The sequence below is a fragment of the Bos javanicus genome, chromosome 3 (assembly GCF_032452875.1).
Source record: "Bos javanicus breed banteng chromosome 3, ARS-OSU_banteng_1.0, whole genome shotgun sequence".
Classification (NCBI taxonomy): domain Eukaryota; kingdom Metazoa; phylum Chordata; class Mammalia; order Artiodactyla; family Bovidae; genus Bos; species Bos javanicus.
The window spans coordinates 33,516,730-33,658,221 of NC_083870.1; the positions used below are offsets into that span (position 1 = coordinate 33,516,730).

General features: G+C 51.5%; 4 protein-coding genes across 8 annotated transcripts; all 4 read right to left on the reverse strand.

The window, feature by feature from the left end:
- Positions 1-12,436: 12,436 nt before the first annotated feature.
- Positions 12,437-35,309, reverse strand: KCNC4 (potassium voltage-gated channel subfamily C member 4). 3 transcript variants are annotated; one of them, XM_061410880.1, is made up of 4 exons: positions 33,815-35,309; positions 21,479-22,415; positions 19,336-19,539; positions 12,437-16,980 (listed from the first exon to the last, which is right to left on the reverse strand). In XM_061410880.1, the coding sequence occupies exons 1-4, from the start codon at positions 34,481-34,483 to the stop codon at positions 16,811-16,813; spliced, it is 1,980 nt and encodes a 659-aa protein (XP_061266864.1). In that variant the 5' UTR covers positions 34,484-35,309; the 3' UTR covers positions 12,437-16,810. The 3 variants fall into 3 exon arrangements, with proteins under 3 accessions (XP_061266864.1, XP_061266866.1, XP_061266865.1); XM_061410882.1 differs by having other exon boundaries at positions 12,437-13,617; positions 33,815-35,307; XM_061410881.1 differs by having other exon boundaries at positions 12,437-13,555; positions 33,815-35,301.
- Positions 35,310-43,864: 8,555 nt separating this feature from the next.
- SLC6A17 (solute carrier family 6 member 17) lies at positions 43,865-100,590 on the reverse strand. 3 transcript variants are annotated; one of them, XM_061410883.1, is made up of 12 exons: positions 100,158-100,590; positions 83,669-84,042; positions 78,538-78,695; positions 76,765-76,891; positions 75,635-75,816; positions 73,914-74,024; positions 52,871-53,112; positions 52,406-52,598; positions 50,355-50,547; positions 49,620-49,779; positions 48,256-48,418; positions 43,865-47,784 (listed from the first exon to the last, which is right to left on the reverse strand). In XM_061410883.1, exons 2-12 carry the CDS (start codon positions 83,952-83,954, stop codon positions 47,416-47,418), a joined length of 2,184 nt encoding a protein of 727 aa, XP_061266867.1. In that variant the 5' UTR covers positions 83,955-84,042; positions 100,158-100,590; the 3' UTR covers positions 43,865-47,415. The 3 variants fall into 3 exon arrangements, with proteins under 3 accessions (XP_061266867.1, XP_061266868.1, XP_061266869.1); XM_061410884.1 differs by lacking the exon at positions 100,158-100,590 and adding an exon at positions 99,870-100,003; XM_061410885.1 differs by lacking the exon at positions 100,158-100,590 and adding an exon at positions 98,503-98,588.
- LOC133245036 (elongation factor 1-alpha 1-like) lies at positions 63,746-65,509 on the reverse strand. The gene is made up of 2 exons (XM_061412965.1): positions 65,395-65,509; positions 63,746-64,728 (listed from the first exon to the last, which is right to left on the reverse strand). The coding sequence occupies exons 1-2, from the start codon at positions 65,507-65,509 to the stop codon at positions 63,890-63,892; spliced, it is 954 nt and encodes a 317-aa protein (XP_061268949.1). The 3' UTR covers positions 63,746-63,889.
- A 35,313-nt stretch (positions 100,591-135,903) lies between the features above and the next one.
- UBL4B (ubiquitin like 4B) lies at positions 135,904-136,625 on the reverse strand. Its single transcript, XM_061410886.1, has one exon. It carries the CDS (start codon positions 136,430-136,432, stop codon positions 135,935-135,937), a length of 498 nt encoding a protein of 165 aa, XP_061266870.1. The 5' UTR covers positions 136,433-136,625; the 3' UTR covers positions 135,904-135,934.
- Between the last annotated feature and the right edge of the window lie 4,867 nt (positions 136,626-141,492).

Sequence of the window (141,492 nt, forward strand, 5' to 3'; positions counted from 1 at the left end):
CGGGTCAGACAAGGATAGGGGCAGCTGGAACAGGCATGGAGAGTATGAAGAACCAAGAACTCCTGAATTTTCTGAAATTTCCTCCTTGGTATCCCACCTCATCAGTGTAAGAGAAGAGGGACCTCACTTCCCTGAATTCTAGTTCTACCTGAAATGCACAGAATGAGCTACTTAAGGCTGATAGTCTGTGGCCTCAGGAAGGGGAGAAGCAGTGTGGAGAAGGGGAGGGGATGGCTCTGGAATCAAACCATCTCTCTTGGTGTGTACCAGAGGCCAAGGGGTCTTAAATCAGCTTTTTTATAGTTGATGTGTTTCCAAGTGACCAGTCTGAGAAGGCAGACAACTCTTGGGTCCTATTTCCTCTGGGGGTTATATAATCACCATGTGCAGGACTAACCACCCAGTAGAAACAGGAAAATTCTAATCTCCTTGGAGATAAGACTTCCTCTGGCTTTTTGCCACGAATTGATCACCAGCTGGGGCTTCATGTGAATGTCTTCTGATGAAAACTGAAGCCCAGAGCAGCAGAGAGAACTGAATTGGAACTTAGGAAATCGACCTAACCCCAAACCTCATGTTTAGAAATGAGGTGGACAAAATGTCAAATATTCCTTTAAAGCCAAAATCCAGTCCAATAACCAGCTATGTTCCAAATATCAGATATGAGTTCGGTTGCCTCTCTACCACAAAGGGGACCTTTTGTTTACTCAGATCTCTCTCTCCCACCCTCCAGATCCAACCTTCCAGCCCCAGCCCCTCGTGGAAAGTGAAAGGGAAAGTCGCTCAGTTATGTCCGACTCTGCGACCCCATGGACTGCCAGGCTCCTCTGTCCATGGAATTCTCTAAGCAAGAAGAGCAGAGTGAGTTGCCATTCCCTTCTCCAGGGGATCTTCCCAACCCAGGGATCAAACCCAGGTCTCCAGCATTGCAGGCAAATTCTTTACCATTTGAGCCACTGGAGAGGCTATGTAATTGCCTGTGTTCTCTCTCTCCCCAGTGTAGGTCTCCTCAAAGGTCCTATAGTGGAGTCTACCTATCAAATTTGGAAAGAGCCTTAGAGTTCATCCAGGAAAGAAGGGAGAGACGAAGCAAGGACATTAAACTTTATGCAATGTTAGTTACTAAGCTAAGTTGTAGAGACACGGGATCTCACTTGAGCCTTGTGAGCACCAGCTGGATGTGTGCGTGCTAAGTCTCTTCAGTCATGTCCAACTCTTTTGTGACCTTATGGACTATAGCCTGTCAGGCTCCTCTGTCCATGGGATTCTTCAGGCAAGAAGATGGAGTGGGTTGCTATGCCCTCCTCCTGGGGATCTTCCTGACCCAGGGAAGGGTCTTTACCACTAGCGCCACCTGGGAAGCCTGTGAGAACCGGCTAAGGTGGGCAGTATTATCCCCAGTCCACAAAACAGAGAACTGCTGCTCAGCCAAGCTAAGCAAGCTGCCAAAGATTGCACAGCCAGAGGTGGACGTGAGGCTGGAGCTCTGGCCCTCTAATTCCTGTTCACATTGGGTCCCAGTGGAGCTGATCTGAACTCTAGAGAAAATGGCGGTGGAGCAAAAGTCCCAAAGTGAGAAGGACTCCTTGGGCCAGGCTAAAAAGCCAGGCCAGGGGCCACCTCACTCCAGCTACCTTCATGGTAGTGCTGGCCCGGCCTCAAGCTTCTCAACTAACCGTTCTTCGTCTTGGGGGTGGGGGTGGGGGTGGCGGTGGGAGGTGGGTGCAAACTCTTCTGAGAATCTGATGAAAGCTCTGAATCCTGTCTCTAGAAAACATACGTTTACCCACCCCCACACGTATAGTTTTGGCTGCAATTTCAGGCGGTCCATGGGCCCCCAAAGTAATCAATTCTCTCTGAAACCCAGGAGTCTCCATGGGGGCCTAGGTGGAGAAAGAGAAAACGGTTTGGAAGAGCAAAGGAAGATTGAAACAGCGTGCTCTTGGAGGGGAAGGGGAAGGAGCAAAGAGGTGGTGTGGAGGGCACTCAGGGAAGGAGGCGGCCCACGGCCAAGCCTCCGGTGCTTGGGCACCTCACAGAGTGAAGTTTGCTGGCATCAAGTGAGCTCCTCAAAGGGCATGATGGGGCTCTGGGAGGACTGAGAGAAGCAGAGCCCCCCACACCAGTCCTGACCCATCCTGGAAGTGGGCTCTGTTTTGATCAGGGGAGTGGTATTCCATGGCACAGCTCAAATTCCTAAATCCATTTGGAAAGTAGATTCAGAGCCCTTCCCCTGAAGCCAGCAGCATCCACGGTTAGAAATAAAAATCCAGAGTGGTCTCAGCCTCAGAGTAATCAAACTTTCCACCTGCCAAGGATGGGGTGGCATCAGGCTAATGCAGCCACCATGCCAGTCTGTTAAAAATAATGATTATATAAAGAAAACATCCTCAGAAAAGAACCCTATCTAATCTGGGCTGGGCTAGAATAAACGCCTCCTTTTCTGATCTACCTCTGAGGTGAAATGATCTATTTCTTCCTTGAATTGCTCCCCCAGTTCTGCACATTCACGTGCTTGCTTAGCAGACACCCAAACAGAGCGTTTTGGGGTTTGCCCAGCTGTTCTATTTCCAGCCTGTTCAGTTCATGTCAGGTCCCACCACATGGCTTGGTCCCTCCTTCTCCCTGTCCTCCCCACCCCCTCGTCTTCCCCTTCCTGCTTTTTCTTTCCCTCCTTCTTCCTCCCCCTCCTCCTCTGAGATCCCTGCTCTGCCTCCCCCGACATTTCCTCTCACCTCACTGCCTCACTGGCTCCCATCCCCAGGGGCCCACAGGTCTGTGTGGAAGTACCTTGGGGGTAGCTCTTGAACCCTGGGCTGTCGGGGCAAGAGGAGGAAGGGAAGAGGGCAGAGGCACGGCCAGCACAGGTGAACAGGCTTGGGAACAGGCTTCTCTCTGATTTCTCACTGCTCTGGGTAACAAGTGCACAGGTGTCACTGTGCCACCAAGAGGGAAATGACCATCCTAGAGGGCCATCTCACAGGGCCTGCATCAAACAGGACACGGCCTCATCCCATTGTCCCACAGTGAGTGGCCCTAGCAAGACATTTCTGGAAAAGTGTTTTTTGGTGTTTTCTGTTGCAGAAGGCAACCCCACCCCCACCTACCCCACTGACTGTTTCCCTATATATAAATGGGGAAGGACACTTGTTGAGTACCACACAGCTACCTGAGTCTGGCTAGCTGTTTCATGTGGTCATCTTCCAATGAGTCCTCTGGGTAAAATTTGCAAGAGATGTCGATGATCCCCATTCCAGGGATGAGAGGCCATGCTCAGAGAGGTTAAGTCATTTGCCCGAGGTTGCACAACTCACAAGTGGCAAAGCCCATGGTAGCATTCTGAGAGTGGATGATGAATCGATGGCAGTGGGAGTCTGGTGCTGAGGTGCCAGCCCCTCGCTGTGACTGTGTGGCCACGGCGCCAGGGTCAGGCTGAATGGGTTCAGGTCAAAACCAGGCTGTGAAATCCACTCTCTATGGGACCTCTGTGCCTTGATTTCTTCATCCATAAGTGGCAGTGATTGAAAGAGCCCTTACCTCCTGGATTTGTTCTGAGGATTAATCCACATATAGCATATAGGGCTTAGCAGTGCTTGGCCCACATAAACACTCAGGGTTGGCTATGACTAATCCCAGTGGCACTGACTCTGATTCTGGAAGACTATCCCAGTGCCTGAGAGGAGGTTGAAGGAATGGTAACTTTCACTTCTGGTATTGCTTTAGGGACCCAGAGGCCCCATCTACCCTCTTTCTCATTTAATCTTCATAACTCCCATGGGTGAGGGTCAGGGAGGTTTAATTCCTAAGTCACAGATGTGAAATTGAAGCCCAGCAATAACATCGGACTGGATTGGGCCCCTACAGAAACAACCCCTTCCAGCCTCTCTCTCCATGGCCTCTTAGGCAGCAGGACTTGTGCCAAGAATGCACCCCTGAGCAACCAGACTGGCACTCAGAGAACTGGGGAGAGCATGAGGCTCATAAAAGAACACGCTGATGAAGGTTGATGCAGAGAAAGATGGAGGAGAAGCCAGGACACGAGCCCCTGGCCCTTCCAAGTGGATTTCACTGCCAATCTAAGCCATTAACACCAGGAAGGAAAAGCCCAGCTGGTCACAACCAGGGAAGCCAAAGGGAATGGGGGGCAGTGGATGGGAGCAGTGCTGGTGGGGAAGGGTGGTGGAGAGACCTGGATGGCACACGGTAGTCTGTGGGTAAGGGGAAGGGCCCAACATTCCAGGGAATTGTTCTGGACGAATTTTGAAAACAGACGTTGGCTAGAATGACAGATGTGAAGGACAAGAGTCAACAGTGAGCAGCTAATTCATTCGCTTTCTCCTCCCTCCCTCCCTTCCTCCCTTCCTTCCTTCATCATTGAGCTCCTGGATGCTGAGCAGGATCTAAGAGATAAAACTGTTAAAAAGGTGGAGCATCCATAACTGAGTAAACAAGCAACAGGCTATACTGCGATTAGTACTGTAATGGAGGGGCAAGTAAGGTGCAGTGAGAGCTAAAGGAAGAATCCAAGAAGGGTTCTCAGAGGCGGTGACAGCTGTGTGGACCTTGAGGGATGAATAAGAGTCTGCCAGGAAGAGGACTCAATACTGGGAATGTGGAACGGGGCAAAAAAGACAGAGGATCTTTGGCTTAGAGGCAACTGCTATCGCTTATCACTTCGGATTTCCCTTTTGTTAATCAGAGCCAAGCCAGAATTCCTTGTAGAGTCCTGGCCTCTAATGTGACTCAAACAAGGAAGCCCCTGCTTTCTTTCTCCTCTGAACAAAAAAATTATTATCTGCACTGTTTGAAGCTCTCTTGTGCTAGGATGTCCTGTAACAGAGAACAAGGCTCTCACCCCTTAAGTTGAGGAGAGGTCTAGTAATCCTTTATTCTGAGAAATAAAATATACATGGACTTTAATTTATGCTAGAGTGTGAATGACTGACATAAGATACTTTCCTATGCAGAGATTAGAACATGAAGAGAGGATGAGAGAAGGACCCTGGAAGTATGTGAGTGTTTGAGGGGGTACTACAGGGGAGCCAGAAGTGAAAGCCCCTGACAAGGGTAGAGAAGAGTCCAGGGAGAGAGATGGAGAGTAGCAGATTGATTGTCATAGTGTAGCACACTGATGGGCTCTCAGGTGGTGCTCAACCTGCCTGCCAATGCAGAGACATGAGACTCGGATTCGATCCCGATTGGGAAGATCCCTTAGAGGAGGGCATGGCAACCCACTCCAGTGTTCTTGCCTGGAGAATCCCCATGGACCAAGGAGCCTGGAGGGCTACAGTCTATAGGGTCACAAAGAGCTGGACATGACTGAAGTGACCGAGAACACTGAGACTCACAGGGAGAGTGGTACTCTCCGGAGCCTTCTTACCTGCCGCCTACTCCCACCATTCTACCCCCAAAGTCTCTGGCCAATGGTTGCCACCTCCAGTGGGGTCCCGAGAGAAAGAAGGCCCCCAGTTGACTGCCATGAATACAGTGCTGTTCCCTCCGGGGAGGAGGTGGTCCCAAGGCATGAGGCTGGATGTAGGTGGGGCGCTGGGAAGACGACAGGTTCTGTCATGGTCCTTGGTGCTGTGAAGCCCTGGTGCACTGAGAGGAAGGCACAGGCTTGGCCCCAGGCCGACCAGCCAGCGGCCAAGGAAGGGTTAAGGATCCAGGCAGCTTCTACACGGTCTGCTGGTGGCGATGGCACAACTCTGCTCTCCATAGCGTCTCAGGAACCACCATCCTCCGGAGAGCCTCTATGACAACAGCTAGTGTGGGAAGAGGTCCTTTGGGTCTCCCCGCCTCCTGGGCTCACCCCCGGCCTCCCGGGGGGCGGCCGGTCGGGCCTGGGCCGTGATGGGGAAGCGGGCCACCTCCGCTCAGGTCCCCTCTGGGGCCTAGGGCTGAGGGCGTGGGGGAAGGTCTGGTTTTGTTTATTTTGCTTTGTTTGCTCTGAACCTTTGATCACGGATATCATGTTTGAGGTGACTGTCCTTGAACCTGGGGTCTAAAGATGAATTGAGGGGAGTGTGAAGGGGGAGTCTCTGGGGACATTAAGAATGAAGTCATGAGACAGGTGAGGAATCCCAGTCTCTAGTGCCTGCAGAGGCCTCCTCAGAGTGGTCCCCACCACCCCCACTATGGCCTTAGGCTCTGTCCCACCCAGAGGCCTGAGCAGGATCAGGAGGCTCAGAGTTCAGGATGGAGCACACGGGAGGTGAGGGGGCGCCGGCACGAGGGCCAAGCTGAGCCAGGCAACTCCGGCCTCAAGGTTTCCTTCCCTCTTTCCATGCCCCAACTTTACCTCCTTTATCATCTCTTTCCTCTGTTCATCAGCCCCCCACATCCTTCCCTCTTCCTCCTCTGGCCTTCTCCTCTCCCCCACTCCTCCTTTTTCATCACTTTCTTCATTCACTTGAATGTTTTCCTGAGCACCCACTGTGCAGAGAACCCTGGGCTAGGCCCTGAGAGGCTTTGGGATGAATCAGCTCCCTGGGGTCGCACACACGGTCAGGGGAGGGGAATTCTACAGCGTGTAGAACACCAGGTAGAAATGGCTACGTTCTGAAAGGAAGAGCTAAGGGAACTCTCCTCTTAATCCCTCACTTCTGGCCTGCTTCATTATTCTGACAGTTTCTCAGGCAGGAGATACATAATGTAAACAGGAGAGCTTTTTATTCCCCCCAAGGACTCCCAGGAAGGCCCTAGAAAGCGAGGTGCAAAAGCCGGCAGAGACAGCTTGAGAGGGATAAGACAGGTCAGAGTCCAGCATTTACTCATGCCAGGCCCACCTCTGCCCTTCATTCATTCATAAAACATTTATTTCACATGGTGCTAGAACCCAGGGACTTCCAGGAAGGCATGCAATAGACAAATAGAGTTGCAAGGAAGAAAGAGCGATGAAGAAAACAAGCAGCTGCAATGACAGAAAACAACACAGCGGTGGCGGGTGGGGCAGGGGGAGAGGGGCCACCAAGGAAGTGACATGTAAAGTCCAACCCGAAGAGCGAGAACTCGGCCAAGCGAAGGGCTGGAGTGAAGTGGGTCACACGGTCATGGGAGGAACAGCGCGAGGAAATCCCTGAAGGTGGAAGAGGCTGGTAGGTGTGAGGAAGGTCCTCGGGGGCAGAGGGAGGGGGCAGGAGCGGTCTGCGGAGGCAGGAAGAGGCCTGGGGTTCAGCAGAGCCTTGAGGGCCCGCCTTCCTTTGAATACGTTTGGATTTTATTCAAAATGCAGTGGGAATCCAGCCTCTGAGGATTTTACACAGGGATAGCACTTTCTGGTTTGTTTAAGAAGCACTCTGCTGTGATGGGTGGACAGTGGGACCCAGGGAGGTCCAGAGAGAGGACATGGAGCCCACCTCTGAAGTTGAAAGGGAGGAAGGAGATGGGAAACGTGTGAAGCATTTCGGAGCTGGGAATGGTAGAACTTACTTAGAACTTACTTGCTAACGGCTTGGAATGAGGCGGGGTGGTGGGGGTGGCAGGGAATGCAAGATATTATTAGGTATTTTAATCTACTGGTCCTTTAGTCTGTGTCGCCCATTAGAATGTAAGCTCCGTGAGAGCAGGGATTTCATTGGTGTGGCTCACTCTTGGTTCCCCAGGACACAATACAGGCATTTCATAAAGATTTACTAAACAGTCCAACCAGTCCATCCTAAAGGAGATCAGTCCTGGGTGTTCATTGGAAGGACTGATGCTGAAGCTGAAGCTCCAATACTTTGGCCAAGTCATGCAAAGAGTTGACTCATTGGAAAAGACCCTGATGCTGGGAGGGATTGGGGGCAGGAGGAGAAGGGGATGACAGAGGATGAAATGGCTGGATGGCATCACTGACTCAATGGACGTGAGTCTGAGTGAACTCCGGGAGTTGGTGATGGACAGGGAGGCCTGGCGTGCTGCGATTCATGGGGTCGCAAAGAATCGGACACGACTGAGCGACTGAACTGAACTGAAGTAAGCTGAACCAAGGGATAAGAGGGCGGGATTAACGATGACATCTCAGTTTCTGGCTCACCTAGGGGAGAATAATGGTAGCAAAGCAAGAGAGGAGGACCAGGGAGGCAGAGAGGTGAGCGGTGAAGGTGCCTGCGAGGGGCCAAGCAGGCAGTGTGAACGGGCATAGAGAGCATGGAGAGGAAGGGGGTGTGTGTTTGGGTCACCATTGTACACCAGCAAGGAGAGCAGTGCCTGGAATAACAGAAGAGGCTTGATGTGTGTGTGGAATGGATGAGTGAGTGAATGAAGTCACGAGGTGAGTTCTGGACTGGGACTCCAAATGTGGCTGTCACCGGTCCCTGGAGGGTTGAAGGCCATGGGCATGGATGAGGTCATTTAGGGAAGGGTGTCTGGAGAGAGAAAGGAAGGGAACCCGCTAACCCAGCCACCGTCTCTGCCCATGCCAGGTATTGCTGATTTAGGAAGCAGGGACCCTAACTCAGCAAACAGCAGAGACCTGCAGTTCCAGGAGACTCCTAGGGAGTAGCCATAGAGGCAGGCAAATCTGGTCGGAGGGGGCCCCACAGCGCTGTCGGGAAAGGAGAGGCTTCCAGCATTAACAGAAGAAGGTCCCTCTGACCTTGAGCCACAGCCATACTCCTGGCTCCCTCTCAGCCCTTGATGCTGTGGTCAAGCCCAACTGAGGTCTCCTAGGAGACAGCAGGTCTCAGGGTCCCTGGCAGCTATTGCTGGCCTCTGAAACAATACGGGCTGTTGGAGCACAGGTGTGCTTATCACAGCCCTGTGTGAATGAGCCCGCTCGTGGGCCACCTGCTGTGTGGGTACCAGGATGGGCACACACAAGGGCCTGGAGCTGGGAGATGAAGGCGGGTGCTCCCTGTGGTGATGTTGTCAGGGCCCTGGGAGGCTGCAAGGGGTGGACGCTGGGTACGTGTCGTCAACCCAAGCCCAGGGTATCCACCAAGTCACTCTGGACTGGATGCACCCCAAATATCACTCTCTGCCCCACCCTGTGCCTGTGATTGTCTGGGCAGAGGCTGACAGAAAGTCTAGCAGGGAATTCCACCCTAGAGTTGAGGACTTTGAGGAAAGTCATGCTAGGAAAAGGAGAAGGCGATGGCACCCCACTCCAGCACTCTTGCCTGGAAGATCCCATGGGCAGAGGAGCCTGGTGGGCTGCAGTCCACGGGGTCGCGAAGAGTCGGACACGACTGAGCAACTTCACTTTCACTTTTCACTTTCATGCATTGGAGAAGGAAATGGCAACCCACTCCAGTGTTCTTGCCTGGAGAATCCCAGGGATGGGGTAGCCTGGTGGCTGCTGTGTACGGGGTCCCACAGAGTCGGACATGACTGAAGTGACTTAGCAGCAGTAGCAGCAGCATGCTAGGAAAGGAGCTTATGAGTCCTGTTCAGAAGACTGGGTTCTGGACCTGCCTCCACGACTGATACCTGCGTGGTTCCACGTACGTCAGAACATCTTAGAACTAGAAGGGGTCTTCTAGTTCCACCTTCCAGGCTGAGCAGAAATTCCTCCCACCAACCCCCAGCCCATGATCATTCAGAATCTCTCTAAACTTCCAGGATGGGGATTTCACTTCCCACAGGACAACCCATTCCTTCAGGAGTTTGTTAGAAAGCCTCTCTTTATCCAAAGGCCAGAAGGACCCAACACCAGAGGTTAACAGTGTCACCTCCAGGGAGGACAGTGGGATTGAGAGAGGGAGAGAGACAGGGCTTCCCTGTTAATTTGGTTTGGGATGCTTTCAGCACTGTTTGTTAAACTTGTGATGGCAAGAAAGGCAAAGAAAAAGGCAGGTTTTTCTTGATTTAAAGCCATCCTGCCTTCCTAACATTTCTACCTACTAATCCTAGGTCTTCTCTCTGAGATCAGAGAATAATCTAAACCCATTTCCCCTCTGATGCCCTTCAAATACCTGAACTTGATCTCCATCAAGTTTCCACCAAGACTTCTTTAGGCTGAGCTCCAGACCAGTCTCCATCCCAGTACCCCCAGAAAATACAACTCACTGGGTTGCAGAAAGAAGGAACCAATCACTCCTTGAGTTGGGCGTTAGCTCATGCTGATTCATTAGTGAGGCCTGAGATTTTCTTCTCCGTTTTGTGTGTGTGTGTGTGCAGGGCGCAGGAGGCATAATCACATCACTTACTTCCTCCAGTCTTGGTTTTCTTATCATAAAAGGGGAAAACAATACCTTTGCTATGAGAATCAATACAGATGAAGGAAATGAAAAGCATAAAGCACAAATCTATACCCTGGGTGTGATGACCCAGAAGCCCCATTCCATTTAGGTAGCAGCTAAGTGTAGGGCTCACAGAGCCAGATGGCTTGGGTTCAAATCCCAGCTTTACTGCTTATTGGATGTGTGACCTTGGAGAAATGACCTGACATTACTGTGCTGCAGTTTTCTTCTCTGAAACAAGGGACGATGATAACACGAAGCTCAGGATGGGTGTTTAGGAGCATTAGATACATTGCCTAGCACTTTAAAAAGGTTAACTGTTGGGTATTACCACCCCAACTCTATTCCTTCACAGAGAGATAGGGGTTCACAGAAATGAGGCAAATTCATGGCACTTACTTGAAAGGTGAGGTCATTAAACCAAAGCAGTCATTGGAGTGAGTTGCCCCCTGACCCCAATATTTGTAAACCATGCACTGTGCTAAAGGTGTCTCAGGCCCTGCCTCACTGGATTCTCCCAGTGGTTTCATGACGTAGATACCATTATTTCTCCCATTTTACAGATAAGGAAATATAGGTTCACATAGGCTAATTAACTTGCCCAGAGTCACATAATCAGGAAGTGAAGGAGCCATGAGTCTGACTCCCAGGGTCAGTCTCCATCAATACAACATCTAGCTCTTCTCACCAGCTCCCTCGCTTTGGGTTCCACTCCAGTTTTGGGGACCAGAGCCCATTTGAGGGAGTCAGAGCCATTGCTTCCTTAACAGCATTGTCTGCTCTCCGTGAGGTGGGGAAGTGGGGTGGTCCCTGCTTCTAACTGAACTCTGCTCTCCTGTACACTGTCCCTCTCCCTTCAGGCGTCTGAGGGTGTTGCTGGGGACTCGAAAGGCATCTCCTTGGGTCCACTCAGGCTCTGTTGGCATTGGGTACCCTTGGGCTGCTTGCTGGATTCTCAGCCCCTGATCATGAAATGGTTCCACACTGATCAACCAAAAAAAAAAAAAAAACCAAACAACAACAATAAAAAACCAAACACCATTTTGGATGTGGGCCCTGATGCGTAATATCATTATGGAACCAGCAGCGCATCCCATTCCATTATCGCCCAGCCAAGCTTCTCTGAGGCGAGCCTGGCTGCAAATGGCTTTCTGCTGTCTGGGGGGGTGGGGGGGGGGGCAGTACAGCCCCGGCTTTTCCTCCACTGCTGGAGGAGAGGTTTTATCTTTAATTGACAACTGGCTGCCTGCCATTGCCTCACCTCTGCTGGCCCAGGCTCCCAGCCTGACTCTGCTTCAGGAACAGGCTTCCCTTTGCTTCTCCCCTTCCCTCCCCTCACCCTGCTCCCTCGTGAGCTCTTGTCCTTTCCTGGACAGATGACCCTGGGTCAGGCCTTCACATTCACTGGCTCTGAGATAGGTGCTATCATTACGCCCATTCTACAGGCAGGGAAACAGGTTCAGTGAATTGCCCCACCTTACCCAGCTGGGAAGTGGCAGCTGAACTGAGGTCCCCCATCTGCCCACTGACTCGAGTAAGGAGAGCAAACGCGTGCCCAGGCTACATAATTCAGAGCCCTGTGCAAAACAAAAACACTGGGCCCTTCTTCAGTAATTATCAGTAATTTCCAGAGGGTGACAGCTGAGCATTAGTTGGTTGTGGGCCTTCTGAGCGCCTCAGGGGGCACAGCCCTGAAGCCAAGCCCCTGTGTGACTGTAGGAGGGTCTAGGGTAGGGATGACATCTGAGCATTCCCTACCACCCCCACCTCCTATCTGGGCCCAGGACTGTTCACTTCCCAGCCCTCAGCAGTCTCAGTTGTGGCCCCAGGCCCTTGTCGGCCTCAGTTCATCAGCCATCCAGTCATTGCAACAACTCCGGCATCCCCTGGGCCTTGGCCCACACAGAATTGGTGCAATTTCAGGGAAGAGAGGAAGCCCCCTGCAAAACAAGGAGGAATACAGTGGAACCGCTGAAATGAACAAGTCTCTTCTTCCACGTTATGGTGGGGGGTGGGGGTGGGGGCAGCAGTGGAGATCACTGCCCAGGAGCCCAGGTCCCAGGTTAGTGCTCTCGGCGGGACCTCGGCCAGAATCACTCTTCATCTTAAGCATTCGTGTCTGGTTCTAAATGCAGCTGGGCTCCACTGGTGATTCCTGGTGGGGGTGGGGTTAGGAGTATGCATTTCTAAAATGCTGGGGTGGGGGGGCAGCCAGGGAGATCCCCACAGACACAGAAAGGAGAGACAGAGGCAGTCACACAGCAGGCACAGCAGAACGCTCCAGATGTCTTTATTGGGGCTTGAGCACGGCATGACAGTCACAGGCATGCAGACAGGGCGGTAGGGCCCAGCCTAGGCATGCCTCAGACGCACGAGGGGACAGCTTTAGAAAAGGACAACTAACATTAGGGAGGGGCAGGGCGGGCTGGGAGTGGGGAGGGAGGGCTGAGGCAGGGGCAGAGGCCAAGGTCGAAGGGGGGCACCTGGCCTCGGCTATTGCACGCATCCTCTGGCCACCAGCCAGGAAGTACAGTATTGCAACTGGTCTCCGCTCGCCTGCGGCTTCCCCTTCTCAGACCCCTGAGCCAGATGGGCAGACAGACCCCTTCCCTGCCCGTCTGCCCAGCAGCATCTTTGGAAAACAAACGGACGAAGGAGACAGAACAAAAAACCAGAAATAAAAAAAGACAAAACACCCCCTCAGTCAAGGACACAGGGAAGGTGGAGAAAGGAGTGGAAGAAGCTGCAGAAGAGCCCTGGGAAGTCCCCCAACAACTGGGGCGTGGGGTGGGAGGTAGAGCCCCAATCTGGGGTGGGGTGAGGCCAGTGGAGCAGTGACCCCAGGGAGCAATCTGGCCTTCCACCAGCCTCTGGCCCACAGGGGAAATGCTCCCAAGAGGGAGAGTCTAGCCTGGGACCACCCAGCTGGACTGGCAGTTCCCAGGTGTATTTTTCCTGGGATATTCCACATACACATTCGGCAGAAACAAAGAATCAGTGAAGGGAAAGGGGGTGGGGTCGGGCAAAGATTTGGGGAGACACAGCCTAACGAAGAAGACAGACCACCAAGAGCACGTGCACTACACACAATAGTATAGTATGTATGAATATAGATACTATATGTGCATATATATCTCTTCAATGTACAACAGAACAAGAACATCAGACCCGATGGCTCTGGGCCCGAGGGTCACGTGGGAGGTTTCCATCAGTCCTGTGCAATCAAGGATATGAGTCTTTCCCAGCGAAAGATTCTTGCCTGGGTTCCAGAGTTGCCCTAAGCCTCTGGCTTTCTGTCTGTCTGCCTGTCTCTCTCACGTTGGTGCCGCTTTAAGAGAGGGTGAGGACTTCGGCCTGGGCATAGTTGGACGAGAGGGCGTCTTGGCAGGTCTCTGTGTTTAAAGAGCACAGGTGTGAGACACTGGGACGCACGCTTTCGGCTCAACATTGCCTTCTTGAGAGGTAAGGAGTTCAGCAAAAGAAAGGGAGAAACGAAGAATGAGATATTAGAAGGAAGGCAGCTGCTGACCCACACGCTGTGGGCTGAGGAGTAGGCCAGAGATGCAAGGCATGGGGCCTGGAGTTAAGAAACCAGAAAGCAGGGACAGGAAGGAAAGGGTGAGCCCTTCATCGTCCTTCTGCCAACCCAGCGCTGGGCCACAGTGACCCATAGGTGATGTCACAGCTCAGCTCCATGCCTGTCGGGTAATGAGCTCCAGGAACCAGGAGCCCTCAGGTCCCCAAAGCTGCAGTGTGGTGGGGAGAGGGATCACAGCTCTGCAGCCTGGCATGGAGGCAGCAAGGGAAGTTCCTGCCGGGGCTCTCAGCCCACAGGCCATCGCCTGCCCAGCCTGTGCTCCGCCCCCCCAACACAGTTCCATCTGCTGTCACCACCTAGTCTAGTCCACTGTCCCAGGGGCTGGTGAGGAAGGCTCCTGAGTGTGCTGCCATGTCAGGCCCAGCTCCTTTCCTCAGTCTGCCAGGAAGAGAGTCCCAGCAGCTGCAGGGTGAGTGCTGAAGAGGAAGCTCAGGGAGGACGAATGTGCCCCACTCAGGAGAGGAGGCAGGAAACCCAACACCTCAGTGAGCCCTTCCAGACATCTCCTTCTCAGCCTTGGACAGCAGGGGCCTGTGCCTTGCCTTCCCCTGCCTTCCTAGTGCGATCACAGGTAGGGCAGGCAGGAGGCTGCAGTGGGGGCAGGGACTTGGGGAGGTGATACTCTCTGGCCAGGGCAGACAAGGCCCTGCCCCGAGGAAGCTCTGCGGAAAGGGAGCCAGGGCTGTTGCACAGCTTCTCCTCTGACTCCCATGCACCCTCCCCTCTGGCTCCAGCTCACAGCTTCCCCTCTCAGAAGCCCTGAGGGCTGAGGACTGGTCTCCACAGTTGTCAGCAGCAACTAGTACAAACAGGAAAGGTAGCAACTCCTGCCTGGCCTGCTTCCCCTGCTCTGCAGGGAGGGGCTGGGTCACAGATGAAGGGGAAGATGGTTAGAAGCCAAAGTAATGGGTACAAGCCCAGATCCAGAGGCAAGGGAAAGCAAACTGTGCTCTCAGACTGTGGGCGGAAGACAGAGCTTTCTCCTAAAACGGGGAGGCCCAGGGCCTGGGCAAGCCTGAGGCCTGTGAAGAGGGCCACCTTCCCAGGCAGGGCCTAGAGTACTGTGGGGCCCTGTATACTTGCTCTGTCCTTTCCCAGGACCCTGGGAGGGAGCTGGGGCGGGCAGCCTACTCAGCGTTACTGTTGGCTCAATCCTGTGTCAGCCCTACAGAAGCCAGAGAGCCAGGAGGGGTGTGTGGGAGCCCACCCAGCCCCCTCAAGGCACAAGGGGCCCCAGGCTGGCACTCCTGCATCATGTCGCCCAGGGACATCTGTGCCCACCATGGGGGTGCCATGAGCATGCCCGTTCCTGTGGGAGGGAAGAGGGAAGGAGGCGGTGGGTGCCGTGGAAACTTGGGCTCCTGACAACTTGAGGGCTGCCACAGAAATAGCCGCCTCAGTTCCCTGAACCAGAAAGGCAAGTGAGAGGAGGAAATAGCTATAGTGCCCATGCTACACCGGTCACCTCACTCACAGTGTCCATGTTGGAGTCAGGACCCCAGCACCGGGGAGCCCAGAGGGGGCAGGACCTAAACCATCCTACTGGAAGAGAAGCTGGGCTCTCAGACGGGACTGAAAGGGTAGAAGGTGCCCTGCTCTCTGTCCTGCTCCCCAGGGCTTGCCTGTCTGTGTCCCTTTCTGAGGAGCAGTGGCATGAATGGTCCTGTATCTTCTCAGCTCTTCTTCTCTTCCTCCCGAGAGCAAACAGAACGCCAGCCCCACAGACCACAGCAGGGCGGGGAGAGCCCAGGACCCACCTTGAAGAGAATTTCCTGTGTCTGTCCAAGGCTGAAGAAGGCACTGACTGAAATGGGAATGTTTCTAGAATATGCTCTTCTTCATTATCCCCTGCAATCCCATGAAACGGTCTGACCTTTGTGCCCAGTTCACCTTCTCGGGCGGCTTCCAGAGTCCCCCGCCTCCTGCCGAGTCCCTGAATGCTGTCTGGCGGTGCCTATCTCTGCCCATTCTGGAAGGGGCAGACATGGGCCTTACTTAGTCATTCCCTCCACAAAGTTGCATAATCTGGCTCTAAAAATTGCCAGGCACCCAGCTCTGCTGTCAGGTCTAATTCCCATCAGGTGAAACAGGAAATGTTTTGGCTGAAGTGTGGTCCCAGCGAGCCTGGCTGGTGTGCTGGGGGCCTGCCCTGAGGAGGGGCCCTGGGCGTGGCCGCATGCCCCTGCGGGAGGCAGTGGGTGGGGGCAGGATGGCTCCTGTCCCTGCACTTCCCCTCAGCTGCCCCTGCCCGGGGTGCACCCCTGCTCACTCTGTGACTCACAAACCTGTTGTGCTCCTGGGCTCGTTAAGTAAATGAATACACTTAATTATAGAAATTAGATGAGTCTCCGGTTCTGGCAGCGATATAGAGCGCAGAGGCTGGGTGGGAGTGGCAGGTGACTCAGAGGCAGGACTGGGAGCTGGAGGGAGCAGGAGAGGAAGGAGAACTGTAGAGGAAGCAGGGGAAGCCGCGTGGCCAGCGATGCCGCAGCTCGGGGGGGTGGGGCACAGATGGGAGGCTGGCTCCGAGGCTGGGGTCCACCGAGAGGGGGACATCCCTGCATCTAGGCCACCTATCCTGGGGCTCCAACTTGGGAACCCCTGCCTGCGCCCCACGCCCCAGGGGACAGCTTATTCCTGGTTGCTCTGGGTGTGGGATGGACAGACAGACAGACAGAGATGTTCAACTGCAAGCTGTTCGGTTACTTGTTGAAGGCCCTGAGGGATGGGGGTGCATTTGCTGTGATTTAGGTGGGAGCCTGAGAGGGAGGCAAGGCCCAGAGACACAGTTACAGAGTCCTAGGGGTGACGGCACCTTCAGCTGAGAATGGGAGTGAGTGGGGTAAGAGGCCTAGAAGTAATCTCCCCTCGCTCTCAGGCTCCAGGGCTGAACTTTTTAGGGAGCTGGGTGCTGTGGACGGGAGGCTCGGGGGCCTCAATTCTCCCTTATCCTGTTTGACTCCCGAAGACGCAGGAGGGACGAGGCTGGAGGCATGTGTGTGCCTGTTTGTGTGCGGGTGCCCAGGGTCAGGGAGAGCTGAGGGTGCAGCTACGAGGCCGAGTGTCCAGGGGGTGGGCTGGTGAGCGGGTGGAAGGGGTGGGCGAGCAGGGGTTTTCTCGGAGGGTAGGGTGAGCTGTATCGCGATGCCAGTGGAGACAGCCCCAGACTGGTTCCAGCCGCTCCCGCTATGTTGTTTAGGCTCCGGGACTTTCCACAGCCTTGGTGAAGAAAAGGCACATGGGTCAGGGGGGCGCAGCTCCTCGCCTAAGACGCTCCATGGGATCCGTGTTCCGGGGACTCAGCGGGGCAGGCAGCCCCAGGGCTGGCTGCAGAGGTCTGCTTCAGCTGGGAAAGGCTTCCTGGCTCTCTCTGGTCTCCAGATGGACCCCAGGGCCCCATCCTCGGCTGCCCTTTGCTTTGTCATCATCCCCAGGTAAGTTTCCCTCCAGCTGTACAAAGACCCTGCAGCCCTCAGGACCCTTCTTTCTCAACCCTAAGAAACCCTAATGATCACGCACCGCTTTCCTCCCAGGGAGTTCATACTCTGTCACATAGGTCTCATTGCTGTCTGTGCTGGTGGATGGAGGAGTCCTGGGCCTACTCCCTCCTGGACCTGAATGTAGCCCAAGCGCAGAGAAGTGCGGCGTGGTCTGGCATGGGTAAAGTTGCCGAATGCACACTGGGAGTTTGGCGATGCTAACTGCCACGCTTCCTTAGCAGGGCCTGTTTCCCAGCAACCCACCTGTTCCCTCTCGAAGGTCACTCTAATTGGCTGAGCTACATGCTTGTTGCCAAGAAGCAGTGTGGAGGCATCTTGAAACTAGAGCAGCCAGGCCCCACAAGCACCCAGAGAGATACGGTGGTGGGACACAGGCTCCCCAGCCCCACGCATGCTCACACGCGGGCTCCTTCTCAGACGGGACCTGCTCCCCAGGACCTCAGGGTCTCTCCTCTGACTTGCACCCTCACAGCCTCCTCCTCCACACCGAAACTTCCACTGAGTCTTTCACCACACTGGATGAACACAGGGGTGCTCAGGATTTGGTTCTGTTTGCTCAAGTCCTCCATGGGGGGTGGGGTCCCTGCCACCCCACCTTCCATGCTAACCACTTAGCATTCTCCAGCCAGAACAAGGCTCCAGGTCTGAACTAGGACACAGGAGAAGCCTCAGTGTGTTTGGGGTGTAGGGGGAGGGCAGGAGGGACAGGCACACCCAGAGCCCAAGGACTGGGCTAGGCAGAGGCCAAGGGTGACCAGAGGAGCACAGGAGAGTGTGTAAGTAGTCTGAGCACCATCCATTTAAAGCTCTAAATTTAGCTGGGCCACATCCAGGTTCCAGATTGCTGCTCCTGCTTCTGCCACCCAACAGGGCACATGTCCAGCAAAACTGGACACATAGCTCTCAGGGCTTGGTTAGGGTCAGGGTGCCCTGGGGACAGTGGTGATGAGCAGGCCAAGGAAAGGGCCTGGGGAGGTATCCCTGGACATTTCCTGGGCTGGGCAGGCCAAGGGACATCCTTGTGGGGACAGAGAAATCACAGGCTATTCCTACAGCAGCTACTGTCCCTGCCTCACTTGACCTTGTTTTGGTTTGGAATCTGGGGATGGTGGGAAGTAGCGGGGGGAAAGGGGTTGGACTGAAAGAAGACGAGTTAAGAAGCAGCCTATACCCAGCTGTTTTGGGGTGAGAATTGGGGTTTATCCCGAAACTAGGCAGGCTTTTAAGAGAGGTTAGATGACAAGGACAGGGCAGAAAAGACAAAAAAGTGATGGGGACTGGGTAGAAGGAACACTGGGGCTTGAGAGCCCTGGTCCTCAGCCATCATGGAGCTCCACCTTCCCTAATCATTTCAGTCCCACTTGGTCAGGCCAGGAATCCCCTAGCTCCACTGTGGATGGAATTTCAGCTTTCCCTTGAACTCTCTAAATCCTTCAGAACATGCCTCAGAACATACCCCCTCTCCCTGCCCACTCCCAGCCCCTGGTCACCTTCTGGCTCTACCTGGAAGGGACAGTCACATACCAGGGGCTTGCACAGCTGGGCTGCAGGACCCCCAGTGTAGGACAGAGGAGGTAGGGCCTATGCCAGGCTCTCTGAAGACCTCACACCAGAACTCCATTCTCACCCTGACTCCTGAGACTCCTGGGAGTCTCCTGGGACTACTTACTGAGGAAGCCTGAGCTGTGTTTAAGGGAGGCCTAGGGGAAGGCTAGCAATGACACTTTGGAGTCAGGCCTAAAGGTCACAGCAGGAACCAGAGGAAAGGAAAGTGATCAAACGGAAGGAGCAGGCAGGAGCCCTGATCTGTGGTCCCCTCACCCTCCAGCACTTGTCTTTCCGGAGGGCACCTGGCAGGTAGGGGGGCTCTGTGTACCTTCTGGGGATGTCACGGGCCTTTCTAATCCATGGACTAGAACATCAGGGGACCCATCCTAAAAGCAAGGGTGCGTCCAAGGCAGAGGAGATGGTGGCCACGGCCTCAGAGGAGGAGGGGACCTCAAGCTCTGTGGGGGACACTGGGGAGACTCAGCTCCATGGGGGCTCCCCCCCTGCCCGGCCTGGGGCGCCATACCTTTGCGGACACTACCATCGGCGCAGGCATAGTCCCCAGCGCTGAGCAGGAAGCAGGCAGCTGCCTTCTTGTTTCTGTCTCGGGTGCCGGAGCGGCGCAGGGCCCTGCGCTCCTCAGGGGTGGGGGCGGAGGCCAGGGGCTGGGTGAGGCCGGCTCCCTCCTCGTCCGACAGCACCGCATTGGCATCGCCATTCTGCTTGGAATCTAAAGGGGCAGACAAAAAGGAGGCTGCAGGAGGGCTGATCCCTGACCTAGAGCATCACTTACCCAACCCACAGGGAGAGTGCTGCCAGAACCAGGGGGTGGGCCTACTCCTGGGGACAAAGAGTGGGATGCTGGCTTTCCTCTCAGTCTTGGCTGGAGATGGAGCCACAGATACCCCAAAAGCAGAGACTCCCCAAGTTGGCCCTGTGAGATCAGCCCAAGGCAGGCAGTAGAGTCTGCTGCCTCCTTGGGTTTGGCTCAGGCTGACACTTGGATGAGTATGCATTCCCTGGGAGAGTGTCTGGCTTGATGGGGTTAAACTTACAGAGTGGCTTCCACAGCTGTCTTCCTGGGCCACCTGAAGGCACTTACTCTTAGTCACCAGGCATTCCAAGCCAGAGTTGATGCCCGAAGGATTCAGAGCCCTTTGTCTCACGGGCTAACTTGTGTCTGGGGGAAGACACTCCCACCCCCACCCTGAGGGGAAGAGGCTCCAATTCTGCTCCCACTGGTGTATGCTCTTAGTCCCGACCCCTGCTCCACTGGACAGGCAACATCACAGGCAAAGCTGAGTCCCTAGGTCTGGAGAAGGGGGGTGGCCAGTTGGTCTGAAGGCAGGGACCAGGAATGCCCTTACTGTGACCGAGGAGTTAGGGTCAGGCTAAGGCACAGGTCATGGTGCCACAGGTGAAGTGTGCATGGCAGAAGCCCAGGGACTTGTACATCGTGATACAACTTACCCTCTGAGCCCTGAATGGACCTCAGGGTAGAACTGAAATTCCCTGGGGTACTGTCTGGGAGATTTCTGTTCAGGAATCTGGGAAAAAGGTACCATTTTGGTGGGGGAGAGAAGGGGAGCCTAAAGGGTTCCATCAAGGTCTTTGAAAGACCCATGCCCTTGAATGACCCCGGCATGTAGGATGGGCCCCCACCAACAGGCCACAGGTGAATATTCTGAGCCAGGCACCTCCCCACAAGGACAAGTCCTACTTTATCCCCAGAGCCATGCCAGGAGGGAGCTGCTGTCTTATGAGCAGCTCCCCACTGGCCTGGCATCCAATGGACCCCCCATACTAGGAATCTCATACCTCTCTTAGGAGCTCATCCCATACCTAACAATTGGGTTCCCACTCTCCAACATAACTCTGTGTTGCTGTGGATGAAGCAAATTTCCTTTCACCTCTTGACTCAGGTAGAAGCAAGCTTTCAGACCCTCAGGTCTGGTTATTCCACCTTGCAGCTACCAGTTTTTTCCCTTTCCTTTCCTCTCTCCCAATATTGTCTGGGCTGCTCCCTCTTGGCTCCCTTGCATCCATGTTAAACCCCAGGCCCAGGATTCAATCTAGCTTGTGCCAAACAGAAGGCAGCCTCCCACAGCCATTACGTTATCACATTTATTAGGCCAAGAGACACCAGACTCGAACGTTTGGAAAGAAATGATTCATGTGTTGATGCTCCTCAGGAGAACAGCTGCCCTCCTCTCCAGCTAATAATGACAGTGCCTGATATTTGTAAAGTGGGTTTAACTTCTCAAAGTACTTTCATATCCGTCATTCATTTGGGGCTTGTCCAAGTCTTGGAAATAAGATACTGATAGCATTTCTGTTTTACAGGTGAGGCATTTATACCCAGAGAGGGTGAATGACTGGCCCGGGGGCACACAGCACACTGGCCAAGACAGGATTAGAAACCCAGGCTTCTCATTTACAGCCCCATGCACTGCCCATAACAACCTAAATTTCGTGGGATACGCATTCTACAGAGCCTGATGTTCAGGAAGCGATCAGAAAATGGAGATTCAGCCTCAATACTGTGCCCTCCTAAAGGCATGCCTTTTATATACGGTAGCCAGTGCAACCAGAGCACAACCCCAAACTCCAATGCCTGAGTTTCAGTCGGGAGCTCCCCTGGCCACTAGGGGAGAGGTGGCTTTCCTCACCTGCCCGTTTCCTCTCAACCACACCCTCTTCTGGGGCAGGGGGGCTGGCATCACTGTAGGTGCTGTCCCTGGGCGAGGTCTCCTGTGACTTGCAGTAAATGGGCGACTCCAGCTGGGGCGGCCGAGGTACATGCTTCTTCCGTTTCTTGGGCAGCTTCTGCTTGGCCATGGCCAGAGAGTAGTACATGCCAAAGTTGTTGACAATGACAGGTACGGGCATGGCAATGGTGAGCACGCCGGCCAGTGCACACAGCGCCCCCACCAGCATGCCGGACCATGTCTTGGGGTACATGTCCCCGTAGCCCAGTGTTGTCATGGTGACGACGGCCCACCAGAAGCCGATGGGGATGTTCTTGAAGTCGGTGTGGTCATTGCCCCGCGGGTCGGAGGGCCTAGCGCCGATGCGCTCCGCGTAGTAGATCATGGTGGCGAAGATAAGCACGCCCAGGGCCAGGAAGATGATGAGCAGCAGGAACTCGTTGGTGCTGGCGCGCAGGGTGTGGCCCAGCACGCGCAGCCCCACAAAGTGGCGCGTGAGCTTGAAGATGCGTAGGATGCGCACGAAGCGCACCACGCGCAAGAAGCCCAGCACGTCGCGGGCCGCCTTGGATGACAAGCCACTCAGTCCCACCTCCAGGTAGAAGGGCAGGATGGCCACGAAGTCGATGATGTTGAGCAGGTTCTTGACGAAGTCCAGCGTGTCCGGGCAGCACACGATGCGCACCAGGAATTCCAGCGTGAACCACAGCACGCACACGCCCTCGATGTAGGTCAGGATGGGCTCCGTCTCCACCTCCCGCCGGAAGCGCACGCTGGTAGTATTCCCCACCCGGTGAATCTCCGTCACGTTGCGGTCGATGTTGAAAGCCTCGTGGGTCTCCAGGCAGAAGGTGGTGATGGACACCAGGATGAAGAAGAGAGAGGCGAAGGCCACCACCTATGGGCGGGGAGGAGAGTGAGGGCAGCTGTGTCAGGAATGGATGCGCCCAGCGGGGACAGGGCCCTCTGCCCATGGAGGGAGGGGCCATAGGTCACCATGCAGTCTGTCAGGTGGTGAGAGGTGGGATTAAGGTGCACAGTGAGGGGCTGGAATTCCCTCCCTGGAGGGTCTTCATCCGTGTGTTGTGAGTTGCTCAGCCCTGTCCAACTCTGCAACCCCATGGACTATAGCCTGCCAGGATCCTCTGCCCATGGAATTCACCAGGCAAGAATAGCGGAGTGGGTAGCCATTCCCTCTCCAGGAGATCTTCCCAAGCCAGAGATCGAACCCGGGTCTCCTGCATTGCAGGCATATTCTTTACTGTCTGGGCCACCAGGGAAGCCCTTTATCCATGTGCTTGCTAAGGCAGTACTTCCCAGTCCTTGTTAGGTGCATAGAAGTTAGAGGCTGCTCTTGGCTGGAAGGAGCTGAACAGAGATCTATAGCTGCCCCATCCTGCCTACTGCCTACCTCTGCCCACCTCTAACCCTGTCGTGCTCTGAGCTTCTCAAATTGGAATGGCTATATACGCCATCTGGGAACCTTGTTAAAATGCCACTCTGATTCAGGAGGTCTGGGGCAGAGCCTGGGCTTCTGCATTTCTAACAGGCTCTCAGGTGAGGCTGCTTGTCCACAGACTGCAACTTGAGTAACTAGACTTTAAGGCAGTGGTCCTCAAAGTGAGGGCCTGGACCAGGAGCATCAGCATCAGCATCAATTGAAACCAGTCAGAGATGCCAAGTCTCAGGCCCCACTCAAACCTACTGAATGACAAATGCTGGGGGGAGGATCTAATAATGTTTCAACAATCCTTCCCAGTAATTCTGATACACACTAAGTTAAGAGAGCCACTGCATTAAGGAGTACCTAGAGGCAAGGAGCTGGCCTTCTACCTATTAAGCTCTGACTGTGACCCACATCTTCAAGCCCTGTCATAGCCCCTCTGGCCAGCCTCTCACCCTAGAATGTCCCAGCTGACTGCCCAGATGGTGAGAAGCATTTGAAGGAAGACAGCCTGCTCCAGGGCAGGAGACAGGGTAGTCTGTGCAGAATATCGACTCTGTCCCTTCTTAAGAGGCTTCCCTGGTGGCTCAACAGTAAAGAATCTGCCTGCAATGCAGAAGCCGCAAGAGATGCAGGTTAGATCCCTGAATTGGGAAGGTCCCCTGGAGGAGAGCATGGCAACCCCCTCCAGTATTCTTGCCTGGAGAATCCCATGGACGGAGTCTGGCGGGCTATGGTCCATAGGGTTGCAAACAGTTGGACACGATTGAGCACGCACGTATGCACGCACGCCCTTCTCAAGAACTGACATTTCCTGAGACACTAAGCGCCAATAAAAAATAAACTGCACCCACTGGGATCAGAGTGTAGCAACAGCCGATCTAGACAGCTGCCGAAATCGTAGCTAGAATGATGACAGCGGCACTCAGCAGAGGAACGGCTGGGTTTAAGTGTCCAATCATTATGAATGGAGATGAAATGCATGTGTAATAACACCAATTACGGAGACTTCATTTGTTATTCATGTGACATCATTCACCACTGTCAGGGTACTGGTTGCTGGGGTCCACGCCCCCTGCTGTAGCCTGTCCTGCTGGGAGGGTGGAGGTGGGTTTGGTCCCTGAGCAGAGGGCTGAGCTTAAATAAGATACATGAGGGAAGACTGTGCCCCATGACCACCTGGCAAACCCCAATGCCCACCCCACTCCGATTTCCACCTGGCCATGGCATTGCCCCCTATCTAATGATGCTCCCCAGAGATGCTTTCCTCCCTGAGAGTCTGCAGGTGTGGGCAGACATACCTTGTTCTTAGTACCGCAAAACACCAAGGGGGAATATAGGGGGAATGGCGCTCTCCAGGGGGCGCTAGTGGTAAAGAATCCTCCTGCCGATGCAGAAGATGTAAGAGACATGGGTTGGATCCTGGGTCGGGAAGATCCCCTGAAGTAGGAAATGACAACCTGCTCCAGGATTCTTGCCTGGAAAATTCCACAGAGGAGCCTGGTGGTCTACAGTCCATAGAGTCACAACGAGTTGGACACAACTGAGCACGTGTAAGCTCATGAGCTGGGAAAATGAAGCAAGAAATGGTGCCTCCAAGGATTTCTGGAGCAGAAGTGAGTCGGAGAAGGGAACTTTGGGGATGAACATTCATTAGTTCTCTATACTCTGTCTCACACACTTGGGCATTCTGTGTTATCACCTTCAGCCTTCCCTATGAGGTAGGCCCCATTATCCCATTTTCCAAAGGAGGAGCTGAGGATCAGAGAGGTTATATACTTGTCTAAGGTCACACAGCCTTAAAGGGATGGAAACCAGATTTGAACTCAGCACCATTTACTTTCTTTTCACAGCTTCCGGGCAGGGTCATTTCATAAACCCAGGAAAGTCATATCCGAATTATCAATACTTCTCCCAGCCAGCTCTCTGATGACTGATAATTTCACCCTTAGGAAAATATATCTTTGACTTGGGACAGACACCAGACACTAAACTAAGACTTATTTACACTTGAGCATGGACAGGTTGATCAGATACAGTAAGTTAGGAGAAGCAGATTAGCAGACTACAGACGTGCTTTCCCACTTGACAACTCTGTCTGTAGCTTCTTCTGCCTGCTTCTCTCCATGAAGGTGAATTTGAAGTTCCCTGTCTGGTTTCATTTTTCTTCCCATGAGGAATGGGCTGTCAAGACAATTCGGCTGACATGGGCATTAGGCAAATAGCTCCAGCCCATAGGTGTTCCAAGGCCGTCCAGAGATGAGCTGGTGGAGGCACATATCCAGTGGCCATGGTGATACCAGGAACCCCGAGCCCTGGCACTGCTCTCCCAAGCAGAGGAGGCTGGGGTGAGGGGTGGGGTCAGCATATCCCAGCTCTGCCAGGAAGTCTGGGAAGCAGAAGCTTGCACTCTCAGAAGGAAATGTTAGCCAGGAGAGTTGGCCCACCTGGGAGCCCAACATGAAGTTAATTAGCAATTTGGATAAACAAGTTCACGAAAAGCTGCCAAGGGACGGAGCAGAGGGTGCAGGGAGCAGGGTGGTGGGTGGGGGGGTGGGGAAGAAGGGTGCTGTGGCGCCGGGACACTCTCCCACCTGCAGAGCCAAGGTGCCTTCCTCAACTCTGTCCCATGGGCTCCTTCTGCAGCAGGCCCAGCGGGTGCCAGCCACCCTCAATTCCTGCACTGTGCACTCATTATTTTAAAAAAACACTGAACCATCCCATCTACTTACTTCCACCCCTCCCTGCTCCTCTCTCAGAATGAGGACAGAGAAAGGGGAACCACATGTGCCCACCTCTCAGGGCCAACAGAGGCACAAGACAGGGGAAAGGACTTGTTGAGGATTAAACTGAGGCTGGGTCCCCTGACTCACAGATCTTTCCTCTTGGCCCCTTTGACCAAAGGTGGGACAATCCTCCTTGATGAAACCTACATGGGGCCTCAGTCTCTCGTGTGGCCCCTCTAGGCTGGTCCCAGAAAGCACTCCCTCCCTGAGGAGACAGGCAGAGCTGAGGCCGAGCCCTGATGGATGCAGTGGCCTGTGCTCTGGCAGGTTGCCCCATATTGGGTCCCGGGGATACAGGTTCCCCTTCAGGGCCCAAATTATTCCTCTCTCCTCTAAATTATTCCCCAAGCCAAATTATGCTGTAAGTGGTGGCCCTACTTTCACCCAGCCTTTGCCCTTTGGTGGCAAGGATACAGCTGTCTTTCTCACAACTCTTTTTTTGGTCTGTGATTTTTCTGTTTTTCTTGCTCGCACTGCACAGCATGTGGGATCTTAGTTCCCAGACCAGGGATTGAACCCACTCCCCCTGCACTGGAAGCACAGAGTCTTAACCACTGGACCACCAGGGAAGTTCCATTCTCACAACTCGATTGGGACATTAAAGGGACCAGGGAGGAGGCAGCTGCACTACCCAACTTAGAGGTCAAGGCCTCACACTTGAGCCTCCTATCCAGCCTGGGCCGTTCTGCCAGCTGGCGGGGCTCCTCAGAGCACTGCCCATCGGCCTCTGCCCCACACAGGGCTGCATGGTCTCAGGGAGCTGAGACTGAAGGCAAAAAAGAGCCAAGGAGCCCCGGGTGCCCCATCCTGCCACGCCGCTCGGTCCCTCTCTGCACTATGGGATGGCGCTAGTTCCCTAGTGGTGTTCCTGCAGGACTGCGTGAGCCTCGACACAGTACGTGCCTGGCACACAGTGAGGCCTCAGTAAATGGCAACAGAGCTGAGGCGGGGCAGGGGGGCCTCTGCGGACACCCCCTTGCAGCTTCTGAGGACGAGCTGGATCTGGAACCCAAACTATCACAAAGTCTTTGCTTCTCAGAAGTGAGATTTAGAAGGTCACTGAGCTCAACGTCCTTTCTGCTGTTGTACAGATGACGAAACTTGAGGCCTGGGGACAAGCGACTTGCCTGGTTCCCATGGCCAAGTTGTCCCTTCTTTCCATTGCCTGGGGACAGAGGGCATGGATTTTGCTGGAAATTAAAACTGTCCAGGTGGAAAGCCACCCGTGTGAACTGGTCTGGCCAGCAGCAGCCCTTCTCCTGCAAGGTGGGAGGATGCAGGAGGTTCAATCCGCCCTGGACAGGAGGGTCCTAGCCTCTGTGAAGGAGCACCCTGCTCCTTCAAGCTTCCTGCTCTCCTGGGCCCCTCGCACTGGCCAGCTGTATCCTGTTGGGGACCCATCTGTTCCCTGACGCCCAACTGTTTCAGCTGGTGGGCCACCCCTGTGACCAGTGTCCTTCACCGAGCTCATTGCACAACTGTCCTTGGCAATGCAGGACACACACTATGTAAAGTCACACACTTTTGGGTGCAAGTTGGCTCTGCAGTTACAGCCCAGGAGGCCTTGGGCAAGCTTCTTGATCTCTCTGAGCCTTAGGATCTTTGTTCATAAAATGAAAAATTGAGTACCTACTATGTGCCAGACACTATTCTGGGTGCTGTGGAACAGCAGGAAGCAAAACACCTTGCCCTTCAGACTGTCAACAAATAAACAAGTAAAATATAGTATGTCAGATGGTATCAGTGTTAGGGAGAAAAATAAAGAGAAAGGAGGTTAAGAAGTGAGAGGGTGGGGTAGCTATTTCAAATAGGGTGGTCAGGCAAGGCCTCAGTGCCAAGGTGACATGGAAGCAGAGACCTGAAGAAGTGAGGGAGCAAGTTAGATGAAGACCCAGCAGAACTCCAGAGGCAGCAGGAACAGTAAGTGCAAAGGCCCTGAGGCTACAGCATACTGAATGGCTAAGAGAAGTACCTCTCTAATAGGGCTGTTTCGAGGATTAAAAGAAATGATATTTGTAAAACTTAGCACAGAGCCTAGAGTGGCTCAGAAATCTGGCACAGGCTGGGTTGGAGGGGGGTGGGGAGGAGGTGACAGACACCAGTCATTGGGAGCTGACTACAATCAGCAGGAGCAGGGGAGGGGAGCCCAAGAAGGAAGGGCCAAGGAGACAGATGGACAGATAAACATAAGAAGACTCATGCCCAAAAACCTATATTAAGGATGAAGTGTAGGAGAAGAGAATTTGAGAACACAGCCAAAGACACTTGCAGAGGAAGATCTGAGGGGATGGATGTGGAGCTGAGCCTTCTGGAGAAGCGAGATCCTGGTGCCCAGGCAGCACTGGAAAGGCTGTGAGCAGCCCTGGGGACTCAGAGGCAGGAATGGAGAGGGAGTCTGCCAGGCAAGGCGTCTTTGAGATGTCCCTGGGCTCCTGGGTGAGGGCCTGTACTGTGATGCCCAGGCCCCAGCCAAAGGCCCCCTGCTCCTCTCCCTTCATAGGCTGCCCTGGGCCTTCCTGTCCTGAGCCAGGGCCCTCTGGTTCCAGTGTCAGAACCCGCCTCTACCATGCCCACCCTCTGCCAAGTCAGCACTTGGGGGGCACTCAGGGCTACTGAGCTGCCCAGAGCTGGTAAGTCCCAGCACCAGAAGGAATTCAGTCCAGCTCAGATCACTGGCCAAGAACTTATTCAGACAAATGTGACTCCAGGCTCTTGCCCATCCACCAGAACGTCCCTGCCCCTGAAGACTTTCTGTCCCATGCTGCCCTATCTCTGCTCTGGCTGGTCTCCTGGCCAGGAAATTCCCTTCTTCCCTAACTCTGCATGCTTAAGCACTACCCGCATTGAATATTTATTTATATATTTATTTATAACCTGCTTCCTTCTAAAAATTATTTAAGGGAGCTAAGTCATTATCATGCAGGGCCTACCCGGTTTAACTTCTATTAATATTTCCTCGTTGAAACTTCCCTGCATACCAACCCCCCTCCTAAAGAAATAAATCCCACACAGTGGTGGGATGTGTGGCTTCTCCTATTGAACTTCATTTTTTACCTCACCTCCTATTGAACTTCATTTTTTAAGACTACTGTGGCCCCTCTCATGATATATGTGTATTATCTTTACCATTTCCTGTCACTCAATTTTCTCTAGCTGCCACCTACTCCACCTGACCTGGCTCTCTTCAGGAGTAGAGACCACCTTTAACTCGTCTCTATAAAAGCCACCCTGGTATCTGGGATGTAGTACACGCTCAATAAATGCTTTCTGAATGACTGAAGCCAAGGTGCCTGCCTGCTCCCTCTCCTGGTCCTAAGGAGCCTGTTATGAGGAGAGGTGACAAGGGGCACCCAGGAATCCCTCCTGGCACCTGGGCTCTCAGACCCTGTGGCTCTCCAAGGTGGGCCAAGCCTGCTGCCTGATGGGGATCCCTGCCAGGGGCAGGTAACCTCACCCAGCTGGAGGAATACCCCAACAGGGAGCTGGGTCAGGTTGAGGCAGGCTGGCTGCCCAGAAACAAAGGTGGCATGCATACCCCGGTGCCAGCATTCCAGGTCAACACTGACCATGGGCAGAGGTGAGGGGCCTGGGGGCTCCTGGTTCCTAAGGCCCGGCTGCCTGACTCTGTTCATGCCTGCTCCTCCCCCAACTCTCCAAAATAGCCCAAGTTTATTTTATCCCTTCCCCCACCTTACACCCCACCCCAAACGGTGACAAAGAGAAACACCTCATCATCCAGAGACAAGATGTTCAGAGACAAATGTTGGTCTGTTCAGAACAAGAGAGGAAAACAGAAAACAAGCCTGGGAGGAGCCTGGGAGGCTGCCTAAGGGCAGAGACAGGTGTGAGGGTGGGAGGCAGGCCCTGGCCTGACACAGCTCCTGCTCCTGGGAAGGAGGCAGAGGGGCTGCCCTGGGGCATGCTGGCACTGTCCTCCCAAGGGTGCTATGGAAGCCAGGGCACCCAGCCTCCTACTCAGGTTCCTAGCCCTTTCTCACCCAGAGGGCATGGGGAACTCAAGCCCTGGCCTCACTTAGAAGCCTGTCATGCCCACCAAGTGGCTGGTACCAGGCAATATCCAGGCAGGAGAAGCCAGGGCCTTCAGAAAAGGTGAGCAGGAAGCAAACTCTGCATTTCCTTCCTAGAAGGCCTTGGTTTCATTCCTCTGCCCAGGCCACGGAAAACCTGGTCTCCTCTCTCAACCAAGCCTTCTTTCTTTTTGTCCTATAAAAGCCCCACAGTGAGGGAAAGAAAGAGCAAGCAAGCTCAGGTGTGAGCAACTCTAGGGAGCAAGGAGATGGGGGCTTTAATTCAGAGGGATAAGTGAAGGAAGGGATGGGAGGACAGCAGAGAACCTCCTGAAGTCAGAGGTCCTCTCCAAGCAGAGCCCCAGGAGGTGGCAGAGGCAGCAGACAAGCACACACAGGGATGCCCAAGATCTGGGCTTAGATCCTAGTTCTACCCCCAGCTACGTGACCTTCAACAAGCCCCTGTGGTCTCCATTTCCTTCTCTGTAAGCTAAAGTTAATACTCCCTGCCTCACATGGGTCAGATATCAGAAAAAGGCCCAGGTGCCAGCACCTGACACATAGTGGATGCCTAGGCGATGTGAAACCCCAGCTCTGGCTGCAGTGGGATCCTGTGGGATAACCTCCTCTACTCAGAAGGGAAACATCATGAGAAAACTCAAAACAGGTACTGATTTACCCAAAGGAGGACTATCATCCTTAAGAGGGCCAATGACTGGACTTAAGCCAGATCAGCCCTGGGGACCTCTGGGAACAGGGATAAGGGAGGTGAGCAGCCCAGGGTCCCATCCATCAGGCCTCGTGTCAGCCGTTAGAAAAGGAGGAAGGCCCGATTCTAGAACTCTGGATGCTGCCCAAACCCTAACTGGTCCCCTGCAGTCTGGGAAACCACCCTCACCATTGCTGAGCCCTCCCTCTGCCTAGATCGCAGGCAGGGGGCAGATGGGGCTAAGACAAGCCCGCCCCTTGCGCTAGCTCCCAGGTCAGGCTATGGGAACAGAACCACAGCAGCAGCCACCCATGGGCCCAGACGCAGCGAAGAGAGTGGGGCGAGCCCAAAGGAGATGGCTCTGTGGGCCAGGCCAGTAGCTAGGCAACAGCCTCCCATAATCATCTCAGTTTATTTTCCGTTTGTATCTGTTTTGCTTCTGTCATAACGCGCTACTCAAATGACCAGCTGCTGTGTGCAGAGAGATGCCCGGGGTCAGTGGGAGGCTCCTCTACCCTTACTGGCCCTGGAAGCCCCCGTCCAGGGATGAGGGAGGCAGCAGAAGAGGCCTGAGGGAGGGAAGGTATGCACACAGACCCAGGGGACAGCACTGTGGGGTGGGGGGCGTGTTTCTGGCCTGGGGTAAATAGAGCTCACAGAAGAACACAGCCCCAGAAACCCTGTACCTCAGGCCTGGAAGCGTAACTGAGTCAGTGTCCCTTCTGACGTCCCCATCTGCCCCTGCGTTTTCTGATGTCATCCACAGCAGGTACAGAACCTTGGAACACCTCCCAGACCAGAGTACGAAATGAGCCACCTCAAAAGCATGATAACAAGAGCATGTGATCATCTGAGGAAGGGGGCCCTGACTTTGAGTCCCAGCCCACCGCTCTTGAGCTGCGTGACCCTAGAGAAGTTGTCTGCCCTCTCACAGCCTCAGTCTATTAAATAAGGATAATATTAATACCTCTGCTGGTAGTTTACTGGGAGGATTAATGCAAAGTACCTGCATGGAGTGCTCAATAAATGGCAGTTGCTATCAGTTAATTTTTTAAACTTTTGTACTCTCACTTGTGTGTCCCAGGAACAGCTGAAGGCTTGCCTTGGCTTGTGTTCCTCTGTAGGAAACGAGCCCCTTCTGGCATGAGCTCCATACAGCTCTGCACATCAGTGTTAACAATCAGAAGGCAGGCTGCGTGGGGTGGTTTGCTGGTTCTATTATTTATTAGTTAAGTGTCTGTGACAAAACACTTAACACCTCTGAATCCTGGTTTCTTTGTTAAGTGGGTTACCCAGCCCAGCCCCCAAATTTCCGACCTCAAGTGGACTGCCCTGGCTGCTGTGATTCTATTGATACATCAAAAGGGCCAAGCATTAATATCTTGGCCTCATGGAGGACTTCTAGAGGCTAACCAGGCTCTGAGCTTACTCACAGAGCCCCGGCTGGGCCACTTGGCAGTGAGTTAAGGACAAAATAAGTGCACTGATGGCACAGCCCCTTGGAATCCAAGGAAGAGGAAACCCAGTAGGCAAAAAGTCTTCAGAGACCCCAGAATGTTCAGAAACAGGGCCCCTAAGCATCTCATCTCATTCCTGCTTCCCTGGCACTCTCTCTTTCCCCAACTCCACCAACTTAAATCAGCCTCCTCCTCCCTCTATTGCCAACTTTGAAAGAACCAAAAGGATCTGCACTTGTCTCGGCCCCCTCCCCACCCCTCTCACCATGCACACAGCTGAAAGCGTTCATCAGCAGGGCTGGAGGACTGCATGAGAAGCCCATGGGGTTCATAGCCTGCCAGGGCCTCACTGAGCCCTCACCTTCTGAGCGGGTCTCAGGGCTGCAGGGGAAGAAGCAGAGGTGGCACCCTAACTTTGCTGTCAGTCCTGAAACCAGTCCCTGCCTTCCAGAGGTTGCCCGAGGACGTGTGCCTCAGCCGCTGACCCCTCTGCTCCTCCCTCCTCTTAGATACAGGAGATGCATGTGCCCTGGTAGAGCATTTATGCCAGCATGGCCCCTCCCTGCAGCCCCATTTCCCAATCTCCTGCTCTCCCCTGGGGGTGGGGGGAGTGGAACTTTTCCTTCCATGACTGGGTTGAGGCCCAGCACCAGAGGTGCTGAGGAAGGCAGCAGAGCTCTGAGACTCATTAATGTGACAACTTGGGATGCCAGAGGTAACTACCAGCTTCCGACGCAGGAGAGCGTCCCCACACCCAGATCCAATGCATCACGTTGGTCTTCAGTCTCCCAGATAGACCCCAGCCAGGCTTGAGATAAGACACTAAGGTACAGGGTTCTCTTTTTTAGAGCCATCCTTCAGGTTTTATTTTTTTTAAGATGCTTAAGCCTACCTCTCCACCACCCCATTCCACCTAAAAGGATTAAGGAAAAGTGGATTGACTTGAGGAGGGGGTGGTGGGAAGGGACCAGATCCTGCCTAAATCAATCTACACTTCCTCCTACCCCCCCATCCATCCCCGTCACCTATTTCAAGCAGTAACCTGAACCAGGGCTTTCTGGGAAGCCAATTTGTGCTGCAGCATGAAGAAAGCAGCAGCAACAAATCTGGGATCATCACCAGGCAGCCTGTGGCTGGCCACTGGCTGTAGGAGCCGAAGGGCCCAGAACCTTAGGCTCTTTCTGTCTGACTCTCCCTTCATCCCAGCAGAGGCCAGGACAACTCTGGTGTCCAGAAAGCCTCAGGGGCATAGCTTGGGGCAGGCATCTTGACTTATCTTGCTCTTCCTGCTTGCTTCTTCTTGGGAAAAAGAAGGACTCTCCCAAACCTGGTGTTCTGGTCCCAGTTCTGCCTATTATGGCTAAAGAGCTGAAGCCTGAGGCCCCTTCTCTAGAACTCACAGTTCTTAGCACACTGAGCTGCTGGGAGGGTTTCTATGAGATGGGACACAAGGAAGGAACAAACCCCACGACCTACCAGATCGGCCACTTACACCCTAGTTTCCCTCCCATCGCCCCAAATTCTGCCTGACCCCAGCTCAAGGCTTCATTCCAGCTCTTCAGGACTCTGTTCTTCAGAGGAATTGGGGGTAGATGTAGAGAGGCCGCCTGAGCAGGAAGGAGGGGGTGGAAAAGCAAGAGCGCAGCTATGGGTTGTCTACTCGCTGCGAGGGGGGATGCCTTAAAGTAGGAGCTGGATTAGGTCCAAGTAGTAAGTCAGGTGGGTGCACTCTCCTGAAGCGTGCAGGGGGCGCGATGTGGGGTAAAGGTATAATTTCCACAGGGCCCCATGTAAAGTAAGGTAATTTGGGAAGGAGGTGGTGGTCAAGTCAGTCAGTCTCTGTCGAGAGGAGACCCAGGCTCCTGCCACTCACCCTGGCCGCCCGTGAGGAGTAGGGATCCTCGAAGAGCGCCCACATGCGGGGCTGCCAGCCGCGGCAGCCCCCGGGCCCCGCGCCAGGGCCCGCGCCTCCTTCGTGGGGCCCCAGGCGCTGCAATGCCAGCTCCCGCTCGTCGTCGCCGGCCTCGTCGCCGGGTCCCGCACCCCCACCGCCTCCGTCCGGGCTCTCGAAGATGTCAAGCGCCTCCTCGGCGTCGCGGTGCTGCCGGTAGGTCATCCAGCAGCAGGGCTCCACGTCGGTCTCGTCGATGCCCCAGAAGGTGAGCTCCTCCTCAAAGAGGGGGCCGCATACGTCGGCGGGGCAGTGCAGCTTGCCCGTGCGGTAGTAGTTGAGCACGTAAGCAAAGACGCCCGGGTGCCGGTCGAAGAAGAACTCACAGCCCCCGCCGCAGCTGCTGCCTGCACCACCGCCATCGGACTCGGGCCGGCCCCCGCCGTCGGGATCGGCCAGCCAGGCGAGGCGGGTGCCCGGTAGGGTGCGCAGGGTGCTGCGGTAGGTCTCATGTCGCGTGCCGCCCACGTTGATGATGATCTTCTCCGACGCCTCGCCCTTGGCCATCTCCTCCTTCAGACATGTTTTGGACGGAGGCTTGTTCCCCGACTTGCGCCCGCGGTAGGAGGAGACACACACCGAGCTGATCATAAGAAGCGCTGCGGGGCTTCGGCTTGGGGCGGCCGCTGCCCTCCAAACACCCTTCCCGAGGAGGCAGCGTCAGACGGGGGAGGGGAAGGAGACGAGGAGGCAGGAGGCGGCGGCGGCCCCCTCTGCGGCGTGGCCCTGCCCCTGCCTGCCCCCCGGGGCACGGAGCGAGAGGAGTTGGATTTCTCGGGTGCACAGGTGGTTGGGGTTTGGGCTGGCAGCGCCGGGGAGGGAGTCAGGAGGGGAAAAGGAGAGCCGAGGACCCAAGCGAGGCGCCCGGGGAAGCAGGGCAAGCACACACACGTTCCCCCCGCTAGGACCCGAGGCACTCAGACGCTAGAGGCCCGGGACACGCCCCCCTTTCACCTCCCAAAAGACGGGGAAGTGCACTGTCCAGGCGCACTGCGAGGGTCCGGGCAGTGCGCGCGCTCACACCCACACGGGCCACCCTCCTGCTCCCAGTCCGCGCCGAGCCCCGGAGCAGCCGGCTTCCCCGCCGCAGCGGCGGCGGCAGCGCAGCAGCAACAAGTCCTGGGAGCGGCTGCCGGGGCCGGGCCGGCGCTCTCACGGTAGCCGGAGCTCCGCGGGCCCGGGCTGCGTGCGGTCAACAAGAGGCGGCGGCGGCGGCATGTGGCCTCTTCCCCCCATTCATAAATCCAGCGCAGGACACGGATGGCGGGCGGGGCGGAACGCGGCTTTCAGACAGGCGGGTGCTGCGCAGGGTGAGGCGGCAGAAGGAAAACAAGCGCGCCCGCTGGAGCGAGCCTCTGGTCCTGCGTCCGCGGCTCGACAGCGGCGGGGAGCTGCGCTGGGCTGGGCGCTGCGGGGGCCGTGCCGGGGCGGGGGGGGCCTCAGACGGGGCGTCCTGCGCGGCGCCGAGCTTGGGGGGCGGGGCAGCTCCAGGGAACAGGGCTCTGGGCACTGGTGAAGGAGTCTCCCGGGTGGCGGCCGAGCAGCCAAGGACACCTGCAGGCTTCCTGGGCTGCGCCGAGAGGGAGCCTCAGCGCAGCGCCCCGGCGCCGGGCTCCTGCGATCTGGCGGCGTTGGGAGCCACGCCATCCACGCGTTTACCCATCTCTGGGCGGGGCGCTGGCCTTGGCCCGCAGCAGGGGGCGAGCGAGAGGTGGCCTAGGGACGGGGGTTGCCTCCACGCCGGTGGGTTGCGGCTCCGAGGGTTCTCCGTCTCCCTCCGGCGTTGGCAGCAGACGCCACTCCGCTGGCGCCTTTTCCTCCCGGCCCCGCCTCGCTCGGGCGCGCCCTCCGCGGGGCGGGGTGGGCGGGGCGCGGCTCCGGGCCGACCGGGCTAGCTGCAGGGCCCAGGCGGCCGAGCTCTGCGTTCCTCCGCGGAGCCGAGCCGAGCCCAGCTCAGCCAGGCGCGCCGCTCTTGCGCGCCTCCGCCACCATCCTCTCCCGCCCCCTTAGGCCCCGCTCCCCGCCTTCCTAGAACCCGCAGCTCCTCCCACTGCAGTCCCGCGGCCACCGAAGCGCTCTCGACCTCTGACCTCTAACCTCCGCCTGTCCCTTCTGGCCATTCCCGTTTCCTCCTCCCGATCAAGCCGATCGCTTTGTTGCGGTTTAATTGTGGCCGACTGGAGGCCGGGGGCGGCGGGGGAGGGCGGAAGAGTGGAGAGACAGTGTCGCTAGGAAGAGGCTGCCCCCTCCTGCCCCAGACACTGTGTTAGGGCCTCCTGACGACTCCGCCCCAAACTGGGTCCAAGATCCCCGTCGTCCTGATGCTGGCTTCTGTCACAGTCACCGAAGCCCCCGCCGGGAATAAGGCACCGGCGACCTTGGCAGAAAAGCAGCTCCTGTTCTGGGTGGAAGAAAAGCGTAGTCCGGCGCTGTTACGGGTGTGGGGCAGGTGGCCCTGAAAGATCGTTAGGTTAAAGCCGTGGCTCATCGTTGTCCCAGGGGGCACATAGGAAGCGTCCATGCCACACCTTGTGACTCCCTCCAGGTTCTACTGTTTCACTCATTGCAAATTGACTTTGCCCTTTTTCTGTCACATCTCCGCTCTCCGACCCTGAGCTCTTACAGGCCACACTGCTTTTTCATCTTGATAGCTCCCACAGTGCCTGCCTCTGAGAACCTGTTTGCTAAGTGATTGAGAAGGTACCATATCCAAAATATTAGGCACTAGCCCGACTGCATTGGCTTCAATCCAAAAGCAATGTCCAGATTCATTTGTTTTTATTTAAGTCCAGAACTCTTCCACATCTTTAAATTAGTCCTCTTTTTTAATGATTTTTTTTTTTTTTTACAGTTTTAGGCAAGCCTTCTCCATATCTGTCCAGATTACTGTAAGAAGGATTTTAAAGCAGAAATGCAAGGTGATTGACACACCTCCCCAGACCCCTGTTCACCATCTGGCTATAGCTCTGAGGAAAGGTTAGAAGCCCAGTACAAATGTGGGGAATCCTTATAAGCAAAAGTCTCATTTTAATGAGGTCAGAAAAAGCAAAATAATGTGATGATGAACAGTAATCTCTACTAACACACAGACAAGTTAAACAGCATTCTGGACTGTTATCAGAAACCCAAATTTGCTGGCACTCATGTTGTGTCTAGTCTCCCTACCCCTTGGATATGATGTCTGCATTTCAGAGTTTAGCTGGCTTTGAGTTTGCTGCAGTGAAAAAGAAATCTCCCAAATGTGACTGGGAAGAGAAGACCCAGGACAAGCCAGAAGCTAGAATGAGGAAGAGTCACAACAAGGGTATTAAAGAATTGACTGTAATGAATAGCTTTAAAGCCCTAGCTGACTGTGTCCTGGCAAACTCCCTTGGGGTCTCTCCCCTACTTTCCATTCTTCAGGGTGGTTAAACTCAGTCATTCCAAGAAAAGAGAGAGGATGTTGAGGGTAGGTGGGAGAGGTGAAAAAAGTCTTGCCAGCATCCCACTCCTAAGTCACTTGTTCATTCAATAAATATTTCTTGAATATCTACTATGTCCCAGAAGCTATTCCAGGCACTGGAAAACAATGAACAAAACATGTCTCCAGCCTCGCCCTGGTAAATCTCTGCTCTCTTGGTGTTTCCACACTGCAGGGTGTGTAGATGGTGAGAAGCCTGTGGGGAGATGGGTGGAGGGAGAAGGCTACCAGGGAAAAAGGAGGCCTGGAGATCAGAAAACTGGGATGGAGATAGGGGAACCCAGAAGGAGTAACCGAAAACAGAGGGCCTAGCCTGGGAGAGGCAGTGGGGAGAAAGGGAACTGGATAGGAGGGCCTCTGACTCAGCACACTGCCCAGCTTCTGGAGTAGGGGACTCTGCCTCAGGCCAGAGGCCTCCAGAGAAGACCTCACCACTTGCTGAAGGTTTTATCCTAGAGCTCTGGGCTAATCTGTTACCTGAGCCTCTCTGAAATTTTCCGGAGAATTGAGCATGTGGCAGTTGGCCTCACAGGGCTTGTCTCCCTCTATTCTGTGTGTATGAGGACCTCCTATTTCCTCAGAGCTCAGAACCCAGGAAGGAGAGAGCCCCCTGCTCAGCCAACCATGTGACAGCCTACTGTAGATGGGTGGGTGCTGCCCCCTGGTGGTGCTAGGATACCATGCTCCAGACCTCACTTGGCTGTGGTCCTGGGAGAAAAAGGGTCCCTCAATTCCAGGACCTCAGATTATCTCTCCCATCTGGGACTCAGCTTGCTCTCTCCCTTTTCCGTTGTTCTAAGACCTTGATAACTGACAGTTTTAAGCAAGACCACAAAGCAGTCACAGTTGGAAATTCTGAATTCCACAAACTTCTTTCCCTTCATTATCACCTTTTCTCCACTTTCCTTCCCTGGACGCCCAAGTTTCTTCTGGCTGGCTGGAAATGACATCCATCTGGGAGCCAGTTCATGCTTAGGTGTCAGCCACAGTGCGCTTTCCTCAGTAGGAATAAAGGTATGGCAAATAAAAAGAAAAGAGAGTAGTGTTTGATCCCAGAGTGGCCTGGATGGGGGGTGTCGGCTATGGAATGGCCCCTATAAGGCCCTTTCTCTCCTAGAGCTGAGGCTGATACGGAAGGCTTGAAAGCCTGACACCAAAGTTATTTACACTTCCTGATTTCCTACCTGGTGCAGGGCTCGAGCACTTTGGGAGGACATGAGCCACCCAGTCTCCTCTCCCTTTTTTGCTTTGGACTCTGGTTGTTTTGGGGGGCTCCAGGCCTAGCAACAGGCCAGTAGGTTCCAAGCCAAGGGCCTAACCATTGCTGTTCATATACCCCTGTTTCGGTATTCCAGCTCCAGCCAAGGACTGACCTCTCTTCCCTCAGATACAGGTCAAGGAGCCAGCATCCTCTCCCAGCCTTCCCTGCTTCCCAGACTGGTTAATTGAATTGCTTTATCAGCCATCATCATGGAGGCAGAGGGTGATAGAGCTTTTCCCCTTGTGGAGGGAGAGTAGGGGGGATGAGTGGAGGCTGAAACCTCCTTTGTGCTTATCACTTCACTTTATCTTGACTCCCACCCTCACCCCCAAGCAGCCTGCAGAGACTTGCAGGCTCCAAATCAAATGCTGATAGCCTTCCAGGAGGGATCTGGGAAGAACCCAGACGTTAGGACAGCCCACCAGGCCTTGCAGAGGTCAGCCGGAAGGGCTCTGCACAAGACAGAGACAGGGCTGGGTTGCAGTGAAAATCCTAGTGAAGGTATATTTGGGGCCCCAGGGGAATTCCAAAGATGGCCTTTTGGTGGTCCAGCTCTTAAAGGAAAAGGACCAGAACGGTGTAGACTACAAGCTCAGGCCTAGCCAGGACTGAGAGTATCATAAACCATGAACTTGGAGTCAAAAGACTGGAAGGGACCTGGGTGTCAACTCACAGGCACATTCTCCTTGAGAGAGTCCAGGCCTGAGGAGCAGCAGTGATTGCTGGGAGACTGAGCTGGGCCTGGGGTTGCACCAAGGGTCAAGAAAGACCCAGGGTCCATGTGGCTTCTGCAGGTAGAACAGTATTCATGGGAATCACAGGATTGGGGCAGCTAAGTGGACCCCAGAGCCCTCCTGGCTCAAGGCTGCTGAGGTAGAGACCTAGCCTGGGGGTAGAGAGCCAGAGTGCCCGTGCACACACAGTAGCTCAGGGCCCAGCTGGTAAGACTCCTTGGCACTCAGTGCTTCTCCATCTAGAAGAGTACAGATTATTCCCACTTGGGCCTAATTCCAGCAAAACTGGTTTATTCCATTAGTGTATTCATTAGTCCCCATGGGCCCGGTCCCCTCTAGCAGGGTCTTGGAGAAAGGAAAGCGGTGTCTGGAGAGGCAGAAAGAACTTTGGGTTCTCTTGGATGCTCATGAAGCCTAAGGGTCCTCCCCTGCTTGGGTCAGCTCTGGGAAGAGCAGATAGACCTAGAAGGCAGCCAGCTCTAACCCAGGGAGCCAAGGGCGGAGCTCTTCTCTGTAGCTGGCACCATGGCTCACATGGAGTAATCCTAATAATGGCTGGGTAGTTGTTAAGTGGCAGACATTGTCTTCTCCCCATTTCCCAGGGTTTCTTCCCACTATGTAAGTAAATGCAGGAGAGTCCCTAGCACTGGGGAATATAACAGGGACAGGACATGCCAAGTCAGATTATTATTGCTTCTACAAAAGCAGGGACCCCTGCCGGATCCTTCTTTGTATATTCTCAGTGCTTAGCACAGTCCCAGGTGCTCAGAACATGTGGTTTATGTTTGATGGATGGAATTAATGAGGCAGTGGGATGAGGGTAGAAGAGGGCCGGAGCCCTCCCTGTCAGCATCTTGCTATACTGGAGGGTGCATTGGATTGGGAGAAACGCAGTCTTTGGCTCAGTTTTGCCCCCACTTGGTTGACACTCAGGTCCCTTTCAGCTCTTTGACTCTAACTCCATGGTTTATGAGGCTCTGATTTCCCTGACTGTTCTATGAGAACGTTGGGCCAGATCAGCACTAAGGTTCATATTCTGGTTACTATTGCTGTGAAACAAATTACCCAGATTTCATGGTGTAAATCCAACAAGCTTTGTATTTTGCTCATGATTTTATGGGTCAGGAGTTAGGAAAGACTATTAGACAGCCCTTGCTTAGAGTCCCTCATACAGCTGCAAGCAGATGTGTCAGCTGGGGCTGCAGACATCTGAAGCTCAGCTGGGCTGAATGTTCACCGTGGTGCATCCATGTGGCTGGCAGTTGATGCTGGTTGTTGGCTGGGAGCTTGGCTGAAGCTGTCAACAGAATACCTGCAAACACATGTCCTCTCTGGCACAGGCTGGTCTCTGGATAGTTGCACTTCTTAGAAGGTAGCTGGGTTTCCCCAGAACTCCCAGTGGGAGTGGCATAACCTATTCTAATCTAGACTCAGAAGTCATGTAGCATCACTTCTGCCATATACTATTGGTCAAAGGAAGCTTTTGCCCACCAGATTCCAGGGGTGGAGCATGGACTCTGCTCCCTTGAGTGTTAAAGAATTTGAGGCCTTAAAAAAAAAAAAAAAAAGCCACCACATGCCTATGATCTGTAGAAGCCTTCTCCTTCTGTCCAAGGCCCTCAGGGTGGGGCTGGGTGAGGCTGTTTGGCTGGTAATGGTTGTTGGGGGAGCAGGAAGGTGTGTGGGATTGGTGAGACCTCCACACTTTGATACTCCCTTTCCTTCAAATGATGCCTTCTCTCCCCTCCTTCCTTGATTTCATTGAGTTTTAGGCTGAGACTGACCTTTCTGAATAGCTCTTGGAGAATGACTCACTGCAAGGGTAACGGGGGCCCTGGAATGAAGCAGGTGCATGAATGTACTCTAGTCGCAAGAAGAAAGAAAGCTAATATTTAATGAACTCTTATTCTTTTCCAGTTTAGAAAGAATTCTATACTGTATTCCAGCAGGTTTACTACAAGGAGTTCATTTTTCCTTCCCAACGTCTCTGTGAGGAAGGGATTTTATTGTTATCCTCATTTTAGAAAGTGGAGGTTTAGAGGGTTCAGGGACTTGCCTCATGTGGCAGGGTTGACAATAGAGCCATGACTCAAACCTAGCTCATGCCACCTGCCTGGGCAAACATGCAGCGAAAGATGTTGTCTCCCATGTCCCCTGCCCACATGCCCTTCTCTTCCTCCCTGTCTGCTCCCAGGGCAGGGCCCAAGTTTAACAATTCACCTCCTGTGAGAACTTACTTGTTTGTGCCCAACTCAGGTGCCAATGACTGATGATCTCTGCATCCTCCAATACGCCACAATTCCTTTGGTCCCCTTCCCATCAATAGGCGAGGTCTGTATGCCCTTCCATTAACTCTGGGCTGGAGAAGGCAATGGCACCCCACTCCAGTGCTCTTGCCTGGAAAATTCCATGGATGGAGGAGCCTGGAGGGCTGCAGTCCATGGGATCGCTGAGGGTCGGACACGACTGAGCGACTTCACTTTCACTTTTCACTTTCATGCACTGGAGGAGGAAATGGCAACCCACTCCAGTGTTCTTGCCTGGAGAATCCCAGGGACGGGGGAGCCTGGTGGGCTGCCGTCTATGGGATCACACAGAGTCGGACATGACTGAAGTGACTTAGCATAACTCTGGGCAGATGCTGTGGCCCACAGAGTATGGCTGAAGTGACACTGCCATTTTCCAGGCCTGGGCCTTAAGAAATTGGCAGCTTCCACCTCCTGTCTCTTGAAATGGTCTCTCTGGGTAACCTGAGCCATCGCATACAAGTCTGGCCACCCAGATGTGAACTGAGCTGTGGAGTCTAGTTGTCTGGGGAGTGCGTGAGCTTAGCTTGCCAACTGTTCTCACTGAGGTGCCGGTCATTTGAATGAATGTGAGTAAGCCTGCCTTGGGCCCTCTGGACCAGCTTATCTGCTAGTTGAATACCACTGAGCAACCTCAGTTGCCACTAGAAGAGCCACACAGATAAGCCCTGCCTGAATTCCTCACCCAAAAAACCACGCGGTATAATAAAATGGGTGTTTCAAGCCGCTAAGCTTTGGAGTAAATTGATACATAACAACATGTTATCTCATTCAATCCATTCATTATACCTATCTTACAGACTAGAAAATTAAAGTTCAGAGGGCTTAAATAACTTTCTCTAATTATTCTCTCAGGAAGCAGAAGTCTAGTTGTCATTTGAACTTGAACTTGGGACATCTGACTCTTAACTCCCTCAAACTCAAGAATCTGTGATACTGCTTCTTAGTGAATCAATGTGTCCTTTAGGGCTGGCATTCCAACCCCAAACATTACCTCCAAACAAAGAACTGAATTAATTTTCAAGGAGTGATATTTTTAGTACCAAGACATTCCCCTGTTTGAGAGAGAGGAGATTTGGAGATGGTGGGTGGGAGAGGAGGGGCTCCTTTCTCCAAACTCAGGACAGTGGGTGCTGATTTATTTATCTTTGTATATCCATAGCTGGCACAGAGTCTGTTCATGGTGGACACTTAATAAATGATTGTTCAAGAATAAATTAGCCCACAAAGGAATAAGAGATGCAAACTGTTAAGTGGAATAGGAGCTGGAGCAAGAGGTTGTTATGCCATCTGGTGGCCATTCTTGGAACACCACTTTCTTTTCTGTGGCAGGAAAAGGAAATGCAAAGTTCCTTGGGGGACTTAGGCTGTGTCAGGGATCAGGCAGCCTCATTCTAGACTGGAGTGGGGTGCTGTGGGGTGGGGCCTCCCCCAGGAGCCAGACTTTTTGTTTCTTCCAATGTCTGTGCTCCTTGAGAGTGAGCAAAGTGGCGCTTCCCCTATCCCCCCGGTTCACTCTGTTCTTCAGAGCTGAGCATTCAGCAGATGCTCAATAAATACTTGAGATTGAACTTTGAGAAAACAAGCAATGTACAGTCTCATATTTCATCTCTACCTTCTAATGAAGTTTGCGAAAGAGATAGCTACCTTGAAGAGATGGGCCATTCCCTCAGAATTTACACCACGGCCTGCTCCTGGAGAACTGCCCCCTACCTGAGTCCCAGGCCTCTGGACACAGGCACCTTCCCACCCCCAGCCCTCCCCGCCTCCACCCTGGCAGAACTTACCGGCTTTCTTCCTGGCAGTAAAGCAGGACAAGAATTTCCCCTATGACATCTTGTACACAGACACCAAACACCATCAGATGGAGCCTCATTTCCCTCACTTGGAAAAACCTGGACAACGGTGCATTTCTGAGCTGTTCCTCTGTGATCACAGGAGATCAGACGTGTGAACTACTCGGAATCCATAAGGCCTGCTGCCAGCGTATGTGCTATCAACCATTCTGGACGATTCCTAGGGAAATAAATGCGTGCCCTTCTTCATGCCCCTCAGACTCCTCAACTGGACAGCCAGGCAGCTTCCAGACTCCCACAGCGGTCCTTGCCCACCCCCGCCAATCCGGGCATTCACCCCAAAGCTGTCCTCAGGATCTGTGACCTCCCCATCCCCTCTCCCTGATCCCGGAGCAGGTCAGAAAGGCAAGAGGCATTTGGTAAGAACAGATGCTTTATTGTACACCATGTGGGGAGTAGAGAGGAAGGAGGGGCTGCAGGGGTGACGGTGCCTCATCCCCTCCCCTGGCCGAGCGTCCTTGACCCAGGGTTCTGACCAGCGTGGGACACGTGGACTGGAATCGCTCTGAACTGAAGCCAGAACTGAAAGGGTTGCTGGCCGTGTATGCTTGGGTCTGTACAAAGCAGTACCTAAGAAGAGAAGGGAGTCTGGGCTCTCCTTCTCCACCCCCACTCACTAGGCCCCAGTGAAGGGGCAGCAAGCCCCAGTGAAGGGGCCAGGCGGGGGCTCAGGGTGTCAAGCGTGTCCCAACCTGTATTCTGGTGGCAAGGGGTGGGGGTAGTGCGGCTGAGAAGAAGGGCAGAGGGCAGCCCCCTGCCTGTAACACTGCAGGCCTACTCGGGCCCGGACTATGCAGGCTCTGACCCCTAGCCTCACGTCCTATAGGCTGACTCGAGGGGTCTCTTCCTGGCACTAGGAAAGCAGCAGTCCCCACGGACTTATTGCTCAAGGGCAAAAGTCAGTCTAGTGGGCATCAACCTGTGTGCCCACTTGTCCACCCAACATGGGTCTCACTCAGGTTTCAGGTTGCCTCAGCAGAGAGGGCTCCCTGAGCAAGAAGCTGGTGATGGGGGCTGGAGGCCAGGCAGAGGTGGGACCAGGGACCAGGGACTCCTTCAGGGACACCCCTGCCCCACCCTGCCCCGCCCCGCCCAGGAGTCTGCTCTGTTCCCTGTGGACACTGCATGGACAGCACCAAAGTGAGCCACCTGGGGACTCTGTGCAGGAACACAGGGGCCCAGCCCTCTCTGGCCACCTCCTGCTCCTCCAGAGAATTTGGGGCTGGCTCTTACCTGTCAGATGCCCCACTTACCCTTGACCCCACTGGCCCCGCCCACTCCCAGCTCTCCTGAGAGTGAGCAGAGAGGTGTGTGTGTCAGAAGCACAGAGGACGGGCAGCCTTCTCTAAGCAGTCAGGGATGTCTCAAGGGCAAATGCAGGACAGAGGCACTCTGAGATGAGGCCCTCTGGGGGCCTGAGCATCGTCAGAAACCCAGCACTCTCCCAGGGGATGAAGAGCTTGTGACGCCAGTGGGTACAGCCAGAAGTCTGGCTGGAAAATAAATGTGCAGACTTCTCCCACCCCTTAAGACCCCTGATTTCCTGTCTCTGGCAAGCCTGACAGTGTGAAGGCAGTAAGTCACCAGCAAGAGGCATATGCTTTTCTCACAGGCTTCCCACAAGACTTTACCCTGAGGCCTTGCCCAACGTAGCTGAGAGGAGGAGGCAGCATGGTCTTCAGGAACGTGCACACTAGGAGTCATAGATCAGCACCCTACGCACACCCACATATGTGCACACACACACACACACAAACACACACACACACACACAAAGCTCTGGGCCCTACGTCTAATGGCAGAGACACGACGGGATGGGCCCAGCCTGCAGCAGCAGCTCTAAGCACTACCAAGCCCACAGGATCAAGCAGACGGCCCCAGCTCAGCCACCCTGTCACAGGCTGGCACGATAGGGCCTGGTCCAGCCACACGCTACAAAATTAAAAATATATCAAATATACAATGAAAATAGATCTGTACAGCACTGAGGATGAAAATAGTCCACCAGCCACAGTATAATATTGGGTTTGTCATTTAACAGCATTTACACCCACATGTACAGATTGAATATACAATAGAAACAGAATATATAGAAGAGTATATATAGTAGTGTCTCTCCTAGGGCCTTGATTTTCCTGTTGCTATTTCTGCTCGGGATTAGGCATAGGGCCAGGTAGGAGGTGCTGTCAGGTGAACGGGTGCCTAAGGCGGGATGCTGTGCCCCAAAGCTCATGTCTTTGTGTAGATGTGGGCCGCCCCTCCCCTCATACACTCAGGAAGGATGGGTGGGGCTGAGAAGGCTGGTAATGGGAGCATGTGCGGGGGAGGGATGAGGAAGAGAGATGGCGAGTGGACCCCAAATGTGGGGGGGAAGCCAAGGGACTAAGAGGTGAGGAGAGGATCTGGGGCTATTGTGCCCCAGTGCTGAGAGCACTCAGAGGCACAAGAGTGACTCAGGACCCTCTGTGAAGGGAGTCAGGCCGAGCACCAGGGCCTGTCCCCGCCGTGCCCACCACAGCTCTCAAAGCTGGACGTCTGCTGTCCCAGCCAGTCTTGCTCCCTCCCTCCGTCCCTTCTCTCCTTCCTTCCATCCACCCATCCTTGCATCCTTTCATCAGTCCATTCATCGCTTCGCACACTTCTGACCTCCGATCAGAACCTAATCCTCTTAACCTACAACCCTATCCTGGGGGAGTGAATGTAAGCATGGGTGGGGATGCTTCAAGGCTGGGACGCAGGACAGAGTCTCGGCCCTTGCCCTGGGCAGCTTCGGTGTCCCCAGCACTGCATGTGGCCCTCCCTACCACTGGCCAGGCAGCCTGGGAAAGGTTTCTGAGGTGTCCACACATGCCGTGCACACCGGGTGGCTGTGCTTATCCAAGGAGAGTGGAGGTGGCCCAGAGGGGCAGTGAAATTATCACTTTCTCCAGGTGTGAGCCCCTGAACTCCAGGGCCCCCTGTTCCAGGAGAGAAGCTGCCACTAGCAAGAGAGGCAGGCCCTGGGCGAGAGGGGAGGGGGTGTGCTTCACAATTGTGCTCCAAATCACCTGAATTGTGCTGGGAACCATTAGGTGTGCTCTGGAAACCTCTCCTCTCCCAAGGCAGAGGCAGAGGCACCACTCTGGGCTCCAGGACAGGGGTGGGAGGAGGGCAGGCAGGCTCAGCCCTAAGGGAGGGGGAATGGTTCTGGGGCCAGTCATCGCCCTCTCAGGCAGGATGTGGGAGCACTCCCCACCCACCCCAGGCAAGGCCGAGGACACTGGAAGGTCCGTCTAGAGCTGGGTGCTAAGGTGCTTAGGAGCTCCCTCATTTCACCACCTCTGCTGCCGTAGCTCATGCTCAAACCAGCGGGAGCCATCTGCCTCACCAAGCCGAGCCTGGGGATTTCTGCAGACTCCATCCCCAAATCAGAGCCCTGAGTCCTGGCACCTCTGTCCCATCACTAACCTGCAGTTGGGCACCTCTGGGCCAGGACACCCTGCCTAACCCATCCCGATGCCCCTCACCACAGCCACCACCTGGCAGCACAGACCTAAGGGGCCCCAAGACCTAAGAACTGCAGGCACCAGCAAGAGAGGGAGGGACTCGAGAGCAGCCGCTTGGAGACTCCCCTGTGCCAGGAGTTGGGACTTCTGGGTGGTTCCAGCTACTCAGCTGCAATTTGGTAAGACGATCTCAGAAGGTTAGCTGGGGTGGGGGCTTAGTTCGGGGGACAGAGCTTCTCCCAGCCCCCACTCAGATCTAGGGAGCACAAGTCGGCTGGGACAGGGGTGGGGCATGAGGCAGGGCAGAGCCCCACTCCTTGGGCTGAGGGCCTGGCCTGAAGGCGAGGTTAGATGGGGACACGTGGGCTGGCTGGGTGTGTGTGTTGGGGGTGGGGGTGAGGCGGGCAGAGCAGGGCAGTGGTCACAGCTCTGACTCAGGGGTGCCGGCCAGGAGGTAGCCGCTTCCATAGCGTCCATTGGGGTTGCCGCTGGTCTCCAGGGGTGATGTACTGCCAGGCCCTAGATAGGAGCGGTGAGTGGGCATGGGGGAGGGCGCCTCGCTGGGCACCTTGCTGAGGATGAAGCGGGTCTCGTCGTTCTCCTCCAGGTTGGAGATGTCCTTCATCATGCGGCCCTTCTTGTAGGACACGGAAAGGGTGTTGGAGCCGTCAGAGAGCAGGTGGAAGTGCCGCAGGACGAACACCACAGGGATGGGCAGGACGGCCACGACAATGAGCGTGATCAGGATAGCCATTGCCCAGTTGGGGAAATACAGGTAGCGCTCGGCAGCCTAGGGGTGCACACGGGTGAGTGCTGCCGCCTGCCTCGCTCTGCAGCAGCCTCACCCTCTCAGACTCCTCCCCACTCCCACCCCTCCCGCACTGCCCAGGCACTGGCAGAGTTGGGGTCATCAGGCGCTGATCCTCGGGTCAGCTGGTCCCCTTGGCTAAGAGCCTCCCCAAGTTTCTAGACTTGTGTAAAGTTGGGCTGGTCACAGAGTCATCCACAGGGAGGGGAAACATGGGTTAGAAAGACTGGACAAGTGCATTCAGCTTTCTGCCTGTTTTCCCATGTGTGTGATAGCAATAAAACCACCTCTCTCTTTGGGTTGCTGAAAAGTTACAGATCAGATGTACAGAGCCCCTGGTGGGGCCCGGCATCGAGTAGTCGCCCTGTAAGGGTTTATCTCTGTTTCCTGTTGTATTAAAGGCCTGGGAAGATGCCACCCCAGATCCCTGGGGTTTCAGGCCCCCGCTCTCACCTCCTCCCTGATCCAGGCGCTGTAGCCTGGGGGCGTGACCCCAAGCTGGATGATGCTGGCTGTGGTGAGCACAGCCATGCACAGCGGAGACACGAACTTCCACATGTAGAAATAGAAGCGGTAGGGCTGGAAGCCCAGCATCTCCGTCAGCTCCTGCATGAACCTGCCAGGAGCAGCAGAGAGTCCAGAAGTTGGCACCCCCACTGCACTTGCCCAATACCCCCAGACTCCTCCTCCAAAGCCTTCACTCACCAACCAGTCCCTTCTCTCCAGGCTCTTCTACTCTTCACATTCAGTACATTATTCTGCGGCCCTGCTGGCCTCTGAAAAGCCTCTGCTGACCTCCTCTAACTTACTCTGACTATGTCACATCACATCTCACCCAGGGAAAGGGTACAGGCCACAGGACATGCCCTGGGCACGTGGATAGGCTCCAGAGGGCTTTCCTGGGCACCCAACCCCACTCACACCGACCTGGCTCTAGACTCCCCCTGCTGGAAGAGAGGTAGAAGTGCCTGTCCCTGGCGTCCAAAGGCAGAAGGCTGCCCCGACTCAGGTTTCTAACCATTGGGCCTATGGGTGGAATTCGGAAGACTGGCAGACTGTGTACATGAATAGCATTTAAAAAATCATCTTTACCTCAGTAACACCTAACTGAAATCTTGTGTTTCTTTCTATTACAAGAGCAAGCAATGACAGCAGTATTATCAGTACCCATGAGGCTGTAAAGAATTGCTTAAATCACAGATATTCTATCACATTACAATTGAGATACCTACAAATCTCATTCATGCTCATCACTACTTAGAAATTACCACTGTTATTAGACCCACAGCTAGATCTTGTAACTTAATGCAGTTAAGAATAAAGCACACGTGTAATCACAGATTTAAAACATTATTAAGGGCTTCCCTGGTGGCTCAGTGGTTAAGAATCCGCCTGCCAATGCAGGAGACATGAGTTCGGTCCCTGGTCCAGGAAGATCCCACATGCCTCAGGGCAACTAGGCCCATGCACTACAACCACTGAGCCTGTGCTCTGGAGCCAGAGAACCACAACCACTGAGCCTGCGTGCCTAGAGCCCATGCCCTGCAACAGAAGAAGCCACTGCAAGGAGAAGCCCACGCACTGCAACTAGAATGGCCTCACTCCAGCCAAGCAGCCTTGGGCAATTGCATCCTCTCTCTGAGACTTGGTTTCCCTAAATGATCTGTAGGGGGGCACTTTCTGGCTAACATTCTGACTCTGTGACCTCCTGCCTAAATCACAAGCAACCCTGGAAACACAGCACTCTCCAGGGAGTCATGAGGGGACGGACCTCTCCTCCTGTTCCCTACCTCTCCCCACGCACCCCCACCCCTTACTTCTTGGTCCCATAGATCCAGGCCACCGCGACATTCTCGAGGATGACGATGACGGTGAGCGGCAGGGTGGCCGAGTAGTCATCAAACATGGTGACGAAATAGTTTCCGGAGCGCTGGACGAACAACAGCCCCACGAAGAATGCAAAGACACAGCAGCCCACTACAGAGAGCCGGGAGGCCAGTGTGGGGGCAAAGGTGCAGGGTGGGTGGGGCCTGGGGTGTCTTCAGGGCCCCCAGGTTCCTCCCATCCCAGCCCTCCCCCCAGCAGGCCTGCAGCTCACCCTCCAGAAGGCCCAGCCCTATATGGAGTGGGGCAGGGGTCCAGATGCCCAGGTTCTGAGCTCCCACTCCACTAGGTGGGGAGCACCCTGGAGCTGGGAGTGATCAGGATGAAACAGGGTGCAGGGCTGGCAAGGAAGGAGGCCATCCTGCCCAGACACCCCAGCAGGCCCTTGGGGAGAGGGGCAAGTGAACCAAGAAAGAGGCCTAGTTCCCAGCCCAGGTTTGGCACAGATTCCCAAATAGCCTTCTCCCTTCTGGCTCTGAACTGCTCTTCTTGGGGTGGTTCCAGATGCATCCCGGGTTGGGTGGGGGTAGGGAAGCTTTCTAAGTATGGAGTCATGAATAACCCAGTGGGAACCAAATCTTTCTAAAGTCAAAACCACCACCTGATCACTTCCCCCCACCCTCCCGGGGCAGCCCACAAGGCCACTGGGGACCACTGGGAGGAGTTACCTGTGAACATCTCCTTGGGCACCTTGAAAGTGTCAATGATGGGTGTGGTGATGCCCGCCATGGTGCCGATCATACTGCCCAGGCCCAGGTTGATGAGCATCAGGAAGAACATAACAGACCAGAAGGGGGATGCAGGGAAGTGCGTCATGGCCTCGGTGAAAGCAATGAAGGCCAGGCCTGTGCCCTGCACAGACTGAGGGTGGGGGCAGAGGGTGGGGCTCAGTGGGGGCCATGCCCACCTGGGAGCCTCCTGCTTCCTTCTCTCTGCCCTTGGAGCTTTAGGAATAACCGTTCCCTCTTTCCCAGTGATCCCTGCCCCCACCTAAATTCTCTTGTTTCTGGCCAGTGGGTCTCAAACTTGAGTGGGCATCAGAATACACCCCAGGGAGTAAAACACTAATTCGGGACTTCACCTGTGAGACCTGGAATCTACGCATTGTCCAAGGACCCCCAGCGATTCACATGAAGATACTCTCTTTTAGAAACATAACCAGCTCAAGACTCTCCTCCTCTGAGTAGTGCAGCCGCCCCCAGCTCTGAATTCCAGACCTTACCGTAGTGGTCTCAGCCTCTGCTGCCCAATGGACTCACATTGGAGCCTTTAAAAAACACTGATGCCTGAGTCCCTCCCCAAGGACAATGATCTGCTTGGCTTAGGGGTAAAGCTGGATATTAAGGTTTTATAAAGCTCCCAGGGGAATCTGATGGGCAGCCAAGGTAGAGAACCACTGCTGCAATGTTGGGTCCCCCGCTCATGGGGATCTGACCACACACTGTCCACTGACGTCACTTCTGTGCTCTCCTTGTAGCGTCAGGGTCAGGGAACACCCACCCCAACTGTGTGAGAGTAGTTCTTGTTATTTGGTTGTTATCAAGATTGTATTATATTTTTAAAAAATCCTACTTCTATCCAGAGGACCAGGCCCCACCTGTGAGAATGGGGCAGGGTCTCAAGGAAGGGGGCCGTCCTTTATACTGTCAGGGGAAGAAACCAGGGCAGGGGAGCCCAGACAGGGCCTTTTAGCTCTTGATCACATGAGAGAGGTGACAGGGGACTCAGTCCCTGAGCATTAGGTCGGTGCCAGTAGAATGCAGCTAACTTTTCAACTATTCATGGGGTTCTTGATGTTTGAACAAACTCCTGGAGATAGCGAAGGACAGAGAAGCCTGGTGTGCTGCAGTCTACGGGGTTGCAAAGAGTCAGATGTGACTGAGCAACTGAACAATGACTTTTTAACAAGCAGGGAAAGCTTCACCATCCCTGGCTCCATGGAGGCTGGCAGAGGCTGACAGACGGGAGCTGGCGCAGCCCCCAGTGCGCCCTGGCATGAGCTGGATCCCAGGACCCCATGGGCATGTCTGTCTCCTGTTACCCCTTCTCACGGAACACTTTGAAAGTCTCTGGCTGTGCAAACGGGGACAGAAGCAGAGTGTCTAAGCTTGGGCCTGCTTGTTAACGAAGGGCAGCATATCCTTGCCTTCCCCAGGGGCTAAAGGTCATTGTGGCCATGCCAGTGGGGGAGGGGCAGAAGCATCAAGACTTGAACCCTGGCTCCCCAACTTCCTAGCTATGAGATCTCGAGCATGCTCCCAACTTAAAGGCTGCTTGCCTGTAAAACAGGAGACAACATTAACACTCAGCTCTCAGAGCTGCCATGAGGGCCCGGAGGGACAGGCAGCAAGGGGTAGACACTAATGCAAAGACTCGCATCCTGTATGCCGTGTCTAAGGCACAGGTCCCAGTGCATTCCACGTGGCAGTGATGGCTGCACAGGAAACCCGTTCAAGAAACGGGAGAGCTGTCCCGTTCCCTGGGATTTCTGGGATGTGTCTGTCTTGTCTTCTCAGTGAGAATCAGCCTACCTCAGGGCAGGGGTTTTGGCCAGTACCTTTCACTCTGGGCACATAGTAGATCCTTGCTTATCAAGCCAAAGAATGAGTCCCTGGTGGCTTTCTGCACCCAAGCTCCAGCCACCCATAGCCTGTCTCTGGGCCCTGCACTCCCACATCTGTCTTCCTGCCCGTCCATGGAAGGACAGCCTCCCCCATACCTTATCTAGCTCATCCTCCAGAAGGCAGGGATCGAGGCCCAGGGCTGAGAAATGGTCCTCCTTTACAGTCTTGATGACCTTGTACATCTCTGCATAGTCCTTGGTGGTGAGGTGGGAGAAATTGACGTGGGGAGGGATGAGGGCCCGGCTCAGGACGTCATTGTTGAGGTACCCCAGGATTTTCTCAGCATTTCTGCAGCACAAAAGAGACAGCAAAGTAAAAACATTAAAAAAAAAAAAAGTGCAGGTAAAAAGGCAGGACTGGGCACCATCCAGGGGCACCTCGCAGACACCCAGGAAGGTCACTGAAGACCATGGACACAGATATCTCTGAAGCTGGCCCTGTGGTCCAGGGCTGAGGACAGAGAGCTGCTCTGACCTCCATCCCCCAGCCCGGGTGGAGGGGGGCTCTCCCAGGGGAAGGTGGACTGGAGAAGAGAGGACAGGAGGAGAGGTGCCACCTACTCGACCACACACTTCTCGTTCATGATGTTGGCCTTGAAGCCCAGCACAGCGAACACCACGAGGGTGGCCAGCACCGAGGTGAAGAAGTTGATGAAGGACACCAGGGCGGCATCAAAGTGGCAGTTGTTGTCCTGCTTGTTGTAGCTGGAGAAGGCTATGACGCCCCCGAAGCCCAGCCCCAGGGCGAAGAAGACCTGTGTGGCTGCCTCCCGCCAGACCTGGGGGTCCAACATCTTGTCCAGCTACAGCCGGGGAGGGGGAGCCATGGCAGGGCGAAGAAAAGAGACACAGAGATAACGGCTTTAGCGAATTCCCTGGCAGTCCAGTGATTAGGACTCAGCACCTCCACTGCCGTGGCCTGGTTTCCATTCCTGATGGGGGGAACTAAGATCCCACAAGCCACGTGGGGCAGCCAAAAAAAAAAAAGAGCTTTATTCACCTGCAGTAGAATTTCCACCACACCCCCTTTCCTCAGCCTCACAGAGGCAGCGTGGCACAGTGGTAAAGAACTGTGGCTGTGTGACCTCGGGCAACTCCCCCAGCCCCCTGAGCCTCATGTTCCCCACAGGTGAAACGCAGAAAACAAGCGTATCAGGAATCTAAAGCATACAATGAACTAGTGAACATTACAAAAAAGAACCAGACTCACAGACACAGAGAACAAAGCAGTGGTTACCAGCTGGAGGAGGTGGGGAGGGGCAACATAGGAGTAGGGGTGAAGAGGCACAAACTATTAGGCTTCAAATAAACTGCAGGGATGTACTGTACCTCACAGGGAACACAGCCAATGTTTTATAATAACTATAAATGGAGTATAACCTTTAAACACTGTGAATCACTATATTGTACTCCTGTAACTTTAACAATATCGTACAAAAACTGTGTGTGTGCATGTGTGTGTATGTGCCCGTGTGTGTGTGTGCCAGTGTGTGTGTGCCCGTGTGTACGCCCATGCGTGCGCTCAGTCACGTCCAACTCTTTGTGACCCCATGGACGACTACTACTACAGCCTGCCAGGCTCCTCTGTCCATGGCATTTTCCAGGCAAGAATCCTGGAGCAGGTGGCCATGTCCTCCTCCAGGGGATCTTCCTGACCCAGGACTGAACTTGCACCTCTTGCATCTTCTGCATCGGCAGGCAAATTCCTAACCCCTGCGCCACCTGGGAAGTCTGTACATCAACTCTACTTTAATAAAAAAAAATAGTATCAACTTCAGATGATTGTTGTGGGCCCTAGGTAAGATAAAATCAATGCTGTGTGCTTAATAGTAAGTTCCAAGTTAATTTTAACTGCTATCACTGCTTACCATGGAGCTATCATATCAAGGAACATCTTCAAGGCTATCAGCAATGATGTGTAGGGCAAACTCTAGGGAGTGTCATTCACTCAGACTACAGTGTGAATGGTGCCTCCTGGAGTCATGCAGCGTACAGCCCACACAATAGTACAAGACAAGTAAGAACACCAATATCTCCCCGATACCTCCTCCACTTCCAACCATGAGAAAGACACCAACTTCTCCCTCTTGCTCACCCAAACTCCCTTTTCCAAAAAAGAAAAAGACCTAAAGTTCATTTGCACATGCCCTAGATCACAGAAGAACCACCCCCTCAGCTCACCCAACTCGAAGCATAGAACTCAGACACTTCTGAGAGAGGGGACCCCTTGCCAGACCCTCAGACGTGAGAGGAGCCAGGGCCTCCACAGCATCTAGAGGGCATGGAGTAACTTCCAAACATTTTCATGTCTGTTTTCCCTTTACTGTTTGCTCCTCAAGGCAGCGACTAGGGCTTGGGCCCGGCATAGGATTTTAGAGTCAGACAGACCCAGATCTAAGTCTGACTCCCTCTTGAAACCGTTGAGAAGGCTTAGGCAAGTGATGGTGCCTGTTTTATGAGCTTCTGTTTTCTCAGCTGAAAAATGGGAATAATAATAAAGTCTTTGTCCCAAAAGGCCAAAGAATGTTCTACCATACAATTGCACCCATTTCACATGCTACCAAGGTAATGCTCAAAATCCTTCAAGTTAGGCTTTAATAGTATATGAACCGGGAACTTCCAGATGTACAAACTGGATTTTAAAAAGGCAGAGGAACCAGAGACCAAATTGCCAGCATCTGTGGGATCATAGAAAAAGCAAGGGAATGCCACAAAAACATCTACTTCTGCTTCATTACTATGCTACAGCTTTTGACTGTGTTGATCACAACAAACTGTGGAAAGTTCTTAAAGAGATGAGAATACCAGATCACCTTACCTATCTCCTGAGAAATGTACACAGGTCACAAAGCAACAGTTAGAATGAGACATGAAACAACAGACTGGTTCAAAGTTGGGAAAGGAGTACATCAAGGCTATATACTGTCACCTGTTATTTAACTTATATGCAGAGTATATCATGTGAAATGCCGGGCTGGATGAATCATAAGTTGGAATCAAGATTGCTAGGAGAAATATCAACAACCTCAGATATGCAGATGATACCACTATTCTGGCAGAAAGCAAAGAGGAACTAAAGAGCCTCTTGATGAAGGTGAAAGAGGAGAGTGAAAAAGCTGGCTTAAAACTCAACATTCATAAAACAAAGGTCATGGCATCTGGTCCCATCACTGCACTGGAAATAGATGGGGGAAAAGTGGAAACAGTGGCAGATTTTATTTTCCTGGGCTCCAAAATCACTGTGGACAATGACTGCAGCCATGAAATTAAAACACACTTGCTCCTTGGAAGAAAAGCTGTGACAAACCTAGAAAGCATGTTAAAAAGCAGAGACATTACTTTGCTGACAAAGGTCCATATAGTCAAAGCTATGAGTTTTCCATTAGGCATGTACGGATTTGAGAGTTAGACCATAAAGAAGGCTGAGTGCCAAAGAATTGATGCTTTCAAACTGTGGTGCTGGAGAAGACTCTTGAGAGTCCCTTGGACGGCACAGCAAGGAGACCAAACCAGTCAATCCTAAAGAAAATCAAACCTGAATATTTGTTGGAAGGACTGATGCTGAAGCTGAAGCTCCAAGCTTCACTTTGGCCATCTGATGTGAAGAGATGACTCAATGGAAAAGACCCTGATGCTGGGAAAGAATGCAGGCAGGAGGAAAGGGGACGACAGAGGATGAGATGGTTGGATGGCATCACCGACTCAATGGACACGAGTCCGAGCAAACTTCAGGATGCAGTGAAAGACAGGGAAGCCTGGCCTGCTGCAGTCCATAGGGCTGCAGAGTTGGACACGACTTAGCGACTGAACAACTCCCTCCCAAAGTGATTGTGAAGATCAAATGTACAGTCTCAAGCAGTGCCTCGTGCACAGGATCATGTAATCCTGACAAAAGGCCTCTGACCAGGTCAAGCCAGGGGTGGGCTTTTGGTTTTTGCGGGTGTTTGGGGGAATTTTTTTGGTGGAGGGGAAGGAATTGTTATTCATATTTGGAAAGAGCAAACTAAGACCAAGGATGAAATAACTCACTCAAAGCACTGGAGCCAGCCCGCTGAGACTCAGGAGTTACTAAATACAGACTGTCCGACACTGGGCAGCGGCATCCTCCCAGCTCCAGCTCCTGACACAGCTGGCCTGCAGCTACACTCCTCTGACCACTTTCCCCTCAGACCTCTGCTGCTGAGGCTGACCAAAGTGACTTGACTCCACACAGATGAGGAAGGCAAGGAGTGAACTAGAAAATCTGCCTCCCCTGCGGGGACAGCCCCACATGGTCCCAGGCCGGCTGCCCCTTGCTGCATGCCTGTGAGGGAGTCTGTTCCTTGTGGGCACAGTAAAATTATGGGCTTGGGTTCTTCCAGCTCTGATATTTCAGCCCTAACACTGAGGGCAGAAGCTCAGCATCTCAGCAGCTTCCCAGTCATGTCTGAGCACCAGGAGTCACTCCCCAGCTGAGAAGGTGGTGGCATGCATGGAGGTTGGCAGAATGATGGGTTCAGGGAGGAGGAGGAGAAAAGGAAGGTGACAGCAGAGCCTTCTGGCTTCGGGTCCTGTACACAGGTGGAGGCCCGGGAGCACTGCCTGGCTGGCTAGTATTCGAATTCCAGGGAGATTACAGTCTCCCATCATGTGCTGAAGAGATAAAGCCATCTTTGGCCCACCAAGAAAGCCCAATGTGCAGACCTTAAGGAGCCAAGAGCCCCTTGCATCCTCCCACCCCCTCTCCCTCACCGTACTCTCAACAGCTATAATGTGCTGGGGGCTCCCTGTGGATACGACATCAGCCACTCGCTCAGCAAACCCTGTGGACCAGGCCTGGTCCACAGCAGGTAAGGTCCCAGCTCTCATGGAGCTGACGTTCTAGTTGGAGAGATGGACATTGGTCAGACGAGCCTATAAACAGATGCTAAGTTCCAAAAGTGACAAGGGCTGAGAAAGCCAGGTACCTAATTCTAGGAGAGCGTGTGATGGGGGATTTGAGTTGAGTCAGGTCAGGGAAAGCTTCCAGAGGAAGAGATCTTTTTTTTTTTGGTTGCACTGGGTCTTCATTGCTGCACTTGGGCTTTCTTGAATTGCAGCAAGTGGGGGGGCAGTTACTCTTTGTAGCAGTGCACAGGCTTTCTCACTGTGCTGGCTTCTCTGGTTGTGAAGCATGGGCTCTAGGTGCACAGGCCTTAGTAGCTGCAGCACGCAGGATCAGTAGCTGTGGCGCATGGTGGCACGTGGAATCTACCAGACCAGGGATTGAACCCGTGTCTCCTGCATTGGCAGACAGATTCTTATCCACTGTGCCACCAGGGAGTCCAGAAAGGGTTGTTAGAGCCCCTCACTAAAGGGAGGGAAGAGGACTCAGACAGAGGGAACAGTGTGTGCAGAGGCCCTGAGGGGGAAAAGGAAGGATACCCTTTTCACATGGGGTGTGTGGAAGAAGGGAAGTAGAGGAGGCCAGCCTGACTGGAGTGCTGAGGACAGGCCGGAGTGGAACAGGAGAGGCTGGGAGAGTCAGTGGAGCCTGAGCAGACGAGCGTGAGGATCCTGTCTTGATCCTAAAAAAGCACTGAACAGGGAAAGCAGTGAGGGGTGTGAAAGCGGTAGGAAACTGTCAGGTGGGCATTTCTAAAAGAAACCAGCGAATGCAGCAGACCTGCAAGGAAACACTTTCTGGGGCCCAGGTGGGAGATAATGGTGGCATTGTCTGGGGTTAGGGAGGTACAGATGGAGAGGCTATAGCGGGAAAACCCAAGCCTGCTTTAGTGATGGACTGCTGATGGGGGGCGCTGGAGGGAGAGATGCCAGGGTGACGGCCACATCTCTGGCCTGCAGACCCTAGTGGGTGGAGATGGAAACAGTGGAAGAGGGGCAAGACTCGATGGGGTTTGAACAGGGGAGGTCCAGACATCCCTTCTAGAAATATTGAGTTTAATGTGTCCTTGAGATCTCTACAAGGAGATATCAAGCCAGCAGTCAGACAAATGAGTTTGGAGCTTCGAGGGGAGCACAGAGCTTGAGGCATGATGTGTGAGAAGCAGATGGACCAGAAGGGACTGCAGCTGAGGCTGTGGGTAGAGCGAGAAGAGGCAAGAGCCGGGGCCAAGTCAAGGTCTCCGAGTTTAAAGCAGGAAGGAGGGGACTTTCCTGGTCCAGGAGTTAGGAATTTCCTACCAGTGCAGGGGACACGGGTTCAATCCCTGGTCTGGGAAGAGCCCACATGACACGGGGTAACTAAACCTGTGTGCCGCAACTACTGAGCCCATGTTCTAGAGCTTGTGCTCTGTAACAAGAGAAGCCACCGCCATGAGAAGCCCATGCACCGCAACTAGGGAGTAGCCCCTGCTCACTGCAACTAATGTAGCCAAAAAAGCCAGCAGGGAAGAAGCTCAAACAAGGGAGGGAGAGGAGCAGCAGCAGTGGAGGCAGGAGGAAAAGCGACAGAGGTCATGGAGGCCGTGGGAAAACAGCCTACCAGGGAGGAGGGGGACCCGTGTCACGGAGTGAAAGGTGCTACGAGAGCAGGGGTGAGCTCAGCTGGAGATGTTCAGGGAGTCCTGGGGCCAGAAGACAAGTAGGAAGGAGGAGAGGTGAGAAATGGGGAGAAAAGGTGGACACTCGGTGGGGAAGCTAGGCTGGGAGTGAAAGACAGGGCAGTGTCGGGGCAAGGCTAAGAAATCACTGGAGGGTCGCTTTTAGATCTGCTGTTTCGTTTTTGTTTTTAATGCAGTGACTTGACAGCTGATGGAGAGCAGGGGATCTAGAGGAGAGAAGGGGAGCTGTCATCCATAGGAGATGAGGGAAGCAGGACAGCATGGGGCAGCTGTGGATAAACTTGTATATCTCATTTCTGTCTCTGTCATCTAAGGGAGTTGCTGTCTTGGTGGCCCCTGTTTTTCCCATAAAGCAGGAGGCCAAATCATCTGTTAAGGGTGAGGTGTGCTGGGATGAGAGGTCAGAAGGTTCAGACAGTGGAAGCGGTTTAAAATGTTCACTATGGAACCCGGGAAAGAAAGATGGCCAGAGAAATGGCACAGAGTCATCCCACACTGCTGAGGGCCTGCTCTGCTTGCCGAGTCATCTTCTTTACAAAGGTAATACAGACCTGCATCTTCTCATCTAAAAACCTGAAGGCCAGACTGGTTTTGGAAAGCAGGCTTTGCTTCTAATTTTATTTTAGAAGGATAATATGGTGTGTATACCACATAATTGCATGACACCCCCTGTAGGGTCTGGGGCAGCACCCTTAATCAGATGCATTTGTATTTCTGAAGCAGAATATGAAAATTCACACCAAGTGAATAAAGACTATAAATAGCCTCACATCTGTTCAGGTCACTTACTGCCAAATGAGTTATGGGAGAAAGAATAAACATTTTTTCTGTATTTCAGGGCAATTCGGATTTTGGCATTGTGAGTAAAGTTTTAGGGACCTATACATGCTCCTAACAGAAATTTGGAGATTATTTTTAAAATAAAATAATCATAGTCTCAGTGGGAAAGAGCTTCAGTACCTCCCTTCTCCTGCATGGCTTTTTTTTTTTTTTTTTTAAATGATCCTCTCAGTCTGACTCTTTGCAATCCCATGGACTATAGTCTGCCAGGCTCCTCCATCCATGGGATTCTTCAGGCAAGGATACTGGAGTGGGTAGCCACTCCCTTCTCCAGGGGATCCTCCTGACCCAGCGTCTGAACCTGGGTCTCCTGCATCACAGGCAGATTCTTTACCATCTAAGCCACCAGGGAAGCCCAGTGGGTGGACTACCTACGCTTAGAAGGCATGCCATCTAAGTTCATGGATGTCAGTCATGACTGTCCTACCAAGCTGCTCGAACCTCAGGCTAGAAACCTAGACAGAGTGGGAGGGCTCTGGGTAGTTTGGAGAGTTCCAACCAGGAAGGAGCACAAAATTTTGTAAGACAGGACCAGTTGAAACAGACACAGCTCTGGTCATGTCATTTGCGTGTTGAAGTACCTTTGATGGCTCCCCACTATCTACTGGGGTTTTCCTGGTGGCTCATTGGGTAAAGAATCCACCTGCAATGCAGGAGATATGGGAGATGAGGGTTTGATCCCTGGATCAGGAAGATCCCTGGAAGAGGGCATGGCAACCCGCTCCAGTATTCTAGCCTGAAAAATCCCATGGACTGAAGAGCCTGGTGGGCTACAATCCATGGAGTCACAAAGAGTTGGACATGACTGAGCAACTGAGCAGCAGCACTGTCTGCTGGAAAATCTGTTTCCATCCTACGTTCTGAACATCCGAACTACCCCTCAAAAGCATCATGACCTTACAGTCTGGTCTTCGTCCAGGCTGTTTCCTCTGCCTGGAATTCCCTTGCACCCATTCACTTTCTGGTGAACACATATTTATTTCTCAAAACCCAGTACGAATACCACCTGCTCTTTAAGCTTTTCCTGACTGCCTCTGGCAGAGCCAGTCGTGGTCCCTGGGCTCTCACAGCTCTTGTCAACAGCCGCATGACAGGCTTATGTGTCTGTCTTTCTTTCCACACTCTGTGCTTCTTAGGGGTGGAGCCCATCTCCTGTTCATCTTTGTGTGAGCAGTGCCTGGCACACAGGAGAGAAGGGAAAAGTGATGGAGGGTAAAAAAGAGACAGACAGAGTCTGACCTGTGTCCTGGAGGTGAGCTGAGCAGGAAGGACCAGATCAGGGGCTATGAAGTGCCAGCCCTTTTGTGCTAAGATCCAGTCTTCTAGGACAAGAAGATCCTTAGAATTTAAATTTCTACTTTATAAAACAAGGCTATTTCCAAGCTGGCTTCCTTTCATTCTCTTTTCTCCCTCTCTCTTTCTAAAGTGATTTTTTTCCTTTTTGATCTAGGTCAGTCATTACCAGGCTTCCCTGGTGGCCCAGCAGTAAAGAATCTGCCTGCCAACTCAGGAGACTCGGGTTTGATTCCTGGGTTGGGAAGATCCCCTGGAGGAGGAAATAGCAACCCACTCCAGTATTCTTGCCTGGAGAGCCCTATGGACAGAGGAGCCTGAAGGGCTACAGTCCATGGGGTCGCAAAGAGATGGACAAGATTTAGCAACTGAACAACAGTCATTACTAAAGTTTTTACAAAAAGGTCAGGGCCATGTGTGAGACCTAAACACACATCATCATTAAGATTTTCACCATTCCCTAAGCCTAAAACTAAGATGTGGATAAATTCCTAGGCCACCATCAGGGCCAAATCTCAAAAAGGGAGGCAGCCACCTAAGGAAGGACACCATCATCCCAAACTACCAACAGAGCTGGCTCCATGGTGTGTGGGATTTCTTGGAGGAGGTATAGAGAAACTGTCTGCCAATGCAGGAGACACAAGAGGTACGGGTTCTATCCCTGGGTCGGGAAGATGCCCTGGAGGAGGAAATGGCAACCCACTCCAGTATTCTTGCCTGGAGAATCCCATGGACAGAGGAGCACAGCAGGCTGCAGTCTATTGAGTCGCAAAGAGTCAGACATGACCAAGCATGCATACACATGGGCTAGGACTGTCTTACATGCGAGGACTTTGGATAGAAACAAAAACTGGTTTGTGTTTGTTTGTATATTAAGATTATACCTAGTTGCTGTTCTTGTTCCATTTTTAAAACTATGAGACATTGATTGTGTAATGTACAAACGTGGAAAGGATAGTGTCATGAACCCCCATGTACCTATCGCCCAGCTTCAGCATATTATCAACACATGGCCACTCTTGCTTCCTCTGTATCCCAACTCTCTCTCCTCCCCCTCCCACCTCTAGATTCCTCTGAAGTACAGTAATGGATCCAAATCTGACATTAATAAGCCCCCAGGAAAGCAGCCGAGAGAGCCAAAGCTTGGCCTTTGGTGAGTGGTTCCTGGGCATCCCTGCTTCCAGCCTGCAGCATGGATGGGTACCCTTGCCAGTGGAAATGACCAGAAGCCCAGTGCTCATCTGGGGATAAACAGGCACCTTCACCATCGAATGCCTGTGTTCCTTAAATTTAAAGGTGCTCTTTCAGGATTTTAGGGATCATGGTGCCTGATTTCAACAAGGTCCTGATGATACTGTTCAGAGGATGAGCCCACAGCCAGACCTCAGAAAGCCCAGAGTCTTTTCCAGGCGTCAGGATGTGACTGCAAGAGGAGAGGTGGGAAATGGGCTTTCCTCACTGAAGTCGAGGCTCGAACCTGCTTCTGGGTGCCCTCCCTGGCACAGAGCAGCAGCTTCCTGCCATTTGCTAGGCATACAGCTGAGTCACTTCCTGACGCAGGGAGCAAGGTGTTCCACGGCTTTTGACTCAGCGGCATGAAGATGCTTTTTGAATCAACAAGAAGCTGATGAGTCCTCGCCTGGACTGGTGCAAAAAAGAAGCGCATGCCCTTGCTTCAGCACAGATGGGCCCATAGACACCAGATGGCACAGAGGCACCAGGTTCCCGCTGCCCAAGAACAGTGTCACCTTCACGATGGATGAGAAGAAATACTAGCTAACGCTCACCACACCGTCTCTGCACCCCAGGACAGTCCTACATGCTCTCCTGGTGGTGCTGTGAGCAAGCTGCCGTGGGTCCCCCTATCTTGCAGCTGAGGAAACTGAGGCCCCAAGGGGACAAGGAACTAGTCTTCCCATGACTGACTGATAAGCTGGGCTTGGAACTAGACCGTCCAACTCCAGAGCCTACCCCTGGGATCAAGGCTGCCTTACCATCCTGCTCAGAAGCCTGACTCTGATTGTGGGGATCACAAAGTTCCTCCACGAACTGCTATGCCTGGGCCTTTGCAGGGAACCCACTTCTCTTCTCTAGGGGTTACCATACACCTTTGACCCTGAGGCCCATCCTCATCAGGCAGAACCATTCACTCGTCTCATCCAGAGGCCACAAAGCGGATGCCCAAAGCTCCTGCCTGGTTCAGGTTGTGCTGGGCTACAGCCCTGAAAAAGTGTGGCTTCTATCACGACTGATTAATAGTAAAGGGGTTATGTGGCTTGAAACTGAAAAGGCACAAAAAGGTATTCACCCCTGTATTCCAGACACTCATTTCGTCTTCCCAAGATGTAACCAAGGTACCAGTATCTTGCCTACCCTTCCAGTGATATTTCATATGTATATCAATGATGTATATTGAGTTGGCCAAAAAGTTCATTCAGGGCTTTTTGGTAAAGATGTTATGGAAAAAACCAAATGAACTTTTGTCCAACTACTAAGGGGCGTCCCTGGTGGGTCAGCAGTAAAGAATCCACCTGTAATGCAGGAGACTCAGGTTCAATCCCTGGGTTGGGAAGATCCCCTGGAGAAGGAAATGGCAACCCACTATAGTATTCTTTTTTTTTTTTTCTCATTAAACTTTTTTTAATGGGTCTCAAATTCTGTGACAGATTTTTGGTCAAGTTTTCATTAAAAAGTACTGATTTTAAAAACTAATAACTTAAACTGCCACACACAAAACATATGGTCCACAAAAACATTCTCCTTTACTTCTGAAGGTTTTACGATGCATTGTTATCATTAACCAGTCTTTTACTATTAAACTTAAATGGCCAATTGAGACAAACAGTTCTGAGACCGTTCTTCCACCACTAATTAAGACTGGGGTGACAGGTATTGGGGATAATATTCATTTAGCCTTCTGAGCTTTCTGGGCAGACTTGGTGACCTTGCCAGCTCCAGCTGCCTTCTTGTCCACTGCTTTGATGACACCCACAGCGACTGTCTGTCTCATGTCACGCACAGCAAAACGGCCCAGGGGAGGATAATCAGAGAAGCTCTCGACACACATGGGCTTGCCAGGAAGCATATCAACGATGGCAGCGTCACCAGATTTCAAGAATTTAGGGCCATCTTCCAGCTTTTTCCCAGAATGACGATCAATCTTCTCCTTTAGCTCAGCAAACTTGCAAGCAATGTGAGCTGTGTGACAATCCAGCACAGGTGCATATCCAGCACTGATTTGGCCTGGATGGTTCAAAATAATCACCTGAGCTGTGAAGCCAGCAGCTTGCATGGGTGGATCATTTTTGCTGTCACCAGCCACATTGCCACGACGGACATCTTTGACAGACACGTTCTTGACATTAAAGCCCACATTGTCCCCAGGTAGGGCTTCACTCAATGCTTCATGGTGCATTTCTACAGACTTCACTTCAGTTGTTACATTGACTGGAGCAAAGGTGACCACCATGCCAGTCTCCACACGACCCACAGGGATAGTACCAATACCACCAATTTTATAGACATCCTGGAGAGGCAAACGCAAGGGTTTGTCAGTTGGGCGAGTTGGTGGCAGAATGCAATCCAGAGCTTCAAGCAGGGTGGTTCCACTGGCATTGCCGTCCTTACGGGTGACTTTCCATCCCTTGAACCATGGCATATTAGCACTTGGTTCTAGCATGTTGTCACCATTCCAGCCAGAAATTGGCACAAATGCTACCGTGTCGGGGTTGTGTTCTTGCTTGCCTGGAGAATCCCATGGACAGAGGAGCTTGACAAGTTACAGTCCCAAAGTGTCAGACACAACTTAATGACTACACTACCACCACCATAAATATTATACACACATACATCACACACACATCACACATCACACACACACACACACATCACACACACACATCACACACACAATCACACACATCACACAGACACACATCACATCACACACACACGCACAACACACACACATCACACACACACATCACACACACACACATCACACACACATCACACACGCATCACACACACACATCACACACACACCACACACACACACCACACACATGCATATTTATTGTTTTTCTCCTCATATTTTCCCTACTGTCCACTGGAGATGTCACCCCAAATTTCAACACTCTCCCATCCTACAAAGTTGGGAATCCACAGGGTTCCAGGGCTCCTGACAAGCTTCCCCCTCTACCCCTGCCCGCTCATACCCTCATCTCCACAGTCAGACTGAGAGACCACCAGGCCAGGTCCTTGGTCCCAGGGCCCAGTTTAGCTCGGCTGCTGCAAGATGCCCATGACTCCTGGGTCATTCTTCACAAGGACTTCAACCCCAGGATGGCCAGGTCTGTCCCCTGCTCTGACTAGAGCCTCCATGCACCTCTCCAACTGCCTGCACCCTACCACTGGGCTCTGTCATCAGCACAATCCCCCACTGCTGCAAACCATCTCTGGATGTTCTCTTTACCTTCTTGCTGTGACTCAGCAGCTCACCATCCTGGCTGCACAGTAGAATCATCCGGGGAGCTCTGACAATCTGCTTCCATCTGGACCCCACCCCCAGCGATCCTGATCAACGAGTCTGCTTGCTGGATTCTGGTTAGTCAGGGTGGGCCTGAGCACTGGTAGCTTTTCCTGGTTCTTGCAGCTCCCAGGGGAGCCTGATATGCAGGGAAGGGCTGAGCAAATGACCGTAAAGCCGAGGTGGCCCCGGCAGCCTCTCGGGTGAAGGCTGTTTTCTTGCACATTTGGGACCACTGGGCCTGGGTGGACAGGGTGCTGCCTGGTCTCCAGTCCACTCGCTCACCTTCCCCTGTGCACTGCCTCGCCTCCCAGCACTACTGCTGCCGTCATCTGAATGATGAGAATCGTCATCTGAGTGATGAGAATCGTCATCTGAGTGAGTTCCGTATCTCCATCAACGTCCCCTCCAACAATCTGCCTCTGGGTCCCTTTTCCTTCTCCCTTCTGAGACAGGAGGGAAGGGGGCAGGGCACAACCATTAAAAGAATGCCAGAGCTGTTGAGGATACGACAAAAGCTGGTTAGAGCCAGTTAGGCCCAAGATGGCAGGAGATTCCACTTTCAGTGGACCCTGAACCTCCTTATATGCCCACTGTAATATATTAGCTTCATGACAGATACACACAGACACCAGGACAGTTCCCAGATAGCACGAAAGACCAAAAAGTGGGTGATGGCCTAATTTCTGGAAATCCCCACCCTCTTCCCCGAAACAGTTGCCTATGAGATTACCCAGCCCAGAAAAACTAACCACCCTATATGTGGGGGCCACTTGAACTTTCCTTGGAAGGAAAGTTATGAGCAACCTAGATAGCATATTCAAAAGCAGAGACATTATTTGTCAACAAAGGTCCGTCTAGTCAAGGCTATGGTTTTTCCTGTGGTCATGTGTGGATGTGAGAGTTGGACTGTGAAGAAAGCTGAGTGCCGAAGAATTGATGCTTTTGAACTGTAGTGTTGGAGAAGACTCTTGAGAGTCCCTTGGACTGCAAGGAGACCCAACCAGTCCATTCTGAAGGAGATCAGCCCTGAGATTTCTTTGGAAGGAATGATGCTAAAGCTGAAACTTCAGTACTTTGGCCACCTCATGCGATGAGTTGACTCATTGGAAAAGACTCTGATGCTGGGAGGGATTGGGGGCAGGAGGAGAAGGGGACGACAGAGGATGAGATGGCTGGATGGCATCACTGACTCGATGGACGTGAGTCTGAGTGAACTCCGGGAGTTGGTGATGGACAGGGAGGCCTGGCGTGCTGCAATTCATGGGGTCGCAAAGAGTCGGAAACGACTGAGTGACTGAACTGAACTGAACTGAACTTTCCATTCCCTGGGACTCCTCTTGCCTGCTGAGACAGACTGCATTCTACCTTTGTGTACCTTAATAAACCTGCTTTCACTTATTCATTCATGGCTCATTCTTGAATTCTTCCTGAGGAAAGCCAAGAACCCTTACTTGGTAGCCCATCAGAAGGACTCATGAGATCCAGAACCTAACCATCCTCTGGCACCCCATTTTCCTGCAACCTTCCCCACTCTTCTCCTTCCCCCCACTTCTACAGTCACACCATGGCCTTTGTCATGACTAGTAGCTGTGCTCCAAGTAAACCTTAGTTTTAAAGATCCCATCTTCCAAAACACCCAACTTTCTAGCTCACCTCTAGTATCTAGACTCTACAACATTCTTCAGCCTTGCTGGGAACTCCAGCCCTTTGGCCTCCCTCCATTTCACTGCCCCTCACCCTGTTTGGATCCTAACTTCCCTTCATCACCGACTTAGTCAATACCCATCCTTTTCATACTCCTTCCTGACACTCTCATCTGCCCAGCAATCTCTCCATTGTCACCTTGATAAGCTCCTGACCCGGGTGATGTCCAGCCTCCCTCTCCTCTGGGCTGTCCCCAAGCAGCAGTGCTGGACACAATGTAAATCTTGGGCCCTGACACATGGGACCTCGGACTGATTATTTACCTCTCTGTGCTTCAGACTCCCCAGCTGCAAAATGGGAAGAATAATAATACTTTGGGACCTTGCTAGCAGTCCAGTGGTTAAAACGCTGCACTGCCAGTGCCGGGGGAGTGGGGCTGATGCCTGGTCAGGGAACTCAGATCTCACATTCTGTGTCGCGAGGCAAAAAGATTTTTTAAAAAATCTTTTTAACAATAACACTTCTAGAATCATTATGAATTTAAATGAGTTAATATACATAAGACGCCTCACATAGTAAATACTGTCTGCTGGAAAACATGATTGGTTTAACTGCTTCACTGTAGGAGCAGCCTGCCTTCAGAGCTGGTAAAGTGTGAATAGCTGTCCACCGTGGAACTGGAACCACACTTGCCGTCTTCACCGCGGCGCTTGACCCTTAACCTCCATTGTCCCCCACCCACCCTGTGTGAACACACTCCCCATCTCGTGTGCAATTACGTCACACTCATCCCTCCTTAGGCCTCCAACCCCATGCCCCCCCACCATCTCTACTCTCAGCTGATGACCTTGCTGCCCACTTCACATCGAAAAATGACCCAATGAGAAGAGAGTTCCCACAGTGAGAAGCTTCTGGCCAGCGCTTCTCAGCTGACAGCATTGTGCCATAGGCTGGCCGGCCCGTCGCTCCTGCTTCCGGGGGACAATGTCTGCTCTGAGCTAAGACCAACCCCTCCGCCCGGGCGCTGCGTCCCATCTCTCCTGCTTATTCAAGGACTTCGTTCCCTCCTCTCCCATAGCATCAATCCCCCCCCCCCCTTTTTTTTATTTTCAAAAAAGTGTGCAATACAATGGTTTTTAGTGTATCACAGGGCTGTACAACCATTCCCACAACCAATTTTAGAATATCGTCACTCTGAAAAGAAAGCCCATATTCATTAACCACTGCTCCCCACTTCCCCCCCAACCTCTCAGAAGCCCAGTCCTAAGTGACCACTTGTCTGTTTTCAGTCTCTACAGAGTCCCCTATTCTGGACATCTTATACAAACAGATTCACATAATAAGCGGTCTTTTGTGACTGGCTTCTTTTCCTCAGCATAACGTCTTCAAGGATGAAATCATCCATGTGTGGCACGTACTTCACTCCTTTGTATGGCCAGCCAATATTCCATTGTATGACTACACTACCTTTTATTTTTCCATTCATCAGTTGATGGACATTTGGGGGGTGTCTACTTCTGGCTATTATGAATAATGCTGCTAGGAACACTTGTGCACAAGTTTTTGAACATATGTTTTCAGTTCTCTTGGATATGTGCCTAGGAGTGGAATTGCTGGGTCACATGCTAACTCTGTCTAACCTTCTGAGGAACTGCCAGACTGTTTTCCAAAGTGGCTACACTATTTTACGTTCCCACTAGTAATATATGAGGGGTTATTTTTATCATCAGAATTCATAACATTCTGAAATAACACCTTTGATCTCACAGTTCTCTTCTGGTTACCACTGCATTTTCCATTCCTCTGCTCCCCTCACAGCAAAACTCCTGAAAATAAGTGGTCTTTGTTACTTGTCTCCAGTTCCTCCCCTCCTATTTTCCCTTGAACCCACTGCTCTTGTCAAAGCACCAGTGATCCTGCTGCGGCCAAATGCCTTGGCCCTTTCTCAGTCCCCATCATCTGACCTTTCAGCAGCCTCGGACTTGACCCTCCTTCTTAAAGCACTTTCTCCACTTGGATGGAATTCTCTCCACTTCTCTCTATCTCCCTCTCTTCTCCACCTCCCTCAATGACTATCTCTCCCCCAACCTCTACAAGCTGGGACCCACTGTTCAGTGTTCAGTCCTTTTCTCTATGTTGACTCTCCAAGTGACTATAACCAGTCACAACTTTAAACTCCCAAATGTATACTTCTGCCATGTTCCAAAAGTACTCTCAGAGTTCCCCATCAAACCATCTCTCCCCACCATCTTCCCCCATGTCTATAAATGTCAACCCCATCCTTCTAGTTGGTCAGGCAAAAGGCTTTGCCGCTGTCCTTGTCATCCCTCTCTCTCACACGTCACATCCAATCCAGCAGCAAATACTGACAACTCTACTTTCTAAATATATCCTCAATCTGACTACTTCTCATCACTTCCATTGATGTCACCTGGGCTCCGTCCATAGTCACCTCCCACCTGGATGAATTCTGGCACCTGGATGGAGCCTTCTAGCAGGTCTTCCTATTTTACCCTTGCCCCCTCAGACATCTATGGCAACCAGAGTGACTTTGGGAAGATGGAAGTCAGATCATGTCACTACTCCGCTCAGAACTTTCCAATAGGCCCCACGACACCCTGAGTGAACAGCAGAGTCCTCACCTGGCCTGGCTCCTCATTGCCCCCTTGACCGCAGGTCCTCTCTCTCTCCCCTCCCACTCCAGCCACAACAGCCTCCTTGAGAATGCCAGACTTGTCCAATCTCAAGGGCTTTTCATTTATTGTTTTATTTTGGAATGGAACGTGCTCCTTCCAAATATCCACATGCTCTGCTCCCTCACCTCCATCAGGTCTTCACTCAAATGTCACTTTCTCAGGGAGGCCTTCCTTGAGCACACTAGCTATGCAGCCCTCTCCCCAGTGCTCTGAATCTTTCTTTCTCTGCTTTTTCTTTTCCTCCTTAGCAACATCATCCAACAACTCCTTTATCTTATATTAGCCGTCTCCCTTCACTAAAATATAAGTTCCTTCAGGGCCAGAAAATTTATCTGCTTTGTTCACTGCTGGATTCCGGGATCCACAACAGTGCCCAGAACATAACAGGAATTCAGTGAACAGTTGTAGTTTTGATAAACATTCCCTGGAGGTTTTGGTGGCTAGATAATCTATTCTAATCCATTGTATATTGGGCAACTCACATCATTTAATGTATGGTACCCCATACTGACTTGGGTTTTTAACTGGATGGAGAGAAGCAGCCCAAAGAGTTCAAGAAGTTCATTAGCCACTAACATGAGGGACTCCCATCAAAGGTGCTAGTGGGTTATCAAGGTGTCCTGGCCACACTGCATTCATCACACCCAGTAACAGCTTGAAAACATGGACTGAAAGTCCAGGGCCTCTAGCTTGGGTTATTTCTCATGTTGGAAGACTGAATAGGAGGGGGCATCTTCCTGATTATTCAGTACACCATGGAGGGCCTATGCTCTGTTAAGGTTGATTCTGAGATGCCCTGGCCAGAAATCTTGGACTCTCCCACCACTGCCAAATGGCATAACCCCTGGTGATGTCATTTATTACACTGTGGTCGATCTGAATGGAGCAGTTCACAGGCAGGGCGCCCGTGTACAGCCACCCTGGCACTCTATAGCACTCTACTAGAGCATGGACTTGAAATGCCTCCCGGTTCCCCATATCTCACCAGGCCCATGCTGAAACAGTCCCAGATGTGCAACAGCAGTTTGCCATGTACAGACAGACATTTGTGTCTGAGCATGGGTCCACACTTTTTGCAGATGGTTGGAAAGTTTTGTAATAAATAGGAACTTCACTCCAGCTATCACCACTGAGCCTCACTTGCCTAAAACAAATGATGGCACAGACTTTGAAGGAGATTCTTGATCCTTTGACCTCTGAGGCCCTCAAGCCTCCCCTTCCCTACTCAATTCATCCCTCCAGGGTCAAAGGTAGGAGCTTCCTGCTCAAGGTCTCAAGATGCACCCCCCCCCAACCCCCAGGTTCTGTGCATACTTGAAACTCACAAGAGCTAGATGGAGCAGGTCCCACACCTGCTGGTTCTTGACCTGGTTCCTCTAGAGCCTTTCAGATTTGATTTCTTTAAGCTTCACCTCATGAAGACTCTGGTCCTCTGCAAATGCTAAAGTGGGACCACACTGTTCTCTGAATATCCAAGAAAAGGTGTGGGAAAGGAGCACTCCTATTATTCAAAGTGCACATCAACTTTTTGCATCCATCTGATTGGCAAAAATCAGATGTACACTGCAATTGGCAAAAATTGGAGTGTAACAAACGTGGAGCAAGTGGGACTCCCATCAACAACTGGTGGGAGTGATAATAGATGCAACCACTTTGGACAGCGATTCAGCCAACATCTAGTAAAACTGAAGACATGCATACCCTCTGAGACATCAATTCTATTGCAAAACATATACACCCTAGAGAAACATGTACTCATGAACATCTGTGTCATATGCTTATTAGCATTAGTAGCAATGGTGAGAATTGAAAACTTAAATGACCATCAACTAGAGGATGAATAAGTAAATTCATCCTCTAGCTTGACCATCAACTGGTCATGTAATGAATAAATTCATTACAGTGGAATACAATAGTCATAAAAATGGATGCACTAGAGTTACATGTATCAATATAGCTAAAATCTCAAAAAAGAGTATTTAGCAAAAATAAAAGCAAGCTGCAGAAGATTGCATATAATGCATTTTATATAAAAATTTAAAGTATGCACATATGTTATATTGTTTAAGGATACACATATATAGTACAAAAATTTTAAAGTGTATTAGTAGAATAAACCCCAAATTCAAGATAGTGGTTATTTTAGGGAAAGGGAAGTGAATGGGAAGAGAATGGATACTTGCTATTGTTGCTGCATAGTTGCTAAGTTGTGTCTGACACTTTTGCAGTCCCATGGACAGCTGCCCACCAGGGGGCTTCCCAGGCAAGAATACTGGAGTGGGTTGCTATTTCCTTCTCCAGGGGCACTTTTATGGCATCTGTAATATTTTGTTTCTTAAGAATGTTTATTATATTATTATATGTGTGTTTATATGTCTGAGATGTTTCACTTAAAAAGATGTTTTAAAGAGTGGTAAATCAGTGAATCAGAAGGGAACAGTATTGTGTGTGTTGGGCCTGGTAGCTAATCTTATGAATCGGTTCCACTGGCTTCTAGAGTTAAGTCCCAGGCTCTCCTAACGCCACCCAGGGGCCTATTAGACCTGTGTGAATCTCCACGTTTATGATCATCTCTAGAGTATATAATTTTCTCATAAAATTCAACAAAGTATAACGGAAAGTCTCAAATGAACACAGTAGACTGATCACGTTTCTAGAAATACAGTTGAATTCATTCATAAAAACCACTGACTTTCTTCTCATGGCTGTTTTACCCCAAAGAACCCAGGTTTGCATTTTTCTCTTCTTTGTCAGACATCACATGTTCACAACAACATACCCGAGCCAGGTGGCTCCAGAGTCACACTAATGCCTCAGGAGATTCCTAAGTGCTTCATAGAGCAGACCTCTGTGCTCGTTCACACAGAAATCCCAAATGTTACATCCAAGAATGCCGAGGGCCAATCATCCCTGTCTGATATATGTGGAAGGGTGTGTGTCCTGCGCCTTGTCACCCACCCCTAAACATCAGCTGTTTGTAGCTGCAGAGCAGGGGAACTGGGAGGGAATGGGGCTTTCAAACTCCACTAGATCTGGATTCTTCTCTCTGTGTCATGTGTATGGAGCTTCTGTGTAATCATTAATGTGTGTGTGTGTTTACTCAAACATACGTGTGAGACAGCACTATTAAGGGACAAGGTCAAGGTACAGGACTGGACAAGGTCCAGTCTGCAGGCACAGGGCCAGAACCCTGCCAGGCCAGACTGAAGCTTCACCAGGCCCCTGATATTGCTACTGATCAGCTGGCATTTGGAACTGAACTTTCTAGCCTGCCCACTAGGGTGAACTTCTTGCCTAGGGTTACCTTGAAGGGCATGCCAATGTGCATTTGAAATTCTCTTATTCCTCAGTGAACTGGTGCATGCCAGCTGTGCCTAGTGGTCTGAAGAGCAACAAAGAGACAGGGCCACCTGGTGGGCAGAGACCATGCTTAGGAAATTGGGCGTCCACTTTCAGGACATTTATGCCCCTGAGGCAGCCCTGGGAGCCATGCACCATGATCCCGCTCTTCCCTCACTGGGCTCTTGGGAGGATTAAATGAGAGCGACGTGGCTGGCTTCAGTAAGGGTAAAATCATGATTCACGTGGTCATTTACCTTTAATAAAATAGTAACCCCATTCCCCTGATTTGGGTACAAGTTGGGGTTCCCAGGGAGCTTTCTTCTCTTGGGCATCTTCTTGGTTCCTACTGTCACAGATTCACTCAATGAACCCCACCCCCACCCCCACAGCCTGGCCAAAGCTGACTTTCCACTATGGCCTTAAGCACATCCAGTGCCTTTCCACACTTGCACATATAGTTCTGCTGAAATCTATCTGCACCCCGAGGCTGTTTCAGATGTCACTCCCCCCTGAAGCTTCGGATTTCACCCACACTGATGTGCTGTCTCTCTCCTTGGAACCCTGCGTGCAGGGCCTGTGCTCCCGTCCCTGGTGCCTCCGTCCAGCAACCAACACAGAGCCCGCCACGCAGCAGGCCCTCAGCGAGTGTTAAACTGCATGAAACAGATGAGGCCCAGCAGAGCTGTCCATGTTCCCCAGGAGCCTGTGACCCTTACCTTGGGAGTGAACATGTGTAGGATGCCGTCGATGGCCCCCCGCAGCAGCAGCCCCCGGACCAGGAAGCAGGCCAGCACCACGTAGGGGAAGAGGGAGCTGAAGTACATCACCTGCAGAGAGAACAAGAACCCACTGTGGGGCACAGCCCCTCCTGCAGCTGCCACCCCCCTCGCTGCTCCAGCTGGGGTGCACGAGCTGCCTCTGATGGCAGTAGAAAGCAGAGCCCCAGGCCCCCCCGGGCATGCTGCCAAACCCACCACACGTCTGGCACTGAGCCACGGCAGAAGCAGGCACACAGACAGGCTGGAGTCAGTGTGGCTGTGCCTGAGGCTTGTTTTCTCCTTTCAAGGGTTGCTGGGGCTGGGCCCGCAGCCTCCCCACCCCCAAAGGCTGCCACTGGGGTGAGGAACCCTTTGCTCTTCCCTCTTCATGTTTTTAATGTCTTCATGTCCCTGACTCCAGGGGACTCCCTAAGGATCTCCCCTGTCCTTGGAGCTCCTTTGACAGAAAGCATCCAGGAGGGTCCAGGCACGGCTCCCAAACAAAAGCATCAGAAGAAGGTCCTGCCTCTTGTGATTATAAAGTATATGTTATTTTCTAGCACATGCATTTCTTGAACATTTCTATATCCCCATGTGCCTGGCACAGAGCCACCCACAAAGGAGACGCTTACAAAAAGTTTACTGGGCTGAAACAAACCAAGAGGGCTTTTGGGGGAGGATGGTGTAAAGGTTAAAAGCACACATGTCCAGAGTTAGACCACCTGAGCTCTGATCCCAGCTCTACCATTTTCCAACCATGTGACCTTGAGCTATTTATTTAACCTCAGGGTGCCTCCATTTCTTCATCTGTAAAATGGATATAATGATTCTGAAGGTTGTTGTGGTCCAAATGCGCTCATAAATGTGGCAGTGTGTGATGAGTGACATGAAGTGCTAGCTACTAGTCTGGCCTTTGGAGAGAGAAGAGGCAGTGGCTGAGATCACACTACCTTTCCAGGGCTTAGTTTCCCTGCTCATCAAATCCACCAAAGAACCTGGAGCCTCAGACAGACAAACAAGGTTCTAGTTTGAGCCCTGGGGCTGTTTGACCCCGGGTGAGATTTTTTTCCCTTTTCCAAGCCTCAGTTTCCTCATTTGTAAAATGGGTAGATTGAGCTATAGGATTTCTAACATCTTTTCCAGCCCTGGCAGTCCATGAATATTGATACATGACAAAGAAGAAAGGGTCCTTATTTGAAGGGAAAATGACCTGCTGGGAGAAGCTGTGTGGGGTTATGCTGGTCTGCATCCTCAGAGGCTCTCAAAGTCCCCTTCACTCAGAGCACCCACCTATTCACAGAGCCCGTTAGTTACATATACAGTGAACTGTTGGTTTTCACCAAAAATTGCTGAGCAGGCTCTTCTAGGATTTTTGCTAGGGAAGCTGAGGGGCAAGGGTCTAGCCAAACATTCTAGTTCAATATTCCTGTTTTTTTTTTCCTTAAAGTTTGCAGAGCAGCCCTGAGTTATCCGAGCATGGAGGCAGCTGGGGTCACGGCAATGATCTTCCACAAACCCACCCTGGTGGGCTGCCCACAGGGACCAATACCACAGCAGTGACACCCCCATCTCGGACCTTTCACGGGTGACCCAGCATTCTCCGCCCCTGCCATTCACACTTTTTTTGCAGCACCCTCTCCCCGAGTAAGTGTGGGTGTCCCGGCCCCCTGGCCACTCACCTTCCCCGAGGACTGGATGCCCTTGACGACAGCCATGCCCACGATGCTCCAGGCCATGAGGAGGCACAGAGTCATCTTCCAGTTGAGGCCCCCGCTCTCCGAGATGGAGTTGGAGATGTCCAAGGCCTCTCGGTACCAGAAGTAGGTAGTGGCTGAGCTCTTCTCACACTCTGCCTCCACCACTGAAATGGCAGCAGCGGCCACAGGGGCCTGTGAGACCACCTCCCCGGCTGGACCCCAATCCAGGGCAGCTGAGCACGGTAACAGGAAGGGACTGTATTGTTCTGGGTTAGCCAGGGTCTGGCAGATCCTGGGAGGCTTTAGGACACACTGATCTAACTGAATTCCTGCTCATGCCATCCCCCTGCCCATGTCCATCAATGGAAAGCAGGAAGGATTAGGCAGAACTGGCCTCAAGTTCCTTGGGAAAGGTCCTGACCTAGGAGCCAGACACCTACGTTCTCATCCTAGATCCTTAGCGAAATCAGTGGTGTGACCATGGGAAAGTTGTTTCTGAACCTCAGTTTACCCATTTATGAGGTGGCATAAATCACCCAGCCCTTTATAGGACTGGCATGTGAATATAGATTGTTTCCAGACAGAATAGTGCTAGAGTAACACAGGGTAGTTAATAATAACGAAACAAAACTCACAATTTCCAGAGTTACTCCTACACTCACTATTTCATTCAACCCCTATAAGAACTCTGTGGGACAGGCTGGCAAGAGATCATCATAAGGGGACATGAGGGGACTTCCATGGTGGTCTAATGGTTAAGACTCCATGCTTCCAATGTAGGAGGAAAGGGTTCAATCCCTGAATGGGGAAACAGAGCCCACATGCTGCACGGTCAAAAGAAAAAGAAGGTGGGAGAGATGAGGATCAGAGAGAGTAGGTGGCTTATCCAAGGTGGCACAGCAAGTCAACGAAATCCCAAAATCTGCAGGGAAGGAATGGAGACTCAGATGTAGAAAATGGATTTGTGGACACAGTGGGGGAAGGAGAGAGTGGGATGAAGGGAGAAAGTAGCATCAACAGCCTAAGCCTCCTCTCTTAGGCTCTGTGGATTCCTTCCTAGGACAGAGCTAGCTGGAATCCCCAGGTGGGTTCCTTAGAAGAACCATACTTGCCTGCCACGGTCCCATTTCTGGAGACAGGGCACTCACTCCAGGGCAGTGGGTACTGGAACGACTTGAAGAAGTAGAAGATGCTCCACCCGATGATCACATTATAGTACAGCCCCACAAAGAGGCAGACCTGCAGACGGGGTTCCAGGGGGGGTCACAGAGGCTACAGGCGGCTCCGCCCCATCCCCTCCTCCATGAAGGAGGGAGAGGAGAGATGGGACGGTGGCAGCAGAGGGCCTGCTCCTAATGCTCCACTCATCTGCTATTTGGGGAATCCACAAAGGAATGCTTCAGATATTAAAGTTCTCTCCTTTAAGCAATGAAGTCTTAAACTGTTAATCCTTTCCAGTTCGATATTCCTCTAAGATGCCTGAAGCACTTCCCCATCATTTCCTGATGACTCAGGATTATAATTCCAGAACGGCCCTATGGGGCTACGGAGGCATGCCCAGTTATTGCTGCCACAGTAAATGGCCTCAGACAGCTGTGCTTATTGAGGTTTTGTAGATGCTTCTTATTGGCTTCCCATGTCTGCCCTTCTCTCAGGATGCTGCTTTCTCTTTGGTACTGTCAGAAGCCTGCCTCTAGAAAGACATGACTTCTCATTTTTCAGAACATGATAATCAACCTTGGTAGAACTGTATTTAAAACAGAAGCACATGCATCCTGACTGAGGGTCAAAGGGGTTTCCTTTGAAAGTAATGCTTCTACTGTAGAGATTTTCTGCATCCACTTGGGATGCAGACCCCTGCCTATAGCCAGAGACCTCCTCTCTTTCCAGGGGCCTGGCTATCTGATGTATGTGACACTGCTGGGCAGTGTGAGGGCTGAGAGACCCTGGCTTCGTCAATTTTGTCTGAGCCCTGGTATGCATGAGCAGACACTCTTATAGCATACCTTACATGTGTGGGAATATAGTGGGAGGGATACCCACTGCCTTTACTGGAATGCTTGCCCTCCAAGGAGGAGACCCCACTCACACTCATGCACATACACATAGCTAGCCCCAGCAGAGGGCGCTGTATTCGGTCATGTCAACCTGTGCAGAGGTGATCTCTCCTAGTCTCTGCCTGAGGCAGGTTTGGGCTGGCCCTGTTGCCAGGCCTGACAGATCCTTCCAGAGGCAGATTCCAGTTTTTATCCCTGGTGTGAGCATGAGCACCTGCAGGCTTTGCTCTTAAGGGAGGCTCGGTTTCCCCACCTGGAGAGCTAAGCAGGGCCTCATCTGCAGCCCCATGGATCAGCCTGGAGCCCTCATGGAGCATTCCCATCCAGGCCAGTGGGGTCTCCTCATCTCCCACTGTTCCAAAGCCACACCCCTCCTGGGTCGGCCACAGACCCCTGAGGCCTTCTTCAGCTTCGCTCATGCACACAGCAAACTGGAAAGGAGACACCATACCCCAAGGCTGCCTTTTCTCACCCAAATAAAATACCCTCTAACCCAGGAGAAAGGATGGGCCTGCCTCACAGAGTGCTGATGGGCTGGTAAGCAGAGCGGGTATCTGGGATGGTCCACGTGTCCCCAGAGGACTCTGGCTGAGATGTCCCAGGCCTTTCCTCCTTCATAACAATCTCAAATATTACATCATTCAGGCAGTGGTGCCAACTTCCAGTTTAGGAAGTATGTGGTCCTGAGACACCAGTTGGATGCAGTACTCAGGATGAGGGTCTCCCTCCCTGCCCTTCACCCCTCCCAGGACTCTGGGCTGTAAGCCCTGTGCCTGAGAGCAGCCCCGCTGCCTCCCAGCCTGTGCCCGCCACCGGCCCCCAACTTACTATACAGCTGGAGAAGCCGATGCCACCCAGGCGGGGGCACACGTAGTGCCACACGCCGATGCTGCCACGGCGGATCCTCTGGCCCACAGCCAGCTCCAGGAAGAAGAGCGGGATCCCAATGATGATCAGCAGCACCAGGTAGGGCACCAGGTAGGCACCTGGGGAGGAAGGAGGAATGTGGGAGGGCGTCTGGAGCATGGCAGCCAGGTAAGGCAGGGGTGGCAGCCAGGTCCTACAGCCTCAGCCACATCTCCAATCATCCTCAAACTGTCTCCAGGCCCTGTGCTCCTCCAGGAATGCTCTGGCGTACACATGCAACCTACTACACACTGGCTGCCCAGACCTCCTTCTTCCCCTTGGCTCCACTGACCCGAAACACTAAAGGAGGAGCCAGATGGATGTCAACGCCTGCTATTCACAAGGCAGACAGCCCTACCTCCCTACGCATTCTGTGGACACCTGTTCACACCCCCTCCCGCCCACAGAGGAGCAGCCCCCACTCACTGGCCCCTCAGAGGCACAGACCCTGGGGCACCGTCCTCCCCAAGTCTGGGGGGACCAGATGCCGACACAGCAGACTGGACAGCTCCAGGGAAGCAGAGCTTGGAAGCTCTCCAGGGACACAGAGTCTGACAAGCATCGCCATTAATCTATAGCTAATTGGGAGGAATGGAAGAGAAATTAGCAGCTTAGGAAAGCATAGCCCGGAGAATCATAAAGGATAGAATGGATCTCACTAAAGATTCCAGACAATAAATTTAGCTTGCTGTCCCAGGTCTCACTGCAGACACAATCTCGATTCCAAGTGACAGGGCATTTAGCAGAGGAATTAAAACCATGTCTGGACACAGACAATTGACCCTGGTGGAGAGCTGTGCCAACAACCCAGTCCTGTGAGCAGTGTTATTGGCACAGCCCTGGCTGTCTGTTAAAGGTGCCTCCGGTCCCCACTATCCCCAGACCAAGCCCTGCAAGCTGGGAGCCTCTAGAAGACCCCCCAGCCACACTGCTCTGTTCCCCATAATGCAACATCCCAACATGTGTAATAAACCCAGGAGTCAGGCACCTCTGGGGCCCATGACTCGGCACTTGGCAACAGCCCATCGTTAGCTATTCTATACCAGGGTGTGCAGTGGAGCTATCTGGGCCACGGAAGGCACAGACACTATCCCAGGAGAGCTGGGGGGACCCTCGGGTTCACCTCGGGTTCACCTGAGCATCTGCACACGCATCACACACGAGCAACTGAGCATATACTTGCTGAGAGAGGGGCGTGGGTCCAATGGAGCTAGTCAGAAAAGGCGCCCAGGGGAGCAACCCCCCACAACTTATATAAGAGCATCTAATTCATGCAACACACACGTGCACATGGTCACATGAACGCATGAATTTAACTTGTCACTAAAGAGCCTCTGCATCATATAAAGGGAGGGGGGCCTGAAGGACCCCTGGTTCTGTCTTTTAACCCAGCTCTGTCTCGTGGTCTCCAGCTCTGGGAAACGGAAGAGGAGAGGACTGATCTGAAGGACAGCACAGGGACACAGGCTCCCTGGTGTTGTATTTCACCCACGAGTCCTCAGGTCGGGGAAGATGTGCAGGGAGACAGGTCTCAAGGGTCAGAGAAGTAGGATGGCATCTTCTGTGGATGCTTTTCTCCTCTTCCCAAGAAACTAGGGAGAGGCTCCAGGTAATTGCTGTCCAAAGACAGGTCCTGCTGCAAAGACTTAGCCGCCACCAGCCACCATTCAGGCCCCAGGACTCTGACTGGACTGGAAGTTTCTTCAACACACTGAGGTCTAGCTAACCACAGGGCTCAGGGGACTGCAGGCTGGATGAGCAGCATTCTGCCTGGGTTCATCACAGGTGCTTTTTCATATCAACTCTTATTAAAGTCATTTGGACATGCACCCTCCTCTACCTTAGAAAATACAACTGGGGACACATCTGAATTTACTTTGATGGTTCAGTGGCTTCTGGGGCCTCAGGTCATCAGTCTAAACAGCTGGGAGCACTGTTTAGGGAGTTATAAAATTTAGCAGAACGTGACTACAGAGAGTTAGATTCTGGGATCTCTGAGGCTTCCTGGATCTCTAGCATGTCTTGCTATTAACAGCAAGCTCCAAGGTGGGCTTTGAAAGACCACCTTGATCTCAGCCTGTTGAGATGCATGCTGAGTGGGCGCTGAGATCCAGACCTTGAAGTCAGACCTTCTGGGCCTGAGTCCTGGTTCCACCACTTACTGGTTCTGTGACTGGGCAAATTGCTTGATCTCTCTGTGCCATTGTTTTCTTATCTATGTAAAGAGGATGAAAATATTAGGTAGAATCATATGAAATTGCTGATATTTGATCATTTTTTACTTAAGAAAATGCCCAGTTCATACGCTTCAACTGTACATCTATTGCACAGGGCTGCCATGAGGATTAAATGAGTGACTTACCCACAGTAAGCACTTGATGACCATCTGCCTACTTCTCATAAAAATAAAGAGAAAAACAAGCAAACTGCGAGGATGAAGAATAAAGAAACTGTCAACGTCTGGTGGAGCTAGGTGGAGTTTTGGAGTTTCCATTCAAAATTAAGCAATTCTCACTGGATCACTCAGGGCTCAAAACCAGAGTTTTGACTCTCAGACCAACCATCTCCTGTGACAATCTACCTCCTTCCAAAACACATTTAAGATGACTATAAAAACCAGTAAAATGTAGGAGTTAAAGGTAGAGATAAAGAGGGATTCCAAGAATTAAGAGAGGATGCGAAATGAAGGTAGGAGCATGGAATGGGGAGCTGAGTCCTGAGACCTGATAATGCTTTTCTTTTGGGGGTTGTTAGTGATGTCTAGTGCCATGGCAACGGTCTGATGACACTGGGAACTAACAGACTTCGGCAAGAATGCTGCCTGGGGGCAAGGGGGCGGTGGAATGTGGGGTGGGAGAAGGACTCTGTGATTCAGCAGTGGATGCTCAGGCGGACTGATGATCTCAGCCATGAAGGATGCGCTCGGAGGCTGCCAGCCAGAGCCCCTAATGCAACGTGCCCTATGAAGTCATTTTGGGTACTCTGAGCTTTTAACATCTCACAGCACTTGAGGGAATCACACACTTAAATTTGTAACTTTTCTTTGGGCTGGCCTTATATCAACTCAGTGACTTAGGCCTGGCCATTGTCATACAGGGGCTTTCCTGGTAGCTCAGCTGGTAAAGAATCTGTCTGCAATGCAGGAGACTCTGGTTCGATTCTTGGGTCAGGAAGATCCCCTGGAGAAGGGATAGGCTACCCACTCCAGTATTCTTGGGCTTCCCTGGTGGCTCAGACCGTAAAGAATTCTCCTGCAATGTTGGAGACCTTGGTTCGATCCCTGGTTTGGGAAGATCCCCTGGAGGAGGGCAGGGCAACCCACTCCAGTGTTCTTGCCTGGATAATCCCCATGGACAGAAGAGCCTGGTGGGCTACAGTCCATGGGGTCACAAAGATTTGGACACGATTGAGCAACTAAGCACAGCACAACATGGCATGCCATATAGATTGAAAGCTCTGATCGCAGCTATTTATTGGGTGAGTAAAAATAAAGATCTTCAAAGCAAGGAGAGTACAGAGGGAAGAGACTGTGCCCTGGTGGCAAGATGGAAGTTTCTGGCCCTAAGTCAGGTGGACATTCTCACTCCCTGTTCTTCAACAGAACTGGCAAAGGAGGAGAAGTCTCGAGCCAGGCTCTGCCTTCTGGACTGGTGAGAGCATCCCAGAGGGAAGGGAAGGACTCTGAATAGGGCTGCATCTCTGGGGGGCCCACATGGCAGATCCATAGGGCAGGGAGGGAAGTGACAGGGCTAGCTGGGCCCACACTTTCAGGCTGGAGCGTGGCAGTCCCAGGGCACAGGGACCCAGGGGCAAGAAAGTTCTTTGCTGGCTCCCAGGACCAGAGGTCTGAGCTTGGAATTGTCAAAGCCCACTAGGTACTTTTTGTTGTTGTTGTTGTTTATTTTTGGTTCATTTCCCCCTGGTTTCAAAGCAAATTGCTTTTGGAACATTCCAGCCTACCTCAGAGGTGCTAGGGGATAAGGCCTGGGGGCTTTTACCCACCCCAGGAGCTAGAATAGTGAGTAGAAATGGTCTGATACCAGGGGTAAGACCCTCTGTGGGGAGTGAATCCCCCTCTGGAGGGGCAGCATGAGGGCCCCTCCAACCTGCGAGGCAGCAGGTGTAGTGATTAAGGGCTCAGGCTCTGGGGCCAAGCTGTCCAGATTTGAATCCTGACTTTATCACCAGCTGTGTGACCTTGAACAAGTGATCTAACCTCTCTGTGCCTCAAGTAACAGCCTCTAATATGAGGATGATAATAACTTTTCCTCACATGGGTTTTTGGGGACAATACCATATGAACCATATGAAATTGGTGCTTTGGCTGTTCCAAGATGCAGTTTCATGCATTTCAACCTAATATCCAGGAAGAGCTTATGATAGTGCCTGGCATCTATAAGCATTTAATAGTAATGGCCAATAGCTTCTTTTCACTACTGTGTGTCAGATATGTGCTCAGTCGCTCCAGTCGTGTCCAACTCTCTACAACCCTATAGACTGTAGCCCACCAGGCTCCTCCTGCCATGGGATTCTCCAGGCAAGAATACTGGAGTGAATTGCCATGCCCTCCTTCAGGGGATCTTTCTGATCCAGGAATTGAACTCGCGTGCCTTATGTCTCCTGCCTTGGCAGGCAGATTCTTTACCACTAGCACCACATCGGAAGCCCCATCACATATAGTGGTAAGCATTCCATTAATAAATACAAAGCTCATTTAATTCTCCCAACTATGCTGTGAGGCAGGAACTATTATTCTCATCTTACAGATGCAGGATAGCAAGGCACAGGAGATGAAGCAACTTGCACAGGGTCCCAGAGCCAACTGGCTCCCCTGGGACTTGAATCCAGGCTGTCTAGGGCCAGAGCCCACATTCTCTCCTGCAGCCTCTTAAGAGCTGTTAGCCATTCCTGGGGAAGAGTCTCAGTCTCACTCTGGAGTCCTGAGTTCCAGGCTACAAGGGCCTTGGCTCTGCCTCATAAAGGGGTGTTTCTTTTCTCCCCTCAGCCCAGCCCACATGCAGGGCACTCTGGGACAAGCAGGGCTGCCCCTTACCTCCTCCGTTTTTCTGGCACAGGTAAGGGAACCTCCAGATGTTGCCGAGGCCCACAGAGAAGCCAATCTGGGCCAGGATGTACTGCAGCTTGCTGTTCCAGGCCGGCCGATCCTCCGCGTCCAGCTCCTCCTCCGCTGCCTTCTGCTTGCCGCCTGCGTCTCCGGCCACATTCAAAACACTCTGCTTGTAGTCCACGGGCTCCTCCAGGGCCAGCAGGTCGGCCACCGACTCCGTGACGTGCTCATTGCTATGCTCACGCTGGGTCACCTTGCTGTTCTTCGGCATTGGGCCCCCTGGGTGGCGCAGCCCTGCTTCCCAGCACGTGCAGAAGGTGGGACTTGGCTGCCGTCAGCTCCTTCTCATCCAGGGACCTCTGAAACCAGAAGAGCAGGAGAGGGTTTGCTGACCACACCAGAGAGGTGGGGAGTCCGAGTGGACACGACCCAATCAACTCCCTCTCGCACACTCAGAAGCTGGTCAGTGGCCTTGAACTTCAAGCTTGCCTTCTTCCCCAGTGAGGGCCACTGAGGGCCTCAAGGTCTGCACCCTCAGTTTCCCCATGAGCCTTCTCAGCTGAGCATCATCAGAAAGGCAAGCCTGATGGAAGGGGTAACACCATACACCAAACCCAAATAAAGGGTCACCCATCACAACATGGCCACCTGTCACCATCATAGATCCTAGAATGTTCACGAACATTTGGAGGGCTCCACTGCCCTCCCCTCCTAGGGCAGCACAAGGTGTAGCCAAGTCCTAGCCCTCTTGTGTTCTATTGAGTCAAACCGACTGGTGGGACCCAGGGAAACCGGCACCTGCATTCCAAATGCAGCTGGGGGCCAGTGGCATCAACATGCTTGTCAGTAACACAGACTCTCAGTCCCACCCCAGACTTACTGAATAATGTATTTCTACAGAAACTCCAAGTGATTCAGAGGGACATTCATGTTTGCAAAAAAGAAAAAAAAAAAGGCTAACGGTCTTACATAGGGCCCCTGGACACCAGCATTCCCCAGGCAAGAGTACTGACCAGGCTCAGCTAAAGATTCTGGCAGCAGAGACCTAGAGATGCTTGCTCAGTGCCAACAAATCCTGGGTCATCGCTCAGCAGTGACATTATCTGAAGGCCACCGCAGCCAAGAGCCAGTTCTCCATCCTTCTGTGACAGTTTTACAGCAGATAATGTCTGCACAGCGCGGGCGGGGGAGGCACAACTCTCCCCTGCTTCTGTCATTCCCCATCCTTCTTTCCTGCTTTCCCTTAAACAAATAGAGCACCAAGGAAACTAGTCCTTTGAAGGATCCCAACACTCTACTTGTATCAAAGCACCTCCTCGTTAAGGGAAGGTTGGAGGATTTAAAATTAAACCACGTACACCCCGGCCGGCAGTTGCCTTGCATCTTTCTAGGGATGTAAATCGTCGTCTTCTGTCATTACTCCACTAAGCGAAGGAGCTGCCTCTGTTCCCCTTGCACGTGCCATCTTAACACTCGGGCAAGAGCTCTGTGTAGCAGAAGTGCACACACCTGCCCTGCTGCTGGCCTTGACCCAGACCTCCTGGCTGGCTCCACCCAACACCTGACCTTTGAGGAGACCTGGCCAGCCAGATCCTATTATACATGTAACGAAGCTAAGAGACCTGGCAGATGGGGACAACTGTCCTCCCTGGTCTGCAGGTTAGCCAGCCCTCCCCAGGCCAGGTTTTGGATCACACAAGCAAGTGACGCTTTCTTGTCCTCTTCATCTAAGGGGGGCAATGATTCTTTAGTGACTGTCCCCTTCTACTCTAGGCACAGTCAGGGTTTGGGACAGAGCCAGACTGCCTGAAAGACCTCAGAATTCCCTATAAGCGACGCAGCTCTCGGTTGGGACTCTGCTTCACAGTGGGTCAGCTGAACTCTCCATCATGGCCCGGAGGGTGCCCCAAGGTGGGATTGTATGTCTGTGGACCCTCAAGCCCTCAGCCTCCCCTCAAGCTGCTATGGTGCCTGAGCTGCAGAAGCAGATGGTGCCCCTAGGAGTTGTGCCAGGGGGAGGCCTGTGTTCTTGCCTAGGCTGCCAAGATGAACCCCTCCTGCTCCCCAGTCATCAGATCGTGGTCCCCAGGCCCTCAAGTGGAGAACAAAACCTAAGGCACACGTGACAGTGGCTTGTCCAGCTAGTCTGCCATCCCTCAGCCACGTTAGGAGTTTTATAAAAAGCTAGAGCTGGGGAGGAGGGTCAGGTAGGTCCCTCCTATGAGCACAGTCACCAGGGCACCTGAACTCAGAGCCTCCCTGCAGGTAGCCAGCCCGCAGCAGGATTAGATCAGAACAACCTGAAATGCATTCGATATGATGTACTGTTCATCTTGTCACAACTGGAGAAAACAGGGATTCCTGCAAGTCAGCAGAATTTACCTTGAGGCTGGCCAATTCAACAACACACTTTCCCATAAATAGATTAGTGAGTGGCAGCTCTGGTCACCAGCACGAGAAGGGGGGTGGGGAACAAAGCACCATTGTAAACTGAGAGGGCTCAAGGACAAAACCGGCACATTCTAATATACCCAGAGAAGGGTACCCTCAACAGCATCACGGAAACCACAGGCATCAGCTCAATATGAGCTTCTTCCTTCTTCCCAAGACATCAGTGATGCACCACAGGATGGGGCCTGGGGTCCTCTGGGCCATCAGCAAAGTGCTGCTGCAAACTTGCAAGCTGAAACACTGGGCCAGGCTGCCATCAAGACTGGAACCTTCTGCATCCATGAGTGTGCTCATATTACAGGAGTCCAATGTTCGGAATACTAAAGTCTGACGGATCCTAGGAACATTCTCATTTTATATATGAGGAAACTGAGGCCAAGAGAGAGGGAAATAATTGCCCAAAGCCACTGGGTCAGACCCAGCAGGGGGTGGAACACAGGAAGAAGACAGTATCTTCTTTGAGGGCTTTGAAGTCAGAAAGGCCTGGATTTGAGAGCCCATTTCATTCATTCATTCACTCACTCACTCATTTCACTGAGTTTACAAATATTTACTAAGTGCCTTCTTCTGGTGGCTTAAACAGCGAAGAATCTACCTGCAATGCGGGAGACCTGAGTTCGATCCCTGGGTTGGAAAGACCCCCTGAAGAAGGGAATGGCTACCCACTCCAGTATCCTTGCCTGGAAAATTCCATGGACAGGGGAGTCTGGCAGGCTACAGTCTATGGGGTCGCAAAGAGTTGGACATGACCGATCAACTAACACTTTGACTTTCTCTGTAGCAGGCTCTAAGTGTGAGGGATACGGCAGCAAACAAAAGAATCCAGAGCTTCCCCTTGTGGAAGTTCTATTTCTGGCAGACAGGCCAGACACTCAAAGAAATAAACATACAAAATAACCAGTGGTGATTTTTACTATAATGACAAATATCATGGGATGGAGAGTGAGGTCGCTGGCAAGCCGGAGGGCTGCAATGTTAGGATCTGGAGAGGCATCCCTGAGGAGGCGACACTGGGGCAGAGGCACTCAGGAAATGTATGTCAAGTGCCTGAGTGAGCGAATGAAGTGCCTGTGTGACTTCAAAGCCCCTGCCCTCCAGCCCACACCTCCCCCACCTCTCACTTTCACCCCTCCACGACCCCGCTCCGCCAACTGTAAAGACACTGGCTGGTGCCCTGAGAGAGGTGGGCAGCCACCTCACTTGAATTATGCGAGTGTCGGGCCCTTGCTGGGTGAAAAGCTTCTATCTGATGACAGCTCCTGCCTCCCAGGGAGGGCTGTGTGAGGATTCCACGAGCAGATGTACGCAGAGTGCCTGGCACAGGGCTTGGCACTAGGAAGGACCCCAAGGGTGGAGGCCGCAATCTGGAATTCTGGTCTTGTTTGTCTTTATTCATTTAAAAATATGTAAGTCCCCCTATTTATATTTCATTACATAAATGCCCTGTTTATCCTCAGGAAAAGCCAAAATGAGTTTGCGGGTGGAGTGGGGTAGAGAGCGGAGAGCGTTGTGAGGCACCACCAGCGCAGAGAGCACCCTGAAGCTGGTGGACCCTGCGAGGTCCAGGCCCACCCACCTGGCCCCGGGGTCAAAGGGAAGCAGGTAAGGGCCATACGGGGCCAGGCCCCAGGCCTGAAGATCAGCAATGTTATTACTGATTAAAAAAAAAAAAAAAAAAGCATGGCCTCAAAGTAAAGCCTGGCAATATTATGAATAGAACTATAGCTCATATTTGGAATAGTTTGAAATCATTTAAAAACATGCTTTACACAGTCCATGGGCCCAGTATGAGGTGGTGATTCTGCTCCAAAGCCAAACTGCCTGGGTTCGAATCTCAGCTTCCCTCTTCACCAGCCACCAGCCTGGCCGGGTTCTTCCCCTCCCTGAGCTGATTCCCTCAGTGCCAGTGAACAGAGCATGGCCACCCGGTAATGTCAAGGGGAGGACAGGTCTCAGGAGCGGGCCCAGCCCCCAGCAAGTGCTCACAGATGTCACCTCTTCTTATCATCTCACTGGATTCACAGCCTGGCCCGAGAAGTGCAGTGAACAGCTGTGCCCCTAGGTGGGACAGGGCATGGCCACCATCACACAGCTGTCAGCACCCACGTCTCCTCACTCCTGGGCTCTCTCCACGTCTAAAGGGGAGGCAGCAGCAGTGACTTCAAAGAACCTGCCCTCCAGTTCCCTGAAGCCTGGAGACCCCGTGCTGGAAAAGGTGAGCTTTCAGCCCAGGGCCCGGGAATCCAACGTGTACCCAGCGACTTTGAAGCTCGGCCGGGAACAAGCACCAGAATCAGAGAAGGTCCAGGCAGGTAGATTCCTCTCTGCCCTGCCTTTGCTGCCGTGGAGCCAGAGGTGATCCAGCCAAAGGGAGGCCCATTTGGTGCTGGCCTTGCTTGACCAACCACCAGACAACTATGCAAAGTGGCACCATCAACCTGACCTCTCTGGACCTTGCTTTCCCTGTGTGTGCAACGGGCAGGTCTGGATGATCTCTGAGGCCCTTTCAGCTCTGCATATATCCAGGGAGTGCTCCTCCCGCACATGCCTGTGAGCAAGGTGTGACCTGCCCCAGGCACCACACACTGCAAGTCCTTGGGCTTGTCTGTCAGGCCACCCTCTTCTGGATGCGAGCTCACTGGGGCGCTGTGGTGATGCTTTGACCACCAGCCCTCTGTTCTCAGATTACTGCCCCCGCAGTAAATAAGGTGGGTTGTAAAGGTGCTTTCCCAAGAGGCACATCAGAGGATGCAGTGCCATGGTACACTCCAGAAGGATGCCTCAACTACTTAAAACACAATGCAGAGAGGCTCGAATGCCGAGAAAGCCCTCGGTTGCCAGATCTGTCACTTAGCAACAGATGCAGCTTACAGCTCAGAATAGCACATGTGAGAGAAGCAGGATGGGCGAGTGAACTGTGAATCTTCTTAAAAAGAGAAAAAAATAGTGTGACTAGGAGGCAGACAGGTAAAAATATCTCGGGGCCAGAGGGATGATGGCTCCACAACAACCTTTCAAGCACAGCACTCACTCAGTAATTACCCCCGGGGTGGGGGGCAGGGGGTGACTGCTCACCCTGCAACCAAGGCCAAGCCAGGGGCTTCTCCACCCCACAGGAGCCAGGGAAGGGGGACCCTCTGAGCACCTGCCTCCTGAGGTCAGTAAGGTGGTATCTGGTAACTTAAAGGACCAACTCAAAGGAGTCAGTTTCCACGTGAGCCTCCCAGATGAACTGAGTGGACAAGCTGCTATCTTGGGGAAAGAGGAGCCAAGGGGACCACAGACCCCAAGGACTGACTTCACTGAAGCCCTGGGGTGCTCACTGTTGCTGCCTTGGGTGGGTGGGTACTCTGGAGAGAGTGTTACAAGTCTGTAAATGCAAACCTCTATCACAGGGCTTCCCGGTGGCTCAGCGGTAAAGAATCCACCTGCAACACAGGAGACCCGGGTTAGATCCCTGGGTCGGGAAGATCCCCTGTAGAAGGAAATGTATTCCACTCCAGTATTCTTGCCTGAAAAGTCCCATGGACAGAGAAGCCTGGCGGACTGCAGTCCATGGGATCACAAAGAGTTGGACATGACTTGGCTACTAAACCACCACCACAGCACAGGGAAGCCGTGGGACCCCAGAAGAGAAGAGCAGTGGAGAACGCCCAGCTCCCTGGGCCATACAGCCAAGTCCAACTCAGGACTAAGCAGTGGTGAGAAGAAAGTGAGGTCAGGTCCCTTCCTCTCAGGGAACTTAACCACTTCCTGATTTCCAGGTGACAAGCCGTGGTGGCCCACACACTTTTTCTAATTACCTCAGAGCCTCTGGGCTTCCACTGAGCCCAATACAGATCAGACTGTTAACAGACCCAAGTTGTCCTCTGAATTATTTTTAACTATCTTATTGGAATCTCTGGCAGTCAGCTGATACAAACTGCTCCTGGCAGGCCCTGGCCTGGGGTGGCCGCTCATCTTGGGTTTTCTCACCCAGGAGGCACAGCCAGACGCCAGCACATTCCTGGCCTCTCCCTCCTCCACCCTCCATCCCCACATCGCAAAGTCCCGCCAGTGGGTTCAGATCTGTCCTCCCCCAGCCTCATGCTCTCCGTGGAAGGCCAGCACCAGGTGCCCAGCTCACAGCTCCTCCAGGCCTTTGGAGGAGATACCATGTCTCCCCACGCCCACTGCCATCGCATCGCCGTGGCAGCTCCTCCTGCAGGCCCCCTTCCACCTCCCTGGCCCTGGCTCCCTCCTCCTCCCCGGCCCACCTACCACTCTTTGTCCTCTGCCTCCTCAATCTTCTAGTCTTTGAACGTCCAGCTCAAGGCCCAGCCAATGACGTGATGCCTTCTACAACTGTCCAGTGAGAAAGAACATCCCTTTCTCTCCCTTCCTCAGCACACTTCTTGTAAGACTATTTGCTACTTTTACCATCTGGCTTTCTAGTATAGCTAGTTATTTAAGGACTGATTCCTTTTCGAACCACAAGGCTCCCTGAGGGCAGGACCCAAGATGGATCAGCTCTGTGCCCCTCCCCATTGCCCCACACCCAGCAGGGTCTGGCACACAGGACAGGACATGATATTCACAGATGCTCCGAGGTCTCTGCCTGCCCACCCTCCAAGAACAACCTGCTTCCCTGCTTCCTATGTTAAATCGGAACTTTGCCCTTCTCCTTTGAAACAAAGATGTGACGGAAAAAAGCTAACAGCTCTGAGCAGAGACGTGGTAAACCTACCAGAAGTCGTCTGCCCAGCCAGGGGCTGTAATCTGGCGCAGCCCTACAGCACATGTGGGGAGGACCCTAGGCCTTGGAAGACAGATTTCTAGCCCTGACTCATCTGGAAAATAGGGAACAGCTCTTACCTACCAACTGCATCTGGTTATCACATGGATAGAAGGAGAAAGAGAAAGAAAAGCTTCTTGAAACATCCAGTCAACAGAACGGCCACTTCTGACTCCATTTCACAGATCTTCCAGCTTTGTGCTGTGGTCCCCAGTCCTTATCCTAACTGACCGCATCTTTGCTTCCCCAAGGCCAAATTCTAGTGACCAACTATTACATGTGCTCAATAAATATGATATGAATGAAGTGAGTGAGTGAATCAAGGAATTGATGTATTTTGAACTCCTCAAATTTTCTAGAATCTGATGTTATTTCTCAGCTTCAAATTTTCCCATCTTCTGACTTGATACTCTGATCCCAGGAGCATGTGATGCCCCAAGCATCTGTTTGAAACTAACATAAACTAAGAAGTCTGGCCATTGCTCAAAGACATTTTGCCTTTCATATAGGAGCCATGATCTGTGCCTCCTTGTCTCCAGTTTGCAGGCAGGATTCATCCACACCACAGAGAAGTAATCACTGGATGGGCATGGTCTTGGCATGGAGCCTTCCAGAGGCTAACACACGGGCAAAGGAGCCAGTGGAATCTTCTACATCTCGTCTCACCTTCTTGTTGCATTTACTGAGCATGTTCTCTGCAGTTGATATTTTGTTTTCTTAGTCAAGGAGGAAGGAAAGCAGGAAAAGGGGCAGATGGTCCACGGGGGGAGGAACTGACACTGGAAAATATGGGAGAGGCCAGTGCCAACAAAAGCTTTTGGTTCAGTTCTACCAAGTCATGTGAGGGGGAATGCATGCCCAGTGAGTGTGAAAGCAAGAGCAGCACCAAGGCTGCCCCCACAGACACCTGAGCCTTGCACTAGAATTTAGGTGCTGAGGGCAAAGTGGACTGTGGTGATAACGGCAATTTCAACAGTAACACAGGGACTCCTCTGGTGATCCCAGTGGCTGAGACTCCATGCTCCCAATGCAGGGGGCCCAGGTTGGATCCCTGGTCAGGGAACTAGATCCCATATGCCACAGCTAATGACCCTGACTGCCACAGCTAAAACCCAGTGCAACCATATAAATAAATAAATAGTTTTTAAAAGACCAGCAGCACATAGGCTATCCTTCTTGAGGGCTGACTATCCATAGCAGCCATTGTATTGAACAGACATTATTTCCTTTAACCCCACCAAAAGCTGTATGAGGCTGGTGCCACTCTTATCCCCATTTTACAGATGAAGAAGTAGAGGCTCAGAGGGGATACATTACTTGTATTTCATTGAACTTAAGACTTTTTGGTGTTGGTACTTTCTTGAACTTACCAGAAAGGGTCCGTGGGAGGTTTTCACCCAACTAGGTCACTCCACTTGACCAACAGCCCATCTGAGACATTGTTGACTGCACATTCTGATTTTAAGATGTGACACTGTGCAAAATTACACATCTTGGGATTGATGAAATATAGCACACAGTCAAAAAGTGGAGGCCCGGAGTCCCAACAACCAACATAAGGTGACTGCAGAATCTCTCAGCCACCACACTGTCCCAGGAGGATCATGGGTTTGGAGTCAGGGAAACCTGGGCCTGAGTCCTGTAGCCACTTGCGAGTCATGAGTCTTTGGGAGGGTTTATACCTCTTTTGGTTTCAGCTTCTGGACCTGAAAAGATGGGGATGAGGCTCTGACCTCGTGGGATTGTCATGAGGATAAAATGAAATAGGGAGCACACCATAAACCCCATCAGCTGCCGCTCCACATGAGAACATGGGGGAGATGGGCTAAACTAGGAAGAGGCCCACTCACCCATGCGCCTGCAATGTCCAGGAACCAGCATGGAACAAGCATGAGGACGTGTGGGGCTAGTGGGGGATGCAGGTGTTTGGAGCTCCAGCGTATTTCCACTTCTCTCTTGAACTGAAGGAGAATGGAGCCCAGAGACTCTGATGAACTAGAGATACTAATGAAATATGGGATTTTAAAACTTCTCTATATTTTCCCTCTCTCTTTCCCTCTTTCCTGTCCTTTATTTCCTTCAACAGATATTTACTGAACAGTAACTGAGCATCAAGCCCTGTCCTAGTACAGCAGAGAACAAAGAAAACAATGTCCCTGCTCTGGAGGATTTAGAGGACAAATAAAAATCACATATAATAATAATTAATATCACATGAAAGTGGAAAGTGAAAGTCGCTCAGTCGTATCCAACTCTTTGCAACCCCATGGACTATACAGTCCATGGAATTCTCCAGGTCAGAATATTGGAGTGGGTTGCCATGTCCTCCTCCAGGGGATCTTCCCAACCCAGGGATTGAACCCAGGTTTCCCGCATTGCAGGTGGATTCTTTACCAGCCAAGCCAACAGGGAAGCCCAAGAATACTGGAGTGGGTAGTCTATCCCTTCTCCAGCAGATCTTCAACCCAGGAATCGAACCGGTGTCCCCTGCATTGCAGGTAGATTCTTTACCAGCTGAGTTACCAGGGAATATCGTATATATAGGCATAAACTATAACAATAGTGATATCAAATAAATATATACAGGGGATAGAGTGAGGTAGGGATGCTATAATGTATAGGGGGTATTGGAAAGCAACTCTGCTAAAGACCTGATAATGTGAGAGCGTAAGCCAGGATGTCCTGGGGAAGCAATCATGGCAGGGGGAGCAGAAAGTGCAAAGGTCCCAAGGCAGGAGCCACACAGGCCCTGTGCTTAGAGCATCCTAAGCCAGGGTAGAGTAGGATATGCTGAGACAGGAGAATAGCTGGCAGCCTGAGCAAGCAGGACCCATCAGCCGTGGAAAGGAGTTTGGGTCTTCCCTCGAACAGAAAACTGTTTTTAAAGGGATGGATAGAGTACAAGTTAAAAAGCACATGGATTAGGAGTTTGGGATTAGCAGATGCAAACTATTACGTATAGGATGCATAAATGACAAGGTTCTACTGTACAGCACAGGGAACTATACTCAGTAACCTGTGATAAACCGTAATGGAAAAGAATATGAAAAAGTATGTATACATATGTATAATTGAATCACATTGCTATACAGCAGAAATTAACACAGCCTTGTACGTCAACTAAATAAATTTTAAAAAGAAAAAGCAGGTAGGTTAGAGATGGTGGTGACCTGGGCCAGGCTGTTGGATAAGGTTGAGGTTTTAAAGAGAGGAAAACAGAGGACCCAGGGTACTGAAACGTACACAGGCCCCGAACAGAAGACCCAAGAGACTGTCCTGATGTAGGAAAAAAATAATTATTTTTAAGTCAGTTGTGAAAAGAAAAAATTCCAGGAGTGACAAGCAAAAGCCTGATTCCCTGCTTTTCTTATTTGTGGGAGGCCCACAGTGGCAACAGATGGGTCCTTACAACCTCTGCCTTAATCCTCTGACCTGGATTTTCTTACAGCCACTATTTCCTCTTGTTCCAGAGAGAGACAGAAGGAATCACGGGTGTCCAATTACCTAAATTACCCACCAGACTGCTGAAGAGCACTTGAAAGAATAGTGATCAGAAACTCTTAATTACTGTCCCAACATGATGCCTCTTTCCTGAGGACCAGAAACATTCGTGTCTCTTTCCCCAGCAGCCTTCAGCAAGGCTTTGTGGAGGGGTGGGCTGAAAGGCACCCCCATCAGGAGCAAGTCGCCAGCCACCTGAGATCACAGTGGAGGAAGCATACATTTGAAGACCTACTGTCCTTCCGTATGTTATTTATCCCCAACTTGGGGTAAGATGGAATGCTCATTTTACAGATGAAGAAGCCTAAGCTGAGGGAAGATAACTACCATACACTAGACTACTACCGTGCACTAGATTACCCAGCCATGAAACGGAGAGACAGAATCCAAGCTGTGGTCCACCTCACTCAGTAGTCCGTACTCTTCCATACTTTGGTGCTTTCCAATCTTCCACACATGATGACGCACAGAGAGGAGAATACTGCCATGGCACACTGGGTAAATGCAGCAGGCTTCTCCATCCTAGGCCATTCAAGGCTATTCCAGGGGATGAAGGTGTCATTATCTCTGGGCCACCCATCTGGGGCCCTGGTTAGGAACTTCTCCAATGCACTGTGCCACACTGCAACGCGACACGTGTGAATCTCATTCAGCAAGTCAACAATGGAACAAGTCCATCTACCATCATTCCGCCCGGAGTTCAGGAGCTTTCTCACTTGGCCAGATCCATTCCCAAAGCTAAAAGCATAATGCAAATTGGGGGACTGGTCAAGGAGATTCCTTCCAGTGGTTCTAAAGGAGTCCCCAAACTACTAGCAGGCATGTTGTCTCAGAGGTGTGCCAGGACCGTGGACAGCACCCATCGGGCCATTCTGAAAGCCAGCGCTCGCTGCCCATTACAGGAGCATGCTCTCCTCCCTGTAGACCCCCAGCAAGAGGAGATCCATGTCCTCCCTGAGCACTCACCTGGTAGCACCTGCTGGAGCCATCCCATCAGATGACTGTTCACATCCCCTGAATGGCAGCTTTATCAAAGAGCACTGCTGGCCTGGAGTTGGATTTAAAACAGGAGCCCAGAAGTCTTATAATTAAAGAGAAAATGCAGCCAGCAGGAATCTGGGGTGTGGACCAATAGATTCTATTTGCAAGTGAAATAATAGGTGGCAAATTAGTGGTTCACAGAATCCAACAGAAGTTCCAATTAAACCCATAATTAGAAATGATGGAATACAGCAAAAGGAAACTTATCTTCAAATGAACTGTGAGTAGGCTGTGGAAGACAGAGTGGCAACTCACTGGGTCAGATGCAGTAGATTCGATGACTTCCAGGCCTGGAAGCTGGGGTGTTACTTCCTCTGGCCCCACGCTTGCCCCATCCTCACTCCACAAGTGGCCTCAGAGCAAAAGCATTTTCAGTCTCAGCTCCCAAGTTGGGGACTCAGGCTGCCCAAGCCTCATCTGACACAGAATTGTTCTCTAACAAAACATACCTGGTTTTAAACATGAGAATAATTTGGCACAGTAATGCATCTTACAGCTGAGCTCACGTTTTCACATGTGAGTTTTCTGTGCACAGTGAATATCTAACTATATTTTTAATAACTGAATTTATCCAGAGATGGACCATATCTTAATTTTTAAAATTACTCATGGGGGATGGGGGATGGGAGAGAGAATTACCCAAAGACTGTATCTCCTCAAAATGGCTGTCTATGGAGCAAGGGCTTCCGAGAAGACCTCTTTGTCCCCTGGGGGTGCTTATCTTTCAACAATCCACTCTCACTTTCAGAAACTTCCCCACCGTGAACAAAGCGGGCTCAAAGATGCGAGGCAGGCTAGGAGAATAGGGACCTATTCTTCCAGGTGATTTCTCAGAGAGAGAAGAGATGGAGAAGCAGAAGGAATCAGAGACCAAGTTTCCCAGAATAGTCAAGGACGCACGTGGTGGAGCCCCAAGGGTGAGGAGCACAGGCTCCATGGGGCGGGACCAGGAAGCAAGCAGCATCCCCCTGGGCAGCCCTTGCCGCCACTGCTGCCAATGACCTTGGAGGGTTAGCAGTTTAGCTCTGGGGTCTGGGACCTCACCAGAAACTGCTGCAGGTCCCTGGCACACACTCTCCAGCAGAGAAACCTGACACATCATAGCCCACCAGTGACTGGCTGCCCTTGGTACTGCAGAAGCAAAAATCCTCAGGCATCCTCACATTTGCTCTGACTCTTCCTTCACTGCTCCTAGAAACAACCCCAGACTGGGACAGACTTTATAGGAATGAGGTTGGGGTGGTAGAGATCAGGAAGAGAAAGATGGACAGGACAGTAAAGCATCAAGATGGAGCCTGCGATGTTCTTTTGGATTCCAACCAACCTGGGACCACATACTGTATTCCCCCTTAGAAACTGGGGTATGCTCATTCTTTACCAGTTTCCCATTAGTGGAGGCTCATGTCCCTCTTCTCAGAGCAACAGCTTAAAGAAACAAACTCACAGGTTTAGACAACCTCGTTTGGGTAAATACCTATGTCGTCAGCAAAAATTTATTAAGAACTTATTATGGATTCACATCACATAGACATCAAGAACATGAAGTCTGGAATCTAACAGACCTGAGTGCAAATTCTCAGGTTGCCACCCACTACCGTGTGACCTTGAGCAAATTATTTAACCTCTCTGAATTCAAGTCCCACATTTGTAAACTGCTGAGAGCAATAATATGCCTTCTGGGACTGTAAAGAAGGTTAAATGAGATAGTATATGAATGAAGCATTTAGCACAGCGCAGAAGCCTCAATAAAAACTTAGATACTAGCATTGTATGCTAAGCACCCAGCACCCAGCCCTCCTAAAAGCAGGCCAAACAGGCATTTCCCCACAGATGACCATCCCACCTGCGATCACAGGGCATGTACTACTACAGAGCTAGCCGTTGTACTGTGCTTCTGACCTCTGGAAGTCAAAGGGGATACCAGACTAAGGAAGGCTGATGTAAGAGGAATCTATAATAACAGAATTTTCCCCCATCCTGGTGAAATTCCCCATCCAGAAATTTTGTTGTAAGGATTTCTTGCAGCCCAGCCTGAGAGTGAGCAATAACTCAGACCTGGTTTAGGAAAAAACCAAAATCCATCTTCCTTTTAAAATGTTCTGTTGCTTATCTTAGCAGCTTTGAAGGGATTAATGATGCATCGTCCTGCTGCAGCAAATCTGGACAGGAAGGAGCATGAGGAAAAGGAAGCTGCACAGACAGAAAGAACTTGCTTCTTAGGATTCCTCTCCTCTCTGTATTTATTATATCATCCTTGGAATTTGCTCCCAGATCCAACTGGGAGGGCAGTGATTCCAGGGTGCATGTACCACTCACTCTCATGAGCATGCACACACGTGTGCATGCACACACACACGCACACACACGCACACACGCACGCACACACACTCACTCACATACATACATTTCCAGTCGCAGACTAGAGTTCCCTGAGTCAGCATGGCTTCTTTCTTGATGTCCTGGGGGGGTCCCCTTATTTTCTTTGCTCTTGAGGTGCACATATCTTAGCTCGGCACCCAGAGGCCCCAGCACAGATCTGCCCACCCCCTACCCACCCCCCCACCCGACTCCACATCCCACAGCCCTGCTCTTACTCAGGCTTCTCCACTCAAGATCTCCCAGGGAACCCTTGAGGGTTGGAAATAGGTCAGTTTGAAGCTGCACTATAGGTCCTTCTCAACCACATGGAAAGCCCTGCCACTTTCATTTGTCTCCACACTCCCTCTCACACCAAGAAACAAGGACAAGAAGAGAAAGACTCACTTCTGATTAAGATCCATGAGGAAAGGGATGTGGAACTAACATTTAATGAGCATCTGCTAGGTGTCTAGCACTGGGCTTAAAAATAAGCCTGCAGAAAAGGTACTACTGGCATCCCTGCTCTACAGTGGAGGAGACTGAGCCTCGGGAGGTAAGGGACTTGCCCAAGGTCACCCCACACTGGCACATGGCAGAGCACTGGGCCCAGTTCTCACTGAAATCATAGGGCCTCCTCCCCCGACACCCCAACCCTCTCCTCCAATCTCCCCTCTCCCAACCCAGTCCTGCTCACCTTTCCCATGGGCTCACAGCTCCAGGACACTTGCCCAGTAGCCAGATCTCTGCTTAGCTCACTCTGGAGACTTGCTCACCTTTGGTCAATGATGTCAAAACACTGGAAGCTCAGGTCCTTGTCACTCACAAGTCCCAGTAAAGAGCTTCCATTCAACTCACAAATAGCTGACACACAACTCTGCATGTGACTCAGGCCAAACACACTCCAATCAGGCTGGTGGGCACAATCTGCCTTCTGCACTGAGTCACCCTCCAGGCTGAGCTGCAAGGATTTGCTGAAATTCACCACCTACTTAGCCACAGCTGCTCCATTAGAGAAAAAGCCAGCAGAGGAGCTGAGCCTCTGATGGTCCCCATGGATGGGCCACGGCCAAGGACAAGTAGGTATGACCTCAAAGCTCTTCCTGCCCAGGTCCACCTCAGCCGATCATGCGATAATGCAAGCACAGCATGAGACACAAGAAGCCCTCTGTTAACCTCCACTCACTCTGACCTTGTTCTTCAGACATCAGTCCAATACAGCGTAACTAAAGTTTTGGTTGAATTGCGGCAGGGGAAGCATTTCAGGATTTTTTAGTTCCTGAAAGTTCCCATTAACAGGGGCAGTGCACTCAAAACAAGCTTCCTTCTCTACACCCCTGACCTATCTCCCCAACCCAAACCCAGCTGCCTCGTGTTCACAGTTGAATTGCCCCAAAGGTAGCTCCGGCTAGAAATTTCTTCATCTAAACGGTCCGATAAAAATTTTCTCAAAGAACGAAAGAGGAAAGGGAAAAAAAATTTTTTTTAACTCTCCTTGACAGCGACTGGATTCCGTAAGGTGAATGGCCTCGGGATTTCTGAACACTTGCAGCCCTGACGGGGCTGTTTGAGCCTTAAAAGGAAAGAGCAGGAGGCCGCGCCCCTGAGGGAGCGATCCTCCCTGGAGCACTACAAGCATCGCGCATCGCTGGAGAGCACGGTGTGCACAGGCATAAACGTGACAGTGGCCTCGCTCCCGAGGCGGCGCCCCCTCCAGACTTGCACCTCGCGCACCTACGTCCGCATTTCCGCCATTCCGTTCCCAGACGCGCTTCCCTGGAGGGAGCACGGGCTCTCCGCTATCTGGCTTCGAGTTCAGCCAGGACTAGCCCCAAGACTGGGAATTAAATATTTATCTCAGGCGCGAGCGCTCTGCTTCTCTTGCCAATGTTACTGTCAAGGTCATGGGCCTGAAGCCGAGTGGCTGGGGCTGGGGTCCCCAGCCGCGCAGGAGACTCCCGGGGAGAACTGCACCCTAAGGCGCGCAGCTCTAGGCAGCGGTTCTTGCCGGGCCTCCTCCCCGGTCCTCCGCGTGCGCTTGCCTCTGCAGCTCTGCCTGATTACCTCTGGAGTTCTTCGGCCCTCCTGAGCCCGGGAAGGTGAAGCCGGGTGTCCAACCCGTGAGCTGGGCGCAGAGCACCCGCGAAGCGCCGGAGGAGCGCGGGCCCCAAGGTTCCGTCGCCAGGCAACGGCGGATCAAGTGGCTGGGGCCCTTGCACAGCCAGGCGGATACCCGGGCAGCGCCGCCTCGCACCTCAGTCCTTAGGCCTCCCGGGCTGGGGTGGGGCCGGAACAGCTGAAGTTGCGGCGGCTGGTCCCATAAAGCCAGGCGGGGCGCGGCCGGCGACTCACCTGTCCCGCGTGGGTCGTAGCGCGGTCTCGGCTCCTGCACTCGGACCGAGCAGCTTCGGTCCCCGACGGGTGGCGGCCTCACAGCCCCTCCCACGAGCAGTCCGAGTGTGGCGGCGACGGGCCCCAGCCGGGGCTGGGAGGAGACCCGGAGCCGCGCACGGGCGCACGCGACTCTGATCGCTCTGCTCCCTCCCTCGCCGCTGGTCCCGCCCGGTCTCCCGCCCGCGGCGTGCTCGGGCCTCGGGGGAGCGGTCCGGAAACCCAGGTACAGCTGCGGAGGGACCGCGTGAGGCTGCAGGCGCCAGAGCCCAGTGCCACCCTCCCTGCACTCGGGCCGCGCCGGCTCTGCGGAGCGGAACGGAGCGGGGCGGAGCGCAGCGCTGCGCGCACTGTTCCCTCGCTTTGCGAAAGGCCACCCTGACGGCGGGGCGCCGTGACGCAGGCTTGACTCACGCGCGGCCCCGCGTCAGTGCGAGGTTCTGGGGCCTCTGATGGCAGACATAGGCGGAGTGGGCCAGGAGAGGGAGGGGTCTGCCTGGGAGCCGCCTCTTGAAGCCCCCGGCCAAGGAACTCAGACCCTGGAGAAGCAGTACCAGATTCTGCCCTAAAAAGGAATGGGACCCCCATGGCCACGGCCCTCCTGAGCCTGGGCCTCACTTCCTTCATCTTTCCATGCCCATCTCTTTCGGCTGTCTGGTATGAACTCAGCACCAACCAAACCTGGTTATTCCCCTGCCCTGGCCACTTCCACCTCCATGCTTTTGTTCACTCTCTTCTCCTCAATTCCCCACTCCACTGTCCTTCCACCTTACCACTCCTCAAGATCCTTCCGTGTGTGGTTCAACTCCTCAAGACATTACTCATCTCCTGAGCTCCTATGTATGGCGGAGGCTGCAGAAGGTGCGAAGATCACTGCTCTGGGAGATGAGGGCGTGGAACCTCTGGGAGAGGCAGAGTAGGGTTTACCTAGGAACCCGTAATTCAAGACAGAAGGATGGGAGAACCCTACAAGAGTAGTAAAGTGAGGACTTATGGAGGAGATGAGACAGGATCCTGAACACAAGCAGTGACAGGGTTTCAGTGGAAAGGGGTAAGGATGAGCCTTGTGGAGGGGACAGCATGATAAGGGCAAAGATGCAAGGGAGTGGAGAAGGTGTGCAGTTGGGACGACTGCCTGATATGGAGCAGGGGTGGGCTGAGAGCAGGTGCAGTTAGGGAGGTGGGAGCCATCCCTCGGGGACTTGGAAGGCTGTGTGGGCAGCCTGGATGAATTAACTCAGCTCTAGAGGACACTAAGGGGACGTTGGCACTAGAGGCAGGTGTCTGGGAGTGATGGGAGGTGCAGGCTGTATCAGTTGTTCTACTGAAAGGCAGAAGGACCATTGTCATGAATTCTGAAGGTTCTGAGATTTTACCCTTGCATCTAATGTGAAGACTCCCCAGTCTTTTACAATCGGCTGTGAATCTGCCAACTTTGCCCCCAAGGGAGACCTTATATTTATTATACTGGAGGACAAACAAAACTGCCCTCCACTGGGGGAGACACTATCTCTACCTTTCAAGGCTGTTTGCTGTGTGAACCTCCTCAAAAAAGATGATCTGGAACAAAAAGCCATCAGTGCCTCTACCCCTGAGACCTGTGGAAACTTGAGTCCCCCATAAATTATCTTCTGATAGACATTTATCTCTTCACTCAACCACTAATTAGTGTTAGCCTGCTGTTTGCCTGACTCCATTCTAGGCCCTGAGGATAAGACAGAGAACAAGACAGATAATGATCCCTGCCCTTCTGGAGCTTCCACTCTGGTGGATACAGCCAGCCGTGCATAGAGGGTGGAGGGGCATGGCAGGCAGTAGCAAGTGATACAGGAGGCTTGACACACGGCCCCGCGTCAATGCGTGGTTCTGGGGCCTCTGATGGCAGACGTAGGCAGAGTGGACCAGGAGAGGGAGGGGTCTGCCTGGGAGCAGCCTCCTGAAGCCCCTGGCCAAGGAACCCAGACCCTGGAGAAGGTAAACCTGTGATGACTGACCTGGTGTGGGAGAGGGAAGGAAAGAGTCTGAGAGGGGTGGTTGTAAGGCAGAGAACTTGAAGGTGGTATGGTGAGGGGTAAGGATAAGGAATTTGGAGTCATACAAACCGACATTTTCATCATGACTGCCATTTACGAGAAACCTTGAAGAAGTTACATAACCTTTCTGAGCCTCAGTTTCCCCATCTGTAAAATGAATAACACATACCCCATAAAGTTGTTATGGTGATCAGAGAAGATTATTCTTTTAAAATATCTGGTATCACATGTGCTTAATAAATTACAGTTATTAGTGGTATGAGCGACTTCACTTTCACTTTTCACTTTCATGCATTGGAGAAGGAAATGGCATCCCACTCCAGTGTTCTTGCCTGGAGAATCCCAGGGACGGGGGAGCCTCGTGGGCTGCCATCCATTGGGTCACACAGGATCGGACACGAATGAAGCGACTTAGCAGCTTAGCAGTGGTATTATTGAGTGATTGTATTGTTACTAACCACAATAAAGAATCTAGAAACAGGAGCAGACTGGAGGAGCATTGGGGAAGAAAGTCATGAGATAACAGATTTAAGCCATACTGGGAATGAAGCAGATTTCCCAGGTGACACTAGTGGTAAAGAACCTGCTTGCCAGTGCAAGCTGATGTAAGAGACACGGTTTCATTGTTGGGGATCTTTGAGACCTGCCCCTGCTTTCTCATTCCCTCACAAAATCTCTCCCTAAATCCTGGAGATTTTTTTCTCCTAAATACCTCTAGGATCTGACCAGTTCTCTTTAATTCTGCTGCTACAACCCTAGGCCAGGCAATAATCACTGGCCACATGAACTCTCACTCTCACCTGACTCTGACTTTAGTCCCATCCCTTTTTCTCCACGCAGCAGCAAGCATGATCTTTTAGAAGCACAGATATGCTCACCCTCATCTCCAGCCTGCAGACTCTTGCCCACATCTTTAACAGGTCCTTCAAGGCCCCTCATCATCTCCAGCCTTATTTCACACCCTTCTCCCCACGGCCTTCTCTGCAGCCCACTATCTACACAACCTTCTCAGCTCTCCTGCTCACCCACTCTTTCCTGACTCAGCCTCCAGGCCTTATGCCCTCTCTGCCCAAAGCCACTAAGTCTCCTCCTGTTCCCCCGTTCCCCACCTACTCCCCCACAGAGTTCACTTAAACCCTACTTCCTCACGAGCCTCTCCTGACCTAGAGAAGAGTCCAGTGCATCTCCCAGGTGGACACAGCTTCTTCTTCGTGGGCTTGTGACTCATCATGCTTGTGACTGAGGACCTGCTGGTGTGACTGGGGCTGAGGCACAATCTCCGTGGCTGGGGTGTAAGCTGCACGCAGCAGAGATCACCTTCAACACAGAGTAGACGCTCCATAAAGATTTGCTGAAAAGGTAAGGTGTGGTTTGAAATATGAGCATAAAGTCCAGGAAAGAGGGTAGAGATGCAACTGGGGAGTCATAAGCATAAAAGGGGTCATTAAGTGGAGGAAAAGTTGGCAGAGGAAGTACATAAAAGGCAGTCAATCAGACAGAATTTGAGGGGTGCAGGGCATTGCTTACTTCTAAGGGGTAGGAGGAGCAAGAGGGTCAAGAAAGAAGACAGAAGTCACGAGGTGAGAGGACAATGTCTATCACAGGAGAACGAAATCTGAGCTGAAAAAATTAGCCCCTGCAGTAGAGGTGCCAATGTTTATAATTCACCCCATTTTGACTAACCTAGGAACCCTCTTCCAACAACACAAGAGAAGACTCTACACATGGACATCACCAGATGGTCAATACCAAAATCAGCTTGATTATATTCTTTGCAGCCAAAGATGGAGAAGCTCTCTACAGTCAGCAAAAACAAGACTGGGAGCTGACTGTGGCTCAGATCATAAACTCCTTTTTGCCAAATTCAGACTTAAATTGAAGAAAGTAGGGAAAACCACTAGACCATTCAAGTATGACCTAAATCAAATCCCTTACAATTATACAGTGGAAGTGACAGATAAATTCAAGGGATTAGATCTGACAGAGTGCCTGAAGAACTATGAACAGAGGTACATGAGATGGTACAGAAGGCAGTGATCAAGACCATCCCCAAGCAAAAGAAATGCAAAGAGGCAAAATGGTTGTCAGAGGAGGCCTTACAAATAGCTGATAAAGAAAAGATGCAAAAGGCAAAGGAGAAACACAATTGAACGCAGAGTTCCAAAGAATAGCAAGGAGAGATGAGAACGCCTTCCTCAGTGATTAATGCAAAGGAATAGAGGAAAACAATAGAATGGGAAAAACTAGAGATCTCTTTAAAAAAAGATACTAAGGGAACATTTTATGCAAAAATGGGCACAATTAAGGACAGAAATGGTATGGGCCTAACAGAAACAGAAGATATTAAGAAGAGGTGGCAAGAATACACAGAAAGTGAAAGTGAAGTAGCTCAGTCATATCTGTCTCTTTGCCACCCCATGGACTGTAGCCTACTAGGCTCCTCTGTCCATGGGATTTTCCAGGCAAGAATACTGGAGTGGGTTGCCATTTCCTTCTCCACAGGATCTTCCCAACCCAGGGATCGAAGCCAGGTCTCGCACATTGTAGGCAGACGCTTTACTGTCTGAGCTGCCAGGGAAGTCCAGAATACACAGAAGAACTATACAAAAGAGATCTTCATGACCCAGATAACCATGATGGTGTGGTCACTCACCTAGAGCCAGACATCCTGGAATGCCAAGTCAAGTGGTCCTTAGGAAGCATCACTACGAACACAGCTAGTAGGGGTGATGGAATTCTAGTTGAGCTATTTCAAATCGTAAAAGATGATGCTGTTAAAGTGTTGCACTCAATATGCCAGCAAATTTGGAAAACTCAGCAGTGGCCACAGGACTAGAAAAGGTCAGTTTTCATTCCAATGCTAAAGAATCGTCAAACTACCACACGATCGCACTTATCTCACACGCTAGTAAAGTAATGCTCAAAATTCTCCAAGCCAGGTTTCAACAGTACGTGAACCGTGAAATTCCAGATGTTCAAGCTGGATTTACAAAAGGCAGAGGAATGAGACATCAAATTGCCAACATCTGTTGGATCATCGAAAAAGAAAGAGAGTTCCAGAAAAATATCTGCTTTATTGACTATGCCAGAGCCTTTGACTGTGTGGATCACAACAAACTGGAAAATTCTTCACGAGATGGAAATACCAGACCACCTGACCTGCCTCCTGAGAAATCTGTATGCAGGTCAAGAAGCAATAGTTAGAACTGGACATGGAACAACAGACTGGTTCCAAATCGGGAAAGGAGTACATCAAGGCTGTGTATTGTCACCCTGCTTATTTAACTTATATGCAGAGTACATCATGAGAAATGCTGCGCTGGATGAAGCACAAGCTGGAATCAAGATTTCTGGGAGAAATATCAATAACCTCAGATATGCAGATGACACCACCCTTCTGGCAGAAAGCGAAGAACAACTAAAAAGCCTCTTGATGAAAGTGAAAGAGGAGAGTGAAAAAGTTGGCTTAAAGCCCAACATTCAGAAAACTAAGATCATGGCATCCGGTCCTATCAATTCATGGCAAATAGATGGGGAAGCAGTGAAAACAGTGGCAGACTTTATTTTCTTGGGCTCCAAAATTACTGCAGATGGTAACTGCAGCCATGAAGTTAAAAGACGCTTGCTCCTTGGAAGAAAAGTTATGACCAACCTAGACAGCATATTAAAAAGCAGAAACATTACTTTACTGACAAAGGTCCATCTAGTCAAAGCTATGGTTTTTCCAGTAGTCATGTATGGATGTGAGAGTTGGACTAAAAACAAAGCTGAATGCTGAAGAATTGATGGTTTAGAACTGTGGTGTTGGAGAAGACTCTTGAGAGTACCTTGGACCGCAAGAAGATCCAACCAGACCATCCTAAAGGAAATCAGACTGGATATTCATTGGAAGGACTGATGCTGAAGCTGAAATTCCAATATTTTGGCCACCTGATGCAAAGAACTGACTCACTGGAGAAGACCCTGATGCTGGGAAAGATAGAAGGCAGGAAGATAAGGGGACAACAGAGGATGAGATGGTTGGATGGTGTCACCGGCTCTATGGACATGAGTTTGAGTAAGCTTCAGCAGTTGGTGATGGACAGGGAAGCCTGGAGTGCTGCAGTCCATGGGGTCGCAAAGAGTTGGACACGACTGAGCGACTGAACTGAACTGAGGAACCCTTAGGGCCAATTGTTCTCATCTGCACAATGGGGAGAATAATTGAGTTTTTTTTCCCCCAAGTAATACCTTTCTAACAGCAGCCTGGTGTACATTAAAGACTCTGTACATGTAACTGTTGCTGTGGTGATGACGATGGTGGTGGTGGTGACGATGGTGGTGGTGATAAGGATGATGGTGGTGGTGGTGATGATACATAGTGAGGAGCTGGGCCAGGGGCTTGGAAGGGGGGCTTCAGGACAGAGATCTTTGTCCTGGGGTCCCATGCAGATGGAACAGCACCTGGAACTATGCCATGCAAATCAGGCCATCTAGGAGGTCATCTGTCCAAATGAGTCATGTGTTAAGGAGAAAGCAGCAAGAACTTGAATGGGGAAGGGGCTTCCCTGGGCTTGCAGGCAGCTGTTCCTTCTCTCCTGGCTCACCTGGTGCCAACCTTGGAGGACGGCAGCCCTTCATACAGCTCTGAGCACACCTGCTCCTGTCTACAGGCAGTGATCTGGACTTCAAATCCAACTACATCTATTTGGGGAGGGCTAGTCTGTGTCAGGGACTGTGCTAACCTCAGTAGTCTGTGGCTGAATTCAGAGGCAGGTTTTATACAGTAGGTCAAGGACAACTTGGAAGGTGTTAGGAGCTAAACAATGTTCCTCTGCCTCGGCCAGAGCCTAACAAAAGCCCCAAAGCAGCCCCAGATAGGAGAAGACAATGCTGAACTTCATCTTAGGTCTGTAACAGGAAGCAAATGCTTCCTGAAGCACTGAAAAAGGGACTTTGCTAGCACCTAGGGGTTTGTGTTCAGTTCAGGTTTTGCTCTGAGTATTCTGTTGCTTGGAGAAGAGAACAAGATTCTATCTCTTCTCCCCAGTTTTCTCTATGCAGGCATGTGCCATATATATATATATATATATATATATATATATATATATATATGATTCATGTAAGAATCTTTGTAAAAACAGCACAGATGATTTTATTCCCTATTACATTTCTGTTATATGTTTCTTCTCAAAATCCATCCTTCTAAGTTCTATCAGAATTCATATGAAAAATAACTGGAATTTTAATTTAAGCTATAAATATGAAGCAGCAATGTGAAATTCTGCTAAAGGAGCTAACGTAAGTTTGAGTTTCACTAATAGAATTATCATTTTCAAATGAAAGGATAGATGTAACCAGTCTATTGAGCTTCTTCTCTGGAGTTAGAGGTTCACTCTGAAGAAATAGAAAGCAATCAAGGACAAGCTTGTGAAGGAATTTACCATGTCCCCAGCCTCACAGACCTAGGTCTGGATATAGACAGGCAGGCCATTTAGTAGTTGTGGGTTTAGGGGACAAATGAGAGATAAAGCTAGAAAGCAAGTTGGATTTGCTAATGTGGAGGCCTGACATGCTAGACTAAAATGCCTCTAATTATGTCAGAAAGTAAAAGGGAGTCACTGAAAGTTTTAGAGTATGATAGTGACATTATAGTGATGACTTCCTATTTAGACTTAAATGGGAGATGACAACTCCAGAGTCCCTCAGAAACATCTCTGCTCCCAGAGAGGAGACAGCAATTTCTGTACACAAGTTCTACCCTGCAGCAGCTGAGAGTCTCTGTTCTTAACCTTAACTCCCCAGGCTGCAAAATGGAAGCCTCACTTCTATGTCTGAGAGAACCCCAGTGGTGAGCAAGTTGGGGAATGCCAGGAGAGAGAGAGAGAGAGAGAGAGAGAGAGAGAGAGAGAGAGAACAAGAAGTCAGAGGTTCAGGAGGACCAGAGGGGGCCTCCAGATATTTTCCTGTACCTGCCACCTCATTTGGAGAAGGCAGTGGCAACCCACTCCAGAACTCTTGCCTGGAAAATTCCCTGGACGGAGGAGCCTGGTGGGCTGCAGTCCATGGGGTCACTGAGAGTCTGACATGACTGAGCGATTTCACTCTCACTTTTCACTTTCATGCATTGGAGAAGGAAATGGCAACCCACTCCAGTGTTCTTGCCTGGAGAATCCCAGGGACGGCGGAGCCTGGTGGGCTGCGGTCTATGGGGTTGCACAGAGTCGGATACGACTGAAGCGACTTAGCAGCAGTAGCAGCAGCAGCCACCTCATTGTCCCCAGGTGTGACTTAGGTGAGCCCAGACCACTTGGTTCATCACCACGACCCTCACCTGATATCAGCATCTTGAGGCTGCCCTTGTGGTGCTGGAAGAGAGGAATGGACAGCTCTTCACAGGAATAAGAGGCACCTCTCAAGGGCAGACCAGGCCCCACTGCCCAACTCCAAAGACAGCCCAACCTTCTGTTTACTGGGACTCAGTGCCCTGCAATGCTGGCCCTGGGGCATCTGACTCCATAGGGCCCTTATCCAGCAAGGTGGGTGCCCCAACTAAACACACTCCTGCACAAACATCCAGAACAAAAATCAAAACTCACCTGTAGGATGAGTGATTTGACCTTTCGTGTGACAAAAGGACTTGCCATGTTCTCTTCCTCCAAGATGGTGAGATGTATACAGTCAGATAAACTCAAGTTTCAATCCCACACTCCCTTGCCAGATGACCTTTGACAGATCACATAGTGTATCTGATCTTCAGATTCTTTATCTTGAAAATGGAAATAATCTGTTCTCTAACCTCATGGGGTCGTTGGAAGGATTAAATGAGATAAAACCCTTTTTTTCAAGTCAAGGCAGTATTCCCACTGTTGCTATTAGCTCTGAAGAGGTGCCCAATGCTACTTTAAGCACCTTACACCTATTAATTCATTGAATGTTTAAATAACCATTTACCCAGGATGTTATAAAATATAAAGTACTTTTTTTTCCTTAAAAGTTGAAAACTTCATTTAAAAAATAACTCAACCAGACTACCCTAGTGGTCCAGAGGTTAAGACTCTTTGATCTCAATGCAGGGGGCCTGGCTTCTATTCCTGGTCAGGGAAATAGATCCCACATACTGCAATTAAAGATCCCACATATCACAACTAAGACCCAGCAAAGCCCAATAAATAAGTAATAATAAATTTAAAAACTTCACAACTAAAAGACTTAATACAATTCAGTAAGTGATTGGTTGCAAACTTAACATGTACGATAGCTATAACCTTCAAATCTACAGCAACCAGTAAGAAGATATAAGAAATGCTTCAGCTACAATAGCAATAACAAAAATGAAAAATACATAGACATAAACTTTAAAAGATGTGTGGAAAATTCCTGAATGCCACAGAGAGCTCCAAAAGGACGTTTGAACATAAGAAACAGCGTGTTCTTCGATTGGAAGACAAAACATAATGAATGTGCCATGCTTAGTCGCTCAGTTGTGTCCGACTCTTTGTGACCCCATGGACTGTAGCCTGCTAGGCTCCTCTGTCCATAGGGATTCTCCAGGCAAGAATACTGGAGTGGGTTGCCATGCCCTCCTCCAGGGGATCTTCCCTACCCAGGGATTGAACCCAGGTCTCGTGCATTGCAGACAGATTCTTTACCTTCTGAGCCACCAGGGAAGCCTAAGAATACTGGAGTGAGTAGTCTATTCCTTCTCCAGGGGAACTTCCTGACCCAGGAATCGAACTGAGGTCTCCTGCATTGCAGGCAGATCCTTTACCAGGTGAGCTACCCAGGAAGCCCAATGAACATGTTAATTCTCTCTGAATCAATCTATGTTTTAAAATGACCTCCATGAAAATAACAAAAGATTTTATTTTTATTTTTAACTAAACAAGCGGACACTAAGCTTCATCTGGAAAAAGAAATCAGCAAAAATATTCAGGGAAATCATAAAGGAGAGTAATGGGCATGGTGTGAGAATTTACCAGGTCATAAAGCATGGTATAAAGTTATGAGTTTAAATTAATGTAGTCCTACTTATGAGAAAGACGTGAAGCAGAACATAGTCCAGAAAGAAACCCAGGTTCAGTCACTTAGAATACAATAAAGATTACATTTCAAATGAGTAGGGGGAAGATGGATTTTTAATAGACAGAACTGACAGTATCCTTATACCCATATACATTGTAGATGTATTGAGATTAATAAATGAAAGAAAAAATAAGCCATAGAAAGTATCAAAAGTGGTACTTAGAAGGATATTTATATAGAATAGATACATTAGAACAGAAAGAAAGAGTGAAAAATCAATGAACCAACCAACCATCTCAAGAATTTAGGGAAACAGACCCAAAGAAAACAGAAGAAAGAAAATGATAAAGGCAACATATATACATGCATACTCAGTAGTCTTAGTCATGTCTGACTCTTCGTGACCCCATGGACAATAACCTACCAGTCTCCTCTGTCCATGGGATTATCCCGGCAAGAATACTGCGTAGATTACCAACATAGAAATTGATAAACTAGAAAAGCATATATACAATCGAGAGGATCATCAAAGTCAGAAGTTTGTCCTTTGAGAAGTCTGATTTTTTAAAAAAATGAAACCTAAAAGTACTAAAAAAAATCATGGAAGAAAGATTGTCACAGCCTGGGTGGGGAAGACCTTTCTAAGTCTGATTGGTAACCACGGGCACTTCCTGTACCTCCTCCTGTTTTATGTATTGTTCTCCAAATCACTTCTCACCTCTGGCGCTCAATTCACAATCATGCTTGTTTGCTTCTTGTCTGCTCTCAATAAGACAGACAAGCTCTGTATTCCCTGGAATAGGGCCTAGGACAGTCCTGCCATATAGTGGGTGTGGAGGGCTGTCTGTGGAGTGACTGTTCAGAAAGTGGGGAAGGCATTTCCTTAATATATAAAGAGCTCCTAAAAATCAGTAAGAAAAAGATAAAAGGATATGAATAGAAAGTTCATAGAAAATAAAATACAAGTGACTCCGACACATATAAACACATGTAAAAAGATGTTTAGTTTCACTCACAACAGAATAAACGCACATTGAAAAATGAGATACCATATTTTACTTATTATGTTGACAAATAACTTTTCTTTAAAAAAAAAAACTGATAACACATATGTTGCTGGTAGGAAAAGAGTTAAACTGTACAGTCTTTCCAGAAGATAATTAGACAGCATTTATCAAAATTGCAAAGGTGCATCCCATGGCTCATTAGGCCATATCTGTCAAAATTATGAAGGCACACACTCATTCGTCTAAAGACATTCATCCAAAGATACTCCCTCAGCAGTATTTGTCACTAAAAAATGGAAACAATTTAGACATCTATCAACAAGGAATTGTTTACATAATTTATGGTACCGCCACACAATCAAATTTTTTGCAGCCATGAAAATGAACAAATCTGATCTATATGTTATGATGTGGAAACATCTGCAAAATGTGTTGTTAAATGAAAAAATATGCAGGGCTGTGTGACCATTTGTGTATACTGCACATACTGGTAGAGGCATAAAATATTTCTGGAATGATACATAAGAAACTGATAATAGTGCATAATGCTAGGGCAGGCATGGCTGGGGGAAGGCATGGGAGAAAGATTTACTTTTCACCTTTTGAATTTTAGCATACCTTATAGTAAAGGTATAAGTATAGTATAAGTATAGGTATAACGGTTTAGTATAGCCATATCTGCCTCTATAATACATCTGAGATCTCTAGAAAGGGGAAATCTGAATCTGGCCACAGTGACTGCCTTTACGGAAGGAAACTGAGGGCTGGAGGGCCCTGGAAACAGAAACTCGGCACTGAACTCTGTGAGTTCCGTTTTAATTTTTCTTGACCATGCTGCTGCTGCTGCTAAGTCGCTTCAGTCGTGTCCGACTCTGTGCGACCCCATAGACGGCAGCCCACCGGGCTCCCCGTCCCTGGGATTCTCCAGGCAAGAACACTGGAGTGGGTTGCCATTTCCTTCTCCAATGTAGGAAAGTGAAAAGTGAAAGTGAAGTCGCTCAGTCGTGTCCGACTCTTAGCGACCCCATGGACTGCAGCCTACCAGGCTCCTCTGTCCATGGGATTTTCGGTTGCATTCTTGACCATAGGCGTGTCTTACTTGCTCATTAAAATACCAAAATACATTTCTCCTTGCTCCTCCAGCCTGCCACTGTCTGCTGGGCCCCACCCCCAACCCCTGCCCTTCTGTTCAGGCTCATGCTGCCTTCTCCACAGCGGGACATGGTGGGAAGAGCAGGGACTGCTGGATCTTCTCTGACTTGGGGCTTCCTTGCCCTCATCTGTAAAATGGGAGAACAGTAGTGTCTATGCTCTAGGGTGCCTGAGGCAGGTGTACATGAGATAATATCCCCCCGCTGACCTTTGGCAGATACCTCTAAACTTTGAAGGAAGAAAGAAGTGGCAAAGGCTTTGAGCATTGACAGTACATTCTAATATTTATGAAGAGCAGTGAGGACATTCTTCTAGTTTGTACTCGGGGTTGAGGAGTAAAAGAGGGTGTCCCAAATTGCTCACGTGCCCAACATCCTGGAGCCCCAAACTTCCAGCCTGGGAGGAAGCTTTGTTCAGTGTAAACAGAAGGGAGCAGGTTCTGCTCTAGTAGGTGCAGCATCAGCTGAGTGTGAGGTTGGGGGCAGGGGGGAATGTGCTGGGAGACAGTAGGAAGGGAGGGGGCTATCTGTCTGCCCCCACCCCAGATCTGGGTAGGGAGAATCAAGTGCAAAGCCTGCCTTGCTCCAGAGCCAGCATGAACCTTTCAGTACCGGAGTCAAATATAGACCCATTTCCATAAAAGCACCAGCCTGCTTCTATAAATACCTCAGCCAGTTTTCCGGGTTCTCATGTGACTTTGATGCCTACCTCTGTCTGCGGGGATCCGTCTCCATGGTGACCGGGCCATGTGACCAGCTACTCTTCATTCATGGCAGGTTGCCGCATCCCGTGTTGGGGGTGGGGTGGTGAAGGGGGCTGGAGGGAGGGCTAAGGAGAGGGAGAACGGGAATGAACAATGAATAATGATAAACTGTCTGGTCTTGGGGGAAACGGCAGAGCGCCAGCCTTAATGCAAGGATGCTCTGACAGAATTATTCATCTCCCCAAGGCTGGCTGTCAGGGGAGGAACATTTTTATTTGAGAAGCAATAGACATTTTTGCCTCTGAGTCAGAGAAGCAAAAGTTCAGAGCTGTAAGGGGCACCTTAACAACTCTCGAGCACTGTTATAGTCCCTTGGTTGTCAGATGAAGGTAACCAGGCCTGGAAAGGTCGAGGGACTTGTCCAAGGTCAGGCAGCGAGTCAGTTGGAAACTGGGACAAGAATCAGCGTGCGTGTGCTCTGTAGGCTCCTCTGCATCCCTCACTGGGACTCTGCTTTGGCCTGGGGATGACAAGGGGCTGCAGAGATATAAGTGTGACTCTGGTCAGTGGGGACTTCGGTACCTTGGCTCCCAGGTCATCCCACCTGGCTGGGATCATGGGTCCTTCAGGGGAGGGAAAAACCATTCTGGGTGAGACTCCACCCTGGCCCCTTGGCAGATCCATGTGGAGAGAGTGGCTAATAAATTATGAGAAGTCCTGCAGTATCCAGCAAAGCCAGATGCCATCCCTAGTCATCTATGGAAATCTTTCCGTGATCAGAATGTCCCAGATCTGCCGTCATCCAGCCAAACCCCTCAAACATCACCAAGTCCTATGCCCATCCTTGCTTGGGGCTGGGGATGAGATGCAAAGGTAGGAAAGGACTCTTCCTGCCTTCACAGAGCTGCCCTGCTGCACATGGAGAAGTGAATAGAAGAGAATTTGGTTAACCAGCAGCTCAGCTCCAGGGACATTCGGAGCTGGATGTAAGATGGGCCATAGAAGTTGGGGAAGGCTTACAGGAGGACGGGAGGGGAGGACACAGCCAGGCAGGCCGATGGGGAGGGGCATTCTCAGGGGATCCTGGGTGCTGGGGTAGGACCTGTGCAGGGGCAGGGGGGTGCGGGGCACTGCTCTGCTGAGGTGGACCAAGGAGGGAACTCTGGACATGCCTTGGGTTAGGACACTGCTGATTGCAGATTTGATTCACGTGGTTCAATCCCATGAGCTCAAACCACCAGCAAGCAGTGTAGGGTCCAGGAGTACCAGAGATAACAAAGAAACTCGTGCACTGACATATTTCTGGGGGAGACAGAACAAAAAACCAGACATTATCATGGGCCTGCATGTGTCAGCATCAGCCACAGGCTCTGCAACCACCTGGCCTCAAGACAGGTGTCCAGCAAGCTCCACAGAGGTTAAAATCCATCAGGCTGGAGGCTGGCACCAGCCACAGTGACCCAGGGCAATCCTCCGTCTCCCTAACTCTCTTCACCTCTGCAGTCTCTTTAGCACTGAGGACAGAGCCTCCTGCCTGTCCCTGCCCCCTCACCACCATGGGCTCTTAGCCAGCCTGACAGTGGACTGGTTATAACAGCCCATCCCCAAGCTCAAGGGGTGAGAGCTGATGCTCTGATGTGGAGGGGGAGCGGCAAGAGAACAAGCCGTGCAGGCCATGCTTTCTCTCTGCTTCACCACCAGCTGAGCACCCACGCTGTGTGTGTTTACTTTACCAAGGCTGCCAGCTGCTGGAGTCCAGAGACAGTGCCCCACCTGTTTCTAGAAAAGCCTCTTCTGGCTTCTAGCTGGGAGTGTGGGGTGGAGGCACACGTTCATTCAGTACTGACAGGTAGTCAGCATGGCACGGTGGTCAGCACACCCTAGGGAGACAGATTTGTATTAGTTCTGGCTCTGTTGCTCACTTGTGACCCTCTTGGGGAGCTTATTTAGACTCTCCAGGCCTCAGTTGCTTATCTGTGAAAGAGGATAATGTCACCTAATATGAGAAACAGTTGTGAAAATCAAAGTGATTACGAAGTGTCCGGCACGTAGAAAGTGATTTTAAAAGACAGTAAACCAGAAAGAAAAACACCAATACAGTATACTAACGCATATATATGGAATTTAGAAAGATGGTAACAATAACCCTGTGTACGAGACAGCAAAAGAGACAGTGATGTATAGAACAGTCTTATGGACTCTGTGGGAGAGAGAGAGGGTGGGAAGATTTGGGAGAATGGCATTGAAACATGTATAATATCATATATGAAACGAGTCGCCAGTCCAGGTTCGATGCAGGATACTGGATGCTTGGGGCTGGTGCACTGGGATGACCCAGAGGGATGATATGGGGAGGGAGGAAGGAGGAGGGTTCAGGATGGGGAACACATGTATACCTGTGGTGGTTTCATTTCAATATTTGGCAAAACCAATTAAAAAAAAAAAAAAAGACAGTTGCCTCGGACTTCCCTCAGGGTCCAGTGGTTAAGACTCCATGCTTCCAACGCAGAAGATGTGGGTTTGATCCCTGGTCGGGGAATTAAGATCCCACATGCTACATGGCACAGCCAAATGATTTTTTAAAAAGTAAAAAGCAGTCATCTCTACTATAGTGGGTGAATGGAAACTCCTCGTGGGTACCAGCTTCCATGCTCACCAGCCCAGCATTCTCCTGAGTCTTCCCCTGCACCATCTCTTCTTCTGAGAAGATTTTCCCCCTCAGCTCCACTCATCAGAAGCCTTTCTGTCCTTCAAAGCCCCATTTCAGTGTCACTCCTCCCTGCTACCATGCCCGATCACCCACAGGATGCTCCTTGCGTAGACTCTGCTCACACTGAGGACTGGCCATTGTACCACCCTTCAGTACGCAGCAGTAACAACAAGTGCTACCGGGATGGGACGCCATTTACCATGCTGAGAACCTAACAGGCCTGAGACTTAGAAGGGTAAGTGACTTGTCCATGGTCACACAGCTATGACGTGGCGAGAGTGAAAGATAAAACTCCGGCCTGTTTGGTTCCGCCTCTTGTGCACAGTTTCTGCATCCTCCCTGTTAATGATACTCTTACTTGACCATCTTTACCCTCTCAACTACATTACTAGCCTGTGTGGTGTGGCAGAAAAAAAAATACAGACCCTGGGTTCAGCTAGAAATAGGGTTAAAATTCACCTTTGCCACTGACGGGTTTTAAGTCCTCAGTCCTTCCAGATCTGTTTCCTTGCCTACAGTTGTGTGCGGTCCTTGAGATGACGTGACATGTGGTAATGGGCCTGTCTTGTAACAACAGACATCACTGCTGGCACGGCCTGGTCCCCCAGGTGCCTGGGTGTGTGGTGACAGCTAGTCCTTGAGTGTACATCCTGTGCCAGGCACCCTTCTAAGGGCTCCTGTACATCCTCTCTTTTTCTTCCTGACAACATTACCATGAACTAATGTTTTGTAAATGTTTTAGTAAAGTCCAAAAGACTTTGAGGATCCCCATTTTATAAAACCAGAGCTTAAAGAGGTTGAGAAACTCGCCCAGTGCGGAAAAAGCAGACAGCAAAGCTGGGACTTGACCCAGATCCAACAGATCCCAAAACCCATGCTCTGCACCCTGATTCCTCACTGCTTCCTTGCCAAGCAGGTGATGAATGTTCTTCTCCTGTTACTGCCATAAGGTAGTTAAACAGACATCACAAACTCCATTTTACAGATGGAGCAGCAAAAGCCTGAGGTACCAAGTGACTTGCCCAAGGTCACGTGGTGACAGAGTCAGTTCCCGAACTTGGGGCTCCTAAACCCAGGGCTCCACTTTCTCCCTTGTCCCTGCTGCCTGTAGCTGAGATACTTGAGACAGAGACACCAGGACTCTGGGAGCTTGGCCAGTAAGTCGGCCACAGGTCTCAGCCTCAGTCCAGGAAACCTCCAACCATGGAGAAATTTGCTTTGAAGACAAAGGATGATTCCTGGCAAGGAGAGTCATTCCTATTTCTGTTCTAGACAAATGGGAAGCTGTCTCAGATTCCATGATAAATCTTTTTGCTAAAGATGATACATCACTTTGAGCTGGTTATATGCGCAGTCTTTGGACATCATACAAGTCAATTATTGAGACCAAGTTCTCAACGCTGAGCAGAGATATTTTCTTCGTATGCTGTAACAGAGCCAGAGCCTCCCAAGGACTGCAGAGTGCTGACACCTGCCCAGAAGCCCTGTGGGGAAGGTGTCCACCACTCCCATTTTGATGGCCTCCACTGTCTCCCCCTGAGGTCACCACAAGGTTTCTGGGCAGGATTATTGACAGCCAAGATTATTCTGTCTATTTTATAATCCTGAGCTTTACTCTGGGCTAACTGGACTTGGGGAAGTAAGTTTCCACTCCAGGACAAAACCCCAAGTACAGAGCAGCAAACAGGGCCTTGCTTCCCTGACCCTGAGTCTCAGAAGCACATCCCTACACTCTGAGGAGCTCCTTACCTGAGTCTGAAATACTTCCAGGTCAACTCTCTGCCCCCTGCAAACCTCTTGAGCATCACATCTTGCTGAGGCTGACCCTCCAGGCCAGCAGATCCAGCCTTCCCTCACTCTCGGACTCTAAGAGGAGCCTGTGTGTGGCTTTCAGTGTGGCAGGACCAAGGTGTGAGATCCTATCAAGAACATGGGTGATGTGGGCTTCATGACTTTGGGCAGGGCTTTAATTTCTGTGAGCCCTCATCTGAAAATGTGACCAATGGCCAATCCTAGCTCCAAAATGCTGAGAGTCATTCTCTGGGAATCTAGGAACACAGTTGGAGATGGCTAGAGCATAAGATGAGGGGGCTGGAGTGGTAAGGAATAGGGAGGTAGGGATTAAATGGAGAGGGCAGGGGTCTGAATCATATGGAACTTGAATGTCATGCTAAAAGGCTTAGATTTTATTTTAAAGGTAATGGAAAACCAGGGGAAATTTTTAAGCATGGGAGAAGAGTTGCCAGATTTAGCAAATACCAAACATCTATTTAAGTTTAAACTGGGCATCTTGTATTTTATCTGGCAACCCTGCATGGAGTGACAGAGAAAGCTCTCTGGCCACTGAGTGGAGAATGTCTCATAGGGAATAACACTGGAAGCACAGACCGTTGAGGAGGTGATTATCTTCCAGGCAATAATCACAAAAGTTAGTATTTGTTGAATGCTTGTTTTTACCAGGCACTGTTCTAAGCATTTTATGTGTATAAATTCATTTAATTCTCATAACAAAGTGTAGTATCATTTCCATTTTACAGGTGAAGAGACCGTGGCACAGAAGGGTTAAGTTATTTGTCCAAGTCACATAGCTAGTTAGTGGCAGAATTGAGATTGGAGTCCCAAGCCCACATGCTTAACCACCGTGACATGCTGCCACTCCAGCGGACCATGAGAGCCTGGACCCAGCCCCTGTAGTGGGACTCGGGTGTCAGTCAGAAGCTGTCCTGAAGCCCCAGCCCATGGGGTGGGTGTTGGGACACTGACTGGCAGAGAAGTGAGAAGGGAGGCTCAGGGATCCAAGCTCTATCATAGCGACACATTTTCAGATTACCTGGTACTTTTCAAAGCAGGAAGAAGGGCTCATAAGAAAAAGAACTAGCATCTCTTAGCATCTACCAAACACCAGGCAGGGAGCATAGCAATCCTCGACGTATTCAGGAGTCACAGTCAGCAGACACAGTGGTCGACTGCTGTGGAGTAAAGGAGGACTTGAGGATTCTGGTTTGGGATGACTGAGGGGCACCAGTAAGGAACTAGAGAGAATAGGCCATGTTGAATTTATGTCCATGTCCATGTCCAGGACATGTTGAATTTATCAGGTATAAGACCCAGAAAGGTTAAGTGACTACTCTGGAGTCACACGGAAGGTAAGTGTCAGTGCAGAAACTAGAAGTCTCTTTGACTGTGTCTGGGGTGCCTGATAGAGACAGGACCCCAGTCTAGGTTCAAAGATGAAGACACCCCAGAACAGAAGTCGTGACCAGGATTTGGGGACTGCTGTTTGATGCGGGTTCAGGTGGTGCCTACGTGCTCAGTTCTGAGAGCAGACCGTGCCCCTTCAACTTTGAAATGAAAGCCAAGGGCAGTGCTAGGCTGAGTTTTAAGCACCGTGAGCCAAGAACATTCTCTCTGCAACGGTTTTCTCCATCTGTAAAAAGACAACAATATCCACAGCAAAGTTGTTTTGGAGATTAAATGAGGTAAGTAAACGGGGAAGCATTGACCCAAGCCCTGTAATCTGTCCTTGTGCTATTAGTCCAGTCTTCTGCCTCTGCCACTACCCCTCTCCCTTTCCTGCTCCTCCATCTTCCTCTCTCTCCCCAGTCTGCCCTCCCATTTTCTCATCTTCCCTCCTCTCTTTTTAGGCCTTGGGACAGAGCCTGTTCCAGGGAGTGTCTGCAGATAAGCAGCCTAGAGACAAGCGTGCAGTCTCCCATCTCGGTCAGCCCAGCTCCCTCCTCCCGCCCCTAGCTCTCCATCCCCACCCCCACACTCACATGCCACACAGGACAGCCCACCCTGGAGGGCACCAGCCCACCTGGCCTTCTCTCCTGCTGACCAGCAGTTCCCCTCCCTGCTGCCACATCCACTGGCTTCCTAGGGGACCCAGCGACCCCCACAGGCAGTTGCCCAGGGATTGCCACCAGAGGTGGCTGGAGAGACAGCAGAGACACCACAAGAGGCCCAAGGGGATGGGGAGGCTCCAGCCCGGACAGCCTGGAAATGTACAAAGCCGATCCCTAGGGACCGAGCAAGAGACTGACGTCAAGCCGAGGCTGAAAATATAGTCTGGAAAGTCACGCGGCAGCGTGAAAAATGAGCCGTTCTCCCCAGCCAGAGACATGGACGGTGGGGAAGAGACATAAATCCTGGCTCTTTAGAGGCTCCAAACAGCAGGGGCTGCTAGCTTCTAGGCTGCCTGTCGAGAGGTCTCGGGGGTCCCCAGTGTCTCATTCAGGGGCCAGGGCACCTGCAACCATCCCCATTCCTGAGAGCAGTCAGTGCCCTGAGAACTGAGGGCCAGCAAGGGAATCTAGGGGTGATCCTGGCCCCCTCCCCCATGCCCACACTGCTCAGTCCGTCTTTGGCTAAGCTGTGGTGTGGTGGGCAACACAACCTCCCGCAAACCACACCCAGAAGGTCCAGAGAGCCAGGGCCATGCCTCAAAGTGGAGGTCAAGGTCCCTGATGTCACTGGGCTCTGAAGTGCAGCCCGCTGCCAGGGAAGCCTGCTTCCCCATCCAGTTTTCTTCCCCTCCCCCGCACCCCCGACCTTCACAGCTACTTAAAAGTCTCTCCTTTTAAGAGGTACAGAGGTGTTGGGTGGCCTGGTGTCCACTCCACAGGCAGTCTGTCAGGGAGCGCCTGGATTCCACTGCAGTGGGAGGTTCTCAGAGACTCACTTCCCATGGCCCTTGGATGCCCAAGCACCCCCTTCAGGCTGGCATGAAAGGAACAGAGGAGCCCCAGACATGAGAGCTGGTCATGGGATTAGGGCTTTCTGGGACACCCGGCCATGGGCCCTCAGGGCCTGAGATGACATCAAAGGCAGACGGCCCTGCCCCCACTGGCCTTGGTACTCCATAAGCTCCCAAGATTTAAAAAGCAGTCCCAGGGAAAGTGACCAGGGTTCCCCACCAAAGCAACCGAGGTTACATTTTCACCACTTCATGGCAATAGGGTCAAATGAGGTTATTTGGTTTGTCTTACCCCTGAGTTAAGGGGCTTCCCTGGTGGCTCCATGGTAAAGAACTTACTCGCCTACCAATGCAGGAGAGACAGGAGACATGGGTTTGATCCCTGGGTCAGGAAGATCCCCTGGAGGAGGAAATGGTAACCCGCTCCAGTATTTTTGCCTAGGAAATCCCACGGACAGAGGAGCCTGGCCATTCCACGGGGTCACACATAGTCAGACGCAAGTTAGCGACTAAACAACCACCACCCCTGAGTTTAAGATTCTTACCTTCTACAGTTTCCCATTCCTGTGTCTTGTTCCCTCTTCTGGTCTGCCCCTCCAAGATCTCTTCTTAACACCCCAGCTCTGGTGTTGTCCACTCTCTGAATGCTCCCACCTCACTCCTCACCCCCAGCACCATGATCCACCCCATAGTAAAACACCCTCTCCTTTGAGCTTCTCCACAGACAAGCCTCCCGACACTGCATCTAAGTGTCACACACATGTCTGTCTCCTCCTGCAGGGCTCTTGCAGGGCAAAGAGGGGCCTTGGTCATCTCTGCAACCTTCAGGGTTCAGCTCAATCCAGCCAGAAGGAGGGCTTGGCTCAGTTCATGGAATTTAACTAAACAGGATTCATGTGTATGTTAGCGTCATAGAGACCCTAAAAAGACAACCAAGGGCTGGAGCCCTGGGCTGGGAGGTGGGGATGTCATCAGACTCTCCTTCTTTGGGCGCCTGTCCCCAAAGTCCTGGACCTCAGGGCTCTGACAATCCTTGGGGGGAAGCAGAGCCATGTGCCTGAAAACCTAAGTCAGAGTATATCCCTAACCTCAAAGTCCTGGCCTGGGTCCTCACCTCACTGGGATAAAAAAAACAAAGTCCTTAGCAAAACCCAAAAGCCCTGTGTGACCTGATCCCCATTATCTCTAACCTATCTTATGCTGCGCTCTGTTTCCTTTCTGCTCCAGCCACAGCAGGCCTCCTTCAGCACCCACCTCAGGACCTTTGCACCTGCTCTCTCCCATTGCTCAAGTGTTACCTCTAGGAGGCCTTCTCTGATCAGCTTATTCAAAACCACATGCATGCACACACATACACACAAGCATGCTCTCTCTACCCCTTCCTCATTTTCTCCTTATTATTGATCAGCAACTGATACCTATATATTTTATTTATTTATTTATTATTTCTTTCCCCAAGTAGAGTGGAGATTCAATCAGAGCAGGAACTTTTATCTGTTTGATGTTTATTCTTCTCTTAGTTAATCCATGCTCCTCCTTTAATATCTTGTAACAAATTTTGAGATACACAGTTATCTACTCTTTTAAGTTATATTAGATGGTGAGAATTTTTCTTTTTTCCATTTCTTTTCCATGGGGATGGTCTTGATCCCTGTCTCCTGTACAATGTCACAAACCTCCGTCCATAGTTCATCAGGCATTCTATCTATCAGATCTAGGCCCTTAAATCTATTTCTCACTTCCACTGTATAATCATAAGGGATCTGGTTTAGGTCATACCTGAATGGTCTAGTGGTTTTCCCTACTTTCTTCAGTTTCAGTCTGAATTTGGCAATAAGGAGTTCATGATCTGAGCCACAGTCAGCTCCTGGTCTTGTTTTTGCTGACTGTATAGAGCTTCTCCATCTTTGGCTGCAAAGAATATAATCAATCTGATTTCGGTGTTGACCATCTGGTGATGTCCACGTGTAGTCTTTTCTTGTGTTTTTGGAAGAGGGTGTTGCTATGACCAGTGCATTCTCTTGGCAAAACTCTATTAGCCTTTGCCCTGCTTCATTTCGTATTCCAAGGCCAAATTTGCCTGTTACCCCAGGTGTTTCTTGACTTCTACTTTTGCACTCCAGTCCCCTATAATGAAAAGGACATCTTTTTTGGGTGTTAGTTTTAAAAGGTCTTGTAGGTCTTCATAGAACCATTCAACTTCCGCTTCTTCAGCGTTACTGGTTGGGGCATAGACCTGGATTACTGTGATATTGAATGGTTTGCCTTGGAAACGAACAGAGATCATTCTGTCATTTTTGAGATTGCATCCAAACACTGCATTTCAGACTCTTTTGTTGACCATGATGGCTACTCCATTTCTTCTAAGGGATACCTGCCCACAGTAGTAGATATAATGGTCATCTGAGTTAAATTCACCCATTCCAGTCCATTTCAGTTTGCTGATTCCTAGAATGTTGACGTTCACTCTTGCCATCTCCTGTTTGACCGCTTCCAATTTGCCTGGATTCATGGACCTGACATTCCAGGTTCCTATGCAATATTGCTCTTTACAGCATTGGACCTTGCTTCTATCACCAGTCACACCCACAGCTGGGTATTGTTTTTGCTTTGGCTTCATCCCTTCATTCTTTCTGGAGTTATTTCTCCACTGATCTCCTGTAGCATATTGGGCACCTACTGACCCAGGGAGTTCCCCTTTCAGTATCCTATCATTTTGCCTTTTCATACTATTCATGGGGTTCTAGCATATTCAAAAAGCAGAGACATTACTTTGCCAACCAAGGTCCATCTAGTCAAGGCTATGGTTTTTCCAGTGGTCATTTATGGATGTAAGAGTTGGACTGTGAAGAAAGCTGAGCGCCGAAGAATTGATGCTTTTGAACTGTGGTGTTGGAGAAGACTCTTGAGAGTCCCTTGGACTGCAAGGACATCCAATCAGTCCATTCTAAAGGAGATTAGTCCTGGGTGTTCTTTGGAAGGGCTGATGCTAGAGCTGAAACTCCAATACTTTGGCCACCTCATGTGAAGAGTTGACTCATCGGAAAAGACTGATGATGCTGGGAGGGATTGGGGGCAGGAGGAGAAGGGGATGACAGAGGATGAGATGGCTGGATGGCATCACTGACTCGATGGATCTGAGTTTGGGTGAACTCTGGGAGTTGGTGATGGACAGGGAGGCCTGGCGTGCTGCAATTCATGGGGTTGCAAAGAGTCGGACATGACTGAGCGACTGAACTGAACTGAAGTGAACTGAGACAGTGAGAATAAGAGAGGAAGAAAAAAATATTTGCTTAATAGAAATATACATATAAACATATTCATAAGGAAATCTTGTCCTTGTTTCCACAGCTGGCAGAGTATTTATAATTCCCTTATTCCACTGGATGGCCCTTGTTCCCTTTGCCCTCAGCAGATAGCTCAGTGAGCTGCAGTCTTTACAGAGTGGAGGTGGGAATTTTAGGGCACATAGCAGGCCTTCAAATAATATTTCTTACATCAGTAAGGAAGAGGCTGGTCTACATGGATCATTGGAAGTAGAAAGAAGCCCGTCTCTGATTTGTGTAGACAACCAGAATAGACAAGCCAACTAAAAAGTTCTGCTTACCACATAACTGTGTGAGCTAACACCCAGGTCAGGAGATAATCTCTTGTTGGTTTTTGTTTTCCAAGGTGCTTGGACACACAATCAGAGAGCTGTCACTTGGGCTCTACCTGCCTCAGGTAAGGTAGGTGAGGTCCTACCTGCCTCTGTGGAGCGCTCTCTCGGTCTGGATGGGTAGGAGGGCTCAGGCGCTGGGAGGTGGTGTGGAGGATGAAAGGCGGTCCCTCAGCCCCTTGTGCAGCAACTCCTTCGTACTTTCCTTTGGATGACATTTTCCAGTGCCCTCACTAGTGCCGCTAACGAGCCCCAGGGGCCCTGGGGGACTGCCACCAGGGCTTCCGCTGGTGCCCTGAGGGCTCTCCACTCTGCCTGCAGGCTCAGAGAACCTACCTCGGTAGCAGCTTCTCCTGAGTACTGCTCAGGACAACCAGGTTCAAGCAGGAAAGCCAACTCCAACACACAGCTCCCAGAAGGCCCAGCATCAATCCTCACCCAGCCGTAGACCCAGAGAGACACCTGGACTGGGAGCTCCGTGAGGGCAGGGGAACAAACTCATCACCCTTCTCCCAGATCTCTGACTCCAGCCCTGGGACCTGACCCCAGCGAGGCACGTGACACACTCAAGCAGTTCCAAAGGCAACAAGCAAAATGGGCAGTGCTCCTGAGAGGGTCCTTGGGACCATCCACTCGCTTCTGCCACTCATTGGCTGAATCACTTGCATTCTCTGAGTGCTGATTCTGATTCTTTATCTCGAAGGTGAGAATAACAATGCCTGCCTCACCCACTGTTTAAAGGTCCTGATGTGACCCTGTGTTTACACCCAGAGACTTGCAGAAGCTCCACAAATGCTGCAGCCGTGCAGGCAGAGGCAGAGCTCCCCCAACACGCCCACGTGACACCCTGGGACCGCCAAACACACCTCTCCACTCTTTTACTGATGCCTCCTGCCCTGCTGTGTGTCAGCAGGAGCACCCTGTGTCAACCAATGAATCAGACCCTGTAGGAGATGTGTATGGGAGCTTACACGAGTGTGGAGCTGGCTAAGTGAGCCCAAGATCTGTGGGGCAGGCAGGCAGGCAGGAAGGGAAGATCATGGGTAGACTCAAATCCACAGGCACTAGCTGAAGCTGCTGGCCACAGGCTTGAGTCCCTCTCAGGAAAGACCCAAGTCGTCTCTATCTTTTTTAAAACAATATTTATTTATGTATTCATTTATTTGGCTGCTTTGGGTGTTAATTGCAGCATGCTGGATCTGTAGTTGGGGCATGTGGGGTTTAGTTCCCTGACCAGGGATTGAATCGGAGCCCCCTGCACTGGGAGCACAGAGTCTTCAGCCACTGGACCACCAGGGAAGTCCCCCAAGCCTTCTCTTAAAGCAGGGATCCGCAACCTCCAGAATTCAATGCCTGCTGATATAAAGTGGAGTTAATTAATACTAGAAATAAAGTGCACAATACATCCAATGTGCTTGAATCAACCTGAAACCATTCTCCACCACCCCAGTCCTTGGACAAATTGTCTTCCACGAAACTGGTCTCTGGTGCCAAAAAGGGCTTCCAACACAGTGAGCCAAGCCCCCCAGGATTATCTCCGTAATTTAAAGTCAACTGATTAGGGGCTTGAATCACCTGTGTAAAAGCCCTTTAAAGCAGCACCTGAGTTAGTGTTTGATTTAGTAACTGGTAGATGGGAAGTCGGAGAAGGCAATGGCACCCCACTCCAGTACTCTTGCCTGGAAAATCCATGGATGGAGGAGCCTGGTAGGCTGCAGTCCATGGGGTCGCTAAGGGTCGGACACGACTGAGCAACTTCACTTTCACTTTTCACTTTCATGCATTGGAGAAGGAAATGGCAACCCACTCCAGTGTTCTTGCCTGGAGAAAATCCCAGGGCTGGGGGAGCCTGGTGGGCTGCCGTTTATGGGGTCACACAGAGTTGGACACGACTAAAGCAACTTAGCAGCAGCAGCAGATGGGAAGTATATGCTACAAAATAGCTGCCACTTTCTTTCTGTTGTCCAACTCCATGAAAGACTAGCACACGGGGATTCTATAGTCAAGCCAGGCTACCAGGAAGCTATCACACATCCCACTTGCTTAAATCTGTATAAAGACACTTCTTGTCAACATACAGTCACGGTTTACAAAGCACATTTAAATTCCATTGTCTCACGTAATCCTCATGACAGTTCTTTGAAAGGAATTTATTTTATTGTTGACTTACCTAACCTCACACACAGCTGCTAAGTGACAGAGTTGGGATTTGAGCCTGTGTTGACCTGATTCATTCACATCCTCACCAGAAAGTGAGTTTGATAAGCGGAGGGAGGAGAGAAAAGCTTCAGTTTCTGGCTGCATTTTAGAAAAGGGCAAAGGAATAGAGACCCAGATATGTGAAACAATCTTTGCCTAAATGTTGGTTTTGCTGGGGCCCATTCTGGATGACAACAAGATAAGAAGTCACAAACAGGGGATTTTACTCTCCTGCATATGGTGCTTAAAAAGCCCCATTTCTTTCCCCCAATTAAATTAAATCTGTCCCAAGCCTCTATCCTACCAGTCCAGAGGGAATTCAAGGCATTGTTATTGGAGCTTCCTTCTCCACTATCCATTAGAGGTGAGCAAAGATTCTGGAGTCGCCCACATCACAGTACATTCAGGGAAGGGCCCACTGGCCCCTCTGTGTGCACTGTCCACACAGCTCTGCTCATGACCAGTCCTCATTTGGTCTCTGCCAAGAGTCAACTTTCTCAGGTCACCTTGCTGCCATTGTCCTCTGGCTCCTCCCAACCTCCTGGGAAGCCCCATTCCTTGCTCTTTAGCTTGTTTTCCTCCAAACTTCCCTTCCACCATCTCCTTCAGCATAATCCCCTCAATGAACCTGTATTTTTTTCTTTTCTTTTTTGTTGGACTGTGAAGAAGGCTGAGCGCCGAAGAATTGATGCTTTTGAACTGTGGTGTTGGAGAAGACTCTTCAGAGTCCCTTGGACTGCAAGGAGATCCAACCAGTCCATTCTGAAGGAGATCAGCCCTGGGATTTCTTTGGAAGGAATGATGCTAAAGCTGAAACTCCGGTACTTTGGCCACCTCATGCGAAGAGTTGACTCATTGGAAAAGACTCTGATGCTTGGAGGGATTGGGGGCAGGAGGAGAAGGGGACGACAGAGGATGAGATGGCTGGATGGCATCACTGACTCGATGGACGTGAGTCTGAGTGAACTCTGGGGGTTGGTGATGGACAGGGAGGCCTGGCATGCTGCAATTCATGGGGTCGCAGAGAGTCGGACACAACTGGGTGACTGATCTGATCTGATCTGATGATTTTTTACTTATTTATTTTAATTAAAGGATAATTGCTTTACAGAATTTTGTTTTCTGTCAAACCTCAACATGACTCAGCCATATGAACCTGTATTTTTACAAAACAAAATCCAGGAAAGGGTAAAAGTGGTCTGCTAGGTGCCCTGACAACCAACTGTTGTAGTAACAATAACAGACTTACTGAATATTTATTGTCTACTAATCACTTATGTTGCCTCATTTAATCCTATTAATAAGACGCTATTATTATTAACCACTTTTACATATGAGGGAAACAGAGGCCTGAAGTCACGTGTCCAAGGTCAGCTCAGCTCACAAGCATCTCCCAGCTTTCTGACTCCAGGGCCTGTGCTCCAACCACTGCTCTTTGCCATCTCTCCCTAAAACTGGTGTAAGGAAAGGTGGCGCAAAAGCCTGCCTGGGTGACCTTGGGACAGAGGAAGGACAATTAGCCACAGAAGCAAAATCAAGTCACAAGACAGTTGCAATAAATTCTCTCATGCAGATAGGTGGGCAGTGGGGAAGGGGAGTAAAGGACTCAGATTCTGGGTCTGCTATCTACCAGCTCCCTGACTTACCCTCTCTGTCAGTCTCCTCCCTTCCAAAATGAGGTTGGTGAGCCCAACCTTCCAAGCTTGATGAGAGGATCAAAAGGCAAAAAGTATGTAAGAGCTCTTTGTAAACTCTGAATTCTGTAGATGTTTCATGTTAAGGGTATGGGCAGAACATATGCCTTGCCAGCACCTGAGCTGAATAACATTAGTCGTGGCAGCCCTAAACAAAAGATAGCCCGGTGCCAAGGTTAGGTCACTGTTCTGGGATCTAGGGAGCCAGGCAAAAAATTCTTTTAAAGACTGAAACAGAGAGTTTGCTTTCCTGTGCTAAAGATGCTGGAAAACATAGAACTACATTTCCTAGACTTCTTTGCAGCTAGGGCCCATGAGTGACTGAGTTCCATGAGGAAAATTCCTACATGAGCCTTGGAAGGGCTGGGGAAGATAGGTGTGGAGGCAGAAAGAAATGTAAGGCAGAAGCGGGGTCAGGGGAGATAAAGCCTCTTGGGTGAGCTGTGGAGGTTTCCAGTGCCTGCTCCCTGGGTACAGGCAGCAGAGCTGTGTCTCCACCAGGGCAGCCCCATGGGATGCTCATGGAATTCTCCTGGCTCTGTGATGTCTTGGCCCTCTCCAAGGTTCTATAAACTACCTAATATCCTCTAATAAATTCCTTTCTGCTTAAATCAGCCAGAGTGGAATCTGTTCTCCCAGACTGGTATTGGAAGAGATTCCAAGCAAGAAACCCTCGAGGATATGAGAATCTGGGACTGGTTTCCGAACACGTTGCATTTCCAGACAACAGAGAGTCAGTTAGACCCAGAAGACGGGATTTGACTGGTGGTCGGCACATCACGGTGAAACAGCTACTGCTCTCACTCTAAGAGCCCCACAGTAAGGAGTCCGCGGGAGGCAAGGCTTCAGCAATTTAGCCGCTGCTGAAGTAAACCTCTAAAATAAGCTTTTATTATGAAAAATTTCAAACCAACACAAAAATAGAGTAGTATGCTCAAGCCCTCATGTACCCAGTTTCTACAGTCACCCTGCTATCACTCTGTCACTGCAGGAACTTCCTCTGTCCCAGTTCACTGGATTGTTCTGAAAAAAATCTAATGTAACATTTCACCCCGAAGTACTTCAGCGTGCTTCTCTAAAAGGTGACTTTTAAAAATATAACCATGACAATATCTCACCGCCTAGAAATGGACACTAATTCCTTAATACCATCAAATATCCAGTCAGTGTTTATATTTCCCCATGGTCTTGCCTTTTTAAAAACATTTTTTCATATGGACCATTTTTTAATGTCTTTATCAAATGTATTACTATACTGCTTCTATTTTTATGTTTTAGGTTTTTTGGCCACAAGGCATGAAGGATCTTAGCTCCCTGACCAGGGATTGAACCTTCATCCCCTGCATTGGAAAGTGAAGTCGTAACCCCTGGACCACCAGGGAAGTCCCTTGCCTTTTGTTTTTTAAGTTTGCTCAAATCAGGATCTAACTAACTCTATCCATTGTGATTAGTTGATACACCTCTTAAATTTCTTTTAATCTATAAATTTCTCTCCGTCTTTCTTGCTCAATTTTTTCTTCCTGTTGAAGAAATTGGGTCATTTGTTCCATAAAATTTCCCATAGATCAACCTTCCCAACTAACTTCTTGGAAAGTTAAAATCCGCATGTCTAAGACTCTGTTTCAACTAAGGTTTCATCACAACCTGGCTTCTTCCAGGCAGACCACTCACCTGGAACTTGTAGGTGGGAGTGGGCCAGCTCAGAAGAGGCAGCTCTTCAAAGCGGAGCTGGAGACAGCAGAGTCCAGGGCGCACCTGTCATGGGGACTCTGGATCATCCCTGGAACCCAAGGAGCCACGTGGTAGGTGAGATGGCAGTCTGGGTGTCCCTCCTGGCTAAGTGTCCAAACCTGGTCACTTGGCCCTCCCAGGGATCCTGTAAACCATAACCCCTCCATGCAATACACCCCTTTAGGTATGAACTGGTCAGAGTGCATTCTGCTGACTGCAATAGAAATCAATGTGGGTGGAGGGCAGGGGTAGAATAAGCCTTAATTCTGCAGAGCACTTTAGGGTTCATAAAACACTTCTCATACATTGGGTGCTCTTTACTACCCCAAAAGAGGGCATTGAACAGATGAGTCAGACCAAGCAACCAAACCTCCCAATTAAAGGAGTATCTCAAGCTCAGTCTCAAATCTTCAGATTCCAGGCCTCACACTGTTCTCACCATCCGCCTCCATCTCCTCACGGGCTGCCAGACTCACAGCACAGAGGAGGGGTGTCTGGGGCTACAATGGCCCAGGAAATAAGCCAACACAGAGAGATGCAAGGGCTGTAGAGAGACTCCTCCGTCTGGGTAAGATGAATGCACGTCCTCCCCCAAACTCTCTTCCTGGTGATGTCAGGGTCACATGGACAAAGTCCTGGGGTCTGAGCACCCCAATACTCCTCCTTTCAGGCAGGCCGTGCTGGAGAGAGGGGCAGCAGCGGTCAGGAAAGACAGCCCTCCAGGTTAAAGCCCACTCTGTTGCCCCAACTCTGTCACCAAAGCCTTTCAGAGTCCAGTGTGTGGACTCTGTTCGTGTGTGTGTGTGTGTGTGTGTGTGTGTGTGTAAGGGGGTACACTGGGAATTGGTCAGGGAAATAAAGTGGAAGGGGGTTCAGGGGATCCTGAGAGGACCAAGGCTTTCTCCAATGCATAGTCACTCAAGTTTAAGTAGTGGCAATGGCCTGAAATTATCTAGATGAGAGGCTGAGGAGGGGGCTCCGAGGGCCTCCCTCCTGCCCTATCCGATGGACAGCAGCTTTGATCCTGGAGTCTGAGGCTCATAAATAATATCCCAGGCATGGGTGCCCTGGGACTTCTCCAAGGGCAGCTGGCTGACAAGACCGACTCTGCCAGGCCGTGCAGGCAGGCCTGGCCCCATTGCAGCAGGCCGTGATGGGTTTATGGCCAGCAACCGACAGTAGTTACCTCAGATTTATCATCCATCTGCAAGGGCAAGGGGAGCCACTAAAGGCGGCCAGGAGCCGCTCAGTCACTGTGATGGGAAGTGCAGTCGGAGGCGGTGGAGAGCAAGGAGGTAGGAGCATGCTGGGAGCCTGGGCTTCCTGCTGGCTCCTTGGGTTACAGTCTGTTCTTGAGGGGGATTTACAGTCCTGGAGCCCACAGGAGTCAAGCCACCTCCGAGAGGGAGGCAGAGCTGAAGGAGAACGAGGGTGCCAGTACAGCTGGACTGGCCCAGACAGAGCCGTGAGGGGAAGCACGGGGACCCAGCACCCAACCCGCTGGCCACAGTGCCTGTGAGAGGCAGCTTGCCACCTTGGCCAACACTGCCTGACCGCCTGCCTGGGCAGTTCTGCCTTCCTGGCAGCACGTCCATCTTCGAGCAAGGCTGTTCGTGGTAACCCTGTATGTGTGAATACCTGTGCCCTTTCTCTGGATGTGTGTCTGTTTGGGGGTTTACGTCAGCAAAAAAAGGTGCATGCATGCAATGAGGCCATTTCGCATTGTGCTCGAGCACCGGACAGCTATGTCTATTAATTAGTATCACACCTGTGCACAGGTAGGGTGGAGGGCGGGGACATCATCAAAGCCAGAGGGTTCTGGGTCCTTGTCCACGCCTATCTAATGGGTGAGTCAGTAGATACAAGAATACAAGAGAGAGCACACAGGAGGACAGGGAGAAGGGCTGGTGGGGTTTAATAGAAGGGTGAGTATGGATGAAATGGATGGGAGGAAAGAGAAGCTGGGCAGGGGTGGATGGAAAGAGACTTAAAGATTAGAGGGAGAGCCAAAAAGCGCCCAGATGTCCACACAGTGCAGCCAACTCGGCCCCAGATGTGGTCACGAACAGGAGGGAAAGGGTGGAAAAGAGGTACAGGAAGAAAAGCAGAAAGGACAAGGGAGGAGGAAGGCTCGAGAGGGGGGAGCAGGGTGAGGCAGCTGGTGGGAACATCATCTGCTCCAGGAGCCCAGGACCTGGCTCTGCAGCTTTCTCACCTCAGCCATCTCCACCAGCTAGAGCTTGCTCGGCAGCTGGACCTGAGCACAGGGCAGCCTGCCCTCTGGCCACACCACAACCACCCAGGCCCAGCTCAGAGCCCAGAGAGAGTGATCCAGGCCTGGCCTGGGTAAGAAGCAAACTTGCCACCTTGGAGAGTTCACACAGAGAAAGGAGTCTCTGCCCTCAGACATGAGGGGGCTGATGTCAGTACAAGTGTGGAGCACCGTTGCAAGGCCCAGCTGCTACCCAGCACACAAGTGTGTACACCCACATGGCCATCTCCATGTTCCTACATGTCTTGTGAGCACCTGGGTCCTGACCATATAAGGCATCGCTTGGATAGCGCAAAGCTGGTCCAGGCCACCTCTTCCTGCAGCCCTAGGAATTCCTAGGTTCAGCACTGCAAAGTCTCCTCTTTCTGTCCTTGCATTTGCTGTGAGGGATCTTCTGGCTGGACTGCCTGAGCTCCAGCAGCCTGAACCCCAAAAGGCCAGATGTGAACCCAGACACTGCAAGTGGAACAGAGCCTAAAGCTCATTTCTGCAAACCTGGTTCTGCCACTACAGACCACACCCTATGGGTGTGAGGTGTTGAGGGGGTATCTGTTTGTTTGCCAGTGTGCTCCTTGGGTATGTCACATGATTCTGGGTGTCATGGGGCACCCAGCCAGGTCAGATGCTGGCTGTGCTGAGTCAAGCAACAGTTCTCCAAGTGTGATGTGTAGACCCCTGGGTGTCAGGAAAAGTCCTTGAGGTACCCTTCAACTTTTCCCCTTCCCTATCCTCCACTGGTGTCTGGCCCTTTGTGAGATTCCCTTTCTCTGAATGTGGGCAAGACCTGTGACTTGGTTCTACTGTAGCATCAGGCATCCAGCGTCTCTGAAGCCCTGGAAACGCTGTAAGCCTTCTCCTTCACCAACATCTACAAGAATGTTCATCCTGACAGACTGTTCCCTGCCCTACCACTCAGGGCTAAGAGTAAAAATCATACGGCCAGTTACACACACATCCCCACATCTCAATCCTAGGCTATGTGGCAGGGCTTCCCTGAGCCCCTCTGCTGCACCAAGCAACCAGGGACAGCAGGGGGCGCACTTCTCCCTACACTGTCTTCTCAGGGAGCCCAACCTAGATCCCCAGCACAAAGCATAGCCCATGCTAAGACCACCATCAACCTGTATCATCAAAGAATAAAGGACTTATGAAATAGCACATGAACCAGGGTGTGATTCCTGTTTCCATCAGAAAGACGATTTCGCCAGGGACCGGAGGATAGAGGCTGTTGGCCTTTGGTGATGCAGGCAGGAACTTGGAGGAGAAGGCAGATTTCTATGTGGCTGAGAACACAAAGCTGGAAACCCAGACGCCGTGGCTGCCCTGAGATGACTCCTACTTGAGCAAAGCGGTTACCTCTAAAGGGATCTATGTGTCCTTTTGTGGCAGGAGAGAGATGCTGTGGGGAAGTGGCAGGGCTACATGCCCAGGGCTGCAGTTTAAGAAGAGTGCCCCCTCCCATTCCCACGGCTCCTCAGATGGTAACAGCAGAGGAGGGAGCCTTCAGTGGGTTTGCTGGCATAGGTTCCAATTCACCTTTGAAATGAGGTGAAACTGAGACAAGGAAGGACCTCTAGGGCAAGATAGGAGTCAAGTTTCTCCACACAGGGGAGGATTCTAACCCACTGCAGGAGTGTGAGTGGCCCCTCTGCCCCCAGCCTCCCAATATTCCCTGATACCTGTAAGTTCATCCATTAGGGGACAAACCCCACAGTGGGAAATGCAGCATTGAATAAAATATCCCTGGGAGAGAGAACAGAGGCAAGTTCTTGCTCAGTTCCACGAGGCAGTGCATTCTCCCCTGGGCTCAGCTTTGTGGGGAGGGCTGGGAGCAGGGCCCCCCGGGAAGGGTGGAGTCAGAAGTGGGAGACCATCACAGGCACTCCAGAGCAGAACAACTCTCCTTCCTCCCATGTGGGGCCTGGAGTCCCTCCCCGCAGCGCTGGGGACTACCAGCCGAGGTGGCTGCTCCCGGCCAGCCCCGACACTCCCACTAGCCAGAGAGACAACAAAGCCGTCCCCCATCCCCTTGTGCCAGCTCCTCTTGGCAAAAGGAATAAAACGGCCCACTTATTTTTATCACTCACAGATTTCCCAGGAAATGGGCTATTAGTTCCCCTAATATAAAGATAATAGGCTTGTCCCCCTCCATACGTGGCACAGCCCAGCATGAACATACTTGAAGCTCCATCAGAAGGTCTCTCCTGCAGAGGATGGGGTACCTGGGAGCAGGACCTAGAGAGGAGCCAGAAGCTGGGGTTCCCCCACCCCCTGATGGCAGAGACACAGTTTCAGGAGTCTCTCCCTGCCCTGTAGCTGATCCCACCCTACTCTCAATTGTAATCTTCAACACCTATGGGGTAAGTAAACACTACTATAAAACACCCCAACAAATAGGATGTGGGGGCCCCATAAGCCAAGGACAGGATGCTTCCCAGGGACCTGTGTATGCCTGTGTGTGCTAAGTCTCTCCAGTCGTGTCCAGCTCTTTGTGACCCCATGGACTGTAGCCCACCAGGCTCCTCTGTCCATGGGATTCTCCAGGCAAGAATACTGGAGTGGGTTGCCAAGCCCTCCTCCAAAGGATCTTCCTGACCCAGAGGTTGAACTTGTGTCTCTTATGTCTCCTGCACTGGCAGGCAGGTTCTTTACCACTAACGCCACTTGGGAAGCCTTGGAACTTGGGTGCCTCCAGTTCCTTTCTAGATTGTGCTTCATCCATTTCCCTTCCTCTCCACAGACCCACTGTGATAACAGCACTGCCAGGACTTCAGAGCACCAGGCTCTCAGTGAGTGCCCTGCCCTCTCACACATGGGCTGTGGGAGCTCCTCAGCCCTTGGTGAGGGCCTTCTCACACCAGAACAGAGAAAGGGGCCTGGCTTTTCTATAGTCTGTGAGGACTGCGCCCTGCAAGGTGGTGGCTGGCACCTGGGCATGTAGTCACACGGGCTGCAGTCTGGTTTTATGTTGCTGCTTTACTTGTCACACGTATGACCTCTCCACCGAAGCTGCACGCTCTGTGAGAGCAAGGGCCCTGACTGGTACTCTCTTTGCTCCCAGGAAGCCTGGGCAGTGATGGGCAGGAAATGGGGGCTCAGTGAGCCCCAGTGATTGATGAGATTTGGGGCAGGGCACAGGGGGGCGTGGCCCTGTGCTGCTCACGCTGACCACGGTGAGTGTGCAACGATGCAAACTGCCTTTTCAGCCTAAGCCTCGGCTTCCTGCTCTCCCGCGTGTGTGTGTGTCCCTGAGAACACCAGACCTACACACAGAAGCCCTCCCCAACTCCTACCTCTGCTGCCTCTGCCCCTTACGCTGTGGAAGCATGAGCAGGCAGAAAGTAGGGACAGCCTCTCTCAGAGGGCAAGTGCCAGCTGCCAGGCACTCCTTTCCCCTTGGCCATCGGAGGTCTGGGGGTGGGCGCCATGGCCTGGGGATGGAAGAAATGAACTCACATTATCTGTCTTTCTGCCCCCAAGGAGAAAGACAGTCTGTCTAGAGACACGGAGACTGAGTCAGGAGGTGTGCTGACAGCCTGGGCTGTTGCTGGACAAGCAGGGGCAAAGCCGCCCAGCCCAGGAGGAGCTGCTCCCCCAGAGGGGCAGAGGGTGGGGGCAGCCGGTGACCACCCCTTTTGGGCTGTCCGTGGAGCGACCAGAGCCGCTTCTAGTGATGGGGAGGGAATCCCTCTGGGTTTCAGAGGGGAACCCACAGGCCCAAGAGAGGAGAAAAAGGCCCAAAATCCCTCCAGTTGCTCTGAAATTTCAAAAAGGGGTAAAGATGCATCTATGTCAGCAAGAACTTGTGGGGAGTCACTGGGGAAAACTTAAGGATGAGGCGGGGTGAATTTGAGTGTGCAAACAAGCAGGATGGCTGGTTTACTGAACAGCCTCCTTTTCCTCTTCCTTATTGGGACTCAGAACCTCAAGCTCCCTCTCCCCAGTGGGCTGTGCGAGTGGCTCCTTGGTCAGGAGGTACCGCGCCAGCTGCTCCAGGTCCCCCAGGCTTATCCTCTGCAGGCACTCCTCGTGCTCCCGCCTCAGCAGCTGCAGCATTGCCTCAGTGTCCTGGGGCCCAAAGTGTTTGGCCAGGACCTGGCCCAGGTGGTGCCACAGGGGCTGGGGCAGGCGGGTGTCCTCAGGCGCCGGCTTCTCCAGGGGCCGCATGACCACGCTGATGGAGGCGTTGGGCCCAATGCGGTAGTCGGAGAGCCGCTTGTCATCTGCCAGCAGCTGGCCGCGGAAGAGCAGGTGCTGCTGCTCCTCCGGCACATGCAGCCGCTCGGACACCAGCTTCTTCAGCATGGCCACGCTCTCCTGTCCTGACACCTTCAGGCTACATCTCCGGCCCAGGAGCAGCTTGACTGTGAGGAACATCGGGCTGCCAGCAGATTCAGGAGGGATCCATGCTCTGGCGGCTGCCCTGAGGGTGAAGGGGTTCTGTAGGAGAAGGTTTATGTGTGTGGTTTCTCCTTATCAACGGAGGGCAGTGGTCCCAGGAGGCCGAGGGCCGGGCCCAAGAGGACAGCCATTGGCTGATGCATGGTGATGTCACAATGCTGCTTATCAGAGGGCTCATTTCCAGAGTGGGACTTTAGGGAAATGAGAGGGGGCATTTGGGACACAGAACATTCCTTCCTCCTTTAGAGGAGAAATGAGAGGAGAAGAGGAAAAAACGAGGGTTGGGAAAGCGAACGTAGGACTAGGAGAAAGGAGAGCAGGAGGGTGTGACAGGAGGGCCCAAAGGACAGGGCAGCCGAAGGAAACACACCCATGTTGCCTCATTCAGCACTATTTCATGCCCTTTCTGCCGGGACCCATCCCCAAGGAGAGATCATATCATGATAGATATTTCCTGCTTTAATTTATCAAGGGTCCTCCTTCTGTCACACACTTGACACGCCCTCTTGGATTGGGTTTCCCAGACACAGAGACAGGGATTCTCAAGCACATACATAGTTGGGAGGTAACCCCAGGATGCTCATGTAAGCAGGAGCGAGAAAGCGAGACAGATAAGGGTGGGCAGTCCACACTGCATCAGTGAGCAGATGGCCTCTGTGGTCAACTAGGAGCTCTTAGTCCCAGCGGGCACCTTGAGAGGCCGCATGGAATACACCAGCCGTGCGTCGGGGAAGTAAAGAAGCTGAATCCGTGCCTTTGGTCTTTGGGGTGCTAACTTGGTACCTGTGGTCTTAATGTGTGCAGAGCCAGCTCCAGTGACCAAAGAAGACCCTCCTTAGGCAGAGACTTGCAGGAGCTGGCAGTAACTTTAACTCTCTCCACTTCCATCTCACCCCCATCCCCTACTTACAAATAATTCTCTCTTGGCGCAGTTAAAGCCCACTCAACCAAAAGAATGAGACTACCTGAGGGAGGCGCCAGGACACAGAAGTCACTGTAATACCTGGCAATGGAGGCTAGCCGCTCCCACCCCAGGGTCAGACCACCTGGGATGATACACTCTCCTCTCATGGGTTGAGACAAGATAAAACCCTAGAACCTAAAAAAATCCCTCGTGACCTTTGAATTCCAGAGCCAGCTAACCCCACCCAGGGCCCAGCCCCTTTTGCAGAAATGAATCTGCTGGAACCCATCTTAAGCAACTGGGAGTGCCGAGGGGCTCAGGCTGGGCCGCCGGCAGCATCTGCTGCAAGGCCCGACCTTAGTGAATCCTCCCGGCCTCTGGGGCAGGTACTGTCCTACCCTCCACCTGCCAGAGGAGATGGTGGGGCTGCCTACTGTCACTGCCAGCAGGCAGCACACAAGTTTGGCCTCCTGCGACATCTGCTCGGTGCCCTGTGTGCCCGAGGGTGCCCGGGGCTCCGAGGCCAGTAAGGAAGGAACATGCTGGGGCCTCTGGTGTCAGCAACTTCTGTGGTCTCGGTAGTTTTCTGCTCAACTTGAAGGTCCCCTGTGCTGAGCCCTGTGTATGTGCTAACACATTTAAGTCCATGAGGAAGGCAATGGGTACACTCTGGAAATGAGTGAGCGTGGAGGCCTGGCTGACGTCCCGCAGCTGGTGGGGAATATTGTCAGGGGTGCACTCACTTCTCCGCGACACTTTGTGCTCCACGGCTGCTCCCGGCAAGAAGCTGTTATTTCCTCTCCTCCCCTCTTCTTCCCCCTTTCCTTCCTCTCCCTGGGGCCTGGGCTACACTTGATTGAGACTGTTGCCAACAGCCCTGGACTTTCCAGACCTCACCCTTCCACAGCACTGGGCTGATTCTCTACCCAGGTTGCGCCTGCCTCCACCCCCTCCTCTGACTCTGGCAGCCTTGGACGGCAGAAGAAAACATCCACGAATGCCACAGACTCAGCTGCCCTCTTTCTTCCTCCAAACCCTTGTTCTCACCTCCAGCAGGTGACCAAATTCTAGTCCATCAAGAAACTAAGCTAAAGAGTCAGGAATCTCACCCCAAGAATGAATGGCCCTGAGGGAGCAGGACTGGAAGGAAGAGACGCACTATGAATTCTGAGCCACCGGCTGGAAGAAAGTGAGGGTCTGAACTGGGCTGGGATTGGTGGAGATGCAAAGGAGGGGCAGATTTTGGGTTTTGTTCCGAGGAAGAACAGAAATAATAAGAGGGCTCCTGTGGTCGGGAGAGGAGAGGAGGAAGGAGGTGGGGAAGGGGCAGCTGACTGGGCGGCACTCTTGAGTGACACCATCTGGTTTCACCCGTTTGCTTTTGGAATCAAACCTAGCTCCTCAGCCTGGCATCCAAGGGCATCATGACCTGTCTCTGCTTCCCCTCAGGCTTCCTCATTTGGCATCCTCCACTCCAGCCACACCCACCAGCCTTTTCCTCTACTTAACCTGTTTCATTAGAATGCTTCAGCTCATCCTTCTAAATGCTGGTTAAAACCCACTTCCTCCATGAAGCCTTCCCTACTTTCCCCAGTCCTAGGTGAAGGTAATCCCACCTGCTTCTGTGCAGCCATTACCCTCCTTGAACATTACTTGTGTTGATGTACCTATACAGATCTGTGTCTCCCTCACTGACTCTCAGTGGCAGAGAATGGGTCTCATCTGTTTTTGTAACCCTGCTTCCAGCACACAAAGACTGGTACACAGAAGGCCTCACATGCACGTCTGTTGAATGAAGATGATAAATTTCAACATGCTGAGCCGTGCAGGCAGATGCAGGGTCCAGAACAGCAGGCTGTGGAAGCGAATGAACCTGCTTGTAGCCTCTCCATCTCCCCCAGAGAAATGAAAATCCAAAATTACATAAAAAAATAAATCAGAAAGTGTTTGCAGTCTTTACCAAAGGATCTTCTATAGTATTCTTTAAACAGCCACCTCCCTTGGTGCATTTGGAATAAGATAGAAATCGCAGATGTTCATACAGTGCGTGGGGGCCCCGTGGACTCCATGATGGCAGGACGTCTGTCTTGCTGAGGGAGCTGAGGATGGATGAGGTTTCTCCTCGGCTGTCTGAGAGTTCCCAGCCTCTGGAAGGAAGGACCCTGTGATGGACAAACCATGAGATGGACAAGGTTGTGGTGGGGGGAGCTACTGTGAAAAATGCTCAGAGCAGAGCTAACCTAGAAAGGCTTCCTAGGGGCAAGGTTTAAGTCGTCTTCTGCTGGAGATGGAAGGAAAGTGAAACGGGGAGGGGAGTGGCCTGCAATCTCTCTCCCAGGCTATGGAATTTATGAGGAAAGAGTAGGGGCCCGAGTCCTGGGCTTGGAGGAAGAAAAGAACCAGCTACCTGCCTCAGCCAGACCTCCTAGACTTGCCCCAGCCACTGGGGAAGAAAGGTTGGGCCTGGGCTTCTAGAAACAGGTGAGACCACAGCTCAGACTCTGGCTCCTCAAAGCTAGTGGCCACTTGCAGACTGGCACCTCTGTGACCAAGGCTTCAAGGGCCAGAGCTGCTGGGTCACATAAATCCACTTCCTGATCTAGAGAGTCCCAGTGTGCTAGGGGGCCATGACAGAAGCCTTAGAATTAGCATGTCCCCATTAGGAGAGATGGTCACCACTGACCCCTGCCTCTGTGATGGAGCCCCCATTGCCCTCCCCAGTGAGGGTAATGGAGGAACCTTGTTGGGCTCTCAAATCATATTTGGAGCTTGGAAATTTCATAATTTTTTCCCAGGCGATTGCTTGTCTTCATTATGCAATTAGCATGAGAAAATGCAGTTGTGTAATCAGAGCAGGCAATCAGACAACGATTGCCATAATTAGGGAGGAAGATTAGTGGGAATGAGTGGGTTTTGTGACTTGAGGGAAAGGAACAAATGTGTACAGAGAGAACGCTGGTCAGTGGTGGGTCCCAGCCCCTCTGACAAACAACTTTAAGTGCAATCGTTTCACAGGAAAACCAGCATAAAGTCTTTAGGAGAGGAGGAGGAGGAGGAAGAACACCTGGGTGCCTGGAGCCCTTGGTGTAGGACTCTGGGACATTGGCACACAAGGGCTTGAACTCTGTAGGATAAAAGCCAAGGGTCCAGTGGCCAGCCTGGGGCCACCTGGAGCAGCCTGCTCCTTGAATCTCATTTGCTTCCTCTAATGCCTCCCCTCCCTTGTGAAGGTCTCAAGAGACAGGTCATGCCCCCAGGACCCTACACAGTGCCTGACCCATAAAGACATTGTGTATTTATAAAAACTTGGAAATGTGAGCTGTTACCCCCAACTGTCAGGGGAAGACTCCATTGCATGAAGCAACATGCCCACGTGTGATACCCCACAAATGGGCTAAGCCCTCTTGCTGGCACAGGTAGGCAGCCCAGCAGCCTCTGCAGACCCGGCAGGCCAAGGGCATGAAGGGGCCAGGAGATGCTGGTTGACAGCTGGCAGTGGCGGTGCCCTGAGCTTTGGCTAATCTACAACCACTGACTGTGGCTGCTCAAAAGGCTCATGAACAAGGGACATTATGCCTCTACCCACCTCACTCTCCGGGTAAGTTATCAAGTTATTACTACACTTTAGAAATGTCAGGCTGGCCTTCCAGGGGAGGTGGGGCAGGGGGAATGGGATGCTAGCTGGAGGGGGACTGAGAGATACTGAGAAACGGGGGGATGGAGACAAAGCAAGCAGAAGGAAGGCAGGTGGAACCACAGAAACAGTGGAGAGAGGAGGGGGTGGAGAACGCACAGGCTGAGCACAGACCATGCTCAGAAAGAAGAGGAGTCCAGAGGGATAAGAGGAGTGAGGGGCAGGCAGAGGAGTCGTGCAGAGGCGGCAGGGAGAAGGGACGAAAGGACATTTGTGCCAGGAAAGGAAGGAGGGGGAGAAGGAGAAACAGGAAGGAATTGTTACTGCAAAAAAAGGACAGTGAATACCTCTGCAGGCCTCCCTGCTGAGAATAGTGTCCCTCTTCCCCTCGCCTTACAGTCTGGAAATGGTTCACAGGAAAAACTAGCAGAGAAAGTGGAGTTCAGATGTGGAGAGCCTGAAGTCCTGGTTCCAGCAGCCCCTGCCTCCTCCATGCCA

Coding starts and splice junctions, on each gene's coding strand:
- LOC133245036 (XM_061412965.1), bottom strand. CDS start 65,509: ATGATTCTACTGTGCAGCCAGGATGGTGAGCTGCTGAGTCACAGCAAG. Junction 64,729..65,394: donor GCTGATGACAGAGCCCAGTG/GTAGGGTGCAGG, acceptor GGGATTCTCCAG/GCAAGCAAGAACACAACCCC.
- KCNC4 (XM_061410880.1), bottom strand. CDS start 34,483: ATGATCAGCTCGGTGTGTGTCTCCTCCTACCGCGGGCGCAAGTCGGGG. Junction 22,416..33,814: donor ACTCCTCACGGGCGGCCAGG/GTGAGTGGCAGG, acceptor CCCCGCCCATAG/GTGGTGGCCTTCGCCTCTCT. Junction 16,981..19,335: donor CGATGGTAGTGTCCGCAAAG/GTATGGCGCCCC, acceptor TTCTTCACCAAG/GCTGTGGAAAGTCCCGGAGC.
- UBL4B (XM_061410886.1), bottom strand. CDS start 136,432: ATGTTCCTCACAGTCAAGCTGCTCCTGGGCCGGAGATGTAGCCTGAAG.
- SLC6A17 (XM_061410883.1), bottom strand. CDS start 83,954: ATGCCGAAGAACAGCAAGGTGACCCAGCGTGAGCATAGCAATGAGCAC. Junction 50,548..52,405: donor TGGAGGATGAGCTAGATAAG/GTATGGGGGAGG, acceptor CCCCACCCTCAG/TCTGTGCAGGGCACAGGCCT. Junction 48,419..49,619: donor TGGATCTATGGGACCAAGAA/GTAAGGGGTGGG, acceptor TGCTCCTGGCAG/GTTCATGCAGGAGCTGACGG.